The following is a 142,087-nucleotide window of genomic DNA, read 5'->3' on the forward strand; positions in this document are numbered from 1 at the left end:
GGAGCTGTGGTAAGGATTAAGTGAATTAATGGCCCTCAAGTTCAAGGTGCTGGGCACCTAGTACAGTCTCCAAGGCGTAGTTCTTGTTATCAGATGATGGCTAAGCTTCCTTCAAGCTCTGAAGTCGCAGAAGCTTCCCCAGCTCACTTTTTCCCACTTTGCAGCAATTATCTTTGGCTAGAGCTATCATGATATGATGTTTACAAGTTATTCTAGATCTCCTACTAAGAAGTACTCCCTTTACTTTTGCTATTACCCTGTAAACCTTGATGATTTCAATTTTTGCTGTAGTCATGTTCAGTGTGTGCTATTAAAAAATTTCACCATGTTCACAAATGCAAAATATATCATCGGACTACCTGTGGAAAATACCTAGATCTCACACTTGGTCAGTCCTTGGACAGACAGACATGCTTTTCTATGCCAGTGACCTGGGAATGAGCAAAACTGACTGTTAGTAACCTCACTCCCTTCCTGTTTTCTACAGAAACAATTACATTGGTCAATATTATTACACAGATGATTACATCATGACTATTTTAAAATAATTCTCCTTGTGGCATAAAACAGAAACTGAATCAGTTTGTGGTTTGGGGATTTTCACGTGTCTGCTGGGGTGACAGCTGAAACCTGCCCTACATCAGGCAGGGGCTTCTTCCCTTTATTAATTGCAAAATAAATATATTTCACTCAGGGAGATCTGTTTTGCAGCAGAAAGGTTTCTTGGGAAGTGTTTATACCTAAGCTGTGGGTAAGTCACTGACAAAATGCATTTTAGTAAAAAAAGTTTTTAATATGAATGTAAGGAGTAAGGGTAACTAGATGTGTATCAGGGAAAATACAAGTCATGTCTCTTAGTATAGGCAGCCAACAACAATTTGTAATTTAAACTCTGATGTAAAGTGTCTGTGACAAATCAACCAGCCTACAGATACTGAAGAGTCTCCTTACAGGCAGACACCTGCTAAATGGTGGGGACCAGTGAGAAGCAGTCAGTGTCTCCATCCTCTGGGTCCAGAGACTAGTGGGGGAAGCAGAACAAATCTGTAAATTCAGATGAACTGAGTGTCAGCAAAAAGTAAGATGCCTTAATATTTTCTCCAGTTGTATTGAGAAATAATTGCTATACAATATTATATTAGTTTAAGGTAAACAAGATAATGGTCTGATATATGGATTGCAAAATGATCACCATAATAAATTTAATTAACATCAATCACCTTCTATAGTTACAGATTTTTTTCTTGTGATGAGAACATTTATGATTTATTTTCTTAGCAATTTAAAAATATACAATATAGTATTAACTCTATTCACCATAGTACATTATGAGCTTGTGTGCTCAGTCGCTCAGTCGTGTCCAATTCTTTGCAACCCCATGGACTGTAGCCTGCCAGATTCCTCTGTCCCTGGGATTTCCCACACAAGATTACTGGAGTGGGTTGCCATTTTGTCCTCCAGGAGATCTTCCGGGCCCAGGGATTGAACCCGTGTCTCCTGTATTGACAGGTGGATTCTTTACCACTGTGTAACCTGGAAAGCCTGTACATTACATCTGCAGGAATTATCTTTTAACTGGAAGTTTTTACCTTTGCCTACCATATAGATGCTTTAATATTTAATGTCAAAATATGTCATTGTGAGGTTGGTGACAGTTCCTTTGTACATTTATCCACACATCGTTTTCTTTATAGAATATCCTACACAGCAGTTCATCATAGAAGGCAAAGAAGAATAAATTCACTGGACAAGACGAGCAGTGAAAACAATGGAGGAGGGAAATGGGCTGGTCAGGGTCTCAGGATGTGAAAAAAATGTTAGATGCATAGGAAACACCCTCTCTCCTCAGCTCCCAGGCACCTGAACTACCCAATCTTACTCAAGCATCACAATGGTACTCTTTATTCCCATTTTACTGATGAAGATGAAGGCTTTGAGAGGTTAGAAACCAACTTGGCACCGGTGATGGCCAGCAATGGGGCTGCCATCTCACCCACCACTGTCTGCCTGAAGATGCCTGGACCTGAGCATGCGTGCGTGGACACTCTCTCTCTCTCTCTCTCTCTCTCTCTCTCTCTGAGTTCTAGTAAGGAAGAAGAGCATCATTCCTTGTCCTCACCTTCTGAGGTTGACAAAGGATGGTCACAGTCCCTTGGCCTGCAGCCCAGCTGTCTGATTCTGGTGACCTGACACCCTCTCATTCTAGGTCCTCTCACTGTTAATCTCCAGAGCTCCTCTACCCACTTCCTAACCCCCATATTCCATGTAACTGCCCCCAGTGCCATAGTGACCTCACTCAAGACTGTCCTATGACTTAAAAAAATAATGTTTGTATTTTTAAAGGACTATAGTTGTAGGAAAGAACAGAGAGAGAGATTTCATGTATGCCTTTACCTCCTTGCCCCGGTGGCAATACTTGCAAAACTGTAGCACAGTATCACAACCAGAAAGCTGACCTTGATACAGCCCAGAGACAGAACATTCCATGCGCACAAGGATGCCTCCAGCGACCCCTTCATAATCACAACCCCTTTCATTCCACCTCACCTGCTTCTTAACCTCTGACGATCACAACGCTCTTCTCCATCTGTATAATTTTGTCATTTCAGAAATGTTGCATCAATGGAATCGCATAATATATAACCTCTTGCGGTTGGCTTTTCCATGAGAATTCTCTGGAGATCCATTTCTGTTGTTTCCTGTATCAGTAGTTCATTCTTTCTTATGGCTGAGTAGTGTTCCACGGTGTGGATGGGCCACATTTGGTTTAACTGTTGACCTGTTGAAAGCCATCTGGGTGGTCTGGAGGTTTTGACTATCACACATAAAGCTGCTGTAAACCTCTGTGGGCAGATTTTTGTGTGAATGTGAGTTTTTGTGTCTCTGAGGTTAATTTCCAGCAGTGCAATGGCTGGGCTGAAGGGTAGTTGCATGTCCAGTTTCTGAAGAAACTACCAGACCGCTTTCCAGAGTGGCTGTGCCTTTTACCTTCCCACCAACAAGGTGCTAGTGACTCAGTCTATCTGCACCCTCAAACCTGGTGATGTCCCAAATTTTTAACTTAACCATTCTTATATAGCTGTAGTGTTATCTAATTGTGATTTTAACTTGCATTTCTTTAATGGTTAGTGATGCAGTACTTCTGTTCATGCACTTATTTGCTTTCTCTTGGGGTAAAACGCCTGTTTGTGTCTTTTGCCCACTTTAAGCTGGATTGTTTGGGCTTTTTCACTGCTGAGTTTTGAGAGTGCTTTATATATTCTAGATACTAGTTCTTTGTTGGACGTGAGTTTTACATCTATTTTCTCCCTTCCATAGCTTGTTTTTTCATCTTTCTAACAGGGTCTTTGTCAGAGTCAAGATTTTTCATATTGATGTATTAATAGTTCAATGCATTCACATTTCATTTCATGCATTTATACTTTTCGTTTTTTAAATCTCCTGGCCTGGCCCTGGATCCAAGATTTTCTCCCACTTTTTTCCTAAAAGATTTATTGTTTTATATTTAAATCTATGGTCCCTTTTGAATTTGCACTAAGGAGCTAATGACCTGAGCCACAGTCAGCTCCAGATCTTGTTTATGCTGAGTGTATAGAGCTTCTTCATCTTTGGCTGGAAGGAATGTAATCAATCAGATTTCAGTATTGATCATTTGGTGATGTTCTTGCATAGAGTCATCTCTTGCATTGTTGGAAGAGGGTAAGAGTTGGACCATAAAGAAGGCTGAGTGCTGAAGAATTGATGCTTTTGAATTGTGATGCTGGAGAAGACTCTTGAGAGTCACTTGGACTGCAAGGAGATCAAATCCTAAAGGAAATCAACCCTAAATATTCATTGGAAGGACTGATGCTGAAGCTGAAGATCCAGTACTTTGGCCATCTGATGTGAAGAGCTGACTCATTGGAAAAGACCCTGATGCAGGAAAAGATTGAGGGTAGGGGAGAAGGGGGTAACACAGGATGAGATGGTTGGATGGCATCACCAACTCAATGGACATGAGTTTGCGCAAGCTCTGGGAGTTGGTGAAGGACAGGGAAGCCTGATGTGCTGCAGTCCATGGGGTCACAAAGAGTTAAACATGACTTAGCGACTGAACAACAGGGCAGCTGAGACATGTTCAGAAAATCCACAGTCCATCCAGCACCTGCCTGATGGGGCTGTAATTGTCTATAAAAACAACTTACCCACTGAAAACATGACTTAGCCACTGAACAACAACAACGATTTTGAGTTAATTTTTACATAAGGCATGAGATTTAGACCCAGTTTCTTTTTCTTTCTGACTATGGATGTCCAATTGCTTCAGCACCATTTGTTGAAAAAGATCTTTCCTGAAGTGAAGTGCTTTGAACCTGCCTTAAAATCACTTGGGCATTGTTGTGTGCATCCAATTCCAGGTTTCCCTTTTGGCTTCCATTGATCTTTGTGTCTCTCCCTTTACCAGAAACAGTCTTAATTCCTGTAGCTAAAATTAGTCTTGAAATCAGGTAGAACAATTTCCCCTACTTTATTCTTCCTTCATAACAATGGTTTAAGTATTCTAATCCCTTTGCCTTTCCAAAAATTTAGACTATACTTATTTTAATCTATAAAAAAATGTTGCTGAGATTTTGATAGGAATTGCATTAAACCTGTATTTGATCCGGGAATAACTGACATCTTTACTTTGCTAAGTCTTCCAATCCATGAACATAGGCTGTCTCTCCAGGTTGCAATGGAGATGCAGACATAGAGAACATACTTGTGGACACAGGGCAGGAAGGAGAGGGTGGGACGAATTGAGAGAGCAGCATGGAAAAGTATACATTTCCATGTGTTAAATAGGTAGCCAGTGGGAATTTGCTGTATGCAGGGAGCTCAAATCCAGCCCTCTGTGACAACCTAAACGGGTGCGATGGGGTGGGAAGTGCGAGGGAGGTTCAAGAGGGACGAGACATATGTGTACATAGGACTGATTCATGCTAATGTATGGCAGAAATCAACACAGTACTGTAAAGCAATTACCCTCTATTAAAAATAACTTTAATTAAAGAAAAGGAAAGAAAAAGAGGATTTTCTTTGATTATCTTCCATCATCATTTTGTAGTTTTTAGTAGTAAGTCCTATACATGTGTATGTTAGGTCTGTATCTAAGTATTTGCTTTTGTTTGAACAATTGTAAACTACTTGCTATTTTTAATATCATTGCCCATAGGTTGATTGCTAGGATGGCATCTGGTCCCATCACTTCATGGGAAATAGATGGGGAAACAGTCGAAACAGTGTCAGACTTTATTTGTTTGGGCTCCGAAATCACTGCAGATGGTGGCTGCAGCCATGAAATTAAAAGACGCTTACTCTTTGGAAGGAAAGTTATGACCAACCTAGATAGCATATTCAAATGCAGAGACATTACTTTGCCAACAAAGGTTCGTCTAGTCAAGGCTATGGTTTTTCCTGTGGTCATGTATGGACGTGAAAGTTGGACTGTGAAGAAGGCTGAGCGCCGAAGAATTGATGCTTTTGAACTGGTGTTGGAGAAGACTCTTGAGAGTCCCTTGGACTGCAAGGAGATCCAACCAGTCCATTCTGAAGGAGCTTAGCCCTGGGATTTCTTTGGAAGGAATGATGCTAAAGCTGAAACTCTAGTACTTTGGCCACCTCATGGGAAGAGTTGACTCATTGGAAAAGACTCTGATGCTGGGAGGGATTGGGGGCAGGAGGAGAAGGGGACGACAGATGGCATCACTGAGTCGATGGACGTGAGTCTGAGTGAACTCCGGGAGTTGGTGATGGACAGGGAGGCCTGGCGTGCTGCGATTCATGGGGTCGCAAAGAGTCGGACACGACTGAGTGACTGAACTGAACTGAACTGAGGATGTAGAAATAAATTTTATTTTTGTGCGTTTATCTTATCTCCTCAACCTTGCTTATCTCACTTAATGTTCTAAGAGCGTTTCTGTTGATTTTTGGTGTTGTTTGGTGAAAGGGACAGTTTTATTTCTTCCTTTCCAATCTTTGTGCCTCATTTCCTTTTACTTTACCACGGTGGCTAGAATTTCCAGCGCTGTGTTGAATAAGAGTGGTGAAGGGAAATATCTTTACTTTATTCTTGATCTTAAAATGAAAGCAAAAGACTGTTCTATACATCAGTGTCTCTTTTGCTGTCTCGTATACAGGGTTATTGTTACCATCTTTCTAAATTCCATATATATGTGTTAGTATACTGTATTGGTATTTTTCTTTCTGGCTGACTTCACTCTGTATAATAGGCTCCAGTTTCATCCATCTCATTAGAACTGATTCAAATGTATTCTTTTTAATGGCTGAGTAATACTCCATTGTGTATATGTACCACAGCTTTCTTATCCATTCATCTGCTGATGGACATCTAGGTTGCTTCCATGTCCTGGCTACTGGATGCTTGGGGCTGGTACACTGCGATGACCCTGAGGGATGGTACAGAGAGGGAGGAGGGAGGAGGGTTCAGGATGGGGAACACATGTATACCTGTGATGGATTCATGTTGATATATGGCAAAACCAATACAATATTGTAAAGTTAAAAAAAAAAAAAGAGAGCATTCAGTCTTTCACTGTTAGCTGAAGTTTTCTAGTAGATGGGCTTTATCAAGTGGAGGAAGTTGTTCTCTATTCCTATTTTACTGAAAGTTTTTTTTTTTTTTAATCATGAAGCAGTGTAAAATTTTGCCAAGCAGTTTTTTTTCTCTGCATTAAATGGCATGATTGTGTGATTTTTCTTCTTTAATCTGTTAATATGGTTCACTCCATTAAATAACTTTCAAATATTGAACCAGCCTGGCCTGCCTAGAATAACATCCACTTGAACACAGTATGTAAGGTTTAAAATGTATTGCTGAATTCTATTTGTTACCATTTTGTTAAGGATTTTTGCATCTGTATTCATGAGGGATATTGGTTTGCAGTATCCTTTTTTTCATGCTATCATTATCTGGTGCCAGGATAACACTAGCAAATTAAATGAATTGGGAAGTATTCCTTTATAAACCATCTGGACCCAAAGAATTCTTTACTTGGTGTTTTAAAATTATGAATCTAATTCCTTTAATAGCTGTTGTTAGTCGCTATGTCTTGTCCGACCCTTTTTCAGCCCCAGGGTGCAGTGTTGTTGTGTGTCCTCAGTCATTTGGTTTGTGTCTGACTCTTTGCCACCCTGTCAACTATAGCCCACCAGGTTCCCCTATCCATGGGATTTTTCAGGTATGAATACTAGAGCGGATTGTCATTTCCTCCTCCAAGGGATCCTCTTGATCCAGGGATCCAACCCGCCTCTCCTGAATTGGTGGGCAGATTCTTTACCACTGAGCCTCCAGGGAAGCTCTCTTAATAGTTATAGGGCTACTTAAATAACCTATTTTACATTCAGTGAATTGTAGTTTTTTGAGGAATTGGCCTGTTTCATCTAAGTTGTGAAAATTATGTGTTTAGAGTTATTTGTACTGTTCCCTTATTGTCCTCTGGATGTTTGCAGGGTGTGTAATGGTATCCCTGCTCCATCTTTAATATTGGTAATCTGTGTTCTCTCTCTCTCTCTCTTTTCCCTTTACCAGTCTTGCTAGAGTTTTGTCGATTTCATTGATCACTTCTAAGAACCAGCTTTGTGTTTCATTGACTTTCTTTAATGTTCTTCTATTTTTAATTTGATTGATTTCTGCTTTTACGTTTACTGTTTTCTTTTGACTTATTTAGCTCTTTTTCTACATTTCTGAGGTGGGAGGTTAGATTATTGATTTGAAAAGTTTCATTTGGGTCAGAGAAAACACTCAGTATAATTTCAATTCTTTTAAATTTGTTGAGGTTTGTCTGATGGCCCAGGATAGAATCTGTCTTGGTCTATGTTCTATGAACATTTGGAAAGAATGTGTAGTCTCCTGATGTCAGGTGGGGTGTTCTATAAATATTGATTGGATTTCATAGGCCAGTGGTGTTGCTGAGAACATGGATATACTTGCTGATTTTCTATCTAATTGTTCTAGCAATTAAGGAGAGACAGAGAGAGATGCGGAATTGTCCACCTGTAATGGTGGGTTTATCTCTTCTCTTTTCAGCTCTATCAGTTCTTGCTTTACAAACTTTATAGCTCTTCTATTTGGTTCATACATACTTAGAACTGCTATGCTTTCATGCTGGATTGGCCCATTTATCATAGCAATACAATGTTCCCTCACCTTCTTAAAATAATTTAATTAATTAATTTATTTATTTTTGATTGCTTTCAGTCTTTGTTGCTGGCGGGCGCTCTCTAGTTGCGGTGAGCTGGGGCTACTCCTGCTTGCTGTAGTGGCTTCTCTTGTTTCGGAGCATGGGCTCTAGGTTGAGGGCTTCAGTAGCTGTGGTGTGTGTTCTTAGTTGCTCTGTGAATTGTATGGAATCTCCTTGGACCAGGGATGGAACCAGCGCCCTCTGTATTTGCAGGGGATTCTTAGCCACTGAAAGTGTGAGTTGCTCAGTTGTGTCTGACTCTTTGCGACCCCGTGGACTATAGCCCAACAGTCACTTCTGTCCAGGGGATTCTCTAGGCAAGAATACTGGAGTGAGTAGCCATTCCCTTCTCCAGGGGATATTCCAGACCCAGGGATCAAACTTGTGACTCCCGCATTACAGGCAGATTCTTTACCATCTGAGCCAGCAGTGAAGTCCACAGTGGCTCTTAATTTTTGTACAGCTTATTTTCTTTGTGTTGCGCTTCCCTGGTGGCTCAGCAATAAAGAATCTGCCTGCATTGCAGGATATGCAGATTTGATCCCTGTGTTGGGAAGATTCCCTGGAGTAGGGCATGATATCACATTCCAGAATTCTTGCCTAAAGAATCCCATGGATAGAGGAGCCTGGTGGGCTACAGTCCATAGGGTTGCACAGGGTCAAACATGACTAAAGCAACTTATCATACATGCACGTTTTGTCTGCATTGTTCAAATTGGGTGATTTTTATAGTTCTATTTCATTAATTCTTTCTTTTTCCCCTTTATTCTGCTGTTGAGACTGTCCACTGACTATTTCATTTTGGTTATTGCATTTTTTTGTTGTTTTACAATTTCCATTTTATTCTTCTTTACATCTTCTACTTCTCTGTTGAGAGTTTCTATTTTTCAATTTCTTTCAAGTGTGTTCCCAAATGCTCACTAAAGCATTTTTATGATGGCTGATTTTATATCTTTGTTGGGTAATTGTAACTTTTTTTTTATCTTGGTTTTGGCATCTATTGATTGGCCTTTTTTCCCATTTAAATTTTGCTTCTCTTGATTCTTGGATGATGAATGATTTTTTTATGGAAACCCAGATATTTTCAATGTAATGTTACAAGATGCTAGATATTATTTAAGCCTTCTGTTTTAGCTGACTTCTTTTGACATCACTAGGCAGGGAAGGGAAGAGGAGCGCTACCTCATTCTGCCTGTGAGGGTAGAATTCTAGGTTCTCTGCTCACTCTTTGTGAGCAGAGAACCCCTCACTCAAGGGTGGGATTTCTCGTTACTGCTGGGAAGGACTGGAATCCTGACCCTCTACTGGTCACTACCCACACCTCCCTGGCTGGGACAGGTGAATTTCATTACTGCTCCCCACACGCTTTCCACGTGTGGTTTGGATCATGTTCTCATTACCACTGATTGGTGCTGCGAGGGCTCATTCCACTGTGTCTCCTCTGCCACCACTCCAGCGAGGAAGGGAAGGAAGAGAGAGGGTCCCAGACTCCCTGTCTGGCCTTCTCTGATACAGTTTTGATGGGGGATGAGGCAGGTTTGGGTGCTTCATGACAGCCTGGGGAGAGTGAAAATCTAGGCTCCCCTTTCATCTTTGCTGGTGTGGGTAGTGTACGGAGTTTACTGCATGGTATTCTGCAGGAACAGAGCGGTAGTTGTCTACAGATTTTCCATCCTGCCAGGCAGCTCTCTTTCCATCCCTGTGGCTAGAGAGAGTAGTATTTTGTGGGACCTTTTTCATCTGTGCCAATTGCCACTTCTGGTTTGCTGGTTTCTTCAGCAGAGCGTCTGGGATCCACGCAGTGAAAAGAAACCCCGGAGACCTCAGCACCATGTGTTGCTTTGGGTCCCCAGGTCCTGGCCACCCTGCCTTGTCCACTCCACCTTCCACAGTCTCCTCAGGTCTGTTTTGTATTATGTCCAGAGCTTTTAGTTGTACTGGGGCGAGGCATAGAGAAAAGCATGTCTATTCCATTTCCCCTCTAGTCTGCCTGTGACTTTTAAAAGACTGCACTTGGACTTATAGCTAGTTCTCTGCCATTTAGAAATAGGTTTGACGTAGTCTCAACAAATGTTGTTATAGTTGTTCAGTCGCTCAGTAGTTTCAGACTCTTCACGATCCCATAGACTGCAGCACGCCAGGCTTCCCTGTCCTTCCCTATCTCCTGGAGTTTGCTCAAATTCATGTCCATTGAGTCAGTGATGCTATCTAACCATTTCATCCTCTGCCATCCCCTTCTCCTCTTGCCTTCAATATTTCCCAGCATCGGAGACTTTTCCAATGAATCGGCTCTTTGTATCAAATGCTTAGCAGCTGTAAAAAAGTGGAAAAGGTGCTCATCAGGAGTTAGGAGAGCTGGGTTCTTGCCTCGGCATCTTGGTCTCAGGCAGGTTTCAAACCTCGTGCAGTCTCCATCCCCTTATTTTCTGCAGCAGGAAATAACTTGCTGAGATAATCTCTGACACTAATTTCCCTGCTGGAGCTTTCCCCGCTTCCTTTCCCTTAAAAAGTAGCCAAGATTTAAAAAAAAAAAAAATTTAGATTGATTCTCTCTTGCCTTAGGGACTTTTGAGTTGCAAGGCTCTGCCCTGAAAGTTTCCAAGTGTACAGAAGATAATCTCCCTAACCAGACTTCTGCTTTCAAAAGCCAGGGTTCAGCAAAGTGACAGTCAGGTCTTCCCAGAGGGGAAGGAATAGAGCTGAGTCTCCAGAGGGGAGAGGCAGGAGGTGGAGGAAACATTTCCCAGGCCTGGGGAGAGGAAAAGTGGTGGGCAGATCCCAGGAGAGTTCAGGTGTCTCCAGGAGGCATGAGGACTTCTGCTGGGTGGCCTGGGTGCTGAGCACAGTGGACTGGAGCTGTGGTCTTCGGAGCCGTGGAAAGTTACTCTGTGTTCCAGCAGGCCTGACTTGTCCTGCTCCTGGGGCTTGGGAATCAAATGCACACATGTTCCTGTGATGGCACCTGCGCTCTGACCCTGCAGGGCTGTTCCGAGCATCTCAGAGGGTAACACATGTTACTGTACTTTTCAAACCATTAGATGGAATGATCTGATGGCTCTGGGTGGAGGTTGTCTTGGATTGAGTACATGGAGTTGGGGAGAGCAGTTTTCCAGAAGAAAAGTGGGTGCCCCGTGGCCTGGGGGGTTCCATCTACTCCCCAGCTGGCATCTTTTATGGGGGGACATGCTTCTATATCTGTGGGGGAAGGAGGCCTCCAATAGTTTTCTGATGTCTGCCTCTGAGACTTCTCTCCTAATTTTCAGCTGTGAAGGTCATCTCATTGCCAGATGCTATTTCCTCTTTCTTCATTTGTAGAAATAGCTGGTCTCCTGTATCTTTCCCACCACTCTGTGTTCCATGTTAATGAGAGAAAACAAATATTGTGCTTGCAATGGTTACCTTGCCTCTTGCTAACTTAGCTTATAAAATACTTACCTGCCTTGTTCCTTCTCTCATTCACTCACCTCCACCTTCCCTCTTACCATCTGGGCTCTTTTCTCCCTCTCTCCACCTGCACCACACTCTCAGTGGTGACCCCGCCCCTGCTATCACCTGTGGCAGGCGGGGGATGGCAGGGCCCCTCTCTGGAGCTGGGCTGATGCTCACATGTGATGGGGGGGCATCTGGATCGAGACAGATGCTGGGGAAGTTAGGCTGTTGCTGTTTAGTCGCGTCCAACTCTTTGTGACCCCATGAACTGTAGCCCACAAGGCTCCTCTGTCCATGGGATTCTCCAGGCAAGAATAGTGGAGTGGGTTGCCATTTCTTTCTCCAGGGGATCTTCCTGGCCCAGAGATGGAACCCATATCTCCTGCGTTGGCAGGTGGATTCTTTACCACTGAGCCACTGGGAACCTTGGGGGAGTCAAGACGGCTAGTAAAATAGGAATCAAACAAACCATAGACAGGAAAACAATGTTTCTTAAAAGTACACCAATTATAGAGTTCCCATTTGGTGTGTGGCTTAGCCTGTCATCCTCCCAGGCAGCCTCTGTCTGTGCGTCTGTCTGCTCATCTGCTCCCCTGTCCACCCTTTCCATCAAAGGCTAAGACTCCTATTCTCCCACTCAAGGCTCTTTCTCTCTTCCCCTTTCCACTTCCTTCTTTCCTGTCTTCCTTCTTCCCTCTCACCTCTTCTCGCTGTCTCTTTCTCTCTTTCTCCTCCTTTTTAAAAGTGGAAGCAATGGAGGTGGTGTGAACAGAAGTAGAAGGGGTCCGATGACTCTGCCAACATGAGTGGAAGGACCACAGAGGCCAAGAGGTCAGAGGCCATGACCTGAAAGCAGGTCTCCAGCCCAGCCAAGGGCAAGTCTCCCCTCGGGACGCCTCCAGTGACCAATACCTGCTATATTGTGGGCCTGGGGGTGCTACAGGGCAGGGTTCCCCAGACCATCCCTGCCTCCCAAAGGCCCCACTATGTCTCCCATCCCCGCCAGTCTGAGGAAGGGGCAAGCCCCACCCTTCCTAGTGGTTGCTGAGGCACCAGATTCTGCTTTTATTTGTCTGATAACTTTACCTTCAGAGTCAGAGCTTGGGTTGTAAAGAGTAAGCAAGCAAACAAATGCTTTCCTACACCACACCTCCAAAGTCAAGCTCGGTTGAGGCTTTGGGGAAAGAAATCCCATAAGCTTTCACATTGCTGCAAAGCAGGTGTCAACATGATGAGAGGAACTAAGGAGGTGGGGGGTCAGCCTTCTGTCATAGGTTTTTTTGTTTGTTTTACTCCAGTCAATAGTGGTGGTGGTGGTGATTTAGTTGCTCAGTCATGCTCAACCTTGTAACCCCATGGACTGTAGCCCTCCAGGTTCCACTGTCCATGGGATTTCCCAGGCAAGAATACTGGAGTGGGGTGTCATTTCCTTCTCCAGTAGATCTTCCTGACCCAGGGATCAAACCCATATCTCCTGCATTGCAGGCAGATTCATTACCACTGAGCCACCAGGAAAGCCCATCTGGGCAATGGTGGGCACCAAATGGGGGAGAAGCCCCCCTGGTGGAACACTGACAGGCATGCACATTTCCACTCTGGGCACTTCATGCACACTGGGAACAACCAGCGTGGAGGATCCAGAGGGACGGGGGGTGGGAGGTATTGACTGAGTAGCTCATGAGCTTGGACACTGCTCCTGGGGCTGATGATCCATAAGTGGGTGGATATTCCTGCCCACATGGGGCTTATATTCTTGAGCAGTGTGGCAGACAGGAAACACAATCAATAGTGAATTAATTAGGTGACGCACGGATTATAAGGGGGCATAGCATCAGGGATGAGATGGTTTGGAAGGGGGTGCAACTGCAGATATATACATAGTCTCCAGGGTGGGACACCTGCAGGACTGATTCTGAAAGGCCAGGGCCAGGAGAGAGACCTGAGGCCTGAGTGGCACCAGTGTGCTTCTGGCAGGGTGTCCCTTAAACTACACAATAAGAGTTCCTCTAACTTAGGCAAAGAATTATTAATTAATATTTACAAAATATGTTAATCTCACAGAGCAAGTATAAAACATACCAAATTTAGATCCCTGGGTTGGGAAGATCCCCTGGAGGAGGGCACGGAGACCCACTCCATTATGAGGAGGGCATGGCAATCCACTCCAGTGTTCTTGCCTGGAAAATCACATGGACAGAGGAGCCTGATGGGCTAGAGTCCATGGGGTTGCAAAGACTGAGTGACTAAGCACAGCACATAGATTCATCATTAATATATGTACCCAGGTTGCTTCTCCAGGGCAAGATATTCTCAGGTCCACGCCCTGAGCCATGGACCACCAGAGACCTCCTACCTCCTGATACCATGACTCAGAGCTGTCTGATATCATGATATCACAGATGATAATTAACCCAAGCTTCTTTGTTCTTTCCCTTTAAAAAATCCCAAAATCAAAGAGCCGGTGGAAGTGGATCTGAGGCTTGTCTCCCCATTCCTGGCTTGGTGCCCTGCATTTAAGGCTACACTTTCCTGCCTCACATTACAGTGTCAGCAGCTTGGCTATGCTTAATGATGGAAGAGTGGACCTGATTTGGTTTTGGTCACAGTGATGGGATGCAGGCTTGTTACTGGGAGGGCAATGTGGTGACAGCCTCCCATAGTGGAAAGCCAGCAGACAGAAAGCAAAGCCATGGACAGAGCTTGGGATCAAGGGCTGAAGCCTGAAACCAGTGCACCCTGAGTCTTCCTGTTACCTAAGACAGTGAAATACCCTGAGCCAGTTGGAGAGGGCATTCTGTCACTTACAGCCAAAGAAGTCCCAATAGCCACGTCACAGATCTGACTGACTTTATTCACCATTTGCTTATTCCCAAATTTGGCACAAGAAGGATAACATTAGTAAGGATTAGAATCGCTGGCTATGTGTCCATGAGCAGTGGAGCACACATTATTTCCCACGTGGCTGAGATGATTGTTATCCCCATGTACAGATGTGTAAGTGGAGCTCTCCATGGCCTGTAACGGAAAAGCCAGCAAGGACCCACTTTACCACTGTCTTCCCTCTCTGGCTTCATCCTCAGGCTCCACATGGCCCCCTGGCTATTCCCAGGAGCTCGGCGAGCAGAGCCTTACACTTCCAGTACCTGACCAATCACTGGCCGAATCAGCAGGTGTAGAGCTGGGGGCAGGGGCAGTTCCAGAAGGATGTTCCAAGCACATATCCAGCAGTGAGGAGAGTGAGTCTCGGGCAGAGAATACACGCCAGGGCAGCAGGACCACACTGTCACTTGTCCTGGCTGCACAGCACGGTCCAGTGGATTCTCATGGAGAGTTCCTCCATGGTCGCGTTCTGCTGTGTCTTTCGCCCCTGTTTTGTGTTCCATTTGGCCCTGGGGCAAGTGGTGGGCTTCAGGGATGCCCACAAATCCCAGGTCTCAGAGATGGGGCACCTCCATCCCTACCTTTGGGTCTCAGTTCTCATAGACAGGCTTGTGAATCTGAAACCTCTTTCCAGAACATTGGGAGTTCATTGGCCTCCTTGCTCAGCATGTTCAAGGCACCACACAGCCTGGTGGGCCGGGCAAGTAGAGAACGAGTGGCACCTAGAGATACAACACTCAGATTTCTTAACAACAGAATAAAGGTGGTGCGAGAACCATTCAAGCGAACGATGCAGACAAAAGCAGGGCCCTCTCGCCCTTGAACTCATACATTACACTGCCTTTCCCTCCATCCTTTGATTCGAGGGGCGATTTTGCCTATGGTCATGAGACCTCAGGTGTGAAGCCCCCCCTGCCTGGTGTGAAAAGCCACGCTCCCTCTCCCCATGAGAAAAGCAGGGGCTTCACCAACCCAAGGAAAAGTGGGGAGGGGTGACCCAGGTGTGCTGGAGGTGAGGAGGGATGCATTCCTACCTGTGGTCCCGACATGCAAACCACTGAATAAAAGTATTAGCTTCTGAGATTGGGAGTAAGAAATGTCTTATCACCATAGTTACCAGGAAATGGTTCCACTTACATATAATAAGGGTCTTAGCAGAAGCCAGGCCATCTGATACTCCCGTCTGGGGCCACATGAGAGGGTGTCTGAGGTTTCTCTCCTTATGCATTTACATGAACACAGCTGTGGGCCAGGTACTGGGAACACTACATCTAAAATTAAAAAAAAAAAAAGTTTTTGGTTTTTTGTTAAGGTGGGAGTTGGGGCGCTGGGGAAGGACAGAGGCCTGGGCATCTTCACCTAGCACCCTTTTGTTACCCAGGCCTTAACTCTGCATCTGGCACCCAGCAATGTTGGGTGAATGAGTGAATGTGCTGCCTCAGTATGCAGGGGCCGGTGCCCCAGATACAGAGCTGTAATGGGGGGCGGGTATTGGAGCGGCCATCTCCTCTTCTTTAGTTCTCATGCTCCTACCTGGCAGAGAGGTGCCCAACAACGGGGAAAAAAAGAGAGAGAGAGAGAAGTTCCTTTACCCTTCCACTCTCCCTCCCAAGACGAACTGTGCCGCTCTTCCTCCCGGCACAGCACTACAGTCTGTGAGGTGGTAGTCCTGACGGGGACCCCCCGCTGACAGTTGGGGGCCCAGGGTCTCTGGCCCAGCCCCCGCGAGTTTTGGAACTGGAAGACTCGGGGTCCGGGGAGGATCCTCGGCACCTGCCGGGCCAGCCGCTCAGGCAGCCAGCGGAGCCGAGACGCGAAGAACTGGGCCACCCGCGCCCCCGCAGAAGCAAAACAAGAGCACGCGCACCTGTCGGCTCCGCCCCGCCCCCGCGCGCCGGCCAATCGCTGGTAGAGGGCGGGGCCGGAGTGGGCGAGTCGTGGGCGGGGCCGGGGCCCCAGAGCTGTAGAGCTGGAGCCCGAGCCCGCGCGGCGCGTAGCAGCCGAGCCGGTGCGAGCGCAGCCTCGTGCCCGCCGCCCGTCCCCGCCGCCCGCAGCCTTGTCCCTGCCGCCGCCGCCGCCGCCGCCCCCGGGGCATGGCCTGTCTGATGGCCACTTTCTCGGTCGGCACCGCCATGGTGAGTGAGCGCATCCTTTGCCCCCGGGGCTGGGTTCTGTTCTCCGGGAGAATAAGAAACGCACAAAGACCCGCACCCTGACACCTGCCCGTGAGCCCCGGGGGGGACGCCCGACTCACCTCTCCCCGGGCCCTGGCCACCTGACGCCTCAGGATGCTGCTTGCAGCCGAGGACGCGGGGAAGGCGGATGGCCAGGGGATGGAGGAAGGGAAGGAGGAGGTCCCATAACTGGACAGATGGCCTTGACCTCGTCCGCCTCAGGGTGTCCGGCCTGGGGACCCATAGCATACTGGGGCGGGGCGGCAGCCTGGGCCAGAGGGAAAGGGGGTCCCATCCGTCTGCCCGCGCGCGTGGCGGGAGCCTGAGGATCCGGCGCTTCTTGCGCTGCTCTCCGGAGCGCTGGCACTGTCTAGGGGAACAAAAGAGAGAGATGGTCGAGAGCCTGGGCTGCCCCTTCGCCCCCGGGGACAGCCTCTCCCAGACCTGCTCCGGATGGGGCGGCGGGCGGAGTTAGGGGGAGGCAGGTGAGGGGCTACCCTGGGTCACATTTCTCTACCCTGGGGAGAGACTGGGGTGGGGACAAAGGCGCTCATCTCACTCTTCCCAAGGGTGCCAGCTCCGTAGAGGGACCACCGAGTGCAGGCGAATTCTTTGCTAGACACTTACAGTAAATGCTGTTTCTATAGATGGTCAGGAGTCTCCTCTTACCCCTTTAAAACATAAACTCACACTAGAAAAAAGAAAAACAAACTAACTGTTGTCTCACCCATCCCAGGGCCTTTGGTTTCTATTCCCAGCACACCGGCAGTGCAGTGAGGTACTTCTGGACTGATTTCAGGTCATCTAAAGTACAGATAGAATAAAGTATTCCGTATTCCAAGCCATCTCGCCCTCCCCCTACCAACCCCCCCCCCCCCCGCCATGCATCCCTCTTCTGTCCTTTGTCTGTGTGTTTACTATCCTGCTAGTCACTTCCCATGAGCTGTAACCCCACCGTGCACAGCACGCACGGGTTTCTTCCCCACCCTTTGCCTTTATTTCATTTTTAGCATCCTGTATTTGAAGTCAGCAGGGCTCCGCAGGATTTGACCGACAGTTACCTCTTGCGTTGAGCGAAAGAAAAAAAAAAAAAAAACGTAGCCGGGTTTCTGCGCATGCTCTGCTCTGACAACTGCATCCTATGATTCCAAACAGGTTACTGTAGAACATACCCACCCTCGCCAGCTCATTATATAATGATTTTGTGTAAACCGAGAGAATGAGGCCGCGGACACATTGAGGAGGTTCGCAGAGCAGGAAAGAGCCAGGGGCAGGGGGATCCACAAGCCGGGTCCCATCTCTGGAAGGACTCCGCCTTTATGACCTAGCTTCTTATATATGAGAGGGATACCCAAATGAAAAAGGCACCCCCCTCATGACGTTTGCTTTTATCTGGTTGAATGTTTGGGTAACACTTGACTATTTTTCATTTTGCACTTGTTCATTTCTTTGGGATTCCAGAATGATGCTGGGAATGGAAAATGAAGGAGATTATTGTTGTTAGTTGTGGGTAAAGAAAGTTTCAGGTCTTGGAGGTGCCTGCTAACTAACTCCTGAAGCCCTTTCAAAGCTGCAAAAGTGGCTTATTCCTGTGGGACAATAGTGAATCAGAATGTTTTAAGGTAGAGATGTTTTTGTCAAGATTTCCTGAATGTTACCTTACGGTTTGAGGCAGCACCAGAACTTAGGTGTTTCTTTCACATGAGGCTGAGCTCACTTTTTTCAGAGAATGTTTTTTAATGTGAAAATCATTCTCCCTGAAAACCCTGTCCTTTTTTAAATTTAAAATTTCAACCCAAGTCATAAACAGAACCCTAGAGACATTCCCAGGGCCCTAAACTTTCCTCTAGGGTCCAGCCCAGGGCTGACTGCCAGGTGTGAGTCTAGAGAAGGTGCCTTGGAGGTGGGAAAATCACCCACCCGTGTTCGCTAGTCCCTGAGCTGGGCTGGGTGGGGTGGGCAGGGCTCCCAATGGGATTGGCATTTGCAGCTGTTGGAAGCCAGGTTTTGGAGACGATGAGGTTGGCACTCTGAGTGACCGTATCAGTGACACCTGGCCTTTGCTTAATTAAGGGCTTGACACTTGGGTTCTTTTCCCTTAGGCAGTGCTCTTGAGGGTGCTGGACCTAGTTTTCCTTCTTTGTGTGTGCTCAAGGTTCCAGTGTGTGTGTGTGGGGGGGGGGTCTGCCCTCCAAATGCAGGGTCCACTCGTCTAGGTGGACACTGTAGCTGGCAGCAGGGAGAGAAGTGCCGAGAGTGCATGCCAGTACCTGGAGCCTGTGACTTCCTCTTTCCTTTCTTTCCCATGATGCTGTGAAAAGATGCTGAAAAGTTTCTATCTCCAACTAGGCTTCCCTGAGTAAAGGGAGTGAACCAGTGTCACTATGGTCCGGGGTGGGGGTGGGGGTTGCTGACTGTTAGAGACCCTCCCCAGCTAAATAGGTATCTCGATGTGCAAGGAAATCAGCGGTCAAGAAAAAATTCTTACCAACAGCAAGCAGAAACAGTCCAAATGGGTCTCCTTGGCATTCAACACCTGTGAATGTACTCGCTATTATTTACCTTTTATTATGCAGCACAAATTGTGTGGAGGGAGAGGGCAAAGACAATGCTTTGGTACGATAGGGAAGCATACAATGAAAGGGAACGAATAGGGAGGGAAGATATATTTGTTTCATTTTTAATGAGCTCCGAAGGCTAAGGACAAGCTAACTGTAACCTACATCCTCAGAGGATGTGTTTGAAGAGAGCTGGTCTATTTTGGAGTGACAGCCACTACCTCCCATCAGACAGGATTGCAGGATTTTATTAATTGGACACCCGTTGGAAAGATGACGGGTGATGGTATGCATTCCTTTGGTTGCTTTGGAAGGTGGGCTTGTACAGTTTCCCCAGTCTCTTGTGGCTTTGCCTGTGATGGACAGGGGCTAGGATGGCTTAGGGACTACTGCAATTTGCCTATAGAAAGCCAAGCAATATTCCGGCGTGGTTAGGGATGCTGCTTGTGGGAGCACCTTGCAGGAGCTGGCCCCCAGCTCAGCCTCTCCTTAGCCGTGGGGCCTCAGGCTCTGTGAAGTGGAGTGGAAAAGGGTATACCCCCTGTCGAGCTATGGAGACAGAAGGGGACTAATCTATGCAGCCTGGAGTGTAATTGGGCACATTGTCGTGCATTACTGAATGAATAGTCGCTATTGTTCATAATCGTTTACCTACCACGCAGGAGGCATAATAATTCAAAACTTTATATAGAAAGTACGGGCCTCTGGCTTCTCTCTTTCAGTTCCAAATCAGTTTACTCACCCAGCTTTGTCCCACCGGCCCGTCCATCTGTCTCCCTCCCCACTGTCCCCAGCTAGTGGAGGTCACTCACTCCCACCACCTCGCTGCCGCCAGGGCTCCGGCACCCTGCTGAGCTACTCGGCTGCTGGCTACTTCCTCCTTGACATCCCTCTGCGGCCCCGCAGAGACTTCCAGATAGAGTGCAAATCCCTTAGCAAGCTTGGCAAGCCCTCCACCGTGTGGACCCGGTGAGCCTCTCTAGTCCCATCTTGTTCCAGAAGCGCTTCCCCCCACCCCACATCAGCGCTCCAGCCCCTGAATTTCCGGTCTCCAGATGCTCCGCCCTCTCCTGCTGCCCAGCCTTCGCACCTGCTGTTCCCTCGCAGGGACCGTCCTGAAGCAGCACCTCTCCCCCACCTCCCCTTGCTAAGCCCAGCTCACAATTTCCTCAGAAGCACCGTGTGTCCCACACCCCCAGGCCCGCGCTGCACTGGGTGACCCCTGCGGGTCCCAGTAGCGTCTTCCTTCTAGTCCTGGCCCCTTCGTATTGAAATTCTTTGGGGCCCAGTCTTGGCCCTGAGCGTGTCTGGCTGGCTGGCTGCTGATCCCCAGGGCTTTATCTGGGCTAAGAGTGAGGGGGGGAGGGGGAGGGAGTAGATAAGTGTAGAGGGGGAAGTCAGACCCTCCTCATACTCCAGGTTGGCATGTGCTCCAGTTAGGAGGAGGGTGGAGTAATGGCTGCTCATCTCCGTGTCGTGTGGGCTTCATCAGCACTGCGAGACCCGACGTGTCCCTGGGCTTCCTCAGGATGGTCCACGTTGGCAGGAGGGGGAAGGAGGCCACGCTCTGGGGAGGGGCTGCTGGAAACTCCCCGTCCCTAACTGAACACAAAGCGATTGGCCACCCAGACTTCAGAGCCTCAGGACGCGATGCAGACATCTCACCTTTCAAGGTGGGGGGTGAGGACAGACTTTGGGGACCAGACCTGGAGCTAACTGCCCTGACCATTGGTCTCTCCACTACCACATGCGTGCGTGCTTAGTCGCGTGGGACCTTTTGCGACAATGACTGTAGCCCGCTAGGCTCCTCTGTCCATGGGATTCTCCAGGCAAGAATACTGGAGTGGGTTGCGAAGCCCTCCTCCAGGGGATCTGCCTGACTCAGAGATAGAACCCCTTTTCCTTCCTCTCCTGCACTGCAGGAGGATTCTTTACCGCTGAGCCCCGCCGCTCCCCTCAAGCCCTTCCACCACCCCACCCCCCTACCCCCGCCCCGAAGGGGTTGCCATTTCCTTCTCCTCCACTACCCTACACCGGGCCAAAGCCAGGACTGGTGCTTCCAGGACTCCTGTGGAGTCAAACTGGGTTATAACCTCGGGAAAGAAGCTCCTGTTCCCGGAAGGGCAAGACAGGTGGCACAGGGATGGCATTTGGGGCTGCTCTGTGTGCTGGAGTTGAAGGTAAGCATCGCGCTGGTGGGTCAAAGTCAAGCTCGTGCAGAACTGGGGCAGGGTCTCTGTTGTTCCTTCAAGGGGGCGCATCACTGAAGGCGCTGGGCCAGCGCGGATGCGGAAGCCCTGCAGCGCCCTCCTGGGCGCAGGAGGGGCTCCTCCACAGCCCACGCTCTGAGCAGGCCCATTGTCAGGCTGACACAAACCCGACTGTGTGGGGGATGCACGAACCCACTCATGTTTGCGTTTGAAGCACTTCACGTGCTCGGTGCCAGCAGCAAAGCAAGATTAATTTTGTCAAGAGTTTTACTCTGCAGTTTAATTTTTATCCACAGAATGTTACAGTCAATGAACTAAGTTCTGATGCAGTTAAGCTTTCCAGAGGTGGGAGATGCCTGGGAGGTGTGTGTGTGTATGTGTCTTTTTCTTAAACTGCAAACCAACATTTTCAAGTATCGTAAGAACCAGAAACCGCTGTGGTCACATCTCCCCATCCCCTTACTCCTGCTTTAAAGATCTGAAACCTCCACATCCTCTGATATTGTGGGGGGCCTTAAATCCCATGATGGAAATAATGTCAGCTCATTAAGGATGCAGTCACTGTACACACAAGAGGTCATTCTAATGGGGAGAGGGCTTGTTTGGGTCACTAGAGTTGCTGGGGTTTGTAAGAATGTTTATTGATGGTCCACCCTCTGGTTTTGTTTTAGATTTTTTATTAGAAACAATAACGATCAAAAAGCCATCAACTTTAAAGAAATACCCCACAAACCTATGGAAAAATAACAGTGTGATATTATTCCTGTTTAGAACAAACAGCAGTATGTCAGGGGCTACCCAGGCTTACAGCCATCAGAAGGGCCTGAATTATCAAAGATGGTCATCCAGATCAGACTAGATCAGGAGGACTGCCTTCAACAGTATGGAGGTGTGTCACTGGAGGCCTACGCTTTTGGCATGGGGGAATGTTCTCTCTTGATTCAAGAGACAGCTAGAAAAAGCACAGCACATTATTTGTCCACCCCAGGGTTCTTCTGTGTTTTGGAGGTGCCTGAAGCATATTGATTTGCTCAGCATTGCCAAGCCATTAGAAAGGATATTCCTTTCTCTGCATAAATACTTTTGGTTCTTGGGTCATCTGTTCAGTGGACTCCCAGTGGAAGCCTGAAAGGCCAATGGAGCTACATATTAGGTATCCTGGTGATGCAGTGGAAGAGGCACCTATTTTTATGGATGACTCATATTCTGGGATCCCTTCTGCCCCTCACTTGATCGTAGAGTTCCTTAAAATAGTCTGTGCTTCAGTTTCCTTGTCTGTATCACAGAGAAAAAAATCAAGCTTTCTAACACTTCAGAGCTATTATGAAGATACAGTGAGAGAGGAGAGTTGTAGGGTGGTTGGAAAATTTATAAGGAAAACACAAAGAACAACTCCCAGGGGTCCAAGTGATACCATTGCTCTTGAAAAATGTGTATGAGGTTACACCAGGGAGGTACTGAAGGAGATCATCATAAAGTGTTTTCATCTGTGCATTTCTTAGCAGTCTCATGCATTTTTGTTGGGTTTTTTAACAAGTGGACTGTAAGTAGATAATTTTTTAGGGTGGCTGATGTTTCGTTCTTTGAGCAAGTGGTGTATTTATTTTGGTTTTGTGATTAGATGTTATGATTCCTAAATAAGACAGTAGATCAGTTTCATAGTTTATCTTTAGCATATTTATAGTGGTAGAAGAAGTGAAGGCTGGAGAGAGGGAACTCCTCTAGAGGAGCATCCGTCCTGTGCTGCTGAAGGCGCGGTGGAGGGTGAGGAGTGTTGATAGATGACTCTGATGGACGGTTCTGTCTTTGTGGTCCTTGTCGTGATGTAGCTTACACTCGCTCTCGACGCTTCTTTCCTGTCTCTTTAGAACGGCTCTTCAGGGATGACAGAGCCCAAGTCAGTGTGCGTCTCAGTGGACGAGGTAGTTTTCAGCAACAGGGACAGGGACACCGTGGAGAAGGAGCTGCTGAACGGACATCTGAAGAAGGAGGACAACAATCTCACAGAAGCCCAGCGCCTCTCCTCCCTGCCTCGGAGAGCGGCAGTGAACATTGAGTTCAAGGACCTCTCCTACTCTGTCCCAGAAGGCCCCTGGTGGAGGAAGAAAGGTAGGGAGCGGAACTGCTGGGAGCCTTCGGCGGTGGGAGGAGCCTTCGGCGGTGGGAGGAGCCTTCGGCGGTGGGAGGAGCCTTCGGCGGTGGGAGGAGCCTTCGGCGGTGGGCGGAACCTTGAAGGAATCATCAGGTGGTTTGGAAAAATCTGGGTCTGGAAGGTGGGGGACTGTCTCTTTCCACTCCGGCTCTGCTGTGGCCAATCTGTCTGATTGCTTTATGCCTGATTTTTTTCTTATCTATGATATGAACAGATTAGACTAGATGACTCAAGAGACATCTTGAGTGTTTTTATTTTTCTCTTTTTAATTGAAGTGTAGTTAATTTACAATGTTGTGCTGGTTTCAGGTGTAAAGAAAAGTGATTCAGTTTTATATATATATATATATATGCATATTTTTATAGCTTCTTCTCCATTAAAGGTTATCGTAAGATATTGAATAGCATTCTCTGTGCTATACAATAGGTCCTTGTTGTTTATCCATTTCATACATGGTGGTGTCTTATCTGTTAACCCCAAACTCCTAATTTATCCCTCCCCTTCTCCCTCTGGTAACCACAAGATTGCTTTCTGTGTCTGTGAATCACACAGTAGTTCTTAATCTCTGACATGATCACAAAGTTTGACCAACTTTCCTGTGTGCTGGCTTCCAGTCTGAACACGGAGGGTTCTCTTTATTGGATGTTGTTAACGTTAGTCTTTCTAGATGGGACTTTTTTAGTTTCAGAGAAAAATGGAAACCAGGTGTTTCCTCCCATGCTTGAAGTGTTGAAAAGTAACCACTGACCTAGGGTAACCTCTCTGGAAACCAGTTGTATATGTTTATAGATCTTGAAAGGACTGACTCAGGGGGCTGTTGGTGGGCTAGCCATAAACACAGAAGAGCTGATGGAGCGGGTGAGACTTCAGAGATCTTGGGAAACGCGCACACACAGGAGTTTGCCACTGCCCTTTTGCTTGTTGTTGGGAATCGACAACTGATGATATTTTGAGTTTTCTTCACAATGGAGATACTCCTTTGCTAGCTCTGGATTTTCAGAGTGTAGAGTTGATGCCTCCCTGGGTTGGTATTTCTTTTTCAAGCCTGACTGACTTCTTCCCATGGAATTCACTCCTCATTCACCCCAGCTCTGTGTACCCAACCCACGTCCATCTTTGGAGGCAGGGGAGGGAGGTGACTGGGAGAGGACATCTTAGATGTCACCCAGAAACGATGGTCTTTAGTTTCTAATGAACCATTTAAAACAACTGGAAAATCATGAGGAATTTGGAACAAGGTGATTCAGGTACCTTCTAAATGTTTATATTGTTTAAACCTTTTAACTTAATCTAGGCTCTATCCTTCTTCCTTTAAGAAGATCCACCAAGACTCACTTTTTTTTTTTTTAACTTTTCATCTTTCTGCCCTCTCTTGCCTTCGTTTTGTTTCCTACCACTTTGACACGAATCTGTTGAGATGGTTGGTGTGGCACCCCAGAGTTCCTTGGAACCATGGTTTTAGAGCCTTGATTGACAGATCCCTGGGACTTTGGAGCCAGCTTGACTGTGGGATGACTGTGTGTCTGCTACCACAACCAGGAACAGATCCCAAACAGATACTATCAACAGCTGATAGTATCTGAGTGATCTGAGACTTATATTTTCAGGGTGTGCCAGCCTGTTTCATTAACAAAGAAATTCTGTGAGAGGCTCAGGAGCCTATTTGTTTGAGCCTCTTGAAATTTCAACATAAATTTCCAGCTTTTTCCTTCTTCACTTGAACAAAGATTTTATTGAAAAAATGCACTAAGTGACTAGGAGGACATTGTGAGGTTTTGACCTGATGTGTCTCTATAGATAAATGGTGGCAAACCTGTGGGAGACACGAACAGATTTCTGTCCACGTGTTATGTGTGGCCTTAGAAATGTGATCATGATGTTAGAAGTGCTTAGATGGGTATTTTTCAAATTTCAAATGGAGACAACTTGCAATGAAGAAATGCCAACATTTGAAAACAGAGGCAGAATGTTGGTTTGAAATCCAACCTGGCAGGTGTTCACTTGGGGCTCTGGCAGGTGAAGAATATCACTTCCTGGCCAGATGTGTGGCTTGCCCACACTATAGTCTCTACTTGTGAGAACTGGTCATGCTGATTGTCAACGGAAATGGCCTCTTAATCAGCAAGGGAGAGGCCACCAAGGTCCATGGCCAGTGGCCTACTAGGAAGCCTTGTCCAGGTGGCTTCCGGGTAGACACTTGCCCTGAAGTAACCTCTGTGTAGGCTCAGGATGAGGGCCTGGGTGGAGGAGTAGGGTGTGGGCCCCAGGGACCTGCCTGTGAGTCAGAGATGGTTAGGGCCAGAGTGGAAGACTGGCTGATGTGTCCGGGTTGCTGGTTTCTCAAGCAGCGAGGCCTGACTTCTCCATCTGGCTTCCTCCTTGGCCTCTGAAGCACCTGTGTTCACTTCCCCCAGCCCTGCCCTCCTTCCCTGCACTCCATCATTTCCTTTGTTTTTGTTGCCCTGGTGGTTTATCACTCCCACACGCCCAGAGGCTGGGGGGTACTTGTCCACCTTCTCACCAAATATAGAGGAAGCAGCATGTGCAGGACTTGCCCTGAGCCTCAGCTTCGGGGATGGCCAGAGGCTGGACAGTGGTTTCAGACTCTGTGGCCCAGCTTGGTGCCCAGGCCACGCCTGGTGCAGGGCTTCGGAGTGCCAGGGTCCCTGTGGCCACAGGGCAGCGGTGCTCTTCTTCAGGCTTAGTGCCCATGAGGCCCTCTCTGCTGCTGCTCATCCAGCTGGCCAGTATCTCCCTTTTCTCTTGATGGCAGCTTTATATTTGGCATCACCTCTGTGTGATGTGTGATGCCAGGCATCATGCTGAGTGCAACTGACTGTTGGGGCAGGAGCTTTTGTGCTTTCTTCTCTTACCATGTTCTGTTTTTCTGTCTGTATTGTTTGTTTTTTAAAATTCAACGTTGTGTGCCAAGCTCACTATAAGGATCACAGCGGGGCTGAACGCAGTGCACCGAGGAGGGGAGAGGCGTTTCTGAAAGGAAAATGAGAGTGGTGGGTTGAGAGGGTGACGTGTTTCAGGACTGCCTGGTTGTATAGTGAGTGATGGACACAGGAGCCTGAAGGCTGGGGTGATCGCTCAAAGTCAGAGCCAGCACCTCCACTCGGCCTTGGATTCCTGTCCATGCTTCTTCCCCTCACACAGACACTAGTCCACTCAAGTAAACTCCAGGAAAGCCTCCCCCGACCCCCATCCCAGAGCATGGTGCTATACACTAACTCAACAAAATGCTGTAGCAAAGTCGGTCACCGGCGTTAGAATAATATCACAAGCTCCTACACAGTTATTTTAAAGAAGATGGGAAAAAGAAGCTTCATAACCCTTAGTGGAAAGGATGTGAGTGACGCCATGTTTAAGAAGGCGATGTCAGCACTGGTTCTTTACAATTCTTGAGCTTGATGGTTGCCCCGCACTGACTGTGGCCTTTAAGAAAACATCTTGTATTTTCAATTGTAGTTACACTTGCACTATATGATTAATGATGTCTTTAGAGGAAAATGTGGATCGTGTAATAGATTCCTAGTAGAGAGCATAATTGTGAAAGGAACCATTCCCAGGAGAAAAGAGTGCCCCCCTGGGGAGGATCTCACTGACTTCTCATACGGTAATGACTTTACCTCAAGGAATTCACTCATGGAGCCAGAGTTGATGGGACAGATGACTTGGAACAATTTGGACTTTGGTATCATAACGTTAACTAGTCACGTGAACTATTGTGTTGAGGGAAGTAAGGGAACATCTAGTTTAATTGTCCTCACTCACCCCAGTGTGACTTAAATTTGAAAGTAGCTTTTGCTTTGTGGAAGCTAGGCACTGCATTGTTGTTGGTAACATTTAGGACTCCATATATATATATATATATATATATACACATAATTTTTTTTTAATTTTTTAATTGGAGTATAATTGCTTTACAATGTTGTGTTACTTTCTGCAGTACCAGGAAGTGAATCAGCTATATGTATACATATAATCCCCTCTGTCTTGTACCTCCTCCCCACCCCCACTCATCCCAGCCCTCCAGGTTGTCCCAGAGCACTGAGCTGAGCTCCCTGTGCTAGACAGCAGCTCAGCACCCCTGTTAGGAAGAGAATCCACATCATGAAAGGCTGAGGTGGAGCAGAGGCAATTCTACACACAGACAGCACTCTCTGGCTTTCAGAGCTTGTCCATGACATGGAGTAGTGGGTACTCTTGAGTCGTCTGCCTTCCAGAGAGAAGGAAGCTGTTTCCATTTATAAAATTCAAGCAGCACTTTGGTTCAGGTGACTCAGAAGCCAATTCTGTCCTTTTAATACACTGAGTATAGGAGATTCGGAGACATATCCCAGGTCACAGGAGCAGGGGAGGTGGGACACAAAAGCACGGGAGCTTTGAGACTAGGACCCGACGAGACACCCAGTAAGCCCCTGGCCCCAACATGGGCACCTGACAACAGGACCACATGGCATGAATGTGCTTCACCCTTTTTACAAAACCACTAAGGGTTGCCTTGACTGTTACTTCTGATTTATTTTCCCTTTAACAGGCCTGCCTGGATGTCAGTCACCTCCGCCTTTCACAGGGACCCATAAAGAGGTTTTTTAATCTCGTGGAGAGGCTTGGCTGTCCTGTCCTCTCCTGAGGGAGGTGAGGCTGGTGTGCCTGACATGCTTTGCACAAACAGGTGACTTGATTCTTAGAAATGAAATACACCTCCCCAGATTACCTGTGGGTTGAGAACAAAAGTAATCCTAGCTGGGGCTTTAGAGAGTCTTCTTTCCTCTTCCTCAGCCTGGTTGGGGTCTCAACATGCCAACACTCTGATGGAATGGGACAGCACCTCCTACTCTGAAACCAGACCCTCTAGCCTCATCCTTGCCAAACGTCAGGATAGAGTTAAACATTCTGGGCAGCCCCACATCAGATTATCTGTACTGGTTTGCTTCTGAGCCATAAAAATGCATTTGAATGCCCTTCTCAAATTCAGGTTTGCTTTCTCTTAATTTCCACGGCTATTTCACAAGGCCTGCAATGACAGGCTGGCTAAAATGAGTAGAAGGTGCCATTAAAATCCCTTTCAGCAATTCCATTAAGGGGGAGACTGGATTCCATCCCAGCACTGGGTGATTTGATCCAACTGGCGGGGACATGGATGGGGAGGAAGGCCAGTGAAAGGAGGACTGTAGAAATCCCAGAGCAGCGAGGGGGCTCTAGGAGGTGGGCTCCTCAGGTGTGAAGGCAAGTTTATGCTCCTCTAGCATGAATGAATTACTTTTTTTAAATTAATTTTTATTGGAATATAGTTGCTTTACTATGCTGTATTAGTTTCTACTGTATAGAAGAATGAATCGGCCATACATAAATTACTTTCATCTTCTATGGAACTGTCATGCAAAGGGAAGCTTTCTTTGGGGAGCAAAGAAAAGGCTTCTGATACTCTGCCTTTGTTTTTGAGGCTGTGGCTGGTCTTATGGTGCAGTTTAGCAAACCTAGACCTAGCTTACGAGGGCTCCCTGCTTGATGCTGGGGTGTTGACATGGGGAACCCAATCACCCCAGGTCACCTTGGTGAATGGAGACAGCTGGAGCACTCCTCTGCCCCCTCCAGGGCCAGTTTCCAGGTTCTCTGTGGCTCCCTGGGTCAGGCCACTGGCTCAGGCCCTTTTGATGATGAGGTCTTCTGGAATAGTTCTGAATCTCTGCCTTATAGGCTCTGAAAGAGGCTTTGAAAAACTATAGAGGATGGGCCAACTCTCCTGACAGATGGATGTAGTGTGACCATGTAAGAGTTTGCTAGCTTACAGGCAGAACTTGAACATCCAAAGGGTCTAGGCACCCTTTCTGTAGCTCTCTTGGGGCATGCTGCATGGAAGTCAAACCATCACTAACAGGGACCTGGAATCAGGGGTGCATGATTCCTGTGGCAGGCTCAACAGCCCCCACAGACATAGCACAGGTGACCCTGCTGACGCTGGCTTTGAGGTCTTCTCTTTTCCTTCATGCCCATGTCAGGCCACCCCAGTCACCTTCCAGTTGGCAAGACCCACTAACACACTGCCATTTTTCTAAAGAGTGTGCCTGGTCTGGAGCCATCTGGTCTCTTCAGTGTCACCTTGCAGGACTGTGCTCTGCTCAGTGGGGGGTTGGTGTCACTGTGTCACTTTTTGAGTGCATTCTTGTGACGCTCATCTTCACCTGCTGGGTAGGTACCCTCCTGCCTTCCTTTAACACCCCCAAGTATGCTCATTAAAACTTCATATGCTGGAACTAACGTCTTCTTGTATAAACCAGAACTGAATCCATCAAGGCCAAGATATAACCGAAGGTGACATTCTGCTGAACATGAAACCATTTCTTTTATGTATAAACTGGGAGAATAAAATGTTTAGTAACCACACACCTGCTTGTTTTAAGTTCAGTTCTAGAACGAACAGATTTGCTTATTTAAGGAACAAAGGCAACCACGTGGGTCAGATGAAAAACATTTGGTAAGACTGACCTGAACAAAACGAGGAGCTTTTAGGATGGAGGTACATCTTCTATAAAACCTTCGCTGATGGAGTTCCAAAACCTCTACAGAAAACTTACCTTTGAATAAAGTATCTCTAATACTGGGTGGTTTTGCCCATAATTTGCAAAAAGGCATCAGGAAGAGTTTTCAGAGTCTAGGATGGAAGCGGGTGTGCCTGCCGGGACTTGACCTGACCCACAGCCCTTAGTTTTACTTTTCGTCAGCTGTGTCTGATGTTAGTCTTCTTTGTGCTTGACCTCAAGACTGCAATTATGTCCAATGGAGTCCTATATTTAGAGCCTGAATCTTGGAGCCCAAAGGAGCCTGGGAGCTCCCTCCTCTGACCTCTCACCCATGGAGCAATCTTTCTTGCTCCATCCTGACAGCAACCAAGGCCTGGCACTTCCCAGCTTGACCAGGTCCATGTTTGCGCAACTCTCATTCTTAGAATTCCGTCTGTGGAGCTGAAATCTCAACTCGAGTAATGTTCATTTGTTGATCCAAGTTCTGCTTTTCGAAACTCTGAAAAAAATGTGCATTTATCTTGGTCTTGAAATGAGCTCACACACTGGGAGGAAAAAAGCCTATGTACAAATCAGGTGCCTTAAGCTCCAGGGCTATCTGGAAAGGAGGCAATGAAAAGCATGTGGCTGGTAGAGGAGATGAATGAAGCTGGAGCCCTGCTCTGGGAGAAGGTAGCACAGTGGCACTCCTGGGGGCAGGGCAGTGAGAAGGAGCCCCTGCCCGAATGCTGTCAGTGGTGAACTGATAAGGGTGGCGATAAACTGAAAAAGAGAACCTGAGTCATTCTGTCTGTTTCTTTTACTGTCATTAGACAAGCTGATGTGCTCAGACAAAAAGTCCCTCGCCTTGATATCTCCTCTGCCTATCTTGAAAGCGAACCTTTTAGCAGGAGTTTAATGGGATTTCTCAGTTGCTGTTTCTTCCCTCCCACTTTTGGGGGAGAAGTGTTTATTTTTTAAACAAATGCTTTTCTAAACAAATGCTGTTTGCTTTAGCATATTGTCTCTGTTAAGTGCTCACGGGGAAGCCACAGGGCATCATTGTCAGTGTGGACCTAAGGGTGGGGGTGGGGGTGGGGGAGGAAAGGAGGCTTAGAAGGAGGCAGATGTCAGATTCAGGCATAGACCTCGAATCTTACTAACCACCAGCTCCGAGCTCCACTGAGAACCCTCCTCCCTCTGTCATTTTGCAGGTCCACAAAGATGAGCTGTTTTTCTCACCTTTCTTTGCCCATGACAAACACAACCCCAGACCCGGTGGCAGCAAAGGTGCCACAGAAAGCCTCCCCACCTCCTGGGGAAGAGACCCCCAGAGTTCCTTCATGGGCTGGGCCGGGGGCGGCTGTGTTCACCACCCTGACTAAGGACTCCGTGGATCCTGTGCCCTCCAGGATGGGGTTCTCGGGCCACCTGTCCTTCACCTTGACTTTCCTTCCAAGGGTGACCAGACTGGCTTGTCTCCAAGGAGCAAATTCATTGGGGCCAATCCCAACCCCCACAACCCCTTCTCCCTATTCCACACTTCTGCCCAGGGCGGCTCTGGGGAAAGCGAGGCCCTGGCCGGCCCACCAACAGGGCTCTTTCCCGGCTTTTAAAATGGAGTAAAAACCCTTGTCTTTTCCACCGGGGCGGATGCTGACTCTGCAGGCCTGGGGCCCTGGGTGACGTTTGCACTGTCCCTGCCAAGTGGCGGGGACACACCTGCTTTCAGTCGTAGATACGGTTGAGGGTCCGGCGGAGGCTGCCTGGTGGTTTTCGTGCACGTCGGGAACCCTATATTCTGAATGGTTGGAAGAGAAGGGCACTGGCCGGCCTCTCAAGCGCACGCGCGCGTAGGTGCGGGTGGGCAGGGGCGCTCCGCTGCGCATGCGCAAAGGCCACCTGCCGCCGCCGCCGCCCGCGCAGGGGTTACTACCGGTCAACGCTCGCGGGTAACCTCCGCGGCGGCGCCGTGCTTGGCTGCCCGCCGGGCGCTGTAGCTAAGCGGTAGCTGTTGCTAAGCGCGAACAGAGGATGCCAAGCTGCTAGGTCCGGATGCTGCGGCCTCTCTGAGCGGACCGGGCCGCCCTCCCCAGACCCTACCCTGTGCACATCGGATGCCGAGCCTGAGTGCCACACGGCTCCAGACCAAATCCGACAAACACCTGGGCCCAGAAAATGAGAGAACCTTTCCATAGCCTAATTTTACCCTGGAGACGTCACTAACATGCATCTGATGAATGGGGTTCCTTTTTACCCATGATTATTACTTTGATGTCTATTTAAGCATAATTGGGAGACTTCACTGGGATAGAAATAGCACATAGATATTTAGAAAGACCATCTTGAGGGAAACTGGCTGGCTTTCTTGTGTAGTGTCTTCCTCCTCGAAGCTTTCCTCAGAATGGGGAAGCTTCATGCGTTTTCCGGACTTCTGTTGAAAGTGGAAGGTAGGGCCATGAGGCCAGGTGCGCGTGTTCCTGTGAGACACCCACATCCGAATCCTTGTGAATCATTCTTGTTTTGCTTTGTTTTAGATTCACCCTGTAGGTGAGACAGTGAGAAGCAGGGCCTCCTGCTTTGGGCCGGGCAGACTGAGCAGTCAGCATTTTAAAATGAGCAGGGTGGTTCTTGGAATCCTGGGGTTCTGCTTAGGAATCCGAGGGGCAGATCGAGTAAGGGGGCTGGAATCCAGAGTGTCAGCTGCCAGGCTGCTGCTCCCCACTCCCTGGTGACTCACTTCCACCCTGGGTGGGTTTGTGAGGAGAAACAGCAGCTGAACTTTATGTGTGCTTCCTGGAGCATACACGTGTACATTGTGTATGAATCCATTCATGTGATCATAAATATAAACATGATCTACAAGTTGGGCTCCATTCCAGAGCCTTGAAGGCCAGAGATGCCTTGGTAGAAGCAGAGGTGCCATGCTTTGCCCCTCCCTGAGGACCAGGGTCTTCCCTGGACACCTGGCCAGTTTGGTTCCTCTGTGCTGAATTTAGGTGAGTTATGAAACATTCAGGGCTTCCTGGGTGGTGATAGTGGTAAAGAATCCCGCTTCAAATGCAGGAGACTAAAGAGATATGGGTTTGATTCCTAGGTTGGGAAGACCTCCTAGAGAAGGGCTTGGCAACTTGCTCCAGTATTCTTGGCTGGAAAATTCCATGGACAGAAGAGCCTGGCAGCTGTAGTCCATGGGTCTGCAAAAAGACTGGGCACACACACACACACACACACGAAACATTCAGCACCATCATTTATATGGTTCTTCACCAAACACAAGGAAATGGGGAGTTAATAACTGTTCTCATAGCCTTGGGTTTTACTTGGTTGGTTGTTTGATTTTGTGACCGTAGAGTTGACGTTTTTGTAAACCTACCTAGAGAGTGTAGTTCTCAAGCACCAGGACTTGCTGACCTGAAGGTGGGATACAGGAATCAGAAATGGTGGTGGGTAGTTGTTATGCAATAAATTCTCTCTTATGGTTTCCTAAGTGCTGTTGGTGAGGTGTGTGGAAAACCTTTGGGAAAAGAAGGAAGTGCACATTTATGATAGCTGAGTTGTTCCCTCATTATAAACAATAATAGGGCTTATTGCCAACACAAGAAAAGATTATGTCCAAAAGCTGGTTGAAAAGTGGAAAGCCCTTATATTTAGTTTCACATTTCACTGGAGTCCCCATTAAGACCTGCAAAGAAGCTTGCGGGTTTCCTATTTCTAAAGACCTGCATATTGGCCTGTCCAGAAAATGGTTCTGTCCTAAATGGTATGAGAGGGCAGGCTGTCTAGTCATGGGCTTCTGCTCTGACTGGCAGCCACAGGGGCATTGGTGGTGAGCCCAGTCTCTGTGTGGCCACGCATGACCAGCGCATAAACGCTGTTCTTGGGTTTGCAGATATTTAACATGAAATCCCATTGGCTGTAGTTTTGTGGAAAAGGCATTTTCCTTCCTTTAGAGTAATTTTGAGTTAATGTGTAATAAGGAAGTTAAGGTGAACTGAATTATTATTTATTACATAGGGCTTTAGTTCAGTTCAGTTGTTCATTCATGTCTGACTCTTTGCAACCCCATGGACTGAAACACGCCAGGCTATCACCAATTCCTGGAGCTTGCTCAAACTCATGTCCATCAAGTTAGTGATGCATTCCAACCATCTCATCTTCTGTCGTCCCCTTCTCCTCCTGCCTTCAGTCTTTCCCAGCATCAGGATCTTTTCCAATGAGTCAGTTCTTTGAGTCAAGTGGCCAATGTATTGGAGCTTCAACTTCAGCATCAGTCCTTCCAATGAATATTCAGGACTGATTTCCTTTAGGATTGATTGGTCTGATCACCTTGTAGTCCAAGGGACTCCCAAGAGTCTTCTCCAACATCACAGTTCAAAAGCATCAATTCTTTGGCGCTCAGCTTTCTTTATGGTCCAATTTTCACATTCATACATGACTACTGAAAAAACCATAGCTTTGACAATATGGACCTTTGTTGGCAAAGTAATGTCTCTGCTTTTTAATATGCTGTCTAGGTTGATCATAGCTTTTCTTCCAAGGAGCAAGTGTCTTTTAATTTCATGGCTGCAGTCAATATCTGCAGTGATTTTGGATCCCAAGAAAATAAAGTCTGTCACTATTTCCATTGTTTCCCCATCTATTTGCCATGAAGTGATGGGACTAGATGCCGTGATTTTAGTTTTTTGAATGTTGAATTTTAAGCCGTTGTTTTTACTCTTTCACTTTCATCAGGAGGTTGTTTAGTTCCTTTTTGCTTTCTGCCACAAGGGTGTTGTCATCTGCATACCGAGGTTATTGATGTTTCTGCTGGCAGTGTTGATTCCAGCTTGTGCTTAATCCAGCCTGGCATTTTGCATGATATTCTCTGCATACAAGTTAAATAAACAGGGTGACAATATACATCCTTGATGTACTCCTTTCCCAATTTGGAACCAGTCAGTTGCTCCATGTCCGGTTCTAACTGTTGCTTCTTGACCTGCATAAAGATTTCTCAGGAGGCAGGTCAGGTGGTCTGGTATTTCCATCTTTTTCAGAAGTTTCCACGGTTTGTTGTGATTCACACAGTCAAAGGCTTTGGCATAGTCATTAAAGCAGAAGTGGGTGTTTTTCTGGAACTCTCTTGCTTTTTCTGTGATCCAACGGACGCTGGCAATTTGATCTCTGGTTCCTCTGCCTTTTTTAAATCCAGTTTGAACATCTGGAAGTTCTCAGTTCATGTACTGTTGAAGTCTCACTTGGAGAATTTTGAGCATTACTTTACTAGTGTGTGAGATGAGTGCAATTGTGCGGTAGTTTGAGCATTCTTTGGCATTGCCTTTCTTTGGGATTGGAATGAAAACTGACCTTTTCCAGTGCTGTGGCCACTGCTGAGTTTTCCAAATTTGCTGGCATATTGAGTGTACCTTTCACAGCATCATCTTTTAGGATTTGAAATAGGTCAGCTGGAATTCCATCACCTCCACTAGCTTTGTTCATGGTGATGCTTCCTAAGGCTCAGTTGACTTCACAGTCCTGGATGTCTGGCTCTAGGTGAGTAATGACACCATTGTGGTTATCTGGGTCATTAAGATCTTTTTTGTATAGTTCTTCTGTGTATTCTTTACACCTCTTCTTAATATTTTCTGTTTCTGTTAGGTCCATACTGTTTCTGTCCTTTATTGTCCCTGGCCCTACACTGCATGGCTCATAGTTTCATTGAGTTAGACAAGGTTGTGGTCCGTGGATCAATTTGGTTAGTTTTCTGTGTTACATGCTGCTGCTACTGCTGCTAAGTTGCTTCAGTCGTGTCCGACTCTGTGCGACCCCATAGACAGCAGCCCACCAGGCTCCCCCGTCCCTGGGATTCTCCAGGCAAGAACACTGGAGTGGGTTGCCATTTCCCTCTCCGATGAGTGAAAGTGAAGTCGCTCAGTCGTGCCTGACTCCCAGTGATCCCGTGGACTGCAGCCTACTAGGCTCCTCCGTCCATGGATTTTCCAGGCAAGAGTACCGGAGTAGGGTGCCATTGGGCTTAGTTAAAATTTTCCTTCTTTCTCTCTTGTTTATTTTAATAAAATGATTCCCAGTCTAGTGCCTTTTAGTAGCTTGTGTTCAGCAGAGAAGGGGTTGAGGGTGGGATGTGGCCTCAAGAGTCAGAGTCTGGGTTCAAAACCTTCCCTACTCCAGCTGGGCATCTGGGTAAGTTACTTAACCTCCCTGTGAAAAGGGATTATAGGTAATAATACCCATGTTATTGAACCAAATAACTTGATATAGGTGAAGCTCTGTGCCCAGTGTGCAGTATTTAATAAACAGTAGCTACAGTCCTTGTGAATGCTACATGTCCTTATGCCTGGAGGAGGGCATGGTAACCCACTCCAGGATTCTTGCCTGGAGAATTCATGGACAGAGGAGCCTGGCAGGCTACAGTCCATGGGGTGGCAAGGAGTCGGATACAACTGAGTGACTTTCACTTTTTTCACAGTAGTTATGAATGGGATTATATGGGATATAATTAAATAATAATAGCCCAGAGGTCATAGGATGGATCAGAGCCTTTGGTTATCATTCTAAAAGTAAGTTGGGGGTAAAATCTGAGACTTTAGAAATAAAAAAGAGTGAAGACACTGTACAGTTGGTGGACGTCAACTTAGCTGAACGTTTCTTGGGTATGAGGGAGGAGCAGGGAAACACTTGGGGCCTTCCTGAGGTCACGAGGCTGTAAGTCTCGAGTGAGAGGGCGAGTCCAGCCCTGTGTCCCCGTCTTGGGCTGTGAGGGCCCACTAGCAGCCTCCCAGAGGAGGGTGGCAGTGGTGTGACCTGCCTTGCCAAGTGAGTCCCTGTCACTTTGTCAGGCCTGGTCTCCAGGTCATCAACAGGGAAATCCTGGTTGGAGAAACATGAGTGACAAGTTCAGAGTTTCTGGGAGGACCCCAGGATCCTGTCTGGACCCCAGGCTCCTGTTTGTTCTGCGTCCAGTCAAAAGATCCGTTGACCTCCCTGGCCCAGGGGCATTTTTTTCAACTTTATTTATTTTTTTAATTGAAGAATAATTGTTTTACAGAATTTTGTGGTTTTCTGTCATACATCAAGAAGAATCAGCTATTGATGCACCCATGTCCCCTCCCTCCCACATCCCTCCCCATCCCACCCTTCTACATTGTCACAGAGCCCCTGTTTGAGTTCCCTGAATCATATAGCAAGTTCCCATTGGTTATCTATACACTCTAAAGGTTAAATTGTTTACTTCCTGCCTGCTTGTGCCCTGGAGCATTGTTTACACAGAGAATGAGCCAGTGTCATCAGAGAGAAATCCGATGAGCTTGGAGGCTGTGGGAGCAGAGCCTGCAGTAGGATTCAAGCCTGGCCCAGATTAAACCTGCTGCAGGTCTTTGCGGACAGCAGACTGTTGTGACAAATGGACCCCACACTCACTTGGGCAGGGCAATGCAGGATGAATCTGCTGCTCTGGGACTTTGTCAGCATTGCAGGGGTCTGGGGAGCATTGGGGTGGCCACATAGGCAGACTTTCCAGAGGGACTCGGGGGCCCAGGTGTCTGGACCTGCCAGGAAGGAGCACGTGGATCTCCGGGAGTTTCGTGACTCTGACACTTGAGGACTTGTTCTGAGAGGCCTGCCCACATTCAGAAGTGCTGGCCTCTTGGAATATGAGCTGGACCACTGGCCTGGGCCACCGGCTTCATGAAACCCTGTGCGAAGTGGGCCTTCTTGCTGTATGTAACATCAGTGAGCTCACCAGGAACTGAAAGGGGGACACATCAGAGCTGTGTTTGTAGGTGGAACTTGAAAATCCATAAGCTTTGGTGATTTTATGCTGCTGCTGCTGCTGCTGCTGCTAAGTCACTTCAGTCATGTCCGACTCTGTGCAACCCCATAGACGGCAGCTCACCAGGCTCCTCCATCCATGGGATTTTCCAGGTAATTTTACACTGTTTGCTAAAAGATTCCATTTTATGGAGGATGTCCCACAGTGCTTCAGTCATCTATTCACAGACTTGCCTGCTGGGGAGAGTGCAAAGGAGCCAGATAGGCTTCTAAGAAACCCTCCTGGTGTGGGTGCCTACGTGGGCCTGCCCGAGCCCTTCTCTGGGTATTTTGTTCTTAGTGATACCGGTCACTGCAGAATAAGGTCAACATGTCCACCATCCTCTGCAACAGCTCCAGGGACCAGTCAGGGAACATGGGCGGCCGATGCAGTTACTGATTTGCCCATCAGTCAGCGAATCTGAGAGGCCTGATTGTCTCTCGTGCACCGTGTCGCCACGGTCTAATAGGCAGCACTGTCTTACTTCGCAGTCCCCATTCTCTTTTTGGCAAAGAACTGGAGCCTCTTCCTGGTCTCCCAGATGGCAGATTCTGAATTGCAAGGATCATAGTTTACGAATTTTAAAAATTCTGCTTGGAGCACGCAGGTGTCCTAGTGGTTGGAGTGTGAGCTGAGTGGTGGGAGGCCTTCTTGCCTCTGTGCTGAACAGAGGCCCATTCCCCTGACACAAAACAACTGACTCTGCAACGAACTTGGAAAACACCTGCTGAGTGCTGTGACCTTTACCCCTGGAGAAGCACTTTCATATGGTGGTTGGCCAGAGGCAGAGAAAACCCCAAACTTATTGGAGGAACTTGAGACTTGGAGAAAGTCATCCTGGGAGGGGGAGGGGAAGCCAGCAGTGTGGGCTTCACTATCTCATGACTCACTGGCTGAGGGTGAACCCTGAGGAAGACGACCCCATGCCTGGCAGGTCCCAAATCCCCCTTCACTGGCCCAGCTCTAACCCCAGGTGCCTCCTGCAGTTCAGCCTTATCCCAGGAGCTGAGTGTCAGGAGTGTGTCCCCTGGGACTGTCTCTGGGCCTCTTCCATTGAATTGCGGACATCCTGTGCTTTGTACCAGAAGGTGTAGAATAAAGCCAACTTCAGGATCAAAAAGTCCAGTGGAAGAACCAAAGAAAACAGGATTTATGTAAAGGCTTGACGCCTTCCGTTAGCTTGTGTAGAAGCCTGATTCATAAGGAAGATGTTGGTTTGGGGGTTTTGTAGTCATAAAAATTACAAAGCCACTGGAAATTGCATTCTTCTCCAGTTGACTTTAGGTGTTTGGGCCAGATAAAGGGAAAAGCTGGTGAGGGCAGCAGGATATCTTTATTCTGATTTGCTTCACGAGAGGACTGCTTGGACGGGGTGCTCTCATGGACATTGGGGTCCTCTCTTTTGTGGAGAGGCCCAGCAGGCAGGGCAGAGCTGGACAGGCAGGCGGAGTCCTGTCGAGGCAAGGACGGGAGCGGCTCAGGGGGTAGGAGGCCTGGCAACTGGTGCTGAGCTCACTGGACATCCTCTGGGGGAATCCAGGCAATTTGGCGTTTTCCCTGTTCCTGAGTGCCTGATCTGACGACCAGCAGATGGAGCTCAAGGCGGGGAAAGTGCTGGTCAGACAGACGAGACACCTTGCCTGTGTCTCTCCTCCATGGAATGGCCCAGAATAAGATCCAGGACGTGGCCCTGGGCTGGAGTGTTCCAACACCTGTCACCAGGGGAGGCAGCAGCTCTGGGTGGTGGGGACAGGGACTGAGGACCAGGAGGCAGACATCACTGCCCCACCCACCTCTGGGCACCTCACGGGCTCTCCTGTCAGCTCCCAGACTTTCAAGGGGGCAGCACTGAATTTGCCATCCAGGCATTTCAGAGAAATAAAGGTGGGGACTTTTACAGGGGCTGTTTCTTGAGGGAAAATAGTCATCAATGGACATAAAATAGCTTTGAAAGGAATTACTGCTATCGAGACAGTTTTCACCTAAGATATTGGCAAAACAATAAAGCTGTCCTAATGATTTACCCACTACTGAATATTTTCATAGATGAAGCTCAGTGCAGTTCAAAGACAGTAAACAGAGCTGCTTTGGCTACGAGAAGAATCATCAGTCACAGCTTTTCCTCACTGACATAAAGGGATGAATGCCATTCCTTGAGCTTTTGAGTTTCTTTTTCATCAATTTGCCTTGCAGAGAGAAGAAATGACATTTCAATATACAATAGCAGGTACATATATTAGTGCGTGTATTTACAAATGCATCCTTGTGTGATCATATTTATACATGAGTATTTTTTCCAAGTTAGGAAAAGCTATTAAAGATTACAATGGTCCAATCTTCTCATTTTATAGATGAGAAAGCCCAGGTTGAAAGACCTTTGGTTTGAGATAAAGCAGCTTTTGAGATCTAGTCCTATTACTGCCACGTCTAAATTTGTATCTTATGTGCATGTATTCATTTTGTTCTGACTGAGATACTGATGATTCTGCTGTCAAAATTAAAGCCTCATGTAACCAGATTGCTACTGCTACTGGTAAGTCACTTCAGTCGTGTCCGACTCTGTGCGACCCCATAGACAGCAGCCCACCATGTGCCCCCATCCCTGGGATTCTCCAGGCAAGAACACTGGAGTGGGTTGCCGTTTCCTTCTCCAATGCATGAAAGTGAAAAGTGAGAGTGAAGTCGCTCAGCTGTATCCGACTATTCGCGACCCCATGGACTGCAGCCTATCAGGCTCCTCCGTCCATGGGATTTTCCAGGCAAGAGTACTGGAGTGGGGTGCTAAAAAATCAGATAATCAGATGGACCAACTAAGCCTATCCACCACAACTATTGAGCCTGTGCTCTGGGGCCCAACAGCTGCAATTACTGCAGCCTGACCACCCAGAGCCTGCGTTCCACAGCCAGAGCAGTCACCTCAATGAGAAGCCTGCACACCATAACCAGAGAGTAGCCCCTGCTTGCCGAAACTAGAGAAGAGAGCCCACGCAGCAACGAAGACCCAGCACAGCCAAAAATAAATAAATAATAATAATATAAAAAGTGGAGCTGGAGAAGGGGCAATTCTTGGAATACACACATTATGACACATTTATATAAATTCCAAAACCGTGGAAAACTTACCAAACTTATTTAAGGATAAATACAAATGTCATACAATAGAGACAAAAATAAGGGGATAGTACAATTCCAGATGGTTGAGCTCAGGAGTGGCATGACGTGTGTCTTCATTTATTTTTCTTTCTGAAACCTCACCAACTTGCCATCTCCAGCAGAGCATTAGGCGAGCAGCCCACTGCTTGGTTTACATTCTGGCCTCCCACCTGTTAGTCATGGTGCCTTAGGAAAGTTATTTTAGCTCTCTGTGCCTCAATTTTCTCTTCTGTAAAATGGAAGTATTAAAGTTTGTACCACACAGGGCTGTGGTGAGAATCAAACTAATTCATATTCATGGGGCTTTCCAGGTGGCACTAGTGGTAAAGAACTTGCCTGCCGATGCAGGAGACATCAAGGGACGTGGGTTCAATCCCTGAGTTGAGAAGCTCCCCTGGAGGAGGGCATGGCAACCCACTCCAGTATTCTTGCCTGGAGAATCCCATGGACAGAAGAGCCTGGAGGGCTACAGTCCATGGGGCCACAAAGAGTTGGACATGACAGAGCGACTCACACTCACGCTTGGATTTTAACTCACTCCAGGGCCAGGGTTTGGGAAGTCATTGGAGGGAAGGTCAACTTTTGATGTCATCCCAGGCCAGGTGGTGGTGGCAGTGAGTGAGGTTTGGGGGCCACAGTTTGGGGGCGGCAGGGGAAGGGACTTCTGTGCTGGGGCTGCTGCCTGTGTGCTCTGCCTTTTCCAAAGTCCCCACGTGCCTACATGTGACAGTGGCTTTTGGAGACCAACGTAGCCGGGCCTGTGAGAAGCAGCAGAAGACGCCTCTAAACCTAGATCCCAGCCTGGGGGCAGCTCGTCCCCAGGGAGTACGCCTACTCTGCCCTGAATCAAGGGCTGCTCCAGCAGGAGATTCAAGGGTGGGTGAGGGCCTGTCAGCCAGGAACATGGGTGAGGAGCCAAGACCCCAGTGTCTGCCAGGGCAGGTGCTCAGAGCAGGTCATAAGACCAGAGCAGGGATGTGCAGGTGCCCATGTGGGGAGAGCAACCCAGCCCCCATGGAGGGTGGAGAGTAAGCCAGAACCATGCTGGATTCAGCTCAGCAAGGCCTGGGACACAGTTCACTACAGTGAGCCCTGCCCCCAATGAAGAGCCCCCTGCCCCCCGACCGCCAGCCATCCACAGTAGGAAGAGAGACTTCCATCTGATGGGACCCATGGGGCAGGTGCAGTCAACACCCCACTGTCCCCAAGCCAGGAGCCCGCGTGGCAGCAGCTGGGCACCACCCTTGGTGCTGTGACTTTTCTCTGGGGAACACGAACAGGATACTGCATTTCAGTGACTCTGTCAAGTGGCCCCTGACTTGTCACTGTCCACCAAGTGGCTGGGCTTTGAAGGACGGGCAAACAGCCCTGTGTTGTGGGAGTGCCTCTTAAGTTGGTGGATTTTCCAACCTTGTGGAGTCGGGGGTGAGAGGAAGCTATGGGTGGCTCTTTGGGATGCTTGTGGACACAGAACAGCATTTTGCATATTTACTCATGTGATAACCGCCCACCAAAATTCAGAACCCATGCAGACAGGAGGGTGAGGGGCCGCTTCTGCTGAGGTTCAGGGCATTGGGATGCTGGGGGTCAGAGCAGGCAGAATGACAGGGACCCCAAAGCAGGAGGGAGATTAGGATGCTGATGCAGGGAGAGGTTCTGAGGAAACAAGGATGAAAAGCATTGCTGAGCTGTGGCCAGGGGACCATTTTAAGCCTTTTAAAGTCATGCCCTGGGGAAACCGTCCAGAAAACTTTCCACCTTGTCTGTTGCCTGGTTGACTTCCAGAGTGGAGCACCTGCTTAAAGCCCAGTGGTCAGTGTTCACAGCCTGACAATTCGACCAGCTGTTCTGAAGGCAGAGTGGACTTCCTGCCATGACATCCACTGGGGGTGGCAGATGAAGATATGCTGTTTGCACAGTTTGGGAATGAACGATAATGTCCTCATTTTACAAGTAGTCCCTTCCCCCAGGCTCAGAAACTCTCACATGTGGTTAGGTCCATTTGGACGTTTTTAGGTCCAGTTTCCCAGGCATGGTTCCTGTTATTGTTGTGAGCAAAAAAAGTCCCCTTTTACTTCAGATGCAAAAAACAAGAAGAAAGAGGTCCGAGTTGTGGGTGTAGCTTTGCCCCTTAATAAGAAAAAGTACTTAATAAGGAAATCAGTCCTGAATATTCATTGGAAGGACTGATGCTGAAGCTGAAGCTCCAATACTTTGGCCACCTGATGTGAAGAATTGACTCATTGGAAAAGACCCTGATGCTGGGAAAGATTGAAGGCAGGAGGAGAAGGGGGTGACAGAGGATGAAATGGTTGGATGGCATCACCAACTCAATGGACATGAGTTTGAGCAAGCTCCGGGAGTTGGTGATGAGCAGGGAAGCCTGGTGTGCTGCAGCCCATGGGGTCACAAGGAGTCAGACATGACTGAGCGACTGAACTGAACTGAAGGAGAAGTGAGGCACTGATGAGCTGGCCCTTGGGCATTAGGGTAAGACGCAGGCAGGGTTAAGGAGGAAATGTCATCAGTGTCTGGGAACACGGATCTTGTACTTTTTGCCTTGAGCATACTCTCAAAGAGGGAGGAAGAGGGTCTGGAGAGCAAGGCAGTCTGTTCTCACCATGAGTCCCTTTGAAGCCCAAGACCAGACTGATGGGGAAGGAAAGGGGAGGAGGGGAGGTGGGGAGGGGTGTAGCCGGGCTCCTCTTGTCAACATTGGCATCTAGAGGAAAGTCACGACCTTGGGTGTAGAAATGGTCCTGCGTGTTGATTTCAGTTTGAGGTTGATGTGATACTTGGAGCTTATTTGGCACCCTTATCAGTGCTTTTGGCATAATTTAAGTCATCAGAAGGATTTTTTTCTTCAATGTTCTAGCAGGTTTAGAAGCTTGTGAAAAAGATCAGTTCTGCTTTTAGAAGGATAAAAATACTGCAGTGATGGAGAGCTGCCTCATGCCTGACAAGCAGGTGTGACAGCCATCGTCTGCACTGGGGCAGGGGCTCCTCTGCCAGTGAGCTTCTGTACTGACCAACTGTGGAACACGAGAGTGTGTGTACACGGTGTGTGTGTGTATGGTATGTGTGTGTACATAGTGTGCATGCACACAGTGTGTACATAGTGTGTGTGTGCATGGTATGTGTGTGCACATGGTGTGTGCATGTACATGGTGGGTGTGGACACGGTATGTGAGTACATGGTTTGTGTGTACATGGGGTGTGTGTACATGCTGTGTGTGTGAATGGTATGTGTGTATATGGTGTGTATATATCCATGGTGTAGTGTATAGTACATGGTATAGTGTATATACATGTGGTATGTGTATATACATGGTGTGTGTGTACATGGCGTGTGTGTACACATGTATATACGTGGGATGTGTGCGTGTGTGTACATGGGATGTGTGTATATGTGTTTTACCTGGTGCATGCACATGATGTGTATACACACGCATGTATGGCATGTGTGTACATGGTGTGTGTACATATGTGTGTACACGGTGTCTTTGCCCTGTGTACATGGTATGTGTGTGCACACGGTGTGTGTACACATGCATGCACGTGGTGTGTGCATGGTGTATATGTGTGCATGTTGGAGGTGCATAGTACATTGTTCTCTTGATATCACAGCTGCTCTGAGCACCCAGCCCAGGAGTCCTGGCTCCAGGGGGCTGTCATTCCTGATGACCCATAGAGCCTGGCGACAGGAAATGATGTCACTGCAGTGTGCCAGCTGTGTTGTCTGGGACCCTAACCCACTGAGAATCAGCAGTTCTCACAGTGTAAACAGAGGCAGGCCTGCTCCCAGGGAGGCTGAGGTCAAGGTTCCTCTTCACAGGGGCTGACCGGGCTCTGTACCTAGCAGCCTTTAGAGGCTTTCTGGAACATTCCAACAAGAGTGGGCTCTGGCTCATTGAAAATGATCACAGGCTTGAGCAACCAGGTCCAGAATGTTAACCCTGGGGTGGATGCTCTTTTGGGTGTCCCTTCCCTGCAGATGCACCGGGATGCACACAGGGTCCTCAGTCCACGTGAATGAGGATGGTGGCCCAGCTGTCCGTCTTCAGGTGACAAGGTCACTGTCAGGTGGCTTGCAGTTCACCGGGTGCGTTTTGTGCCTGTTGCAGCTGCAGCTCCACGGCTTCTTCCAGCCCCTACCTGCTGGAAGGGCACACCTACCTCCTCTGGATGCCCTTCAAGCACATGATCTTGTTCTGTCTTCACAAACACCCTGAAGGTCAAGGTAAGGAAATGAGTCTAGGAAGCTGAAGCAACTTGTCCTGGTCACACAGCAAACTAGGGGCTGAGCTCCAGGGTGGTGGAGGGGCCACTGGGGCCAGACCGACTCCATCAGAATAGCTTTCAAAGCTCCAGGAAGACCCCACATGCCAGTGATATTGGGGACCACGGGGCTGGTGGCTCTGCAGAAGTATTTTCCAGCGTCTGGTCTGAATTATTCCTTGTTGTTTATGGAGTTATCATTAAAGAGACACAGGGCTGATGAAGAGAGATGCAGAGTTAGCAGGACATGTGTTAGTATTTCCTGGGTGCTGGGGATGGATGAGCTGGGACCCTCCATCCATCCTGCTCCTCTAGGCAGCCTCATCCCAAAGCTTGTGGCAAGGCAGCGTGAGGACAAGATAGTGACCCTGAGAAAGACAATACAGGGACATCCAGACTCTGACAGACCTCCCACTTGGGCTGCCTGCCCACTGTGCACACTGCCTCCCACACTGGATCCAGCACTCCAGAAACTGGAATGTGTTTCAGTCTGTGGTCAAGAGGAATCTCACACACTTAAGGGTGTGATTGAACTGGCCACTGAAATGCCTGCAGTCCACAGGTGCCTCCCTGCATGGCAGGAGTGAGTGAAGTCATCACGCCAGCAAAGGAGATTTCGAAGATGATGGAGCTTGTGCTATGGGCTGAATTGCTCCCTGCAGTCAGGCACACTGGATAACACTGGCAAGTACAGGGAACCTTTACACTCTCTTCCAGAGGTGACTGACCAATCAGAACATGACTCGTCCTCTCCTGAGCCACCGAGGCAGCCCCTCTAGCCCACACATGCCTTCTCTGTGTCTCCCCCTACCCCACTTCCTTCTCCCATCATTCATCCCATTTCCCCTTCCTGGTTCCCAAGCATGGAGAAGGATCCAGAAGGATTCCATGCTCACCAGGTCAGACAGTCCTTTGATTGCTGTAATTTTCACATCCCATGATATTGACATTAATTTTCATCCATTGAGTAGGAATGTCTGCCTATGTCTCTGCCTCTCAGTGGAGAAAATAGGCAGTCAATGAGCTCAGTTCTGGGCAGTGGGGGATCACTGATGTGTGTGGCATGAGGCAATGCCCTGGGGTTAGGCAAGTTTTGTTTGGCAGACCTAGAAAATGTGTCACTTGACGATTCTGTGAGTCTGCTGTGCAAAATTTTACCATTAAAAAATAATTGAAGGCACACATCCACTTGAAAATAATGATCTAGGTTTATTGCCTTTATAATCTGCTTGGGCTCCCTTGTTTCTTTTTAGTTGTCAGTGTTCAGAACCAACTGAAAAACATCTCTTTGAAATGAAACACCTGCTTCAGATTGAGACAAGATTCTGGGCCAGGCTCTGCAGGTCAGTGATCTCAACATCAGTGTTTGCTGGGAGCATTGTGTCTGCAGATGGAATTCCGTGTCTCCGGCCCTTATGTCAGGACCTTTGGTTGTTTTGGTAGGAGCCCGCCCCTTAACCTCAGCTGACATTTGGTTCAGCAGGAGAGCCCCACGTGACTCACATTTGGAGAAGTCTAAGTTTTTCTTTCCTCATGGGAAACTGAGGCCAAGATGGTGGGAAGCCTGTGCATGGCCACTCTCTAGCCATGAGCACAGCCAGTCGTGAGCCCCAGGCTTCCTCCTACCACTGTGCTCCCTCCTTTCCAGAGGTCTCCACTGGAAGCTCCAAGGCCGATTATCTTTCTTTCCGTATTTAATTGTGTGGCACATAACCAGCTCCTTTAAACTTATCATGAAAAAACCTGTACTGGAGATGATGTAACCAGGCTTCGTGCCCACATGAGCTGCACAGGAGAGTCTGAGAAGGACCTTGGACTGGAGAAGGACCCCTGGGAAAGCTGCAAGACAGCAGCTCTCATCACTTCCAGAACATTCCTTCTCAGGACACTGCCTCTTGTGAATGCTTGCCGGCTGAGAAGTGTAGCTTCTCTGTGATGCTCATGTAGGAGTTATTGTCAGAGGGAAGTGGTCCCCTGGGCCTGGCAGGGATGCTGCTGGTGTGGGCAGTCTGAGGGTGGGCGTGTTCATTTCCCGTGGCTGATGGAAATTACTACAAACTCGGTGGCTTAAAAACACACACATCTGTGGGTCTTCCCTGGAGGTTCAGAGATTAGGGTTCCACACTTTCACTGGAGGGGGTAAGGATCCAGTTCCTGGTTGAGGAACTAAGATCCTGCAGGCCCCTCAGTTCAGTCAAAAACATTTTTTAAAACTTTTTTAAAAAAACCTCACAAATTTGCTACCTGAAAATTCCAAAGGTCAGAATATAAAATTAAAGTGTTAGCAGGGCTGTGTTCCTTCTTTTCCTTCTGGAGGCTTCAGGGAAGAATCCTTTCCTTCCTTTTCTTGCTCTGGAGACACCTTGGTTCCTGGTCCCATGGCCTCTTCCTCCACCTTAAAAGTCAACAGAGTAGCATCTTCAAATTTCTTTTTCTATGCATCTATCTTCATAGCTCCTGCCACTGCCTCTGACTCTCCTGCCTCCTTCTTTCCCTCATAAAGACCCTTGTGATGATTTTGGATCATCATGCACCACCCCCACCCCTACACCCACACCCAGGTAATACTGAATAATCTCTTGATCTAAATATTCTTCATTTAATCCCATCTGCAAAGACAACAGACAGATGCCAAGAGCTAGGATGTGGACATCCATGGAGATTATGATTCTACCTCCACAATGAGGCAGAGCGTGAATCCCATCACCCCTCCCTCCACCCACCCACCCACCCATCCCTCCAGAATTCTCTTCACCCCTAGTCTCCAAGATCTGGGCATGAAAACTACTCTGGGGCTTACAGTTGGGGATTGCTCTAAACATGGTTCTGCTGTCAACTGGAAAAAAAAAAAAAAAAAAAAAGCACAATGTGACAATTATGAGTTAAGTTTTATTTGGGGAAAAATGAGGACTATAGCCTGGGAGCAGCATCTCAGATAGCTCTGAGAAATTGCTCCAAAGAATCAGGGGAGGAGGTCAGTATGTATGTGATTTTGGTGAAAGGTGAGTACATGCAATTAACCACATATTTTTAGCAGAAGGTTTCTGCTAATCATGGGGAACAGTCATCACCAGAAAGGATTTTAACATTTTTCTAGATACAAGGAGATAAAAGAATTAGGCTCAAAAAAATATTCTCCTGAAAATATCTAACTATGAGAAGACCTGTTCTGCCAGTTTTTCCCAGAGCACTGATGCTGCATTCCTGATCTCCACCCTGAACTCCTTTAGTGGCTGCTGAAGGTCAGCAGCTGTAGCAGCTCCTGATTTGACCCTTGTAGAGATAGATGGCACGTGACAACTTGTGGGTGACATTGCTGTTCCTGGTAAGCTTTGGAGATGTGGGCTGGGACGTCCTATTAAAGAAGGGTCATGGGATTAGGGCAGCTGCTAGTGCCTGCCCTCAGGGCTTCTGATGAGGGGCCTGCAGGTGGCCCTCAAAGCCGTGGCTCCGGTGGTACTCCTGACGGGTGGCATGATGGGAAGTCTGGGAGGGATGGGAGAAGAGCCAACCCAAAGCTTTCCTAGCACCTGGCATACCCACAGGCTGTCACCCCTGTGCTGGCTGAGCTAGCCTGGTTCATTCTAGAATTCTGGAGACCCATGCCCTCCAGAGCAACTTGTGGTTCGGGGCAGTGCTCTTCCTCACTTCTGGGTGTAGAGTGCATGCCTTCCTCCCAGGCACACCCCAGCTCTCCTGATCTCCCCCAGAACTGTGCCCCCTCCTTACCTGGCCTTCCTCCAACCTCCCAGAGGGATGACGAGGCCAGAAGTAGCATGGCTGGTACTCCAGGGTCCTAGGGCAGGGCTGGCAACAATGCCCTGGGGACCAGACCCCTCACCCCACCTCCTGGTTCTTTAAGTAGAGCTTCATCCGGATGCTGTCACATCCGTTCGTTTCATCTAGCTGCTTTTGTGGTAAAAACCACAGAGCTGAGTGGTTGTGACAGGCTGTGTGTCCTGCAGAGCCTAAAATATTGATGATCTAGCCCTTAAAGAGTTGAGTTGCCAACTCCTAGTTTGCAGGGTTTGAGCCCTGTCATCGCCGCCATCCAACCAGTCATTCAGGGAGCACTTCCTAGGGTCCTCCCTGGTAGGGGCGTCATGTTGGCCCAGGGAACAATGGAGGTGACCCAAGCTGGTGCGGCTTTTGAGGAGTCAGCCATTGTTTGCTCTTGCTCTCCTAAAGTGAAAGTGAAAGTCGCTCAGTTGTGTCCAGCTCTTTGCGACCCCATGGACTATACAGTCCATGGAATTCTCCAGACAAGAATACTAGAATGGGTAGCCTTTCCCTTCTCCAGTGGATCTAACCAACCCAGGGATTGAACCCAGGTCTCCCACATCACAGGCAGATTCTTTACCAGCTGAGCCATAGGGGAAGCCCAAGAATACTGAATGGGATAGGCTATCCCTTCTCCGGTGGATCTTCCCGACCCAGGAATCAAACCAGGGTCTCCTGCATTGCAGGCGGATTCTTTACCAACTGAGCTATTAGGGAAGCCCCTTGCTGTCCTAACTGTCACTCATCTTGTGGACTGGCAAGATTGCTGGAACCATGTCTCTGTGCCCATCGGGCAATTGTGCCTGCATTTGGTGCCCACAGTCATGGCCTCCAGAGGTGCTTCCCTCCATGCGGTCAGTCCCACTACATGAGGGTCATGGTATCCTGGGTGTGTTATTCTGTTAACACCAGTCGTGTCAGGGCTCACAGGGCAGGAAGGGCAAAGGATCAGGGTTTCCTGGATGAGCCCGTGGAGGAAGGTGAGGACCCTGTGTCACCTCTCGGGTAAAGCTGGTGACCTGGCCACTCATGTTTAGAGTGGACACTTAACCTCTGCCCCAAGGTGGGAACCAGAGACGGGGCGGTGGGCGTTTCTGGGAGCTGGCCCAAGTCCCATAGCTCGATGGTGGCTGAGCTGGAACCCGACTCCTCCCAAAGGGCCTGAGATGTGAGTTGTCAGCACTTGACAAGCCAGGGTCTTGCCACTCGGTGACACATGAACTGTGCTGAAACCAGGAGGTGCCTGCAAGTCCCTATTCTCCCTTCCTTGTGTTCCCTCTGAATGATCTTGCTGTGGTCCTTTTCGGGTTGTGAGCATTAAAAAGAGCTGCCCGAAATATCCAAGAGCTTGCTGTTTGCAGGGGGGCAGGGGGAATGTGGAGATGCACATATGGAGTCCCGGTGATTAAAGACCTGGGTCTGAATCTCCTCCTGCCGACTGGGGGTGTCAGAGGTGACAGCAAGAGGCAGGACAGGTGGTCAGTTTCTGTGCCCACCCTCCCTGTGCCCCCACCTCCACTCTGCCAAGGAGCCGAGGAGCTGATGGCAGGAAAATATCCATTAGCAGAAAGAACAAATAGAAAGACAGCCCAGAAATGGGGATTTGCTCAAAGTCCCCCGGCCCTCATTTCCATGTGAGCTGCCAGCTTGTCGCCAGTGTCCTCCTGCCTCCCTTTCTACATGGAATCCCCAGCAGCCATGTTCAGATGGCGCAAGGCACCCCTACCCACCCCACTAGCTCAGGGGCCTCTTTGTAGCTACAGGTGGACTGGATGAGGAGGCATCTGTAGGGATTTTGGATGTCCCTGGTGGTCAGATGGTCAGTGATGACAGTGGTCTGGGTTCTTATTTGGAAAACTGACCTCTTGGGTGTGTGGAGATGGGAACGGGGTTAGAGTGGGTGGTTGGGTCTGTGTCTTATTGTTCTTGTGTGAGGGGAGGTCTCCCAATGAGGATACGGACTGCAGTATCTGAGACTCTGTCCTGGAGCCTGGCTGATGGGTGTGGGGACCCTGGGGGCCGTTGAGAGGGGACCGGGTCGGGGTGTGGAGGGGAATATGGGCAGTTCTATTCCTCTCTCTCCTGCAGGCAGCATCTCTCTGTCCATCGAGGACCCTTCTCTGTGATGAGACTTACCTTTTTTCTTTCCCCCCAAGATATTTATTTATTTATGGCTGTGGTGGGTCTTCATTGCCGAGTGCAGATGTTCCCTAGTTTGATACGTGACCTTCTCATTGCGGTGGCTTCTCTTGTGGTGGAGAATGGGCTCTCGGGTGTGCGGGCTTCAGTAATTATGGCACACGGGCTTAGTTGTCCCGTGACACGTGGTGCTTCCTGAACCAGGGATGGAACCCACGTTCTTCTGCGTCGACAGTCAGACTCCCAAGCCCTGGACCACCAGGGAGATCCGAGACTCATGCTAGCTGTGGTCCCTGTGGTCTGAGCACAGTATTTTTACGGCACACTTACCCCCTGGAGGGGTCTGAGTGCCGAGCTGCTGCTGTGGCCTTGGACTTCCAGCCAGCCCACCTACACCACTGACCTCTGTGTGGTGAGCTTGAAAACAGACGGACTGACCTTGGGATCTCCCTAGAAAAGCCAGCCCTTGTTAAAAAGCCCGAAGCTTGTTAAATGAAACTTGAGTGAGCAGGCCCCTGGAGCTGGAGATGAAGGACAAGCTGCTTGTCATTTTCTGCAGGTAACAGGGTCGAGGGCCTGATGGTGTTGAGGGGCGGCAGACCCCGATGTGTCAGCAACACTGCTGCTCCGGACCCCCTACACAGGTCTGTGTGTTGCTCTTCCCCAGCAGAGGGTTTTATGACAAGGAGGGGCTGGGAGCACCCACTTGGGTCGGAGGACAGACCCCGCTCCCAGCGAGAGGTCCTTTCAGAAGCGGGGCTTGAGTTCCCCCCAGACCAAAGAAGCTTCCCATGTCCTGGCAAGACCTTTTGGTTTTCTTTATTGAAAAAACAAAGCAAAATAAACTCAAGAATGTTTCACAAAGTGAAAAAGAATTTGAAGGATGAGAGGTGATTGGTCAAGTTGGGAGCTCTTTGGAGCCACAGAGGGGCTAGGGGCCTGGCTCCCATAGCATCTTCCCACATCAACACTGGGAGAGGCTGCTAGTACCCGGGTGGCACACGTGGCCTTTGCTGACCAAGGGCATCTCGTGTTTGAGGCGGAAGGTGTATGTTTATTCCTATCCTCTGTTAAATATTTCTTGCAACAGCAGACTGAACGCGCATTCCCGAATTGAGATTACCTTGGGGATTCATTAGGGCTTCCCAGGTGGTGCTAGTGGTAAAGAAATCGCCTGTTAATGCAGGAGACACAAGAAATGTGAGTTCGATCCCTGGGTCGGGAAGATCCCCCAGAGAAGGAAATGGCAACCCACTACAGTATTCTAGCCTGGAAAATCCCATGGACGGGGGAACCTGACAGGCTACAGTCCATAGGGTCACAAAGAGTCGGACACAACTGAAGCGACTTAGCGCACACATGCTTGGGATTCATTGGGAGCAAGCCTGCATGTGGAGGGAGAGTGGGGTGGGGGGAGCTGGCTGCCTGAACCCCCCAGCTGCACTTCCCCGCACTGGCAGAGGTTCTTAGCCACTCTGGGGTTGGGCAGAGAAGTGGTTGGAATGTTGGGTTCTCTGCTCAGCCACTGTGTGGCCTCAGGCAGGTCATGAACCCTCTCTGAGCCCTGGCTTCTCCTCTTGTGCACTATACGGAGAGCATCCGGGACTCAGCCTGCTGTGGGGCATGAAGATGGACACACTGCAGAGCTGGCCCGTACTGACCCAGATGAGGGTGCCCAGGGCTGACGCTTCCCGAGGGGTGGGGGGCTGCTCCCAACCCCTCCTTCAGGGGCAGGTTTCTAGAGTGAAAAAATCCATGCCGGGACCCAGCCGGCCTTACAGAAGCTTGGAGGTGTTGACAAGCACTGTTTATCGCACTGTTAGCTGACATAGAGGATGCAACAGCAGGCAGTCGCTGTTTCTCCCTGCTATCCTGACTTGGGGCTTCCTTTGTGGCTCAGCTGGTAAAGAATCTGCCCGCAATGCGGGAGACCTGGATTTGATCCCTGGGTTGGGGAGATCCCCTGGAGAAGAGAAAGGCTACCCACTCCAGTATCCTTGCCTGGAGAATTGCATCAGTCCATGGAGTCGCAAAGAGTTGGTAACAACTGAGCGACTTTCACTTCACTTCCTCAGGTGCATTCTGGACAAGAGTTAGCTCATCCCAGGGGCTGCTGTCTGGCCAAGTTGGGGGAAGGGTATCCCACCACCAGGCTGGGGTCACAGGCCTTCAAACAGGCACTCCCCATGTGGGGTGGGGGGGGGGGGACAAAGGAGCAATTTCCCGTCTAAGGTCTAAGGGGTGTTTCTTAATTTTTCCGTAGCAAAGGAGAGCTGTCTGCATTTCCAAGGGAGGAAATTACCGGTTTTTCCCTCTGTTTGGGAAAGGTGTTTCCCTGATTAAAACTCAACAGCCTAGGGGTTCTGCTTAAGATTCAAAAGCAATTCCCACACTGAAGTGATGACAGGGGGCCTGAGGACCCTCCAGAAGCTCTGTGGATCCCATTTCTTGATCTCAGGGCTTGTTCCTTGGGTGGTTCCGTCTGCGGGAGGTATACGGAACCATGTGTACACTACCGATGTGTTCCCTTTCCTCTCTGTATTCTATATGTCGGGCTTCCCTGGTGGCTCAGTTGGTAAAGAATCCACCTTCAATGTAGGAAACCCAAGTTTGATCCCTGGGTCGGGAAGATCCCCTGGAGAAGGGAATGGCAACCAGTTCTAGTATTCCTGCCTGGAGAATTCCATGGACAGAGGAGCCTAGTAGGCTGCAGTCCATGGAGTCACAAGGAGTCCAACACGACTGAGTGACTAACACACACACACACACACTTTATTTCGGTAAAATTTGCATCAAAAGGGATTCCTCGGAAGTGATAGAACATGCACATTTTGACTGCTAGTACGTAAGAGTTTACAGACGACTGCGTGTATAACACAGAGGGATGTGACACAGAGGGGCAACAGTGGCCCGTCCCTAAGGCAGTGCCCGCTCGGTGGGTTAATCTTGGAGACCATCCAGGCCGCTGGTCCTCCACAAGCTCCTGGCCATATCCTGCTAGCCCAACATTCACCAGAGGGGTCTGGTCATGTTGGAGGTGGCTTGGAAAGAAGTGACATCCAAATGGCTGTGCCTGAGATACTGGCCATCACTCTGAGCTCACCTGTGCAAAGAGCTCACCTTCTGATTATTAATGTCATAGACACTTTCTCAGTGACCACTACACGCCAGGCACCACTGCACACGTAGGACATGGAGCTTCAGAAGATGGCTCTGCTTATGTCTTCCTGGAGCTGAGGGGGTCAGGAGGCAGAAGGAGGGGTGCATTGGGGGGCAGGTATCAGATTTCAGGCTCCCCTTGGGCACTCGGTTTGGTGGATGGGCATTGTCTTTAAAAGTAGCCTGCTCAGAGTGTCCTTCATTCCCCAAATGCAGAATGTCCGGACAGGCTCTTTCCGAATTGCTAACGTTGTAAGAGTAACTCACTGCAGGTATAACAGAGCCTTCAGTTTTCGCTTCATGCAAACTGTTAACAAGCATCTTTATCTCCGCTTTTTGTAGATAAATACAGCCCCACCAGGCGGGTGCTGAATGGACTGTGGATGTTCTGAACATATCTCAGTTCCCCTTGGAAAGGATTTGTTTTTGTGGTTCAGTTGCTCCTACTCTTTGTGACTCCATAGACTGCAGCATTCCAGGCTTCCCTGCCCTTCACTGCCTCCTGGAGTTTGCTCAGATTCATGTCCTCTGAGTGGGAGATGCTATCCAACCATCTCATTCGCTGTGCCCTTCTCCTTTTGCCTCCAATCTTTCCTGGCATCAGAGTCTTTTCCAGTCACTTGACTCTTTGCATCAAGTGGCCAAAGTGTTGGAGCTTCAGCTTCAGCATCGGTCCTTCCAATGAATATTCAGGGTTGATTTCCTTTAGGATTAACTGGTTTGATCTCCTTACAGTCCAAGGGACTCTCAAGAGTCTTCTCCATCACCACAATTCGAAAGCATCAATTCTTCCGCGTCCAGCCTTCTTTATGATCCAAATTTCACATCTGTACAGGACTACTGGAAAAACCATAGCTTTGTCTACACAGACCTTTGTCAGCAAAGTGATAGCTCTGCTTTTGAATATGCTGTCTAGGTGTGTCATAGCTTTTCTTCCAAGGAGCAAGTGTCTTTTAGTTTCACGGCTGCAGTCACCATCCATAGTGATTTTGGAGAAAGGATTAGATTGTGGAAAAGTCACCTCCAGTTGGCTTCATTTTCACGTCCTCAGCGGTGTTTATGGAGAAAGCCTTTACGGGTTTACTCTCATGGTTTTCCTTCCTAATACCCGCTGGGCAGGGCACAGGGTCTGTCCACCAATTCTGAGTTTAGTGGAGCCACGGGGTCGCTGGAAATGTTATGGCATGTCTTTATAAAACACAGCATGCTTAGCAAGGGCATTTGTAAAGCAAAACTCTGGAAAATGAATCTTGCTTCTCACAGACTGCTCTTGAACACCAAAGACAAGCCAGGCAAGATGATCCTTGGGTGCCCTTGGGCCTGTGGGCCTGTGGGGGCTGTGGGGATTCTCAATCAGGTCTGCTCCTCCTCTGTATTGGGCTTCTCTTCTCCCACAGATGCTCTGTCCTCCCGTGCCCTGGGCATCTGCTCTAGCCACCCTTCCAACAATAGTATTTCCTCTAACTGCTGGGGCATAACTAGGCTTTCAGCCAGGACCAGACCTCACATTGTACTTTTGTCCTTTTCCCCATGAAGACCCCCTGAACATCCCCTCGATGTAAAGCATCCAGGGCTGTGAGACAGACTGGCCCAGGCTGGCTGGAAACTATGGGTTTCCATCTGCTGCCCCCCAGTGTCACCCCGCCCCCCCACTCACCAGCACATCTGCTCCAGTGCTCCTGGAGTTGGAGGTCAAGGAGGTCAAGGTCAACACTCCCACTGTTGGTCCCCAGCTTCTCGTTTCAGGCCGTGTCCTTCCCATCTGAGAGGATGCTAGCAAAGCTGCCCCGCTGAACCCAGGGTCTAAGCAGAGTTTCCTTCCCTGTGATGGGTGCCCAAGGCACTATCATCTCTCTGTCTTGTCTGTCTTTCTGTTTCTGTCTCTCCATCCCTCCTGTCATCCTGGGTCTGGGTTTTGACCTCCCTTCGGGGCTGGACCTTTTAAGGACAGAGCACTCATGCCCTGTGTGGGGCTGATGGGCACTGGGTGGCTCTTCCTCTCAGGAGGTGTATGTGCTTACAATCCCCTGAGTGCTCACCGGCCAGATCCAAAGAGCAGCCCAGGATCTGCACCTGTGTACAAGTGACCTCTAGACTCGGAGGAGGCGGTTTATCCATTATACCAAAAGCTGGGCCAAGCAGAGCTTCCTCTGGGAAGTAGGGCAGGGGGGTGGAGTGGGGTGGGGTAGAGCATCTCAATTTCATGTTTCTATATGGGGATCAGACACCAGACTCTGCAGTGAAGGACGAGCTCGTTACATAAATACCGGGATGCACCTGGAGAAGGAAATGGCAACCCACTCCAGTATTCTTGCCTGGAGAATCCCATGGACAGAGGAGCCTGGCAGGCCACAGTCCATTGAGTCGCAAAGAGTCAGGCACAACTGAGTGACTAAGCACAGGGATGCATTTGTGTTCACCAACTCGCTCACACACTCGACTCTAACAGGAGTGCCCCCCGTTGGCTCCCCAGCCCTCGGCCAGTGCAGAGCACGCCCTGTCCTCCCATCCTGGCCCATCCAGGGTGGGTGCAGGGGGATGCCTCCTGGACTTCTGAGTCCAGTGTCACCTTCAATCCCAAATACAGGTCTGTCGTTTTAAAAGAAAAGCAGGCTTCTGATATAAACGCGGTGCCCAAGAGGGTGAACCACACACAGGGACACTTCTTGGCCAGCCAGCTCTGCGTCATGTCCCTCCCCGTCCCCCTGGGAGCCCACACCCCCTCCTAGGAATGGGCTGGGAGGCAGATAACTCCTTCGGCTCCAGGTGTGTTGGTTTAGCCCGGGGTCCACAGTCAGACCCCCAGTTCTAAGCTGGTGGCTGTGAATGACAAGACCACAGTCTATACCCCTGTCTGTCTGCCTTTTCCCCTGAAAGGCTGATGCTTCCCCCAGGTCCCAGACTCGGGTCTGTTCCTGGCATCCTGGCCATGGGCATCACAGCCTGTGTGAGGTCCCTGGAAGTGTTACTATTATCCAGTGCCCTCGTGTGGACCCCATCATCAAGGGTCCCAAAGAGAGCAGCTCCCATGGTCCCCTGCCCGAGGGAAGGGGCCTCACAGACCCCCATGGCAAGACTGCCCTCAGGCATCATGATCCAGAATGTACATGACCTCCAAGTGGCTGGTGGTCAACTTAGCCACCCCATACCTCCTCGGGCAGCCCCGGTTTTCAGGGGACCAGCTGGGGGTTGGCTAGTTCTGAACTCAGGGAAGCACAGAGCTGAAGGAAGGTTTGCACTGGAGTAACCCCAAAGCTGCCTGCACCCCCCAGGAGACCGGTAATGAGCAGATGCCTGGCATTAGTGCTCTCTCGGTGATGTCACACCAGTCCCCTGGGGTCCCCCTCCACAGAGCTCCCTCCCATGTGGACAGAGCCCAGTCTGGGGCTCTACCCACCGTGGGGGGGTCCCTGCTGTCCCCCAGCTCTTCCATCTGTGTCCACGGCTGGGCAGGTATAATCTTTCAGGGTCGCTGACCCCTACCCTTGTGTTCTTTGGCTTCCCTGCTGTGTGTCTGTCCACCTGCCATCACTGACATCCCAGTGGCAAGAATCTGACTTGCCTGAGGACCTAAGCGGCTCTCCCAGATACCCCTCAACCTGTCCATCTGCCACTCGGTCCCTTCCCCCCAGGATGACTGTCTCAGGCCTCCCTGGTGACCGCCACTCCCCATAATGAGTCAAGTTGCAAGGCTGCAAGCTTCCTGCCCTTTGCTTCTCTCGGCCTGATTAAAAAGTCCTCAGGGACTGACTCCCCATTCAAATCAGGGAGGCACCTGGTGACAAGTGGGGGTTTGGGGTTCCCATCTGTGAAAGAAGAGAGGCCATTGGGAGAAGATGCCAAGACCTAGACCTAGGCTGGGGTTTGAGTAAACATGGGTTTGGGGCCTGGGGAGTCACTAGGGGCTCGTCAGGTACCCAAAAGGCCCTGTCCTCATCAGGCCCCTTTCAGCTCTGCGTGGGGAACCAGGATGCTGAATTTGCCCAATTCTGATCATTTAAGGGCATGTCCTGGCAATGGTTCTCTGAGAAACATTGTTTCTCAATGTTTCAATGAGAACTGTCTCTGAATTAGGAATCTTCAGATGAATCTAGTTGCCTCTATTTGATTCCTTTTTAAAAAACAAAATTTATTTATTTGACTGTGTCAGGTCCCACTGCGGCACGTGGGATCTTTTAAGATCTTCAACCGTCTGCTTGAAAAGAAGTAACGTGACTGTCTGGCATGTGTAGTTCTTTTTTTGCCCTTTCACAAGGCTCTTTGATGGAGATTTGGCAGAAAGTCCAGAGCAATGTGGTATAACTGCAAAATGATAAACTTTCAATTAGTAATGAATTATTAGCATGTGAAACATTTAATTACAAATGTGGATAAATTCTATATAAATAATTTATACCAATATAGATTTTAAATACATAAGTCATATGGATTCCTCGTACCCGAGATCAGGGGTCCCCAGCCTCTGGGATCTAACGCCTGATGATCTGAGGTGGGGCTGATGTAATAATAATATCAATAGCAAGAAAGTGCACAATTAATGTGCTTGAATCATCCCCAAACCATCCCCTACCCCATGGTTCGTGGAAAAAATTGTCCTCCACCGAACTGGTCCCTGGTTCCAAAAAGGTTAGGGACGGCTGCCCTAGGTGATGTCCAGGAAAGGGCTTTGTAAATGCTACAGCCATTGTACACCCACTGGTACTTATCACTAATATAACCCATGAAATGCAACTGAGAAAGTAGGCAGAGGCATCTAAAGGACAGGAGGTCCATTTTCGTGCCCAGAACTCAGTGTTTTTATAAATACTGTGGGGTGAAAACCCTGGCCTGTGGCCTTGGGTCTGCAATTACATGCTCTGTGTTTGCCTCTGTAGCGCTGGGGACAGAGCCACTATGTCCTGGGATGGCTGGAAATGAACGTGATCCTTTTTTCACAGGATACAAGACCCTTTTGAAGGGCATTTCTGGAAAGTTCAACAGTGGAGAGCTGGTGGCCATCATGGGTCCTTCTGGGGCTGGGAAGTCCACACTCATGAACATCCTGGCTGGATACAGGTGAGCAGACCCTCAGCCAGTGGTTGGCCAGGGGCCAGCGGCATTGATGGGCCACCCCATCACTTTCTAAGGCTCTGGGAAGCCTCAGGGGAGCAGCTTCTGTTTGGTGAATGCAGTCATTTTTCAGCTCACCCCACACCCACACTCCTGCCCAGACTGCCCAGCACCATCCTGGAGCCACATGCAGCAACCTGGAGACAGGTCTCCCAGCCTAGTGCCCTGGGAAGCCAGTTGATCCAACCCATTCCTTGCAGGAAAGAAGGGACCCACCCCAGGGCCCATGGTCGTAGTAGTGGGCTGGACGAAGTTGGAGAGCAGGTATAATCTCACTGGTCTCCATAGACTCTCTGTGTTTCTGTTCTTCGTGGCATCAACGAGGCAGCACAGGATACGGTGGATCCTAGTAGGATGCCTGCGGCTCCCTCTACCTCCTTGGGCTGCGATGATGCACCAGAGCCGTACTGGACAGTAGAGATGCCCAGTGCGTCTGAGTGGGAGAGTGAGTGTGGCTGGTGGGGCCATGCCCCTCCGTCTCCACAGTATACCCAGGATGCCGCACTTCCACTGTGGTCTGAGAGAACAACTCCCCGTCTGCTCAATCTAGTGGGTCCAGGGCCCAGACTCCCTCCTCTTTTCTGAGCCACCTGGGCCCGGGGAGCCTGTACTGGTCCCTCCCAGTCAGCATCAGATTCATGCTGCCCTCAGAAACTGGTTCTGACCTACCTAGCGGTCCCACCCTGGGCTGCAGAGTCTTGGCCTTTCGGGGAGTTGATATAACCGAGGCTACACACAGGATTGTTAATATGCTCATCTTATAAACCCTGCAAAGCCGGGGGCACGCATGGGGCCTCATGTCCACAGGTAGGAGCATCCATGTATTGGTTTGGCCCGTAGGCACCTGCAATGAACGTGAGATCCCAGAGAGGCCCACACTTGTTCTCCCCTCCCTTTTCACACTGGGCCTTTTCTTCTTGGGGTTCCTTCCTCTGAGCATTGATCTGGGCATCCCGGCCATGCCCAGCTTGGTGTCCCTACTGGTCCAGCTGGATGATGCTGGAAGGGGCTGTGGTCTCCCCCCTCCCTCAGCCTTGGAGGAGGGGGAGGCGGTGCAGGAGGGGCCGGGGGTCTCCCCCCTCCCTCAGCCTTGAAGGAGGGGGAGGCGGTGCAGGAGGGGCGGGGCTGACACGTCCTCTCGCTGACCCTGCAGGGAGACCGGCATGAAGGGTGAGGTCCTCATCAACGGGCTCCCTCGGGACCTGCGCTGCTTCCGGAAGGTGTCCTGTTACATCATGCAGGACGACCTGCTGCTGCCGCACCTGACCGTGCAAGAGGCCATGATGGTGAGCGTCCTGGGGCCCGCAGCCCCACACCTGGCCACCCCCATCCCCTACATGAGGCGGAGCGGCGCCTGTACCCCGCCCTCCCCTGCATCTACCCCCCATCCCCTACATGAGGCGGAGCGGCGCCTGTACCCCGCCCTCCCCTGCATCTACCCCCCATCCCCTACATGAGGCGGAGCGGCGCCTGTACCCCGCCCTCCCCTGCATCCACCCCCCATCCCCTACATGAGGCGGAGCGGCACCTGTACCCCGCCCTCACCTGCATCCACCCCCCATCCCCTACATGAGGCGGAGCGGCACCTGTACCCCGCCCTCACCTGCATCTACCCCCCACCCTCCACATGAGGCGGAGTGGCACTGGCACCCCACTTTCACACAGAGTTCTGACCCCACGTGCTGTGTGGACAGCTTCACCCAAGGCAGCCTCCCAAGGCCCTGTAGACCCCAGATGGCAAAATCGAGGCCAGGTTTCTGAGAATGTGATTAACCTGGCTGATGTGGGGGACCACTGCCAGGGTGACCTCAGTCTCAGGCCCATGGGTCAAGGGTCTTTTCTTCCCATTGGTGTTATATGGCTTTGGCCAAAGTTCCAGGCAGTCTGGTGCCTGGATTAGGGCCCTGAGGGTCTTGTCCTCTGACTCATCTGCCTGCCAGGTGGGTATAAAACACGTGTTTGCTGCTCACTTGCTGGGTCTCAGGCCCACACACACGTTGTCCAGCAAGGTCATCAGACATGTAATCCTACACAACCACACGAGAAAGGGTGCCTTGGAGAGTTTAGCGGTTAGCCCGGGCATCTTGTACAGTGGGGTCTAGGATGGCCTGGCGTGGTCTGTACTCTTTGGGCAGACTGTGACCTAGCCCTGTGCCAGGTGGACAGGGACCACACTGACCCACTGTGGGCTGTGGAAGCTGCTAGGGAGCCTCCCAGCCAGGAAGTCAGTGGGCAGCCCTTTCCATGATGGAGCATGGGTCCATGGGGCTGCCTGCTTCTCTGCCATCTCATCTGCGGTGCAAGGCAGTGCCTGGTCTCCAGGCTTCTCCTGACACACTGGGGACCTTCCCAGATAGTCTACCTCGTGCTTGGGCAGTAGACGAGCATTCACCATGGATTTCCACAAGAGAGGTCTTGCCTTGCACTCCTGACACACACGGGGCCAGGCTTCCTCTCTGCGGGGTTGCAGAGAGGTAGATGCCCAGCATTTTGGCTGAAGGGCAATTCCAAGGGATCCTCAGCTCAGCAGAGAGAAGCAGAGAAGGTGTTGGGTAGGTGGTCTGCCTTCTAACCTGCTGCCCCAGCAGCCCTAAGTGCCCAGCAGCCTGACCATGTAGCCCCTCAGGCCTCCAAGTGGCTGTTCTCATGGGGGCATGGGCTGCTCAGGAGGAGTTTGCAAATAGGATTGTGAGGTTGGGAAATACGTGATTTTTACTTACCCTCATTGTGGATTCTGAGGATTCCCGCATTGTCACTTCACCTTCATCTGGGGCGACCAAAGCTTCATTCCCTGGTTACTTGTTTGAGAAACTTCACTTCGGTTTCTAGCTCTGTCACCACTTTCTTTTGAAAACGAGATCTTCGACTCCTGTTGCCACCTCTGTCTTCCCCCTAACGTGTCTCCAGGTTCTGCTGGGAAATCCATTTATTTTTCAGAATTGAAGTCAATTACATTTTGATTTTGAGAACTTCATGATCCCTTTGATAAATACTGTGAAGTTAATGAAAAATGATTAACTGAGTAAATGAGTTATTCTCAGTTAATGAGAAAGGATGGGCTTCCCAGGTGGCGCTGGTGGCAAAGAACCTGCCTGCCAATGTAGGAGACATAAGACACTTGGGTTTGATCCCTGGGTCGAGAAGATCCCCTGAAGGAGGAAATGGCAACCCACTCCAGTATTCTCGCCTGGAGAATCCCATGGACAGAGGAGCCTGGTGGGCTACAGTCCATAGCGTCACAAAGAGTCAGACACAGCTGAGGTGACTTAACACGCTGGCACACAATGAGAAAGGATCCCTTGTACTCTGCAGGGTCCTGTCCCACACGTGGGGATGGTGTTGGCCACGAGCCCTTGGTGGTGCCTTTCCGTGCGCTGCTTCTGACCCTCTGCCCCCAGGCAGCCTGAGACATGACACTCGGAGTCACATGGCTGGCAGCTGCTCCAGCCTGATTCTGGGAGCTCAGCCTCTCAGCCCCTCACCCCTGCATCACAGTTTCTTGAGGGGCCACTGGGCAGCCTCCGTAGCTCACCAGGTGGGCAGGTTCTGACCTCAGTGCTGTGCCGAGGAGGAGACTGAAGCCCTTGCTTCCCGAGGTCCCAGGAATCGGCAGAATGCTGGCCATGGTGATGGCTACTCAGGCCTTCGCCAGACAGGGTCAGGGGCCCCGTGTGTGCTAGCAGGCGGGATATCAAACCAAACAACAGAAATAACAAAACTAGACCCTTTGTATGTTGTTGTTGTTCAGTCACTAAGTTGTGTCCGATTCTTTGTGGCCCCGTGGATTGCAGCACACCAGGCTTACTTGTCCTCCACCATCTCCTGGAGTTTGCTCAAACTCATGTCCATTGAGTCGGTGATTCCGTCCAACCATCTCATCCTCTGCTCCCCCGTCTTCTGTTGTCTTCAGTCTTTCCCAGCATCAGGGTCTTTCCCAATTAACTCCTTTTGTGTGCCACTTGCCAATTTCTGTGGTGTAAATACTCCCACTGTGGAGAATGGTAAGCTGTCAGTGGTTTCACAGGTGGCTTTGTGAAATTCCTGACAGTGATCTTGAAGCCTCCAAAGCCTGGGGAGTCCACGTCGCTCAGTTACCCACATCTAACTTCCCTCAGGGACCAGCAGAGAATCCACGGAAATGACTGGAAGCATCCCAGACCTCACTGCTCTCCAGGACCTTCCTTAGTGAAGCCGAGGGAGGTGGAGAGCCTGGACCTCTGTGGGTTTCCTCTGTCATCCAGCAGCTGAGCCCCTGGGGCCACTGCTCTCTGGGACCTTCCTTAGTGAAGCTGAGGGAGGTGGAGAGCCCGGACCTCTGTGGATTTCCTCTGTCATCCAGCAGCTCAGGCCCTGGGGCTCTGGGGCTGCCGTCGCTGAGTTAGGTTGTCTTGCTGCTGGCCATCTGTTCTGACCCATACTGCTGCTCTTGTCCCCTACAGGTATCTGCACACCTCAAACTCCAGGAGAAGGACGAAGGAAGAAGGGAGATGGTAAGTGTATGCTTGGGTCACATGAAATCCACTTGGCAGTCACATGTGGAGGGGCCTCTGGGGACTGACTTGGCTTGTGGCTTGGCGCCTGGCTGTTTTTGTTGGGGGGTCAGTGGCATAGCAGTGTGCCCTTGGACTGGCACACACCTTGAATGACCATGCTGCCACCAGACAGATGCAGCTCACAGATGTAGCAAGGACACGGGCTTGAGGAACCAAGCTCAGGCTTAGACCCAGCCCTCTGCCCTTTTAGTTTCTGATACACTTTATACTCCATTGTTTTTGATAAAACACTAACAGTGAAGATGGTTAGTCATCCACTTAAAAATAACCAGCCTCCACTCCTACACACTTGCAAGAAGAAATTTGGTTCTTACCTGTTATTAACCAGCCTTTTAAAAATAACACAAGCAAGTTTCTGAGATGACAGAGATCTTGTGATCCTTTTCATTGCTTTTTTGCCTCCCTGAAACCCCAGGGAGCCAAAGGGTGTTGGGTAAACAGACCCAGCGGGGAGCACCAGAAACCCCCACTTAGTGGGGAGGCCTGGTTTATATTTATACACTGTCTAAGACAAACCCAACTCCCCTCCTCTCCACCCCATGGCTGGCACTGGTAGAGTTCCAGTGTAAGATGGGATTTGGTGAAATTCTACTTTTATTATCCTGTCTTCCTGTGCCTGTAGGGCCACAGGCCAGCAGCAGAGAGAGCAAGATCTGTGGGGTTGGTGCCAGCAATGCAACTCGGCTCTTTATGTGACCATGCAAAATGGAATGAGTTCAGTTCAGTCGCTCAGTCATGTCCAAGTTTTTGTGGCCCCTAGACTGCAGCACACCAGGCTTCCCTGTCCATGACCAACTCCCGGAGCCTGCTCAAACTCATGTCCATCGAGTCGGTGATGCCATCCAACCATCTGATCCTCTGTCATAGAAAACAGTCACAGTGTCAGCAGCAACATGACAGTCGATAGGATGTGATGTAAACTGCCTTGGGTTTCCCAGATGGCGCTAGTGGTAAAGAACCCGCCTGCCAATGCAGGAAGCATAAGAAACCCGGTTCAATCCCTGGGTTGGGAAGATCCCCTGGAGGAGGAATGGCAACCTTCTCCACTATTCTTGCCTGGAGAACCCCATGAACAGAGGAGCCTGGCGGGCTACAGTCCATGGGGTCACAGAGTTGGACATGACTGAATGACCGAACATGCACACATCACAAATGACCTTGGAGCATGGTGTGTCTTTAGGGGCCCTCCTGTCCCTCCCTGTGCCCTCCTCTCCCAACCTCACTCTTCAGAAACCTGAAGATTCAGGTGGGAATTTGAGAGGATGAGGAAATGGCACATCCAGGGTAGGGAAGCCCGATTTCTGTGAGGAGTGAAAACCCCTCCTTGTAGATGCTTCACATGGACTCTGGTTCTGTAGCTGAAAGGAATAAAATGGATGAACAGACCCCAAAACACAGATGTGGGGAAAAAGCATGGGAGGCATGGGTGTTTCCACCACCACTCTGTTCTGAAGGGCGAGCCTCAGACACAGGCCAGCCCCCTGGAGGATGGGTGAGCAGATGTGGGGGATCAGAGGGTGAACCTGCCCTGAAGTGAAGCAGAACTAAGCCCATTGAGGGGACCCTTCAGGCCAGGCCTCCTGGAAACCACTGGACAACCTGAGGCCAGATCGTCCAGCGCCTGGGACTTTTGTCCGTAGCTGCCTCCTAGAGATGGGAAGCTGAGTGCAATGCTCTCATTAATGTCTGAGCTCCCAGAACAGATGCAATCCATGAGTAAGTGGGTGTGGGATGGTTTGCCTGCAGCATGGTCCGGGGGACCAGCCTTTCCAGGTGGGAGGGGGAGCCGGGAGGGAGCGTTTGCTAAAGGGCGGGGGCGAGGAGCACGTGTGTGCCTCTCAGCTGACTCCACAGAGGAGCACCCACAGCCAGTCCTTCAGCCCTGCACCTGCTCTGTCTGTCAAGTGTCGACCGGTCCTCCTCGCCCTCAGCAGGGTCCAGCCCCCTCCCCCCTCAGAACCATCGGCAGGGCTGCGTGATTGTCCAAGGAGAGGACAGGCCTTGACTCATTTCCCTCCAGCCCCGTTGTGTCCCTGGGTCCTGGCTGTTTACTTCTCGAGGAAACATAAAAGACTGGAATGTTCCAGCAGGTAGTGGAATGTTGCCCAGTCCACCTCGTTTCCCAGAAAAGTGGCCCCAGCCTCGAGAACCCCCCAGTGAGGGGTCTTCCTCAGGAGTGAGGTCTCCCAGGAGGGGACATTGTTCTTTCTGATTCACTTTAAAACAAAACCAGCCTTCAGGGCGTCACTCCTGAGAGCATCCTAGACAAGATGCCTGCACGCAAGGGAAACAGGAGGTGCTGACCTTGGCGTCCGCCTCCAGCATCCTTCCAGTGGGGCAAAGGGCAAGAAGGGAGTGGGTGGTCTTCCTCCTGAACCTTTGGACTGGATTCCTGGAGACTGCCGGAGCCATGTCATCCTGGGAAGGCCAGTGGACTGTCCACACGAGGGAAAGCGTTCCTGAAAGATGGCCTTTTCTGGGCAACCTCGCTGCGAGCTTCTGGGATGGCGTGCCTCAGTGGCTGTATGTTCTAGAAGAGGTGGTGGAGCTGGGTTTAGGGCTCAGCAGGGGAAAGGCCAAGCAGGATTCAAATGCAGATCTATCTGACCTGCCTGCTTCCAGTGCGTGGAGCAGTAGCACCCCAGTCCTTCCCATCACCAAGGCCACATTGTGTCCCGACCGCGCAGAAGTGATTCAAGAGCCAGAGTGGAAATTTTCCTCCTTGAGTTCCTTCTCCTTGAGGATGACCTCAGCTCCCTAGAGAAGTTGCTGGACTAGGGTCCACCTGCTGCCACCATGGGCTAGGACAATGGCCCAGGGAATTCTGGCAGGACCTCTGTGGCAGGTTGTCTCGCACCCCACAGGGAGGTGAACCTGACAAGGAGGCCAGAAGGGCGGCACCTGACCTCTGCCTTCTTGTGGCCACCTCCAGAAGACACCAGGATGGACCCGAACACTGACCGCTGTGGATGAACTGATGAACGGTTTACACTGAACTCTTCTGACCTTCCTGCTCCTGAGTCCAGCCCGGATCAGGGATGGGGCAGCCAGGGAGGGCTGAGCACACAGTGGGCTGTTTATACCTTGGTTCCCAGGCAGCTCCCAGGGCAGTGTTGGCAGGGTCTCTAAGAGAAGCAGTGATAGCTTTAAGCAGTGTCATTGCCTTGCTGCTGAATCAGAGGCCTTCTTTTCCCATTTACAAGCGTGGATGGAGCTCTGTCTTTCTGGGAGACCTGGCCTGTGTGGTTGAGTCCACGGGAGCTATGTGCACTAGCAATAGTGTGACTAACAGCTGTCGCCGAGTGAATGCTTACCATGTGCCAAGCGTTTTATCTGTTATAGCATTAAACTATCAGGGTGGCCCTCCCCTTGGTGCTGGTCAGAAACCCAGTCACTCGTCCACTTATGTGTCCATGGATCCACCCTTTCTGCAGTGTTTATCCAACACCTTCTCGGCCCTGGCCCTGAGTGAGGCTCACACATGAACGGACTTGCTAGGTTGCCAGCCAGAGGCAGGACCAGGACTCCAGCCCAGGCTGGCCTGGCCCCAGCCCTGCCTCTCAGTCTCCTGAGTCTCAGCCTCCTTAATCAGGACATCAGGCCTGGCAACGCTGGGGTGGGCCGGATGTGCGGTCCCTCCAGGTGTGTCTGGGAGTTGGGTGGAGAAGGAGATCGGAGTTCCATGTGGGCCCTGTAGGTGGCGAGGAGCGGCTGTGATCTCTGATGCCACTCTGCTTCTGCTGTCCCCCAGGTCAAGGAGATCCTGACGGCCCTGGGCCTGCTGTCCTGTGCCAACACGCGGACCGGCAGCCTCTCGGGCGGTCAGCGAAAGCGACTGGCCATCGCGCTGGAGCTGGTGAACAACCCTCCCGTCATGTTCTTCGATGAGCCCACCAGGTAATCAGGCCCTGCCCTCCCCGCCAGCAGAAGGGGCCACCTCTCTGCCCGCCGAGGAGCTCAGGCCAGCCTGCACAGACACAACCAGGGCGCTCTGAATGAGGGGTCTGGTTGGGGCTCACAGACGTCTCACAGTGTCCCTTGACTTGCAGTGGCCTGGACAGCGCCTCCTGCTTCCAAGTTGTCTCCCTGATGAAGGGGTTGGCCCAGGGCGGCCGGTCCATCATCTGCACCATCCACCAACCCAGTGCCAAGCTCTTCGAGCTGTTCGACCAGGTACGTTGGCCCACTGTCATTGGCCTGGGTGAAACCAAATCTAGGTACTCGCAGCTTAGTTCATGAGGGTGTCTTCATTTTTGAGTGGCCTTAGGTGTTATGTTTCTTAAGACATTGATGCCATAAGCACTTCAGGTGGCAGGGCCAGAGGGGATAGGAAGAGCTGGCCAGTGTCCTCTCTCTAGGGTCTTGGATGAGTCACTGACATTACTGAGGCTTCATTAATGGCCTCCCTGATGACAGGAGGGGGACACTTGCCATACAGAATTAGATGGCAGGTTGTGATATTTGTATGGTACCATCTCTTTTATAAATCTTATGCTTTTATATCATCCTGAGCAAAAAAATGTCCCAAGGAATGCAGTGTGTATAGCTCCAAAATCTGGCCTAAGCAAGTTGTTAGCATGAGGGGAAGAAAGGCAACAAAGAGAATAATTCCTGGTCATATGATAGCTTCTGTCTTTCCTGACTTATCATGGATTTCCCTTTGAACTTTGAGTCCTTGGGAGGTAACATAAAGCTGTCCTGAGAGAGGAATTGATGGATTGATGGATGAATGGATGGATAGATAGATGGGTGGATGGTTAGATGGATGGGGTGAATGGATGGGTGGATGGATGGATGAGTGGATATATAGATGGATGGACAGGTGAGTGGATGATGGGGTGAATGGGTGGATTGATGGATAGATAGATGAATAGATGGATGGATGGTTGGGTGAGTGGATGGGTGAGTGGTTAGGTGAATGGATGGATGGATAAGTGGATGGATAGATGGATGGATGGGTGGGTGAGTGGATCATTGGATGGATGGATTGAGAGTTTCTCTCCCTTTACAGAGTAAGGCAGAGTTGATGTTTTCCTTCTTACTCTTTTTCAGCTTTATGTCCTCAGTCAAGGACAGTGCGTGTACCGAGGGAAAGTCTCAAACCTTGTACCGTATTTGAGGGACTTAGGTCTGAATTGCCCAACCTACCACAACCCGGCCGATTTCGGTGAGTTGAGCCTTGACCAGCCAAAAGAGGGTCTTTTTTATTCCTGGTGGGTTTCCACTCTTACCTTTAGCCTTCAAATCAAGAATTACTTTAATGTTCCACAGATAGTTCAAGTGCCGTCCTGAGGCAGAACTTTCAAGACCAAGTCAAAAGAGGTTTTCTTTCCTCCAGATGAAATACCTGGGACTAGAAACAAGGGATCTGTTGTTAGGCCAAATATTTCCCAATACTTGACTGTGTGATGCTTTCGGTCTAAAGGAAGTTATTTCTAAAAAGAAATAACCTTTAACAAATTCCCCTTTGCATTGATTAATGCAGATGTTAAAATTCAGCTTAAATTTTGACCAAACACAACAAATTTTGGCCAAAGCAGTTTTGAACAAGACCCTGGGATCAAGGGCTTCCCTTGTACTTCAGCTGGTAAAGAATCTGCCTGCAATGCAGAAGACCTAGGTTCGATCCCTAGGTTGGGAAGATCCCCTGGAGAAGGGAAAGGCTACCCACTCCAGTATTCTGGCCTGGAGAATTCCATGGGCTCTATAGTCCATGGGGTCGCAAAGAGTCGGACATGACTGAGTGACTTTCACATCACTTCACTGGGAACCCAGGACTTTCCTAGTAGCTCAGACAGTAAAGCATCCGCCTGAAATGCAGGAGACCCAGGTTCAATCTCTGGGTCTGGAAGATCTCCTGCAGAAGGAAATGGCAACCCACTCTAGTATTCTCACCTGGAAAATTCCGTGGACAGAGAAGCCTGGCGGGCTATAGTCAGTGGGGTCGCACAGAGTCAGACACGACTTAGCCACTAACACCCTGGGAGCCTAGAGCCCAGGTTAATGACAGGAGTCGCTCCTCCTGATCCAGAGGCTGCAGCTTCTGTGCTTTGCAGCTCATGCTTTATGAGCTCCATGCTCAGTGCCCCCAGGGCTCCCGCTTTGGCCTTTCCTCTTGGCCGGAACCCTCCAGGGCACTGACACCAACGTCCCAAGTCACTTCCCCACCAGATCTGCCCATTGTGCAGCCTGCACGTTTGTCTGCAGATGGCAGCCCCTTTGCGTCCAGCGCCTCTGGAGCCATCTCCCTGTCCTCCTGTCAGATCCACCACTTCTGCTCCCTGCTGTCCAAGTGCAAGAACTTGCAACCCCCCTTGCTTGCCTTCTTTTCCTTTTGAGCTTCGTAGTCACTAGACCACCAAGTGCTTGTACACCCCGATCCCGTCCCATTCTCCCCCTCGACCATGGTGCATGGGGTCCTGTCCTGGCCATCGTGTCCTGCTTCCCTGGGGCCCCACAAGCTGGGTGGTCTGAAACAAGAGGAAGTCATGTTTCAGACTCCGGAGGCCAGAAGTCAAGGTGTCTGCAGGGCCGGGCTCCCTCCCGAAGCTCTGGGGGAAGGTCCTTCCTGCCTCATCCAGCTCCTGGAGGCTCCAGTGGTCCTTAGCCTGTGACCCATCCCTCCAGTCTCTGCCTCTGTCTTCACATGGCTTTTTTCTCTGTGTTTCTCTGTGTGTGTCTGTATGTCACCTCCTCTTCTAATAAGGACACCAGTCATTTGATTCAGTTGTTATTCAGTCGCTAAGTCATGTCCGACTCTCTGTGACCCCATGGACTGCAGCACCGCCAGGCTTCCCTGTCCTTTACCATCTCCTGGAGTTTGCTCAGATTCATGTCTATTGAGTTGGTGATGCCATCCAACCATCTCATCCTCTGCAGCCCCCTTCTCCATTTGCCTTCAGTTGGATTCAGGGCTCATCCTAAATCCAGGATAATTTCATCTCAAGATCCAAAACCAATTACATCTGCAAATAACCTTTTCCAAAGAAGGCCACATTCTGAGATTCCAGGTGGACATGAGTCTTTTGGGGGGGCATGCTTCAACCCATTCCATTCCTCCTTCTTGGTCTCCTGGTCATCTGCCTTCCTCACTCAGTTGTTTTACTTTCAAGCATCCAGCCCCAGCAGTTCCCCAGACCCCACCTTTCCTACACATCCTCTCCCAAGTTGTGTTCCATGAGATGCTATTGCTGGGAAATGCCTCTCTCTTACAAGAAGGGCGCTCTGACGAAGCCGGGCCAGAGTGGGGTGAGCGGGAAGGAGATGCGGGCCGAGGGAGAGGAGGAGGAGTCTTAAGCATCCTTGATGGTGGGGATGGTCAGGTTGGCTGCATAGTCATTCAGGAGCAAGGACAGTGGGGGACAGGTGCTGCTGAACAGGGAAGGGCGGTGAGGTCCACGGCCAGCAGAGAGGTGAGGACCTATAAGGAAGGACAGATGGGAGGAGAAGGAACAGGGCACTGGGGAGAGCCCAGGGAGGGGCTCCTCAATATCATGCCTGAGGAGAGGGAGAGACGTGGGGAGAGAGGGGCTGTTTGGAGGGTGGTGGGTGTGAATGACCAGCAGAGCAGGCAGTTCTGGCTGGGTTGGTGTCATTGATCATGACATTCTGGTGGGGCCAGGCTCTCCCGGTTTGTGATCCGATGCAGAGAGAGTTAGCTGTCCTGGCCTGGGCTCTGGAAACAGCTGGTTTTGCCAGAAAGGGTCCCTGGGGGCATTGCATTAGCAAGAATCTTACTGAGATGAAGGATCAGGTCCTACATCAGGAGGAATGGGGGAGGGTGGAGGGAGAGCACAGGTGGGAGGAGAGGAAGGAGCAGCAGGTGCCAGGGGAGGGTGGACCCCAGAGAGAAAGAGCAAGGCGGGACCTTGGACAGTCTGGGGTACAGAGGAGGCATGATACCAGGGTCAAGGAGGGTCGGTGGAGGTGATGCTCCCTGGGGATCTGAGAGGTGGAGCTTGTAGTCCAAAACCTCAGCAAACCCCTCTCAGGACCCCCAGCACTTCTTCTTGGTCCCAAAGAGCTGCCTCAGTGCTCATCGCTCACCCTCATCCTGGGAACTGCCTTCCCAACAGGAATCTTGCTTCCTTCTGCCCTCCTCTCAGCTCCATCTCTGATGCATGCATGCCCATGACCAGCACTCAATAAATACTAGACAGATGAGTAAGTTAATAGATGCATGAGCTCATGACTTCTCGGGCTGTCCAACATCACAATCTGTATTTGCATTTCCAGCCTCCTGATATGATCAACGGCCTTGCTGGGCGTTGAGAAAGGAAACATTGGCCGCTAAATGATTTTTATCACACCATTAGCATCCTCACGCGGCATCTATATAATCAGTTAAAAGATATTCCCACCGGATTACTGACTTTGTTGCAAAGGAAGAGGCCCACATGAGCAATGCTGGGCTGAACGCTCTGTCTCTCTCCTCTGTGCAGTCATGGAAGTCGCGTCCGGCGAGTACGGCGACCAGAACGGCCGCCTGGTGAGAGCGGTCTGGGAGGGCAAGTGCGACTCTGACTGCAGGAGAGAGCCTGGGGGCGATGCCGAGGTGAATCCTTTTATTTGGCACCGGCCCTCTGAAGAGGTAAAGCAGACAAAACGATGGAAGGGGTGGAGAAAGGTAATGCACACCCCCAGCCCCCGGGAGCGCTGCACGCCGCCCTGCACACCTGCTGCACGAGCACTTTCCTCAGCTCAGAGGAGGGGGCGTCCGGGGGCCGGGGGGCTCACCCCTCCTCTCCCCCTTGGTGTGTCCACAGGACTCCACTTCCATGGAAGGCTGTCACAGCTTCTCTGCCAGCTGCCTCACCCAGTTCTGCATCCTCTTCAAAAGGACTTTCCTCAGCATCATGAGGGACTCGGTAAGGCGGTGTGCAGTGGTCTCCATGGCAACAGAAGCTGAGGGGTCACCTTTGGGTCTGTTCATCTGCTTGCGCTTTCCTTTTTCTGCATCAGTCAGTTTTCTGTGACGCCGCAGTAACAAACACTCCCTGGCTGCTAGTGGTTATGACAGTAGTCATGTCTGGTTCGTGTAACCCGTGGGCGGCTGTCGGTTGTGGTCCTGCCCCATGTGTCTTCTCGTCTGGGGACCCAGAATGGAGGACCGGCTCCGGTTCTAGAAAAGAACGTGGCAGGGGAAAGTGTCGGAGAAACCCAGTGGCAGCCCTTATAGCTTCCTGCTCCTGGCGGGGTGGCGGAACCTGCCACTGGTGCTCACGTTCCATTGGCCAAGGCTGGCATCAGGGAGGGGATTCCTCCCTCTGAGAAGCCCCACCCAGCAGAGGAAGGAGTTGGTGAAGGATTGGGAATCAGAACAAGATCCAGCCTTTCGAGTGGACAATCTGACAGCCTGTGTAGGGGGTCCCTGAGTGCCCAGGAGCCTCTGGAACCCAGTTTGAAAGATAGAGGGGCTGGGAGCCATCCAGCCCCTGCTCTGCAAGGGTGGGTCTGTCCTGCGGCCGTTCTTTGTCCGCTTCACCACCGTTCTTGTCACTTGTCCCCTCCTCCGAAGGGACACAGTCCTGGTTTGCTATGTTGAAGGGGATTTAATGCAGGATAGAAGTTCCTTCTGCTTGAACAGCAGTGAAATGCTGCCCTGTGAGTTTGTGTGTGTATGTGTGTGCGTGTATGCACACACACACTCACATGAGCTGGTGTAGGGTCCTGGGCTTGGTATAATGGAAGCTTAAACTAAGGGTAGTGAATGAATGGGCTTCCTGGGTGACTCAGTCGTAAAGAATCCGTCTGCAATGCACAGGCCTCAGGAGAAGCGGGTTGACTGCCACCTTTCTGGAGGGAAGGGGCAGAAGCCTTGACCGCCCCCTCTGGGGCCCCTGGTCTCCTTGTCCTCTCACTGCCCACCTCCGAGCTTGCACACCTGAGTGTGGACCTCGTCTGCCCAGGTCCTCACGCACCTGCGGATCACGTCCCACATCGGCATCGGCCTCCTCATTGGCCTGCTGTACCTGGGGATTGGGAACGAAGCCAAGAAGGTCCTGAGCAACTCCGGCTTCCTCTTCTTCTCCATGCTCTTCCTCATGTTCGCGGCCCTCATGCCCACCGTCCTCACATGTGAGTGCCTGGTCCAGCCTGCGCCCACCCCTCCTTCCTTGTCTGCCACTAAGTCGTGGCTTTCTTGGCCACAAACATAGAGTGTTTTATTTTATTTTTTAAAATACCATTTTCTTTGTTGACAGATGTAGGTATGATTGTATGTTCTGTTAGATGAGAAAATGCATACCATGTTTAAGCCAAAGGAGTGAATCACTAATGGAAGATCTGTAAGCCTTGTGGAAGGCTGAGAGATTTTAAAAGGTTTTCTAATTGGGAACCCCTCAAATGCTACTGTGTGAGCATTACCTCATTCAGTTAAGATAGCCCTGGTGCAGCCAAATTTGTGAGCGGGTAAAGCTATTCTGGGTTGGAAAGATTCCCTGGAATAGGACACGGCAACCCGCTCCAGTATTGTTGCCTGGAGAATTCCATGGACAGAAGAATAGGGCGGGCTACAGTCCATGGGGTCGCAAAGAATTGAACACGACTGAAGTGACTTAGCATGCAGCAATGCTGTTCTAGGTGGATTTCTGTGCAATTCTAGGCTGCTTGCAGAGCAGGCTGCCCTCAGCCGCTTCAGGGGGACAGTGTGGAAAACTGGCTTCACCAGGTCTCCCAGCCTAGATAGCTCCTCCAGCAGTGCCTCCTCCTTAAGTTGCCCTGAGTTTACAAGGGCAGCTTCTGAGGACTTGCCCAGGGAAAGGCATTGCATTGTCAGTTACTCAGTGAAAACAGGTTCAGCAGGAGATACTTGGACCAGTCACTACAGTGATGCCAGCGTACTAGGCAGTTTCTCCAGGCAGGTGAATCATTTCATACCTTTCCATTCAAACTCCAGATATTAATACTTGAAGCACTTCAGATTCACAGGAAAGCAGCCCAAGTTGGGGCTGCAGAGGGCCTTGCAGGAGACCCCTTGTCTGAGTTCTTGGAGTGCTGTAATGTCCGAGTGACCCTTTTCACTTTCCTGCCCCCTAGTTCCTCTGGAGATGAGCGTGTTTCTCCGAGAACACCTGAATTACTGGTACAGCCTGAAGGCCTACTACCTGGCCAAGACCATGGCGGACGTGCCCTTTCAGGTGCGCATGCGCCCTGGCGTGGCATGACGGGGCGGGGCTCTCCAGCATCCCTGGGGGGCGGGAGGTGCGGCTTGCAGGTGAGGGTGACGGGCGCTGTGTTTCCAGATCATGTTCCCCGTGGCCTACTGCAGCATCGTGTACTGGATGACGTCGCAGCCGTCTGACGCTGTGCGCTTCGTCCTGTTCGCGGCACTGGGCACCATGACCTCCCTGGTGGCGCAGTCCCTGGGCCTGCTGATCGGAGCTGCATCCACATCACTGCAGGTACCAGCCAAGGATGTACCATGGGGCGGACCTCGCTTCCCCACCTCCACCCATGTGGCTGGGGCTGCGGGCCCTGTGGGCTCAGTACCCCGCCCCTGAGACCCCTCCTCCTGATTCTGTCCTGACTTCCCAGCCTGGCTTCAGCAGGTCGGTCAGTCGGTCGCTGGGGAAGGGATCAAGGTGTCCTGGCTGCTCAGGATTGGCAAATTGACAGCAGCAGGTGGCCTTACGGGTCACGGGGCACACCAGTGCTGTTCTCACCAAGCACCTGTTTGGGGAGGAGCGGCTGGTCTCTGGCACAAGGACGGGCTGAGTTTGTGCCCAGAGGCCAGCTGGACCTGTGATTGAACATGAGCTCATTGAGTCTAAGCACCCCCACAAGTTAGGTGCAGTCCTCCCATTTCACAGATGGGGAGACTGAGGCCCAGAGAGGCAAGGTGATTTTGTCACAGTCACGCAGCCAGCTCTCAGGCCAAGCTCTCAATTCCTATGTTTTGTTGCCTCTGTGGGATCCACACAGCTGTTCCCCAGACAACCCCATCACAGCTCACACTCCCACCTGCCCAAGCCCCTCCACATGCCCCTTCTGGATGTCTGGTGCCACCTACTCCCAGCCTGCCAAACCCACTGTGTGCACAGTTTTTGCATCTCCAGGGCTTCATGTGTTCAGGCCAGTCTGAGCCTTAGGAAACAAAGCCAGAAGCCTGGGGAGTCAGCACCCCACGGCTTTCTGCTGCCCCCTCCCCTGCTGCGTGGCCTCGTGTTCCATGTCCACGGCCTCTGGGCAGCACCCGCATCCATGGGCGGGAATGGCAGTGGTGTCCATCTCACAGCCAACAGCCGTAGAAAGTGCTGGGCCCATGCCAGCTGCTCTCGGCACCCAGGGAGTCTCACTCCTGACCCTTCCTTGCTGGGACACAGGATGTCAACTCCTCAGGCGTGTGCCTCCCACCCCACAAGCGCCCTCATGGCCCCACCAGCATCTCTCTGTCCCTGCTTTTCAGGGCCTCCATGCTCTTTCAGCCTCCGTCCCCTCTGCTGGGTTCTGCTGGGTCCTGCTGGGCACCAACCTGGCTCCTCCTTGTGCAGGAGACCAGACTGCTCCTCCCCAAAGGGGTGCGTCTGTGCCATCCTGGTCCTGGATGACCTGGATGACCTGGACGACCTGTCCTGACAGCTCTGGCCCTTTCCTGGAAGCGTGGGCTGTGGGCTCCGGGCCCCCTTAGGAGGAGGGGGTGGGTAGGAGTAAGGTCCTTCTGTGTCCCCTCCCAGGTGGCGACCTTCGTGGGACCCGTCACGGCCATCCCTGTGCTCCTCTTCTCAGGGTTCTTCGTCAGCTTTGACACGATCCCCACCTACTTGCAGTGGATGTCCTATGTCTCTTACGTCAGGTAGCCTGCGGGGCCCCTTAGAACTAGGGGCCTTTAGGACAACAAAGGGAAGGGAACTGGGGACAGGCAGAGGCTCATGAAAGCCCCTCCTTGGCCGTCAGCTAGATGCGAGGTGGATTCTCAGGTCATGAACCTAGAAAGTATCAGTGCCTTTTTCTTCCCAGTTGTGTGTGCCTCACCTTCACACACAGACACACAGACACACACACACACACACTCGTGGATAAAATAAACCCTAGCTACTGGTGCCCTGGAAATGGCAACTCACCCCAGTATTCTTGCCTGGAGAATCCCATGGCCAGAGGAGCCTGGTGCATTATGGCCCATGGGATCGCAAAGAGTTGGACATGACTGGGCGACCAAGCAAGCATTCACTGGTGCCCTGGACAAGCCATGGCAACCCCATGTCCTACGTGCTTTAGAGAGCTGCCTTGAAGAATTTCATTCTTCTCTGGAATAAACACTGCTTATAACAAGGTTCTTATTGTTGTTCAGTCGCTAAGTCATGTCTGACTCTTTGCACCCCCATGAACTGCAGCACACTAGGCTTCCCTGTCCTTCACCATCTCCCAGAGGTAGCTCAAATTCATGTCCACTGGGTCAGTGATGCCATCCAACCATCTCATCCTCTGCCACTCCCTTCTCCTCCTGCCTTCAATTTTTCCCAGAATCAGGGTCTTTTCCAATGAGTTGGCTCTTCACATCAGGTGGCCAAAGTATTGGAGCTTCAGCTTTAGCATCAGTCCTTAATGAATATTCAGGACTGATTTCCTGTAGGATTGACTAGTTTGATCTCACTGAAGTCTAAGGGACTCTCAGGAGTCTTCTCCAACACCACAGTACAAGGTTCTGAGTAAGAAATCCAGTGGAAAACAAGACATGTCTCAAGCGTCCTCATATTCTTGAACAAGACTGCTCTGGTGCCTTAGCACTTCAGCATCAGATTTCACGCTCTTGGCTCACAGGCGCTTTGGCACCTTGGCCCTCAGCAGGCAGGGCCGGTCATTAGAGCTTGTGCCCCCAGCCACAGCCATTCCACATGACACCTAGGGTCCCAAGCTGTGAACAAGCTTGTGTTTTCTAGAATGTCAATTCAGAGCCAGGTACATTGTTCCCGAGAACAAAATCGAAACAAAGCCCTTGTGCAGAGTTTCAGCAATGGTGAACCTTTCAAGACTGAGAAATCAGAGACCCGTGTCTTTCTTCTCGGAATTAGCATTTTTGTTCTGATAATGCAGAGCTGGAACAGAATGAAAGGTGGTGCAGAAATGTTTTATTCAAATGCTCTGCAGGCCTTGAAAAGCTCTCAGACCTTTTATTCTATTTAACTGTTAAAAAAAAAAAAGGTGTGATATCAGAAGTGATCAATGTGTTTTTCCATTCGTGTCACCTCTGAACAATACCCACTCTTGGTTAAATTTGGGTTGTTTTTTTGTGTGTGTGTGGAGACTTTGGAGGCAAGGAAATTGGAAGACACTCGGTCAAGCTGTTGAGTGAGTTTATGCTAGGAAGCTGCAGAGTGGTTAAGAAGTATTCCAGGAAAAAAGACCTCCAGGGAGGGAGGGAGCCAGGCTGAGGATGGGGTGGGGGGGTCAGTGTACATTCCACAGACATGGGCAGAGGTAGGGATGGGGGGGTCCTGAGCCCTCCTCACTCTGGCGTCCCCCCCTCAGGTATGGGTTTGAGGGGGTCATCCTCTCCATCTACGGCCTTGACCGGGAGGACCTGCACTGTAACACCAACGAGACCTGCCATTTCCAGAAGTCAGAGGCTATCCTGCGAGAACTGGACGTGGAGAACGCCAAGCTCTACTTGGACTTCATTGTCCTGGGGATTTTCTTTATCTCCCTGCGTCTCATCGCCTACCTCGTGCTGAGATACAAAATCCGGGCCGAGAGGTAAAGTGCTGCAAAGCCAGAGAGAGGAACGTTGGACACCGTGGCCATGGGCCACTTCCAGAACCCTTGCGGGCTCAAGGACACAGACCCGCCTGTGGACCCTGGGGACTACGTCGGGTTGTCAGGCAGCGAACCTGTGCTGGACTTCGCCGCCCCACTGAGTTGGGTCTTCTCTCCATTACCCTTTCTAGCTATAACTAGGAAGAAGATGTAGAATGGTCTTTCTTTTTCACATGCAGAAATTTTTAAAATACAACCCCTGAGGCAGAATTTAAAACTGCCACATAGTGGGTGGCAAGAGGCTTCCTCAGCAGAATTCTTCCTTCTCACCAGGGAGCTCTGGTTCTGCACGAGGAATGTGGGTGGTTTCCCGGGGCCCCTGGGCAGTCAGATGTCCAGGGGTGGAAAGGCGAAGCCAAGAGGGACTCCATCCTGTGACTGGTATTTTCATAGTTGCATCTTTCTACAGTTTGTCTCTTTTTCCAACGAGAAGTCGTTTTCCAAGTCAAAAGTCGATCAATTTCATTCATTTCCAGAAGCTATACCTTTTTAGTACTTGGTGAAGAAAATTATTCAGGGTAAACCTACTTCGTGGAGAGATGTGAGGGGTTTGGCTTGATCGCTGAGCTGGTCTCATTTGCAGACAGAACCTGGGAAAGACACAGCTGCTGGTTGCAGGTTGGAGGAAAACCTTGGAACCAACCATGTGCACTAAGCCATGCGGGAATTTTTTAAGTTGTACAGAAAGTTGTAAGGCAAATTCGGCTATCTCTTTCAAAATCTTTTATTTCCCCCGTGCTTCTTATTTTCACTTAAGCAAAATATATTGGGGTTTTTTTTTCTCCTAACTTTCTGAACACCTTAATTTTGCCTAAAAATTCTAGAAGCTCAATCCTGCTGATTTTTTACAAACATTTTCTCTTCCCTCACTTATCACATCAACTACCTCCACTGAACCTGGGCTCAGAGAAACCCAGATGTGAATGTGCAGGATCTGCAGGTGTAGCCCATGAAAGATGTACTAATTGCATAGGAGGGAAGATGCTGAGATTTCCTGAGAATCCAAGGCCTTTGTAAAAAACTGGCAGAAGCTTAGTGTGGCCAAGACTCTGGAGCTCCATCAAACTGTGTACTGAGAGCCATGGGAGATGCTGTCTCCCACATCTGGTTTCCATGGCAACTCAGCGGCACCATCATCTTTTCAGTCTTTCCGGATTGGAAACTTCTTTCCAATGATGCGATCACCTAAGCAAAATCCCTCTAGGGCAAGAATCATGGGCACTTCTGTAGGGTTAATGGCCTTTGAATTCCTGGCAGGAGCCTGTGTGCTTGTCAGAATCAGTGTGGCCACAGGGTAGAAGGGGGTTCAGGCCAAAGAAGGTTTCTGAAGGAAACAGAACTATTTTCCCCTTCTAGGATGCTGTAACCTGGAATCAGGGTCTCCGAGTGAATCTGCTTTTTTGTTGTATGGAAGTTTGATTAAAAAAAAAAAAAACCCTTACTGCAATGGCCTGAGATAATATCCGGGCTTCCCAAAGTGGCTCAGTAGTAAATAAACCGCCTGCCAAGCAGGAAATGTGGGTTCGATCCCAGGATCGGGAAGATACCCTGGAGAAGGAAACGGCAACCCACTCCAGTATTCTTACCTGGAGAATCCCATGGACATAGGAGCCTGGCAGGCTATATATAGTCCATGAGGTCACAAAGAGTCAACACGACTGAGCAACTAAGCAACAACAAAAGATAATATCCAAGTAACTTGTTGATTTTATTTTCCTAAATGGGCTTAGTTAAGAGGTGGGGGGGGAGGGTGACGTGCCATCTTTCACACATTGAAATTTAAACCAGGGCCACTTGCCAAGTCTAATTCTTTTAAGTAATTTCTGAATGTAATGACTTGGATCTTCCTTCATCTGTGATTTCATTTCTTCATTTAGAAGGAAGGAGGAAACTTCGGATGAGTGATGTGCTGCCTTTCTGGTTGTCAGTATAGGTGAGAATGTAAGTCCAGAGAATCTCTGATCCATGGGGTTGAGGAGAGGAAGGAGCTCCACTGTGTTCTAACCCCCGTGGCTCCTCAGAAGCGTCAGGTCCTGGCTTTGCTGACCAGCCCATCTTGGGAGCCTTTCGCCTCTGTCTGCAGTACCTCAGACCTCCCTTTCACCTACTCTTACTGAACATCAGCTTGAGAATTAAATGCTTCCAAAGCTTCGTATGGGTGACATGGGAAGGAAAGACACCAGGTAAACATTTTACAAAGGTGCTGGAATCTGATTAAGTCACCTTGGGAGAGGGCCCTTCTGGACCAAGAAACAGGACTTAAGCTTTTAGGTAAAAACTCATCCTAGAGATCCACAGAAAGGTCATTTTCCCACCTGAGAAAGGTCAGGGGCAGGCCAGTGCGTGAGGTAGAAAGGCCTCCGGTGGGTTCACGGCTGAACATCCCCCCGTGTGCCTAGCATCCATCATTCCTCACTGGGCGGCCCGGCTGTGTGCCTAACCAGCTCCTCTGCTTGGGTCCTCACTCGCTAACGTGTATTGATTCCCCCTCACCGCCTCCCCGCCCCCCGCATGCTTGGTGCAGCCAGAGCACCGAGGCTGGGGAGGCTCAGTGAGGCCCTGGGTGCTAGGACCAGGAGAGAGCCAGGTCTGACCCCAAATGCTCTATTACTTTGCTCTGCCCTCTTGCCTCCTATTCTCAGTGTGTGAATGGACTCGAAAGTGCTTTTCAAGGTGTAAAGTGCGAAACGAGGATAGTTCTGGACTTGCTGTCACCGTGCAGACCATGGGGATGGGGGGCAGCCTGCTCGTCTTTCCTCAGTTGCCTTTTGTAAGGGGGTCCCGAGCTGGCCTGGGGACCCAGCTTCTTACCCCTACCCCACCCACCCACCCACCCTGTCTCAGTGGAGAGGTGCCTTCCTCTGCCCGTGCCTGGCTGTAGCTTCCTAACGCAGCCTGCCTGTGGGCTGGCTGGGGTCCGAGAGGGTCCAGTGTGTGTGTGCCTACGAGTGTGTGCACACATGCGCAAGGGCATGCGCCAGCTGGCTCCGGGTGTGTATCTCACAGTATTATCTGTGGCGTCTGTAAATCTTTACTTGTCCTTTACTCCAAGAAGGAAAGAGAAAATTCCCCGACTTCACACCTGCCGAGCAGATGGTGAAGCATAGTCAGAACCAACTCAGTCTTTCAGCAAATGCCGGCTTGATCAGCGTGTGGCAGAAAGCAAACCCAAACGACCCAGCTGGGCGGAGGGAGGTGCAGTGTGTATGGCCATCAAGTTAGAGGCTCTGAAGAAATAAGACCGCTAATAAAATATTTTATAACTTTTCACTTGTGTTCAGTGTTAAATGCTTCAGACTCAAAATACTGGGCTTGGATCTGACTCAGTAAAGGGGAGGGGTCTTTGTTTGTATTTGGAATTATCCTTGCTGACGTCCAGCAGAGGTTCTGGTTCATTCCTCAGTGGCCCCGTCTAACGCCTGATTGTAAATAGTCTCCTTTCTCTCAGTAACTTTCGTGTCTCATGTTGAACTGTCTTAAAGTTCTGTTTTTCTCCTCTGTGTTCCAGCCTCCTCACCCATCTCTTCCCCGCCCCCTTGTTAATGTGAGCCAGGGCTTTAGAAAGTGCCGACAGCCCAGATTCACAGGGACCATGTGTGCCTCCCTTGCGATAGTCCTAGGGGACAGGGACCGTGGAAGCTGGTGTAGGGTGTTGCTCGGCTCCCTGGTTTTGGTCAGGAAATACACCCAGAGCCACACTTTCCAGGGAAGTGTGTTTAGGGCTCGTTGTCATCATGGGCTTGCCTCTCTCCTTGGGGACACAGAGGATGGAGCCAGGCAAGTCCCAGGATGGGCGGCCCCTGCGTTTCTGCTAAGTGCCCGGAGAGTGTGTGCAGACACTGAAGAGCTCCCTGGAGTGGGGCAGGCTTGAGAGCCTCCCTCTGCTTCCTCTCTGCACCACCGCTGCCCTGCGGATCCCACCCTTCTCTGCAGCTTCCATTTAAGGTCTGGTCCTTCCGGTCCCTGCACTTGACCTCCTGCCTCAGGGAAATGCCCCAGAGACAATCGCCTTCTGCAAAAACAGGTGTTTCTGATGTCCCTATTGGGGGTCCCCCTGGGACCAGAAATGGGGGAGCCCCACACCCTCCCTGTGGAGTCCACTTTTCCCACCTGCAGGCTCCATGCAGCCTGGGCTGAAAATCCCACTTTCTGGGCAGGAAGTCGGCATGCAGTTGAAGCATTCAGGCATGTCCTTCTGAGGCTCAGCCCAGGTTTTCTGACAGCTGTTACATGTCCTCCCCCACTTCTTCTTCCCATCTTTGAGGAAATGAAGGTTTAGCATTAGCTTCATTTTTGTTATCTCTGAATGCATCAGCGTGGAATCAGTCCTCAAACAGGCATTCACTGTGGCCTATAACAGTGGCCCTGAGGCCAGCCAAGGAAGCCAGGTTTCTACAGACGACTCAAGTGAATTCAGGCCAGACTTAGAGCCCCTGACACCTCCCTGTTCTTAAAATAGACCTTTAACATCAGAGGAGAAAGTGCACTGGCTACCACCTTCCAGCCAGCCAAGTGGTCATCATTGGAGGGGCACAGCCTCAGGGCTTTTCCACCATGTAAAGCTGCAGAGAAAGGACAGAAGCACAGAAGTGTGTCCTCATTTGCTCACAGGCCAGACAGAGCCTGTCAGCTGGGTCTGGGCCCCACTTTGGGAGGGAAAATGGGCTGTGAGTATACAGTGGGAAGGCCAGACCCAACCAGTCTGCTCCCCATTCCCACGGAGACACCCCCAAACCGAGGATAGGGCCACAAGTATGTGTGAATTTCTCCCTGGGGCTCATGGTTTTAACCAGATGTTGGAAACAGCCCGAGCCCAAGCCACAAAAGTGGAAAAGAGCAAAGCAGAAAACGGCTACAGTCAGCCGAAGTTCTGTCTCCATGGCCCGCACCCTCTGCTTGAGGTGTCTATAAATATGAGCGAGAACCCTGCACAAGCGTTTAACTGTGGCCCCGATTTTGTGTACAGTTAAATGGTACTTCCTATGTTCACTGATGCTAGTACATCTGGTCCTGGGGAACTTGGAAGCCATCTGCTGGTACCTCTGCAGGATGGAGGTCATCCCTCACCTGCAGCAGGGCCAAGGTGAGCTGGGGTGGAGATGCTGAGGCATGGCCAGGCAGTGAGGTGTGACAGTCCCTGACCTGCTTGGGGGCAACTTCTCAAGCCCCCCAGGGCGTCTCCTTGAAGGAGTGTTCAGGAAGCCTTGCTTTCATTTCACCTGCCACGAGGCAGTGGTCCAGTCAGCACAGCCCTGGATCAGCACTGTGGCGCTTTCAAGAAAACAGTATTTTCCAAGCAGGTCTTTGCTGGGGCAGAGGAAACAGCAGGCTCACTCATTCCAAGGGGAGAAGTTACCAAACTCACCTGCCCTCCTGGGGATCCCAGAACATGCCCTCTCGAGCTGGGTGGAATGGGTCAGATCTCGAAGAGATAGACTGAGAGTCATGGGCACCTGGGACAAGGTTGAGAGCCCTACATTCATGGGTTCCTGGACATCCCAGGCACAACCCCGTCTGAAAGGCACCACGGTTGGTTTCATCGAGAGTATTCCAGTGGCTGTGGTAGATACTTTGTTTTTATATCTCTACTTTTTTCCCCCACAATTCTGGCATCGTGTACCTTAGAGGACACTTTTCTATGACCTTTGGAACACAGGCTGCCCAAGAATCATCACAAATACCTCATTCCAAGTCCTCGGCCAGTGAAAAATGATAGCAAAAGGTTCTATCACCCAAATTGCTAACAATATGAACCACTCTCCCCACACTAGAAGTTTTCTGTTTCTATCATCAAATGCTCCCTGGGGAGGGGGATGACCAGAGATGGGTTTCTTGGTAGAATGTGTATGTTTAAAAAATTAGCACACGTAGCTGACCCCACTCCCCAAGTTTGTATTTTCTTTGCAGACAGAGTGGCTTAATACCTGCTCAGAGCTGAATCTGAACTGCTGCCTTTTACTCGATGAGTAGCTACTTTACCTTTTTTCCTTTGTTCTTCCTTCCAAAGCAAGAGTCAATGCAAATAACACTTTTAATCATTGTGTAAAGATGTGCATATATCTGTATATCTAACCTGTAATTATGTAATCTCTGGTTTTTATAATGCTGTGTGGATAACCTTGCCTTGATATAGCCGCGTAGCTTTAGGAAATTCTGGCAGAGGTGTGCACTCTTGTAGATGAGAATGACATCTATACATACGTACATATATATATATTTTTTTTTTTTTAAGTGACAGTGGCTCCCTTGGGTACCTGACTCCTTGGCTGTTTCCCTCTGTTGGAACAGGGACCTGAGCAGACCCTAGGGTGTGAGCTTTCTGACTCAATCTTATAAACCCTGGTCCTACTTTGTATATCTCTGTAGAATTATCTCCTTAGATGATTTGTACGTGCATTTTTTGCAGACTTGAGTTTTGTTTTCTGAAATTAGATGCCATTTATGAAAATGTGACATAAATGAAAATAAATCATCGTTATTTTCAGATTTTCCTGTTTCTCACTTCTCTTTCCTTTTGACAGCAGCAGCTCACAGCCTGCGGGGAGACTCGGGCCTGGGGCCTGGTGGAGGCTGTGGGGAATTTTGTCCACCTTGCACTGCGCTCTCTCTTAATGAAACAGTTCCTCTGAAGGTGTTATGATGGATGAAGTTGGGAAGGAAAGTGAGAGTGCGGGAGGAGATACGCCAGCCCCACTCGATAGGCAAAGTGGTAACGCAGGGTCAGGTGGCTTTCATGTGTGATCTCGTTTCTCAGGCATCCTTGGGGATAGAACACTATGGCCAGCACGTTTCACAGGCCAGGGAACTGAGGTTGAGAGATGAGACAAGTGTCCCAAGACAAATGGTGGAGGTGGAATTCAGACGGTGACAGTCTAGCGGGGGACCAGGACTCCTGACCCCTGCATCACACTCCCGCCTTCAGAAGAAGGCATTGAGGAGGCTGATGGCAAAGAGTCGGTCCAGTCACAGGAAGCGGCCTGGAGGAGTCTGCCCCCACACCCACACTTCTCCCAGTCTCTGCTAGGAGATGCAGGTTCAAACCCTGGGTTGGGAAGATCCCCTAGAGAAGGAAATGGCAACCCACTCCAATATTCTTGCCTGGGAAATCCCATGGACAGAGGAGCCTGAAGGGCTACAGTCCATGGAGTCAAAAAGAACTGGACACAGCGACTAAACAACCACAACCAGACGATGGGTGAACATCACCAGGAGTCAGTGTTGTGGGTCTTTACACTGTCAGGGCCCCACAGGGCTCAGCACCGGGGTTCAGGCTGGTCCTGGGTCCAGGTGTCTCTGGGATCCTCACCTGACAGAGGCCGTGAGAGGAGGACTAGGTTTCCCTTGCAGGTGTGTGTGAGGGGACAGGACACAGGGAGAAGCCCCGCTGAGGCTTGGTGCCCCCACAGTTTCTCCCTGTGCAGGTTTCTCTGTCTCTAGACGCCGTCCTCTGCTCCAAGCCACCCGCACTTCCCCACCAGCATCCCCGCCACTGTCCACTCCTTCCAAAAAGATCTTTATTAGACATCTCATTCACCAATATTCTACACACGCCTTTAAACAAATAAGATGAAAGTTAGTCATCTCACCCCCAAACCGTCCCAAGCACAGCCCCTCAAAGAAACCAGAGCTGCCCACCAGATGGCTGGTGATCACCCTGCCCCTCATGACTCTCAGAATGACCCTCCTCACACCAGCTTCCCACCCCCCACTCCAAATCGGACCAGAAGGTACGTCATTCATGCCATCCTCGGAATGTTCCAGAATCCACGCAGCCATGTCCCTTCTGATCCCCACTGTGGTTGTTTTTACCGTAGCATCCATGCTTCAATAAATCTGAGAAGTAGGAAAACAACCTTATACTTATATCCTTACAACCTCCAATCTAAACCACAGAAGCTTTTCTGGAAATTCAAGCAGAAGGAAATGTGCGACGTGAAACAGGTGCACAGAGAAGCTGTCCCCCTGGAGGTGGGGCTGCAGACCCCACGCGTGACCCCCACTCTCATGGTGCGTCCAAGGCAGCCCCTCCCAGCACCCACACCCTGCCTCTAGCCCCAGGGCACCGGCACCAGGACACCTCCCCCAGGCCCCTCCCAACCTGGCCATTCCTCCCCATGCAGTTTTCTGCTAAGGGGCAGCTTGGTTTAGGGATCCACCTGTTGGAAACCTTGTCTGAAGTTAGCCGTGGCCCGAGGCTCTGCCCCCTACCCCAAGTCCTTCCTTCCCTGCTCCACTTGTTGGTGTCAGACCCACAGTGAGACCTGGGACTTCCGGCATCACCCACTCGCCTCCCTGCAGGCTTCCCTGGTGAATGCATTGATCACCTGACCCTGCAAAACCCTTCCTCTCTATGCCTCTGAGCGTTTAAGAATTCTTAGAACAGAGTGATGAATTCCAGTGAGTAGTCGACATATTTTGGAACAATACGGAAGGAGTTATTGCCAAATAAGAAATGTCAGAGCAACGTTCTCACAGACAACCGCACTGACACAAGAGGAGGAGAAAAGCCTGTGAACGTCACAAGTAATGTTAATAATAAGCAGGTTTAATGGCCCACTGTGTATGCTGGGGGTGGAGTAAGCCTGATGTTTGTTTTCCCTTTCCACCAGCAGCAAGGCAGCGGGTCTGGCTTCTTCTGGGCAAGCCAAAGCGCTCATCCCATGGTTTCTGGAAGGTTCCACAATGTGCATCATTAATCAGTGAGGAAGGTATTTGATATCAGAGTGATCCCTGGATCCTATGGGACCCGATTCATTTTTTGAACCTACCGTGACCACTGGTAGCTTCAAATTTTAGATGTGCACTGACCAGGAGGTAGGAAGGTTTAATGGGTGGTGTATAGGCCATTTGGAACCTGGACAGTCAGTGTCAGTCGAGTGCCCGGGGGGCGTGAAATCCACCAGTGATGATCAAATTGCACGCAGCCCAGGAAAATGCCAGCACACTTTGAGTTTGAGTCTTAGCAAAGCTGTGTCCTTAAGCGAATTTCTCTCTTGTTTCTTCACTGGTAAAGTAAGGATAAATCAAAGAAAAAAGTGCCCAGTCCACATTGTAGTACCTCTCCTCCCAGAATTTTAAAATTGGTTAGCACTCTCTGTACTTAATTGACATCTAGGGTCCAGAGCCAAGGAAGACCACCCACCCCTGGGAGACCCCCCACCGGGTCACACAGAACTCAGGGACTGAGCAGGGCTCAGTGGGATGTTCTCTTGGGTCATGGCAAGTCAGTAATTAGGATAATTATTCATGTTTTTCAGCATTTCAATGTTTCCTTTTTCTTTTTTTTTGCCTGCACTGTGCCCCCTGCAGTGGAAGCTCTGAGCCCTAACCACTGGACCTCCAGGAAATTCCCCATCAGTGTTTCCTTTTTAAACCTAGCCAATTGTTATAGACCTTTCTTTACACAAGCTTGTAAACATATTAACAATTTAATTTCTTTGTGCTTAGTTGCTTCAGTGGTGTCTGACTCTTTGCAACCCTATGGACTAGACTGCCAGGCTCCTCTGTCCACAGAATTCTCCAGGCAAGAATATTGGAGGGGGTAGCCATGCCCTCCTCCAGGGGACCTTAATCTTCCTGACCCAGAGTTCGAACCCACATCTCTCTCCTCTCCTGCATCAGAAGCCTGGTTGTTTACCACTAGCGCCATCTGTCAGAAATCTATTGCTGTTTATAAAATGGATTAGATGGGAGGTGCTATGATTCCGCCACAGTGCATCCTCACAGGCTGCCTCCTGGCTGTGGATGCCTGATCAAATTACTTAAGGGCTCTGCGAAAGCTTCCTCTTCAGAAAAAATGAACAACAGGATGGCGGTACCCACCCCCCACACCACATGGGCTTTCAAGGACTTAGCAAATCTCAAGTACCTGATGGGTGTCTGCCACATGCCAAGTGCTTGATCATCTTATTAGCTTTGATTATCTTTACAGATCCGTCTGGGCGTCAGCCAGCGACTTCCGGCTGGCCTCAGCGTGAGATGTCCACACCTGGGGGAAGGATAATGGCGGAACCACCCTGCCGCCAACACAGAGCATGCCTGGGAGCCAGACCCGCCAAGCTCCTCCCACCCCAGGCGTCACTGTGAGATGCTGGGCTTCACACAGACCCTCTGAGTGTCTGTACAGAGGATGAAATGAGGGGCAGCCACACGCTTCGGGCAGACACACAGAACGTGGTGCACACATCTGCACTCTGCACATCAGTGACTTGAGTTTTCTCTACGGCTGAACTTAAGGCTCCCCCTCAGGCATTTTGGAGTGAATTCCACCCAGTTCCTGCTGAGTAAGCTGGGGCTTGCTGGGATCTGGGCTTCCACACTGGGCAGGGTGATGTGGACTTCTGTAAGCCTCCCCCTCTCACCCTGGCCTGGCACTCATGGAGGCAGGGTCCCAGAGGGACACCCTCCAAGATCCTTCTGGAAACTGCAGGTTCAGTGGGGCTACTTCCAGCTCTCTTTGGCAGGACATGCAGCAGCCACCCAGCCATTGCTACTTACTGACCTGGACAGGGAAACCCCTCTTCTACCCACCACCCAGAAGCTGCCCCACCCAGCTACTGGCCTGATAACTAAGAAGGAGCCTTCTCTACTCTGAGAGCTCAGAGCTGCTGGGGTGGGGAAGTGCCTGCAGACCCTGGAGATCTCCCTCCACTGCTGTGTGACCCTGGGCTCCTGACCTAATCTCTCTGTGCCTCTGCTTGTTCACTTGTAAAAACGGAGATAACGATTGTACTTCACAGGCTGCTGTGGGGGCTGAATGAAGTAAAGTGTGTGAAGCCCCACAGCACTGCAGCTGTGTGCACTAAAGGAGGCTGAGCCGCCTTTTCAATGTTTATTTTCAGGGAGACGGGGCACTAGATGCTTTCATGAGACCCCCACCTCCTCTGCTCCCCCACCCCCTGGGACTAGAGGACATCTCAGGAAGCGGGAAATGGAGCACCACGGCCAGGGTTAAACTTAACCGCAAGGAAAAGGAGAATGAGAAAAAAATTCCAAGTTTCCTGAGAAGATGAAGTTTTTGCTTAATTGGTGGAAACTGGGGGTCAGCTCTGCTCAAGATCCCATGCTGTCTGGAGGTGACGTGGTCAGGTGACCAGGCCTGTTAGTAAATCCCATTTAGAAAGTGAGTGACTTGGAGACAGGCTGAAGCTGGGATTGCAGGAAGCTGCAGTCACTCAGGTCAGCCAGCAGAGGGGGCCATTAGTCACTGTGGTTTGGACCAGATTGGAAGGACGGGGAACTGGGCTTCCCTGTGTCCTGCTCCATCGAGGTCAGAGCTGTCTGGCCTGATGTCGGTGGTCTTTGAACACACTTATGAGACTACTACAGCCACAGCCCCCGCCCTGTGTGGCTAGGGTGAGGCATGGGATTGAAGTGTGTGCCCTAACTCAGTAATGATATGAAATTATTTAAGAAGTGGCCTGTCCAGGTCCCCACAAGTCTGCGGTTATCTTGGCTTGGAGGACAAGTCAGCCACTGGCTCTGCTTGTGTATTTCATTTTGACTGGAGAGTTACAGTTTCAAAGACGATCCGAGTCTGCCTGGTCAGGCCCCTCTCTGGGGGTCTTGTCCTTCCTGGTGTCACAGACCCTCACAACACACGTGGCTTCCATTATCAGATGTTGACCCTGCACAGAAGGACATGCCCAGCTTCTCTCTGCCTGACTGGATATCACTGAGGTTGTGAGCTGCCCTGGAGACCCCGATTTCATCACCAGACTCTGAGACTCTTGGAAACTCCTTGGGTGATTCTGATCCACACCTGTTGTTTGAGCCACTTGAGAAGTGTTGGCTTTGGGGAGGGGCTAGTGTTTACGCCAACTGGGACCCCAGATGCCCAGCTTGTATGATGACCCCTCTGACCTTTGCAGGAACAACAGAGATGTGTTAAGGCTCCATCTCCCCATCCTCCCACCTGTGGCCAGGTCTTCTGGTAGGGACGAAGGTTGCTCCAGCATCTAACTCTGGCCTGGGGTCTCCCCCAAGTTTCCCAGGAAACACATTCTCCAGACAGGACCTGCTGGAAGCAAGCTCCGCCCGTGGCAAAGGTCATGAGGAAGGAGGCTTGGCACACCCAAAGGCGGGATCGAGCCTCAGGAGTCCCCATGGAAATTCTCGAGCATCTACCCCCCAAAACCAGAGTCTGCCTACTTTCTGCTCTGTGCTTTCACCTACAACTCTGACTTTACGGGGGGCTGTCCCCCACTACCTCTCTCTGAAAAAAGAGTTAGCTTACAGCTCCAGTTAATAATTCCTGGGTGTGACAGTGTTTCAACCTACAAACTCCTTTGGAAGTCCTCTAGCCTGCCTGAATAGGTTTTTCCGGCCACATGTGATTGTTCAGAGCCTCCCAACTGTGAGAGGCAGGAGATGTTCTAAACTGTCTAAACACAGATTCCTTTAAGTAGTTAAAAGATTGATTAGAAATTGTTTTGGTGAAGGGTTTTTCACTTATTGGGCCAATGTTTGCTGCTAAGTCTCCATATCCCTTACCTACTGTGTCCTTGGCAGTGTATTGATTGATATAATGGGTGTATAGAAATGTAAGTAGTAGCTTTAATGTTTGTAACCTTGGACCCTTGAGTTAATTCTTTTCTTGATTGAGCCCACCTCACCTTTGCCCTATAGGAATGCAACTTTATCCAATGCTTTTTGGAGGCTGGCGCCTGACTTTGGAATAATCACCTTTAGAGAAAAATAAGTTTCTTAAAATGTTAACAGGCCTCCTGGCCAGAAGATGATGTAAATCACCTAAACTTTTGCATATGATAAGTTTGAAAGCCTGGCCTGGCTTCGATTAGGATCAGGAACTGCTGTCCTTGCATGACTCCACCCCCTCCCCCATTATCCTCTATGCACAACTTAAGGTATAAAACTACTTTGGAAAATAAAGTACGTCTCTTTCTTGTTCACCGAAACTTGGTCTCCCCATGTCGTTCTTTCTTTCACCTTCTGGCTGAATTTTTCCTCTGAGGCGGGGAAGCTCGTCAAGCCTACTAATTTTGCCTGGGCTTCTAAGATCTGACCAGGGAGGCCTTAGCGTCTCCTCTCCTTCGGGAGAACGGGAGGACACCTGTGGCCTTCGTAGGTGACGTAAATTCCCTGCTTTGGAATCTTATTCAGCCTCTTTTCTTCACTAAATTTTCCTACTGAGCTATCCTTATTTCAGCCTCTCTTCTCCACTCAATTTCCTCACTGAGCTATCCTTATTTCAGCTGCTTTTCTCCACTGAATTTCCTCACTGAGCTATCCTCATTCTATTACTCATTATATCTTTGATGAATATTTAAATAAATAGGTCGCCTATGCTGTCTCTCCTTCGAATACCCTGGATCAGCTGGGGCTGGACCCCGGCAAGGACCCTGAACAACCAGTGAGCAAGTAGAAGCTGCCGTCTGGGGGCTGAGGTGGGGGCAAGGACCCCTCCCCTTGATGGTGTTGGAGGCCTTGACACAGAAGCAGTGGCTCTGAGCTGACCACAGGAGTGCCAGGTGGGCAGTGGCAGCAGTGGCATAGGGAGACGGTGACTCCAGTGGGCTCCATCCAGGAGGGCGCGTGCAGGGGCCTGGCTGCCTCCAAGGTGGGGGAAGGGAATCGTCCCCTGTGGTCCCAGCCTTGTCTCCCTCCTTACCCTGCAAGGCTGTACGCTGAGTGCCCTGTCCTCTTGGGGGTGGGGGATGAGTAGGGACCTATGGGGGAGATGCTGTTGGGAATCTGTGGACAAATTGAGCGGGGGGAGTGGTTGGTGCCAGGAAGAGATGCTGACTCAGGGCCATCGGGGATGATGGATGGGACAGAGTCCTTTTCTTGGGGTGGAGGGTGTGAGAGGGCTGGAGACCAGGTTGGGGGCTCCCACGTGGGGAATCACGTGCCGCGTCAGGGCAGCTCTTGGTCCTCCAACCAGACCTCACTTGACACATCTCAGTGTAACAGGCAGGCCGCTCCTGGGTGGGCTCTGGCTGGTGCCCCCTCAAAGGGCTTTGGGATGAGTTGCTTATCCTACAACAAGGGTATTAACCTCTCCCTTCTAGGACACACACAGGCTCTCACTCTACAGACCTGGCCCCAAGTGCAAGGCTAAAAAGGAAGCCTTTTGTTTTGAAAAGGAGCCAGTGTCTCTTTTCCAGCAGGAAGGGTGGCTCAGGCCCAGAAGCCCTGCCTTCGGGGGCCGCATTACTTCCTGGCCTCCGAGCAGCAGAAACAGCCCTCAGTAGCATCAGAGGAGTCGGCCATGTGGCCTGGAGAGCAGGAGCTTAGGTCTGACGGTGTGGACACGTTCCTGGTGTCCCGGGAGAGCCGAGTGTCTCCAAGAGTGGGGGAGATGACTCTCCATCTGGGGATGGCTAAGACTTCAAGAGCTCTCATGGTGACACTTTGTTTATGGATTAAAACCGCATCCATTTTCAGAGGAAAAATAGCAAAAGTAGGCCAAGGTGTCACAGATGCTACACTTGACTTGCAAAGAAATACCCAAAAAAGTGCCAATTGGTAAAATGGATTTATTGGCTCTCTCTTTACCATGAAAGTCATGAATAACCTTTTGGGGGGAACTTACATTTGAAATGGTGTTTCTCAACACCATTCTAAGTGATGCTTAGAAGGTGAGAAACCTTCTAAGTGTCCAAGTGGCACTCTCTGTCTGGCCACACTAGGTCTCAGGTTTGCAGCATCCTCACCTCTAGGGAGCTACTTTGGGGTCCTTCCCTGCTCCCCAGGCCTAGGGCAGACCCTCTGCTGGGTGATGCTAAGACACTGCCCTCTGCCCCCATTGGTGGAAGGCTGAGAAGGAAGAGAGTGACTTGGCAGAAATAAAGCACAGCGGCGTCAAGTCTTAGGAATGAAGACCTGTCCTCATGCTGAGCACGGGAGCTTTATTCTTTAAGACATCAGGCCCCAGGCATTTGGTTCAGGCCTGGCCAGGAGCAGTGTGAGAGAAGCAGAGGGATGAGCACTGGGTGGGCGGGCAGGGTACCCAAGTGCGGAGGTCCCCTCCCTGGGTGTCAGGTGGCCACGTGGCTTCAGAAGGTGCATTCTGGAAATGAAGCACAGACAAGAGTTACCCTCAGCTGTGTGGTCCCCGGCCACCGCTGCCTGGCTTCTCCAGGTTGGTGGTGTGTGTTGTCTCCCTGCCAAGTCCCTGGGGAAGGGTCGAGTCCCCACTCCCTGGGAGAACAGCCACATATCCCAGGGGTACCCAAGGGGTCAGGACAAATGGAGCCTGAGATGGGCCAGGCCAGACAGGGCCGCTGCTAGAGTTCAAAGAAGTATCCTCTTGGGCTGAAGAGCAGGTGGAGGCGGGGCTGATCAGCACAGGGGTGACTCCCCACTGGGCCCAGAGGCTGATCTGGACCTCTGCTGGGGTTTGCGGGAAGGGGAGGAGCTCTGGGCTATGGGTAGCCCCCCACCCCCGTAACTGATTAGGGAGGCAGACCGGCTGGCTGGAATGCAGGTGCCTTTGTCATTCCCCAGGAACAAAGGGCGAGGGTGCCCCTATCCCCCCCACCCCCGCCACTGTGCCAATTCCAGGAAAGGGCCTCACATAGTAGTACGTGCCTCTTAGAAGGTGAGCTGGCACCTGGGCTCCAGATGGCTCACGGCAACCTCCATGGGGGTGGAGATGGGGGACAGGCGGGGAGGGGGGCGGAATACAGCCAGGAAAGCACAGCACCCAGTGCGCTGCTGTCTGCTCCTGGGCAGGGTCCCCCAGGGCCACCCTGCACCCCACTGCCCCAGCGAGGGAGGGGGCAGCCCCTCGTGGTACGGGCAGGAGATGGGTGGCGGGGTGGGGAGACGTGCCAGGACTCCACGTCCAGACAGAGAGCACGTCACAGATCACAAATGACCAAGACTCTGAGTGGGGTGCTTGCTGAAAATGGCCTTGAAAGTCAGCCCGGTTTTCCAAACCCATGTAATATCCACTTTTCTCCAGGGTAGCTTTTAAGCTATTTCCCTCTACATAAGGCCTTGACTCTGAACACCTTTCTCAAAGGATGAAAAACTAAGTGCATGAGTGATCAGTCGTGTCCGACTCGTGATCCCCTGGGCTGCAGCCTGCCAGGCTCCTCTGTCCATGGGACTCTCCAGGCGAGCAAACTGGAGTGGGTTGCCCTGCCCTCCTCCAGGGGATCTTCCCAACCCGGGGACTGAACCCACGTCTCTTGTGTCTCTTGCATGAATAGGTGGGTTCTTTACCACTGGTGCCACCTGGGAAGCCCCGCCTTGCCCAGCAGACAGATGTGGCATAGGGGGCCCACCCAGGGCCCAAGTGTGTGTGGCTTCCCGGGGCCTGAAAGACCTTGTGCGTTCGATCTGGCTCACCTGCTTCCTGCAGGGGCTTGAAGCACCAGGGCACCCCGTGGATGCTGGAGTCGAAGCAGCAGCCGCGGTTGTTGCACTGCTCGGGGGTGACCTCGGGGTAGCCGCAGTCCACCCTGTCCTTGGCCGGCACTGCACACTGGTTCGCCGCTGGTCCACACAAAGCCAGGTCAGACAGACCTCTCTGGCTTGGGGTTGGTCCACCGGCCGCATTTACAAGTCCGCACCCTCCCTGCAGCTCCCAGTTCATAGGATACAACCCCACCCCTCCCCCAACATGCTGCTCCAGGGCCCTCTTTCCCCATAAGTATTTAAGGAGAAATGTTTTGTGAAAGATCTGGCCGGCTGCCCGGGGTCTCTCACTTGGGTGCTCCTAGCACCTGTAGAGCCTGGGTTCCTGCCAGTTGGCAGGTACCCACAGGAATCCAGGGTCCCCTGAACCCGGAAACAAAGTTCCCCTTCAGTGTTTAATCAACAGAACTTCCCCCTTAAAAATGAATAGGATAATAGAAGATAGGCATTCAAGTAAGAAAACCGCAATGTGAGCTCCTTTCTGCCTCTCCCTCCTTCCCTTGACACACCGTGCCTGTGTATCTGTGGGTCTCTATGATTCACTTTTCAGATAAGTCTTTATGTCAGAAGCTCAGCAAAAGTCCACTGTGCCTCATTCCTTAACCGGATTTTTCCTTAGGCAAATAGAATTCACAGGGAACCTAGAATCCTCTTCTATGGCTGCCAATTCATAATTCCTTATTCCACTGGTTCCCAAACATTGCTCATGGTGGGGTCAGGACCAGCGACACCTGCTCCCACCCAGAGACCTTCTGATGTAGTTGGCACATCCTACTGGGCTTTGAGGTTTAAAAGCTTCCAGGTGATTCTGATGGCTCCCAAGTTTGAGACCACTCAGAACCTGATAAAAACCACACTTGAATTTCTGCAAAATCCAGTTAATGGAACAGTCATGCCCCACCTGGAATCACAATTCAATGGCTAAATGAAAACTGTAGGTATTGAAAATGTTCTGGAAGCGGCTGTTTTCATTTGTCTTTTCTTTGTGTTTTGCAAATGTGCCAGAATAATGTAGAAAGACCTATACTGTTGATTCAGAAGTCTCCAGCAAGGAAGGCAGTGGGAGGGTAGGCTTTGTGTGGCTACCAGAGTTCCCATCCTGCTTTCCACACTGACCAGTAGAGTCAGTTATTAACTCTCTGAAGCTCAGTTTCCTTGTCTGCAAAATATGGACAGCAAGACCCAGTTCGTAGGGCTGCTGAGAGAAAATGTATGTGTCTGGTAAGTTTGTTGTTGTTGTTCAGTCCCGAAGTTGTGTCTGACTCTTTGTGACCCCATGGACTGTAGCCCACCAGGCTCCTCTGCTCTCCACTATCTCCTGGAGTTTGCACAAACTCATGTCCATTGAGTTATCTAGTCCATTGAGTTGGTGATGCTCTCTAACCATTTCATCCTCTGCCACCCCCTTTCCTTTGCCTTCAGTCATTCCCAGCATCAGGATCTTTTCCAATGAGTCAGGTGGCTAAAGTAGTTGATCAGTAACAGAGACGAGCAAACCCAACTCCATACTGCAGCTGATCCTTCAGCTCTAACCTTCATGCTCTTAATGTAAAGTACATTGCATCAGGTGGCTAAAGTAGCAATCATTAAATTATTAAGGAGCTTGGCCACTTTCCTCTAGCCCACAGAAAGCCCCCAGCCTGGCTCTTCCATGTCCTGTCCCCTAGTCCTGTGTTCCCACTCTCCACTCGGCCCCTCCTCCTCCCTGCCGCCCAGTGGGAGGGGGTCAGAGCGGTACTCACACAGGCCCACATACTGCCCGGTTGAACTGGAGGACCCCAAGGCCAGGACCACCACCACCAGCAGCCAGAATGTTCTGGCCTCCATGGTCACAGGCTGGCTCTGGGGACCCGACTGCTCAGAAAACATGTTGAGTTGGCCAAGAAGACTTATTTATACCCCTGTGTTTACACAGGCACTCCAGGTTCTGTTTGTTTGGGAGCCCTTCCCTCCAGCCCCGCCCACTCAAAGTCCCCAGAGGCTCGACCATCCCAAAGGCTAGTAGAGGTGCTTCCCACCCCGCTGTTTTGCAGTAGCAAGTGAGGGGCAATGGCAGCTGCAGCTGCCTGTGAACACCTCTCTATCTGGGAGAACACCTGGGAGCCAGAGCAGGGTCAATGCCCATTGTCAGCCTGGCCAGGAAGAAAGAACAAAGGCTCAGTGTGAGGCTCAAGGAAGCACCATCAGGCCTGGGCACCACCCAACAACCCACCCAGGAGCAGGTCAGGAGGGTCCCTGCTCAGTGACATGAGTTTCCAGGCCACTTAATCCCAGGCCAACCTCGAGTACTTGAAAAGACAGGCGACAACCACAAGTCAGGGAAAACAGGTGTGCTGATTTCATTTCTGTGTCACAGCTCTTGAAAGGTAGAGGTGCTTTTTCTTTATTTTTTGCTGTTTCTCCAGCAAAAAGTTATTTTTATCAACTACATTTTAACAAATGTATTGAGTATGTTTTAATAAGGATACAATACCTGCAGTTGGTTGTTAAAGTCAGACAGTACAGAAGACTCTGCCCCTTCTGAGTGCCACTGTCCACGTTTCACAGTTCTTAGGCATTTTCCCAGAATGTCCTCTGCGCACTTAAGCACATTTGTTCACACGAAAGGGAACTCACTCTACCTTGCCCAGCTTCCTTTCCATTTTCTTTTAATGCGAAAGCTAAAGCTTGGAAATTATTTTGTAACAACACATCTAGGGGCTTCCCTGGTGGTCCAGTGGTTAAGAATCTGTTCTGCCAACGGAGGGGACACGGGTTCAGTCCCTGCTTCAGGAAGATCCCACATGCTATGAAGCAACAAAGGGCATCTGCCATAGCTACTGAAGCCCCCGCGCTCTAGAATCCTCGAGCCACAGCTATGGAGCCTGTATGCTGCAACGACTGAGCCCTTGAGCCGAGAGCTTGCGTTCTGCAACGAGAAAAGCTACCACGATGAGGTGCACACACCATAGCTAGACGGTAACCCCTGCCCTCCACAACTAGAGAAAGCCCTTGTGCATCAAGGAAGACCCAGCACAGCCAAAAAAACAAAATGAATTAATTAAAAAGCATGTCTAAATGAAATGGGAATAATTATACCCACTTTGCAGAGGAACAAACTAAGGCTCAAAATGTTATCAAATTCATACTGCTGTGGTACAACAGGCTGATAAATCGAGAGATGGGTGTTGGAGCAACAGTAGCGATTTCATTTGGAAAGCCAGGAATCCAGGAAGATGGTGGACTCGTCGTGTCCCAAAGAACCATCTTAGCTGAATTAGAATTCAGGTTTCTTTCCACTAAAAGGGGAGGGGCGTGGCTGGTTGCTGCAAACTTCTTGGTAATTGACCCCGGGCTAGATCTGGGGCTAGACTTCTCAGGCTAGACCCCGGACCTTTGTTCTTGCAGCAGTCCACACAGGTCTAGGCACCATGTTCTTGTAAACTTCCAACAGAACAAACATTCTCTGCTCTGCAACTTTTTATCTCTATGTGAATGAAACGTGTTTTACCTTTAAAAGTTAAGGCTGGGAGGCAGAGCCTTGAGAAGGGGCTATTGTATATTTCAGGCTATAGGTGACCTACTTGTACCAAGATGAAAGGGCATCATGATTAAGTTCCAGCCACAGAGCACAAGAGGGCTTCCCAGGTGGCACCAGCAGTAAAGAACCCACCTGCCGATGCAGGAGACATAAGAGATGCGGGTTCAATCCCTGGGTCAGAAAGATCCCCTGGAGGAGGGCATGGCAGCCCACTCCAGTATTCTTGCCTGGAGAATTCCATGGGCAGAGGAACCTGGAGGGCTACAGTCCAGTGGGTTGCAAAGAGTCAGACGCGACTGAGCATGCATGCCATTCATTCATCCATCTGTCCATCCATCCATTTCTCCATCCATCTGTCCACAGAGAATGAAGGTTAGAGCTGAAGGATCAGCTGCAGTATGGAGTTGGGTTTGCTCGTCTCTGTTACTGGACATCCGCCAAAGGTCACCAAGGAGGCCTGGCAGAGCTGTGATGTGACCTGCCTCTGTGGGACCCTGCGGTCTCCTCCTCCATCAAGGACGCCAGCCCCACCTGCACCTGACTGGCGGGGAGAGTGGGGTAGCGTGGGGTCTAGTTGTGGTGTGTTCTCCAGGCTTCCTTCCTAATGGGGTATTCTTCTCTCTCTGTTGAACTCTGATCCAGGAACTGTGGGGTGGGAGTTGTCCACCATCCCAGGGCAGACACACCTGCTGGCTGCACTTAACCCCCAGGTAGAGGTATGTTTTAGGACGGGTCCCCAAACCACCCAGGGGTTCATCTCTAGCACTGCCCTTCCCCAAGGGACTGATGGGGCTAGACTGCGTGTGCTCTGGAACCGGGCACTGTGTCCCACCTCATGACTCCCCAGGCCCTGCTCTGCTACCCAGGGAGCCCTGGGTGAACCCATGTGCAGAGACACCCATGTCTGAATTGCCCCTCCCCACAAGGCTTACAGACAGAGCAGTTTCTGCATTGTTTTCAGGGCATTTGCTCTGTTCCCAGAGAGGGGAGTAACCCAAGCTAACAGATGGCTTGATTTTTATGTAATTAACAAAAACATCATATTAAATTCCTCACAGCATTTGCTGGCCTGACCCCTGCCTTCCCACTCCTCACAATATCCCCAGGCCAGGCCAGGCAGGGGAACTGGGTCAGGTTCCAGGAAGTCACAGATGCCCAGAAACAGGCTTAGAAGTGACAGTTATCTGAAGGCTGTCCTGGCAGGGAAATCACCCGGCTGCCCCTGGAATTGCCTGGAGAGCAGGACCTGCATGGACCCCCGGCCCGCCTACCCAGGCAAGAAACTGGGAAGCCACTGAGTTCTCCTGCAGCCAGCACCAGCTGCTGCCTGGTAACTTGCTCGGCATCCCTCAGTGAATGTAGATTGAGCCCCACTGCAGGAGTCTGGGGCTTGGGGCCGAGGCAGGAATAACATGGAACATGTCCCCAACCTGGAAAATCCCCCACAGGGAGACAGGGCTGTAATTACAGTGATGAAGCCGAGAGACATGGTCCCAGTCTGGGGCCGAGTAACCTTGGGCTTGTCCCTTCCTATCTCTGGGGCCCCGGCTTCCTCGCCTGTCACGTGGAGCCTGGCCCGCAGGCATCCATGAGCTGGTGACCCCGAGCTGGATGCCAGGGTCACAGTCTGATCACCTGCCAGGCATGGGGCAGCAGCTACGGTGCAGAGGGTCCAGTGCCCCAGAGCCCGGTCCCATAGAAGCCTTGGCTGTGCAAGGGGTTGGGGATGGGCGGGCAGGACACAGGCTTCTTGGAGAAAATGGGGCGGGGCTGGCCTTGGAGCCCCAGGAGCTGAGGCTGTGGGGAGAAGTCCAGGGTGCATGTTCTCCTTGTTCTGTTCTCACCAGGGGCAGAGGATGGGGACGGGGAGCCCACCCTGCCTCCCAGAGCACACAGGCCCATAGCCGTAGCTGTCAGCAATCCAATGGGGCACTTCAGTTCCAGGAATGAAGCAAACCCAGTGCCAGAGCGGCAGGCCCCCGGCTCACCTGTCTTGGCCCCGCCCCAACAGGTGGCTGCCTGGTGCCTAGAGCCTGGTCTGAGCAGCTGGTTGGGCTGTCCCGGGAGCCTGCCCAGCAACCCCACCTGGGCTGTGTGCGCAGGTGCCCAGGGCAAGCTAGGGCCAAGAAGCAGGCCATCTGGCCCTGGGTGCTGCAACCTCCCACTGCAGGATGCCTGGCCACTGGCACGTATGTAAGAAGCATGGGCTAAGCATGATCATGGGATGGATACTTGGTCTGTGATGCTGGGCCCTCAGGACACCAGGCAGAAGCCTGCCCTCAGAACCCAGAGAATTGGCCTTGAAGTGCGAACTGCAGTGCGATACCTGACAGGGTGCTAGCTACCCAGCAGGCTTCTCCTCGGGGGTGAAATCGCACTGGGTCTTGAGGGATGAGTAGGAGTTCGGACGGGTGATGGTCAGAAGGGCATTCTGGGCAGGCACCGTGAGCTCACCACCTCATAGAAAATACAGTCAGTGTGGCCTGCACAGGGTGATATACTCCACTTTACCACTCAGCTTTCTGATACTGTCCCTCTTGGTTACTCAAGCCCACAGAGAGTCACACAGAGAAAGAAGTTTCAAAGTCCAGTAATTGACACCCTCTGGGTGGCTCTGGGGTCACACCCTTCTCTAAGAAGCTCCCTGAGGACCAGCTGTCGCTTTGCCCTGCAGCTGTCTTGGGTGCGGCCCCACCTTCTGTGCTGAGTTCTCTGCAGCCAGACCCTCCCTGAGGAGCAGGACTGAGTGTCCATGTTCAGGGGACACAGGCATGGACTGATTCAGGGGGGACTGGTTTATACTGAGGGCAAATGGGGGGCTTGGAGCTGTACAAATGAATCACCCACCAAACGTGGGGAGAGGGGGAGAGGAGAGCAGGCCCTGAGTCGGGATGGAGGCCATGGGCCTGAGGACAACCCCCATGGACCCTGGGTCTCCTGCCCCCAATACTGGGCCAGCAGCGGTCCTATCGCAACAGGGCTTGTGATGTCCCCTGGGGGTTCCAGGGAAGTGATGTCCAGCTCAGGGTACACTTCTGGCGGTGTGGCCACAGTGACTTCTATGTCCAGGGTGCCTCTGGGATTGGAGCTCTTGCGTCAGCAGCAGGTGCTGTTACAATGTTACAACAAAGAAAGTTTCCCAGGAACAAGTCAGCTAAGGACCAGGAAGCTCACAGGATCAAGGCAGAAATAAACAGAGTTAGAGCCTGGAGCAGGCCTGCCCAGGGCACCAGGCCCCTCCTGGATAGCCCTGACTTTTGGACACAGAAAGCCTTTTTGTGCAGCTGGATGGGCTCCAGCAGGAAGCCGAGGCCTGCCAACCACTGAAGCGGCACCTGGGTGTGCCCTCCACTTGAGCCTGACCAGTGCCAGCTCCTGGCCCTGCACTGCATCCTAGGGGGATAGCCCAGGAAGGCACAGATCGTCCCCAGGAGCCCCCAGTGCAGGCAGGACAGGACAAAGGCCCAGCAGCAGCAGGAGACCCCCCAGGGAACTCCATCCTCAGCCAGTTCAGGTCAAGTCACCTTGCTCTTCTTCCCTGTGAATCAAGCCACCCAAGTGACCTGCAGGTATGCTGGGTGCAGTCACGTCCTTCCCAGAGTCGTGTCCTTCCTGGAACCCCAGGGCATGGCCTTATTTGGAACAAGGTTGTCTGAGTGTAAGTGCTTCAGTTAAGGTGAGGTCGGGCTGGGGTAGGGTGGGTCCCTGGTCCAATCTGACTGGTGTGCATATAAGAGAGGAGAAAATACTGCGCTAGACACACAGAGAGGAGACGACGTGAATATGGACAGGCATGGAGATGTCCTTGACTACAGGGACCAAGACCCAGAGATGCCTCTCAGAGCTGAGGACCGCGGGCAGCCCCCAAGAGCTGGGAGATGGGGGAGGCGGCTCCTCTAGAGCCTCAGAGGGAGCCGGGCCCACAGAGACTTCCAGCCTCCAGGCTGGCGGAGGAGAGATGTCTGGGGTTTAAACCACTCAGTCTGTGGTGCTCTGTTATGGCAGCCCCAGGGGACACCCAGCTCTGAGGGTCTATTTAATTTATACTTTCTCCAGGGAGGGGAGGGGTTGTTGTTGTTGTTCAGTCCCTAAGTGTTGTCTGACTCTTCATGACCCCACAGACTGTAGCACGCCAGGCTTCCCTGTCCTTCACCAACACCTGGAGTTTGCTCAGATTCATGTCCATTGAGTCAATGATGCCATCCAACCATCTCGTCCTCTGTTGCCCCCTTCTCCTCCTGAGGGGAGGGAGGATTTGGTCAAAGATCTGGATAGATGTCTCCAAGAAAGCCTCTCCTGCCCTGCCTCCCACCAGCCCCTTGGTCAACTGGACAAGCTCTGCCCAGGGCCCATGTCCTCTCACCCAGGACCCTGGTGCTCCTGCTGTGCAGACTGACACCCCACGCTCTCAGCATCCTTACCTGTGTCCTCATTGTGCTCAAATGATTAGTAGTCTCAGTGAACCACGGGCCACAGCCAATCACCACGTGTCTGCTGAATCCCTTCCACACTTCCACATGAGACCAAAATAATCCCCACCGGGCCCTCCATTCAAACGTCCTTGCTTAGGGAGGCTGGACCACACTGGCCAGGGGGGAAGAACAAGGCTCTCACCTTCCAATCAGGGCCTGGAGGACCAGGGCAGGAGCAACCATGCCAGGGGAGGCCCAAGGGAGGTGACCGTGTGGTGAGTCGTCCATGTGGGGACACGTTCAGAACACATGGGATGCTATTAGCGATTATGCCAGGGCAGCAGGCGTGGGGTCCCAGGCCACCTGGCAAGAGGACATCCCTCCAGCCCTGAACCTGGTGGCAGTCACTTCTGATAGGAACTGCACAGTGTGTGACTTTGATGGAGCACAGGCAAGGTGCTTTCTAAAGCTCTGGAAACAGACACAAGCCAAGTAGTGCAAGCGTGAGTGTGTCATGGTCCGTCACGCTCTGACATACGTGTGCACTGGTGGGCAATGTGTGTGTGTATAGGCATGCACATCCAGCCCTGTCCTAGTGTGTTCAGGCTGCTACAACAGCGCCACAGACCAGGGGACTTAGAAACAACAGTTAGTTCTCAGAGCTCTGGCAAAAAGAGTCCAAAATGCAATATTTGGATGCAATCTCAAAAACAACAGAATCATCTCTATTCGTTTCCAAGGCAAACCATTCAATATAACAGTAATCCAGGTCTCTGTCCCAACCACTAATGCCAAAGAAGATGAAATTGAACAGTTCTATGAGGACCTACAAGACCTTCTAGAACTAACACCAAAAAAGGATATCCTTTTCATCACAGGGGATTGGAGTGAAAAAGTAGGAAGTTAAGAGATAACTGGAGTAACAGGTAAGTTTGGCCTTAGAGTACAAAATGAAGCAGGGCAAAGGCTAACAGAGTTTTGCCAAGAGAACGCACTGGTCATAGTAAACACCCTCTTTCAACACCACAAGAGAAGACTCTACACATGGACATCGCCAGATGTACCAGAATCAGATTGATTATATTTTTTGCAGCCAAAGATGGAAAAGCTATATACAGTCAGAAAAACAAGACCAGGAGCTTACTGTGGCTCAGATCATGAACTCCTTATAGCCAAATTCAGACTGAAATTGAAGAAAGTAGGGAAAACCACTAGGCCATTCAGGTATGACCTAAATCAAATCCCTTACAATTATACAGTGCAAGTGACAAATAGATTCAAAGGATTAGATCTGATGGACAGAGTGCCTGAAGAACTATGGATGAAGTTTCTTAACACTGTGCAGAAGGTGATGATCAAAATCATTCCAAGAAAAAGAAATGCGAAAAGGCAAAATGGTTGTCCAAGGAGGCCTTACAAATACTGAGAAGAGAAGAGAAGCAAAAGGTAAAGGAGAAAAGGAAAGATATACCCATCTGAATGCAGTTCCAAAGAATAGCAAGGAGAGATAAGAAAGTCTTTTTAAGTAATCAGTGCAAGGAAATAGAGGAAAACAATGGAATGGGAAAGACTAGAGATCTCTTTGAGGAAATCAGAGACACCAAGGGAACATTTCATGCAAAGATGGGTACAATAAAGGACAGAAATTGTATGGATCTAACAGAAGCAGAAGATAGTAAGAAGAGGTGACAAGAATATACAGAAGAACTATATTAAAAAGATCTTGCTGCTGCTGCTACTAAGTCACTTCAGTCATGTCCGACTCTGTGCAACACCATAGATGGCAGCCCACCAGGCTCCCCCATCCCTGGTATTCTCCAGGCAAGAACACTGGAGTGGGTTGCCATTTCATGACCCAAAAAACTATGAGGGCATGATAACTCACCTAGAGCCAGATATCTTGGAGTGCAAAGTCAAGCAGGTGTTAGGAAGCATCACTATGAACAAAGCTCATAGAGGTGATGGAATTCCAGCTGAGCTATTTCAAATCCTGAAAGATGATGCTGTGAAAGTGCTGCACTCAATATGCCAGCAAATTTGGAAAACTCAGCAGTGGCCACAGGACTGGAAAAGGTCAGTTTTCATTCCAATATCAAAGAAGGACAATGCCAAAAAATGTTCAAACCACTGCACAATTGCACTCATTTCAGATGCTAGCAAAGTAATACTCAAAATTCTCCATGCCAGGCTTCAATAGTACGTGAACCAAGAACTTTCAGATGTTCAAGCTGGATTTCGAAAAGGCAGAGGAACCAGAGATCAAATTGCCAACATCCACTGGATCATAGAAAAAGCAAGAGAATTCCAGAAAAACATCTGCTTCGTTGACCACACTAAAGCTTTTGACTGTGTGGATCACAACAAACTGTGGAAAATTATTCAAGAGATGGGAATACTGAGGGAGTCAATTCCCAGGCAGGTTGATAAGTCTGGGGTCCCCGAGGAGAAGAGACGGGTCTGGGATTCTCAAGGAGGAGATGGGGGTCTGGAATTCTCGAGGAGGAGGAAAGGAAAAATGTCTTTTTTTTTTTTTTCCTCTCTCCGCATTCTTTAGTCTTAGTCATATAAAACGGTTTTTTTCTTTAAGCCCGGAACTGATGATAACACAACAAACAAGTCATTTTAAACTCTGTCCTAGGGATTATATAACAGCAATGTATCCTGCCTGAGGACAGTTTCTCCTTCCTGAAAGCCTTCTGACTAATCCTGATATGTAAAAAGTATATTGTGGGAGTGGGTCTGGTAGGATCTTTCTACTGTTAGGTTCTAATCCTGTTATCCTAAAGTGTAAATTGTGGGAGTGGGTCTGGTAGAATTTTTACAACCTTGAGACATTCTTTTGATTTACTGTAATAACTAATTTTAAAAGTGTATAATTCCCTTGCTAAAGACTAGCTAGGGGAGCAATCTCCACCCCCTTCTGATGTCTATGCCAGAAGTTTCTCTGTCCCTTTTCACTGTAATGAAACTTCGGCCACACAAGAGCCCTGAGTGGTCAAGCCTCGTTTCTGGTCCTGAAGCTAAATCTTCCTCAGAGATCGTGAATCCGACCTCGTTCACCGTAAGCTATCATCTCGGGGGCTCGTCTGGAACCTTCAGGACAAGGCAAGAACACTCAGAGCTCTAGCCTCTGTGCTTTCTCAGTATACACGTTTTCTGCTTTACTTTACTCTTTGGGGTACTTGTGTGAATGAATAACAGGCCCTGTGTGAAGCAACTGATGAGCCTTCCTCTGAGGTTTTGTGGTACCGCGTAATGACTGAAGGCAGCCCCGAAAAGGAGAGCCTTGTCGGGGGTTTATACCGACCTGCCCATGCCAAGAGACACCCAAGGTCCCTGCAAGGGGAGCAACCAAAATGGGCAAAGCGTGTGGGCTGAACTTTCCTTTCTTGGTCAGCTTTTCCTAGTCTCTTTGACCATTTCATAACTGCATGTGTCGACTACAAATTGGCACTTACCAAGAGCATTGCCAACAACTAACCAACAAAGGCATTTGCCATCTGCCTCTACGGAGATCTGACGTCCCTGGTGGCTCAGACGGTAAAGCGTCTGCCTACAATGTGGGAGACCCGGGTTTGATCCCTGCGTCGGGAAGATCCTCTGGAGAAGGAAATGGCAACCCAGTCCAGTAGTCTTGCCTGGAAAATCCCGTGGATGGAGGAGCCTGGTAGGCTACAGTCCATGCGATCCCAAAGAGTTGGACACCACTGAGTGACTAAACTTTTCTATTCTGTACTGTTGATGGACAAAAGTCAATTTCTATTTGCCTTTCAAGACCCTATTCAGCCAGCTTCTCAGTTAACCTGGACAGTTTTGCCCCAGGGATTTGACAGCCCCCATCTATTTGGGCAAAGTTTGTCATGCTGCTGCTGCTGCTGCTGAGTCGCTTCAGTCGTGTCCGACTCTGTGCGACCCCATAGACGGAAGCCCATCAGGCTCCCCCGTCCCTGGGATTCTCCAGGCAAGAACACTGGAGTGGCTTAAGTTTGTCATGGGATCTACAAAATTGTAATCGCTCCGAGGCAGTGGTACTACAATATGTCAATTATATTCTGCTCTGTGCTGAGACACAGGAAGCTTGCTCACAAGCCTCAGAAGATTTCTTAAAACTTTCTGGTAGGCTGCAGTTATAAGGCATCAAGGAAAAAATCTCAGCTTTGCAACAATATGTTAAATATCTGGGCCTAATCATATCAGAAGGGACTAGGGCCATAGGCCAGGAGAGAATTAAACCTCTACTAAATCATCCCTTACCTGTGACTTTAAGACAATTGAGAGGCTTTGGGGGAAGCACAGGCTAGTGCTGCATTTGGATTCCGGGTTATGGGGAACTTGCCTGGCCTTTATATAAACTTATAACTGAAACTCAGCAGGCCCAAACTGACAAGCTGGTTTGGTCTCCAGATACTCAAAAGGCTTTTAAGGCTCTTCAGCCTACTCTCCAGCAAGCTCCTGCTTTGACCTTGCCCGAATTGTCAGAATTTAATTTGTTTGTCACGAAAAGAAAACTTCAGAGAAGGCAATGGCACCCCACTCCAGTGCTCTTGCCTGGAAAATCCCATGGACAGAGGAGCCTGGTAGGCTGCAGTCCATGAGGTTGCTAAGAGTCGGGCATAACTGAGTGACTTCACTTTCACTTTTCACTTTCATGCATTGGAGAAGGAAATGGCAACCCACTCCAGTGTTCTTGCCTGGAGAATCCCAGGGATGGGGGAACCTGGTGGGCTGTCATCTATGGGGTCACACAGAGTCGGACACGACTGAAGCGACTTAGCAGCAGTAGCAGCAAAAGAAAACTTGAGAGTTTTGACACAACCCTGAGGGCCTCACCAGCAATCTATAGCTTATCTGAGCAGAGACTTAGATGTAATCTCAGGTGGGTGGCCACACTGTCTAAGAGTAATTGTGGCAGTGGCTTTATTAACACCCAAAGCCCTCAAAATAATTAATGGGTGAAATCTTACTGTGCTGACTTCTCATGATGTGAGTGGAATCTTAAACTCTAAGGTTAATACTTGGATGACAGACAGTCAGCTTCTTAAATATCATCATTGTTGTTAGAAGGATCAATAACTAAGCTTAATGTTTGTGGAAACTTAAATCCTGCCACTTTCCTTTCCGAGAAGGAAGATGAAACACCTTATCATGATTGTTCGCTATTTCTAACTTTAAACTATGCAGCTCAGGAAGATCTAATGGATACCCCACTAGACAATTCTGACATGGATGTATTTACAGATGGCAGTCCTTTTGTTTGGAATGGGAATCAGAGAGCAGGTTACTCTGTGGTTACCTCTGAACAGATTTTAGAGGCAAAGTTTCTTCCCCCTGGTACAAGTGCCCAATTGGCAGAGCTTGTTGCTTTGACCCAAGTCCTAGAGTTAAGCAGAGTGCTGCTGCTGCTGCCGCTGCTAAATCCCTTCAGTTGTGTCTGCCTCTGTGGGACCCCAGAGACGGCAGCCCACCAGGCTCCCCGTCCCTGGGATTCTCCAGGCAAGAACACTGGAGTGGGTTGCCATTTCCTTCTCTAATGCATGAAAGTGAAAAGTGAAAGGGAAGTCCTTCAGTCGTGTCTGACTCTTCGTGACCCCATGGACTGCAGCCTACCAGGCTCCTCCGTCCATGGGACTTTCCAGGCAAGAGTACTGGCGTGGAGTGCCATCGCCTTCTCCATAAGCAGAGGGCAGTTCAGTTCAGTTCAGTCGCTCAGTCATGTCCGACTCTTCGCGACCCCATGAATCGCAGCACGCCAGGCCTCCGTGTCCATCACCAACTCCCGGAGTTCACTCAGACTCACGTCCATCGAGTTGGTGATGCCATCCAGCCATCTCATCCTCTGTCGTCCCCTTCTCCTCCTGCCCCCAATCCCTCCCAGCATCAGAGTCTTTTCCAATGAGTCAACTCTTCGTATGAGGTGGCCAAAGTACTGGAGTTTCAGCTTTCGCATCATTCCCTCCAAAGAAATCCCAGGGCTGATCTCCTTTAGAATGGACTGGTTGGATCTCCTTGCAGTCCAAGGGACCCTCAAGAGTCTTCTCCAACACCACAGTTCAAAAGCATCAATTCTTCTGTACTCAGCCTTCTTCAGAGTCCAACTCTCACATCCATACATGACCACAGGAAAAACCATAGCCTTGACTAGACGGACCTTATCTAAATATCTACACTGATTCTAAGTATATTTTTTTGACTTTACATGCCTGTGCTGCAATATGGAAGAGAGACAATTTAAAACTGCAACAGGAGAACCTATTAAATATTTCAAAAAGATTGAGAGACTTTTAACTGCTGTATATTGTCCTAAAGAAGTAGCTGATAAACATTGCAAGGGGCAGGGCAGGGATGGGAGTAAAGTAGAGGAAAATCAGGTGGTGATTCTCAAGCCAGAAAAGTGGCATTTTAGGAACTCCCTCTCCTACAAGCACCCCTAGTCTGGACAGGTCCTGCTGAACAGGAAAAACTACAATCTACTGAAGAAGAATTAGAAAGACATGAGAAAAGAGGAGCAAAAATTACTGATATAGGTTGGTTATAGTCTGAAGTTGGATGATTCATAATTCCTGAAAATGCTCAATGGAAAATTCCAAAGGGTTTACACCAGAGTTTTCATTTAGGTGTTGAAAGCACTTACCAGATGGCTTCTCACCTATGTGAGGGTAAAAATGTAATGAAAACTTCAAAAAACATTATCAAGAGATGTGAGGTTTGTCAGAAAAATAGCCCAAAGACTGAACAGTTAGCAAGAACTGGGTTCCAATGAAGTGGAAAGTATCCCGGAGAGGATTGGGAAATTGATTTTACTCATATGCCAAAGACAGATTTTCTTACTTACAAGTCTGGGAGACACTTTAACTGGATGGATGGAGGCCTTTCCCTGCCATAGTGAACAGGGTAAGGAAGTTATAAAAATTTTAGTCCGTAAAATTATTCCCAGGTTTGGGCTGCTGCAGAGCCTTCAGAGCGACAATGGCTCTGCCTTTAAAGCTGCTGTATCTCAAGGGGTGTCAAAAGCTCTAGGAATTGAATATCACTTACACTGTTCCTGGAGACCCCGATCTTCAGGAAAGGTAGAAAAGGCTAATGACATTATTGCGTAAATTAACTCAAGAGACTCAGGACAGTTGGCTTAAAGTTCTACCCATAGCTTTAATGAGGGCTCAGACTGCCTTTAAAAAGGAAGGGCTGTCCCCCTTTGAATGTATCTGTGGAAGACCCTTATGCACAGACACTGTTAGAGACCCCAAAGCCTTAGAATTAACTAACTATGTGACTCAGCTTTTAGTCTTTCAAGAGCTATTACGGAAAATCGGGGAGGTGACTCCTCACCCAGCCTCTGAGTCAAACAAGCCACTGAGCTAAGCACGAGGTCCTGATAAAGACTTTGGTATTTGAAGGCCAATCTCTCGAGCCCCTCTAGGAAGGCCTTTACCAGGTTATTCTTTCTTCTCCCACATCTGTCAAGGTGCCAGGAATTGATTCCTGGGTGCACCACACTTGAGTTAAAAAGTGGCACCCTGACCAAAACTAAACAATGTCATTTTATGTTTTTACCCTCTCTGCTTTCCCCTTTTACATTTCAAATGGGCCTGATGATCTATGCGGGCCTCCTTCTGCTGACTCCAAAGGTCCTGAGTCTTCCCTTTGACCCTCAAGACAACACTTTCCTGTCCTGGGCTCATTCTTACGCTGCATTCCACGGTCGGTCTAATTGCTGCGTCTGCAGAGCACTCCCCTCTTCACCAGTTGAAGGCTTCCCATAGTGGGTTTCTCCACTTCAAGGAAAAGACTTTCTTCAACTCTGTGACTATCTCCACCAATAACAATCGCGTGTGATGCCTCTCCTTAATCTGATGATATCTAGCAATCCTAAAATGGACTGGTGTAACACTTTGTACCTTAACTAGGGACCTAATGGGACTTTCAACTTTGATTATACATTATCTTGTTTTAATGAATATTTTGCTGCATGTAAGAAGATAAATCAGTCTAGATCTGGTGGTTTCCTACCTGATGTTTATAAAATATGGGATGAGATCATATGGCTAACTCCTGAAAAGAGACACCTACTATCTAATGCTCCCATATGCTGGCAATAAATACAGCCATCTCCAGAAGTTAGACGACAACTTAATTATAATGATTGGAAACAACTGGGATTTTTGCCTTCAGAAATATGCAATGTAACCATTCCTGTGGTTTCCAATCCCAGTTCAGGTCCTGGCCGGGCACTGACTGGGACTGGATCCCTCAGTCACGCTGGTTTGCTCCAAACGGGACCTGCTGGATATATGGCTCTTACCTGTAGGCATGGCTTCCCCTGGCTGGATAGGGAGATGCACCCTAGTTTACCTTTTACTCGTGGCTTCACATTTTCAGAGCTTCCAGAGAAGCCTGCTAATCTGCCACACCTTAAAACTTGCTGGGCAAGGTCTGTATTTCACTGGTATGATTATCTGGCTGCAATATTCCTTCCCTCTCTGGGAACTACAGATGTTATGCTATGAGTTGATGCTCTAACTTTACTCAACAGGCTTTACAAGATCCTCAAAAAGCTATTTCAGCCCTTAATGTTGAACAAATACAAATTAGAAAGGTGGTTTTACAAAACAGACTGGCCTTAGATATTCTAACAGCCGCACATGGAGGAGCTTGTGCTATTATTCATACCCAATGTTGTACCTGTATACCAGATATGAGTACTAATGTCACTCACTTTACTAAACACATGAACAAAATGATTCAGGCTGTGGATTCTCCTGAAGCTTCAGTCACCGCACTTTGGGAAACCTTAAGTAGCTCCCCATGGTGGAAAACTATCTTAATCATAATAATTCTAATTGTTTTCTTTTTACTGTTTGCTCCTTACACCTGTAACTGTGTAACTGGATTTGTTTCTAACCATTTGAAAGCTTTTAAGTTACAAATGGTTGTCCAGGCTCCTAGGAGTGCCACAGACTCTTCCAGCTGTTATTTGGGGCCCCAGATCAGAGACCCTCAATATGAGGTTTAGGGTAATATGTTGCCTCAACAATTTAGAGATGATGTCCTTTAATAGCAGGAAGTAGTTAGGGAATGAAAACGACACCCCTTTCCCTTGGCAACATAATTCTCCTAAAAGAAAAGTTGGGGGGTGGGCGGGGAATGAGTGAGTTAATTCTTAGGCAGGTTGATAAGAAGTCCAGGGTCCCAAAGGAGGAGAGAGGGGTCTAGGATTCTTGAGGAGGTGATAGGGGTCTGGAATTCTGAAGGAGGAGGAAAGGACAAACTTTTTTTTTTTTCCTTAGTCTTAGTCACATAAAATGTTTTTTTTTCTTTAAGGCTGGAACTGATAATTACACAACAAACAACTCAGTTTAAACTCTGTACTAGGCATTATATAATAACAATGTATCCTGCTTGAGGACAGTTTCTCCTTCCTGAAAACCTTCTGACAAATTCTGATACCTTAAAATGTATATTGTGGGAGTGAATCTTTCTGTTGTTAAATTCTAATCCTGTTATCCTAAAATGTAAATTGTGGGAGTAGGTCTGGTAAAGCCTTTACAACCATGAGACATTCTTTTGATTTGTTGTAATAGCTAACTTAAAAAGTATATAATTCCCTTGCTGAAGACTAGCTGAGTGGGGCACTCTCTGGCCCCTTCTGATGTCTGTGTCAGAAGTTTCTCTCTCCCTCTTCACTGTAATAAAACTTCAGCCACACAAGAGCCCCGAGCGATCAAGCCTGGTCTCTGGTCCCGAAGCTAAATCTTCCTCACAGAGCATGAGTCCAACATGGTTCAGCACCTTACCTGCCTCCTGAGAAACCTGTTTGCAGATAAAGAAGCGACGGTTAGAACTGGACATGGAGTAACGGACAGGTTCCAAATAGAAAAAGGAGTATGTCAAAGCTGTATATTGTCACCCTGCTTATTCAACTTCTATGCAGAGCACATTATGCAAAATGCTGGGCTGGAAGAAGCACAAGCTGGAATCAAGATTGCCGGGAGAAATATCAATAATCTCAGATATGCAGATGACACCACCCTTATGGTAGAAAGCAAAGAGGAACTAAAGAGCCTTTTAATGAAAGTGAAAGAGGAGAGTGAAGAAGCTGACTTAAAACTCACCATTCAACAAACGAAGATCATGGCATCCAGTCCCATCATTTCACGACAAATAGGTGGGGAAACAGTGGAAACAGTGACAAACTTTATTTTCTTGGGATCCAAAATCACTCTGGGTGGTGACTGCAGCCACGAAATTAAAAGATGCTTCCTCCTGGGAAGAAAAGCCATGATCAACTTAGACAGCATATTAAAAAGCAGAGATATTACTTTGCCAACAAAAGTCGTCTAGTCAAAGCTATGGTTTTTCCAGTAGTCATGTATGAATGTGAGAGTTGGACCATAAAAAGAGCTGAGTGCCAAAGAATTGATGCTTTTGAACTGTGGTGTTGGAGAAGACTCTTGAGGGTCCCTTGGATTGCAAGGAGATCCAACCAGTCTATCCTAAAGGAAATCAACCCTGAATATTCATTGCAAGGACTGATGCTGAAGCTGAAACTCCAGTACTTTGGCCATCTGATGTGAAGAACTCTGGGAGATGGTGAAGGACAGGGAGGCCTGGTGTGCTGCAGTCCATGAGGTCGTAGAATCAGACACGACTTAGTGACTGAACAACTGGATTCAGGAAGCCCAGGATCATGGCACCAGCATGGTCTTCTCTGGAGGACCATCTTCCTGGTTCATAGATGAGAATTCTTGCCTAGTCATCTGTGCTTCACATGGTGGGAGGGACTGGGCCCTCTGGAGTTTTGTCTATCAGGCACTGACCCCATTCATGGGAGCTCCACCCACATGACCTCATCACCTCCCAAAAGCCATCACTTGGAGTGTTGGGTTTCCAATGCTTGAGTCTGGGAGGGCCACAAACATTCAGACCATTGCAGGTCCTCCTCAGTAGTCAGTGGGCTGAATAACAGGGCGCATGGGATTACATTAAGTGTCTTGTTCACAGCTTGCATTCAGTGGGAACAGTTTCTTTTCCTTTTGAGATGAAAACTCAGGTGATCCCATGATCCCTAAAGTCCTGAAATGTAGTTGTCAGGAAATGAAGCTTCCGGCTCCATGCAATCATCATAATTCTGTACTCAATTTCATTCAGTGCTATAAAGGAAATAATGGTAGCATGATAATTGTATTATAGATTTATGAGTGTGTATCTGTATGTACATTTCTTCAAAATAATCCAGAGGGAGAAATAGATGGGGTGGGTAAAGATAAAACAAGATTAGATATAAATTGATCATTGTTGAATTTACCTGATGGGCACAGGGGGCCTCATCAAACTATCAGCTCTACTTTAACATATGTTTGAAGTTAGCCGGAATGAAAATGTTAATCCCTCCTCTTCTGACTTGCTCCTACAAGGGTAGGCAACCTAGGTGGGGCAGGGCAGGGCAGGGAAAAGTGGATTAAGGCAAGTTCTTCCTGAACTGAGTTTTCTCTGGTGCCTCCACTCTTTCTGCACCCATCAGATGTTTAAAACAAACTCACTCTCTCAGGAGCTGCTTTGTGGGCTCTTCGGGATTCCTAAATTGCCATCACTGTGATGCTGGAGATGCTGTCCCCGCCAGCTCAGCAAGGACTCTTCTCATCCCCTGGAAATGTGGTGATGTCATGAGTTGCTCTAGGGTGTCTGTCACACCTCAAGAGTTCATACTTCTTGCACAAGCCCTAGAGGGAAGCACAGAGTTCCCCTGGACCCCATGGCTTGCCTCTGGTTCATTGGTTTACATGTAGCTGTCCAGCTTACCCAACACCACTTGTTGAAAAGACCAGATTTTAAAGACAGCCATTTTTTTTTTCAAAATTAAACTACAGATTTAATGTATTTTTAATCAAAATTCCAAAGGGAGATTTTTATGAAACATCACAAATTGGTCGTAGAATTTATATGGAAAGGTAAATAGCCAAAAATACCCAGTAAAACTTCTTAAAAAACAAGCAGTAAAAAGAAGAGAAAGAGTAGAAGTATCCATCCAATCAGATTATTCATAAATTGTGTTTAAAGCAAAGAAGTTTTGGCACAGTGATGGAACCATAAACAGCTGGAGCAGAACAGAAAGCCCAGAAATAGATCCACTTACATAAGAAATTTGGATAATAACAGAAAGATACTTTATATGATGGGGAAAGAAAGGACAACAGAGTACCTGGTCAGGACAACCAGTTATCCATATTAGAAAAAAAAGATAAATTTAGATGCCTGATCACAACACTAAGCATCTCTTAATTATCCATCTTGAGAAAAAATGTAAATTTACATTTACAACTTGCAATCCATTAACATATTTCCAGATGAATTAAAAGCCCCAAAGTGAAAGTAAGCCTTACAGTATTAAAAAGAAAATATAGACAAGCAACAACCTCATACCAGACCCAACCCTCCTGGCAATAATAATGAAAACTCTGGAAAATAAAAGCAACAATCTGAAGGCGTTGGGGAGTGCAAAACAAAGCGAAAACAAAACGAAAACGCTTTGCAAGATCCTAGAGGGGCATCGACAACTGGAAGACAGGCAAGGGAGTGAAGTGAATTTGCCCTCTTTATGGATTTTTGCCTGAGGGTAGGCCATGGTTGGTATTGTCTTTAGTTCAGTTCAGTTGTGCAGTCACGTCCAAGTCTTTGTGACCCCACGGACTGCAGCACGCCAGGCTTCCCTGTCCATCACCAACTCCTGGAGCTTACTCAAACTCATGTCCATTGAGTCGGTGATGCCATCCAACCATCTCATCGTCTGTCATCCCCTTCACCTCCCGCCTTCAATCTTTCCCAGCATCAGGGTCTTTTCAAATGAGTCAGTTTTTCACATCAGGTGGCCAAAGTATTGGAGTTTCGCATCAGTCCTTTCAATGAATATTCAGGGCTGATTTCCTTTAGGATTGACTGGTTGGATCTCCTTGCAGTCCAAGAGACTCTCAAGAGTCTTCTCCAACACCACAGTTCAAAAGCATTAATTATTATTCTTCAGTGCTCAGCTTTCTTTATAGTCCAACTCTCACATACATACATGACTACTGGAAAAACCAAAGCTTTGACTAGACAGACTTTTGCTGGCAAAGTAATATCTCTGCTTTTTAATATGCTGTCTAGGTCGGTCATAGCTTTTCTCCCAAGGAGCAAGCGTCTTTTAATTTCATGCCTGCAGTCACCATCTGCAGTGATTTTGGAGCCCCCAAAAATAAAGTCTGTCACTGTTTCCATTATTTCTCCATCTGTTTGCCATGAAGTGATGGGACTGGATGCCATGATCTTAGTTTTCTGAATGTTGAGTTTTAAACCAAATTTTCACTCTCCTCTTTCACTTTCATCAAAGGCTCTTTAGTTCTTCTTCGCTTTCTGCCGTAAGAGTGTGTCATCTGCATATATGAGGTTATTTATATTTCTCCCGACAATCTTGATTCCAGCTTGTGTTTCATCCAGCCTGGCATTTTGCATGATATACTTTGCATATAAGGTAAAAACAGCCTTTATGTACTCCTTTCCCGATTTGGAACCAGTCTGTTGTTCCATGTCCAGTTCTAACTGTTGCTTCTTGACCTTCATACAGATTTCTCAGGAGGCAGGTCAGGTGGTCTGGTATTCCCATCTCTTTAAGAATTTTCCATCGTTTTTTGTGATCCACACAGTCATAAGACTCTGGCATAGTCAGTAAAGCAGAAGTAGATATTTTTCTGGAACTCTCGTGCTTTTTCGATGATCCAATGGATGTTGGCAATTTGATATCTTGTTCCTGTCTAGTGGTGGCTAAAACCCCAACAGAACGTCTCCAGTCTTTCTAGCCTAAACTACTAGCATACAGTGAACAAGACAAGGTTGGCTTCTGGGACGTGAAGGAGAAATCCTGGAAAGAAGAGAATCACAGAGGGAGAACCCCAAACTCCAATATGTTTAAAAACCCTTTTCAAATTTTGATCCAACCTCTGAACTATGTGGGTTTCCCTGTGGCTCAGATGGTAAAGAATATGCTTCAATGTGGGAGATCTAGGTTCAATCCCTGGGTTGGCACAATCCCCTGGAGAAGGGAACATCCTCTGGAGAAGGCAACAGTTACCCACTCCAGTATCTTGCCTGGAGAATTCCATGGACAGAGGAGCCTAGTGGGCTAGTCCATGGTATCACAAAGAGTCAGACACGACTGAGCGACTATCACTTTCCCTTTCATTGATCCATATGTACACAGGACACACTCCAGCTAAAGATATAAAGAACTGAGGTGTGAGTGCCACCCAAGAGGAAGAGTTTGAAGTTTGACTCCAGCCAAGCAGATGGCCGGTTGAAACAAACAAACACACAAACAAGCAAATATAACACTCTTCAGAGGGATATAACAGAATCTAGATTCTCCACAACTTAATAGTATTATTCTGCATATAATCCAAAATTCAGTTCAGTTCAATTGCTCAGTCATATCCAACTCCTCTCGATCCTATGGACTGCAGCACGCCGGGCTTCCCTGCCCATCACCAACTCCTGGAACTTGCTCAAACTCATGTCCATTGAGTCAATGATGCCATCCAACCATGTCATCCTCTGTCGTCCCCTTCTCTTCCTGCCTTCAATCTTTCCCAGCATCAAGGTCTTTTCCAATGAGTCTGTTCTTAGCATCAGGTGGGCAAAGTATTGGAGCTTCAGCAAAATTAATGAAAGACAAAGAAACAGAAATATGTCATGCATTCTGAAGAAAAGAAACCAATCAAATTGGGATGACCCAGATGTAACAATCAGATAAAGATTTTAAAACAGCAATCATAATCATGCTTGATGAATGTTTGAAAAGTGAAAAACAGTAGAAGAAAGAAAGGAAGGAAGGATGGAAAGAATACAGTACAAAAAAAAAAAAATAGACAAAAATTCTAGAACTGAAAACTCCAATATGTGCAATCAAAACTTACTGGATGATCTTAAGAGCAAAATAAAGATGACAGAGGAATGAGTCAGTCAGCTTAAAGATAGAACAAGGTAACTTATTCTATTTGAAGAACAGAGAAGAAAGAAAGTTTAAAAAACACCAGAGCCTTCAGTACCTGTGGGGCAGTATCAAAATATCTAACAGAAATGAAACAGAGAAAATAGCAATATAAAATAATTAACAACCTTTGAAAAGATAAAGAAAAAGATAAACCTCTAACTAGGTTGATGAAAAAAAAATTAAAGAGAAGAAGTGAGCTATTACTATAGTCCTATAGACATAAAAGGAAAAAATTAGGTAATGTTCAGAATAATATTAATTAATATTAAAACCAACAAATTTGATAACACAGATGAAATGGACAAATTCTGTGAAAAATACAATTTACCAAAATTCTTCTATTTACAAGAATAAATAGAAAATCAATATATCCCTGTTTCTATTAGACTTTCTGAATTACTGTCAAAAGTCTTCCTATTAATACAAAGAAAGTTTCAGGCTCCAGTGGTTTCACTACTGCATTCTATCAAAGAAAGAACTCTAATCTTATGCAAACTTAGGGGAAAAAATGATAAGGAGGAGACACTTCTCAACTCATTTTATGGAGCCAGCATGAGCCTAATACTCAAACCTGACAAATTATGAATTATGAAAAATCATTATGAACATAGATACAAAAATGCCTAACAAAATATTAGTAAACTGAATCCAGCAAGATACAAAAACAATAATATATCAGAATGCAGATGGATGTATCTAAGGAAAACATGGTAGATTTAGCATCAAATAATTTATCACATTAATCAAAAAATGAAAATAAAAACATGCGATCATTTGAGTAAATGCATAAACGGCCTTTAACAAAATTCACACCTGAACATGATAGAAATTCTCAGTAACTAGGAGTGAATAGAAGGGAACATTCTCAAGCTGATAAACGGTGTCTACAAAAAAAAATCCCACAACTAACACCGTACCTTATGGTGAAATACTGGACATTCTCCCCCTAAGATCAGGACCAAGAAGAGAATTCTCAGTCTCTCCACTTCTATTTAATATTATGATGGTGGTTCTAGAAAACGTAACAAGGCAAGGGAAAAAATAAAAGAAACTGCAAAAGAATAAGTAGAGCTGTCTTTATTCACAGATGATGATCTTTATTTCCAAATGCTTGTGTCTAATATATAAAACAACTTTGTCTCATAACTTTGTTGTTGCCAAGATTTCTCGGGATTTTCTAAAATAGCACAAATTATGAAGGCACTGTTGATAAATCTGACTCAAAATCAAGACTACATGTTTATTAAGATGCATTAGATGATTAAAAAGTCAAGTCTTTAACTCAGAGAAGATATTTGGAATCTACATAATTGAGGAAGGGCTGCTATAAAAGATACACAAAGAACTCCTATGCACTACGGCGAAAAAGTCAACATGGTTTTTAGAATACATACATAGGAAATTTACAGTAAGGGAAACCTAAGTAGTCAATAAGGATGTGGAAAAAGGCTCCACCTCACTCACAAGATAAACTAACACTAGAATAGCATATCAGCAAATGTTGATAAGCGTGTAGAGAATTAAGAGCTCTTGCTTAAAGTTGGTGCAGGCACAGCGGACACATTCAGCTTGGCAAGCATTTGGCCAATACCTAGGAAATTGAGCAATTCCGTGTTGTCTCAACAGGAAGGAACTGAGAATAATATACCTAACTGCCTATCAGGAGGAGAATGCAGTCTGTGTTAAATTGAACGAACCAGACATATTTTTCAATATAAATAAATTTCATAAGTTAGCTGTAAAATATAGAATGAAAACCTGCCTGTTGTGGTCCCATTTCTGATTATTTTGAAAACAACACATACTCTTTATTACTTATGGACATGGTGAGAGTAATGCTGCTGTTGTTGTCCAGTCACTAAGTTGTGTCTGACTCTGCAACTCTATGGACTACAGCATCCCAGGCTTCCCTGTCCTTCACTATCTCCTGGAGTTTGTTCAAATTCATGTCCATTCAGTCACTGATGCTATATAACCGTCTCATCCTCTGCCACTTTATTCTCCTCCTGCCTTCAGTCTTTCCCAGCATCAGGGTCTTTCCCAATAAGTTGGTTCTTCGCATCAGGTGACCAAAATATTGGAGCTTCAGCTTCAGCATCAACCCTTCCAATGAATACACTGACTTTAGAACAGCAGTCTACTCCGGGGAGAGAGGGGAAAGGATAGAAAGAGAGGGCGCCTTTATTGTTTTATTTCTTTTTATAAAAAGAAGGTATCAAGGCAAATAGAAGCAAAGTTGAAGGAGGATAAATCTGGGTGGCACACACACATATATAAAACCATAACATTACATACTGTTTATCTAAGCAAAAGGGCTTGAAATATGGTAGCTTTTTCATTAAAAATATCCAAATAAATAGAGTGGTCCAGGAAGCAGGGGGAGGAGGGTATAAGAGTGAGCAGACTTGGGAGAAACTGGCACCAAGGCTTAAGGTCAGAATCCTGGGGACCTAGCTTGTGGAGTCATTTAAGCATTTCATTCTATATGCTCAGCCAAGATCAAAGGGGTTTATCTGCACAGGGATGAGGAAGGGGACCCATGAAATTGCATCCAGCATCCAGTTTAAGAGTAAAAAAAAGTCCCAAGTCACTTCGAGTTTACTTACTTGAATTCCTAGGTCCTTGGGCTTCTGCAGTGGAATCCCAACTTTCTCTTAGTGAGTTGCCAAAATCACTAAGTATGAAGACCTGGCTGTGTCGCTGGGTGGGAATGGATGTGACTTGGCATCCCCATGGGGAAGCGACTAGTAAGTGACCATGTTTTGTATGATGACCCTTTGGATCAAAAGTGCTCTCAGTGTGACACACCACCACCACCACCATCATGTACTATCTCATCCTGCACCTCAAAGTACATCAGTGAAAATAAGTTAAAGGTAACGTTTCCTATTTCATAGCAATGACCCACTAATTTGTGCAAAGAGCGTGTGGTTCCAGCAGAGGTGAACAAACGTCTGATTAGATTTTTCACTACTATGCAGGATAAAAATGCTCCCAATTGAAGGTACCTTGTGAAAGTGAAAGTCGCTCAGTCATGTCCGACTCTTTGTGATCCAATGGACTATACAGTCCATGGAATTCTCTAGGCCAGAATATTGGAGTGGGTAGTCTTTCCCTTCTCCAAGTGAATCTTCCCAACCCAGGGATCAAACCCGGGTCTCCCGCTTTGAAGGGGGATTTCTTACCAGCTGAGCCACAAAGGAAGTCCAAGACTATTGGAGTGGGTAGCTTATCCCTTCTGCAGGGGATCTTCCTGACCAGGAATCAAACTGGTGTCTCCTGCATCAGAGGTGGGTTCTTTACCAACTGAGCTACCAGGGAGACCCCAAGGTACCTTACATCTCATAAAAATGCAGCTACATCTCACTCCTGGTTCTTCCCACCACATCCCCAACAATTGTCAGCTCAACTATGTAGAGAATAGTTTTTAGGAAATTCAGAAAACATTGAAAGCAAATCCATCCCGTAAGATACCTGTCGCCAAAAGCAAGACCATAGCGGGCCATCAAAACTTCAAACAGAACATATCAATTACCCAGACTGGAACTCCCAAGGATCTCTTGAAGCTATCTACACAGGAGAAAGGAGCTTTCTCTGTGGGGAGAAGTCCTCACAGTTGGTACCTCTCCAGGGTTGTTGCTCATAGGGATTCTAACTGGTTTGTGCTAAGGTGCCATTTGGACATTTGCCAGGTTTGAAGCAAGCTTATCTCAGGTTGATCTTCCATACTCACCATCATTCCAGAGTTTCAAAAACTGCTTTTCCCCTGCTCTAATATATTCACCTCATTAAGAATTCAGTCCACAAGGAAATTTAAAGCTCTGTGAGGCCATCAAGAATGGCAATGTCAACAGGTCAGAGCTGATCTCAACAGCCAATGCCTCTTTACATGTAGCTCTCAGTTATAAAGGAGCTCACAAGTTCTCAAGACCCAAAATAGACCTGTTTCACATATTAAATGGAAAGAAGCTAAAACCAAGGTTCATTAATAGATGACTCATAATCCATAGCACTCACATGATAGTTTTTGTTTGCCTGTCTTGAGGAGTTTTACCAAAATGTTAATATTTGTTCAACTCCCACACACTGATATGTTATTGAACAAAGAATAATCAGTCAATATTTACTAAACATCCATTGTGTGCACAGCCTTTATCCCATATATTGTGGGAGGTTCCAAAGGAGGAAGATGATCCGGTCTCAGCTAATAAGGAAGCTGTGGTCATGAAGGGAGCATGAAGGTGACCTCAGACACCTCGCTACGGAATCCACTCCGCGTCCCTTCTGCTGTACTGCCGCCCCCCAGTGGCTCCAAGCGTTAGGAAGGAACTTTATCGTTAGAATTTGGGGTGGGGGTCTGCTATTAAGTAAATGGTTAACAGGACACGAAAAACTCCACGGAACTCCAAGTAGCTTATATCTTTAAAAGTACACACAATTTAACAGTTTATTTATTTTGCCATAGTCCATATTTATTTGCTTTTACTTAGGGCTCAGATGGTAAAAAACGTGCCTGCAATGCAGGAGACCTGGCTTCAATCCCTGGGTAGGGAAGACCTCCTGGAGAAGGGAATGGCTACCCACTCCAGTATTCTTGCCTGGAGAATTCCATGGACAGAGGAGCTACAGTCTATGGGGTCGCAAAGAGTCAGACACGACTGAGTGACTAACACTTTCACTTTCTTTACGTGGTCATGGGTGTGGAAACGCTGTGACACTGTCTTGAGGTTTCATTTCACCCTAGAATTTTTTCCTCCTGAAATTAATCGAAGATGATCTGCAGTCAGCCTTGTGCTTTGTTTTCTGTTAAATGTATTCCTTTTAATTCCATCTGAATAAAGGTGAATAACACCTAGACTTTCGTGAATAATTAAATTAATCCAACATGATTTGCCTGTGTGGAAGCTGTTATCATCCCCAAACTCATTTTTAAAAAAAATTATTTTATTGAAGTATTTAGTTGATCAACAAGGTTGTGTTAATTTCTACTGTACAGCAAAGGGATTCGGTTATACATATATATGCATTCTTTTCCATATTCTTTATGTTAGGAAGGATTGAGTGGGTGAATATGCTGATTTCAAAAATAAATTCAGGACTTCTCTGGTGGTCCAGGGAATAAGAATCAGCCTGCTAGTGTAGGGGAATCGGGTTTGATCCCTGGTCTGGGAAGATCCTGCACGATGCGGAACAACGAAGCCTGAGCACCGAAACTATTGAGCCGGTGCTTCAGAATCCCTGAGCCACAACGACTGAAGCCTGTGGGCCCTTGAGCCTGTGCTCCTCAACAGGAGAAGCCTCTGCAATGAGAAGCCTGTGCACCACACAGAGAGCAGGCCCATGCACAGCAACAGGGGCCCAGCGCAGCCAAAAATAAATATACATAATTAAATAAGTTCAAAACACAAAGGCAGCCATGTGGGAGGGAAAGCATGGGTGTTGAGGCCCTATTGTCCACACATCACTCTTCCTAACAGAGGAACTGACTCATTGGAAAAGACTCTGATGCTGGGAAAAATTGAAGGCAGGAGGAGAAGGGGACAATAGAGAATGAGATAATTGGAAGGCATCACTGACTTGATGGACATGAGTTTGAGCAAACTCTAGGAGATGGTGAAGGACAGGGAGGCCTGGAGTGCCACAGTCCATGGGGTCCCAAAGAGTCGGACGGACTGAATGTAACCGAATAGAGGAAATACGAAAGATACAAGAGATCCTGAGTCAAGCTCTGCCAGGCAGGAGGCAGAGGGGTGTCCGAAATGTGAGGAAGAGCAAGATGAAGATGTAGCTAAAACACACCTCTCTCCAGGGCATCAGGGCAGAATGAGACGGTCCTGACACTGGAGCATCTGTGGTGGGAGAGACCCTGCACAGCCCTGGGAAGAAAGATCCCAGCACTTGGGTCCAGGCGGCAGCAGCTCGAGGGAAGAGCACAGCATGGTGACCTGGACTCGCCATGATATCATGTTTATCAAGCAGGAAGGCTGAGAGAGGATGGTCCTGTGGGGTCTCAAGACAGAAGACTTGACTGAAGCTTCAGTGGGTGTCCTCAGACTCCTGAGCCATGGTTTCCTGATGGGCAACTGTGATCTCTCCCGAGGAGGGTGCGAGGCTGGAGCAGTGATGTCAGGGCCACCTAACAGGTAAAGCACCATCCCGGCGCTGGCCGCAGGGTGGTGCTGACATCATTACTGGTGACCTGTACACAGAGACCGCCCTATTACATTGTGATGCCCTGGAGGTGCGAACTCTATAAACCTCCCCATCCATCTATCATGACTCACTGCAGCTTGACTTGGCCTTCTGGGCTGGGTCTCACTCTGGGTTTCGTGCCCAGAGCAGCTGCCCAGTCCTTGGCACCTCCTGTCCTGCCAGCTCTTCACCCTGAGCTGGAAGCTGCTGTCTGCTCAGTTCCCTGACACCCCAGCTGCAGGGCAGGGAAGTACCCCCAGTAACAGAGTATGGAAGAGGGACTGGTAAGGGAGGAGAAGGAAGGAGGAGACCTGCCTGGAGCACATGGGTGAGGAGCCCTGTAACCCAGGGCTGCACTCGGAGGCCAGCAGTCAGCCATCCAGCAGACTGCACGGCTCCAGCCAGCGCCCAAAGGCTGTTAAAAGATAGGAGACCCATCAGCTGGGCCCTTGGTTATCATCCCATGTTTATAGACTCTATTAAAGCAAACAAAGCAGACAGGCAGGATCTCCGCGCTGGTTTTGTTTGCCTTAATGAAGACCATTTGGACCCTAATTCAATATGCTCATTGTGCCCAGATACATGTTGCAGAACAGTGTGGCCATAAAGCAGAAAAATTCAGAGATTCTTGAGCCCATACATAACTGGTGGGGTGATTCTGAGGTTCAGAGTGATAAGGACTGTGGAAGCAGGCACGGGGCCAGGCTTCCCACAACTTTTCACTCTGCACTTTTCACTACAAAAAGGAAAAAGCTCCAAACTCTTTTTCTAGAAATTACAAAAATAATTTTAAAAGTTGTAATAACTTTGAATGATGCAGGATAAAGTGAACTGATATAAAAATATTTTCTTTTCAATGTTTCCTTAAAAAGGCAATCATTTATATTATGGTCCTTTTCTCCCTTGCCTTTCACTTCTCTTTTTTTTCTCAACTATTCGTAAGGCCTCCTCAGACAACCATTTGGCCTTTTTGCATTTCTTTTTCTTGGGGATGGTCTTGATCCCTGCCTTCTGTATAATGTCATGAGCCTCCATCCATAGTTCTTCAGGCACTCTATCGGATCAAATCTCTTGAATCTATTTGTCACTTCTACTGTATAATCATAAGGAATTTGATTTAGGTCATACTTGAATGGTCTAGTGGTTTTCCCTACTTTCTTCAATTTAAGTCTGAATTTGGCAATAAGGAGTTCATGATCTGAGCCACAGTCAGCTCCCGGTCTTGTTTTTGCTGACTGTATAGGGTTTCTCCATCTTTGGCTGCAAAGAATATAATCAATCTGATTTCGGTATTGACCATCTGGTGATGTCCATGTGTAGAGTCTTCTCTTGTGTTGTTGGAAGAGGGTGTTTGCTATGACCAGACATTCTCTTGGCAAAACTCTATCAGCCTTTGCCCTGCTTTATTCTGTACTCCAAGGTCAAATTTGCCTGTTACTCCAGGTATTTCTTGACTTCTTACTTCTGCATTCCAGTCCCCTATAATGAAAAAGACATCTTTTTTGGGTATTAGTTCTAGAAGGTCTTGTAGGTCTTCATAGAACCATTCAACTTCAGCTTCTTCAGCATTACGGGTTGGGGCATAGACTTAGATTACCATGATATTGAATGGTTTGCCTTGGAAATGAACAGAGATCATTCTGTCATTTTTGAGATTGCACCCAAGTACTGCATTGCAGACTCTTTTGTTCACTATGATGGCTACTCCATTTCTTCTAAGGGATTCTTGCCCACAGTAGTTGATATAATGGTCATCTGAGTTAAATTCACCCATTCCAGTCCATTTTAGTTTGCTGATCCCTAAAATGTCGATGTTCACTCTTGCCATTTCCTGTTTGACCACTTCCCATTTGCCTTGATTCATGGACCTAACATTCCAGGTTCCTGTACAACATCGGACTTTACTTCCATCACCAGTCACATCCACAACTGGGTGTTGTTTTTGCTTTAGCTCTGTCTCTTCATTCTTTCTGGAGTTATTTCTCCACTGATCTCCAGTAACATATTTGGGCTCCAAAATCACTGCAGATTGCCAGGAGCTGGCATATTGCATATTGAGTACAGCACTTTCACAGCATCATCTTTCAGGATCTGGAATAGCTCAACTGGAAGTCTATCACTGCCGGGAGCCAGCGTGAGGAACTCCGCCCATGGCAAAGGTCATGAGGAAGGAGGCTCAGCATACGCAAAGGCAGGATCGAGCCTCAGGAGTCCCCCTGGAAATTCTCGAGCATCTACCCCCAAACCAGAGTCTGCCTACTTTCTGCTTTGTGCTCTCACTTACACCTCTGACTTTACGGGGGGCTGTCCCCCACTACCTCTCTCTGAAAAAAGAGTTAACTTATAGCTCCAGTTAATAAAATTCCTGGGTGTGATAGTGTTTCAACCTACAAACTCCTTTGGAAGTCCTCCAGCTTGCCTGAATAGGTTTTTCCGGCCACATGTGATTGCTCAGAGCCTCCCAACTGTGAGAGGCACGAGATGTTCTAAACTGTCTAAATACAGAGTCCTTTGAGCAGTTAAAAGATTGATTAGAAATTGTATTGGTGAAGGGTTTTTCACTTATTGGGCCAATGTTTGCTGCTAAGTCTCCATATCCCTTACCTGCTGTGTCCCTGGCAGTGTATTGATTAATATAATTGGTGTAAGTAGTAGCTTTAATGTTTGTAACCTTGGACCCTTGAGTTAATTCTTTTTCTTGTTGTAGCCCACCACATCTTTGCCCTATAGGAATGCAACTTTAATGCTTTTGGAGGGTGGCGCCTGCCTAATCACCTTTAGAGAAAAATAAGTTTTCTGAAGAAAGGGTCTTAAAATGTCAACAGGCCTCCGGGCCAGTAGATGATGCAAATCACCTAAACTTTTGCATATGTTAAGTTTGCAGTAAGAAAGCCTAGCTTACTGCATGACTCTACCCCTTCCCCCATTATCCTCTATGCATAACTTAAGGTATAAAAACTACTTTGAAAAATAAAGTGCAGGCCTTGTTCACCGAAACTTGGTCTCCCCATGTTGTTCTTTCTCTTACCTTCTGGCTGAATTATTCAGCCTCTTTTCTCCACTGAATTTCCTCACTAAGCTATCCTCATTCTATTACTCTTTATGTCTTTGATTAATATTTAAATAAATAGGTCGCCGATGCTGTCTCTCCTTCGAATACCCTGGATCAGCTGGGGCTGGTCCCTGGCAGCAGATGGTGACTGCAGCCATGAAATTAAAATATGCTTGCTCCTTGGAAGAAAATTACAACCAACCTAGACAGCATATTAAAAAGCAGAGACATTACTTTGCCAACAAAGTCCGTCTAGTCAAGGCTATGGTTTTTCCAGTGATTATGTATGGATGTAACAGTTGGACCATAAAGAAAGCTGAGTGCCGAAGAACTGATGCTTTTGAACTGTGGTGTTGGAGAAGACTCCTGAGAGTCCCTTGGACTGCAAGGAGATCCAACCAGTCCATCCTAAAGGAAATCAGTCCTGAATATTCATTGGAAGGACTGAAGCTGAAGCTGAAACTCCATTACTTTGGCCACCTGATGCGAAGAACTGACTCATTTGAAAAGACCCTGATGTTGGGAAAGATTGAAGGTGGGAGGCTAAGGGGACAACAGAGGTTGAGATGGTTGGATGGCATCACCAACTCAATGGACATAAGTTTGAGTAAGCTCTGGGAGTTGATGATAGACAGGGAGTCCTGGTGTGCTGCAGTCCATGGGGTTGCAAAGGGCCAGACACAACTGAGTGACTGAACTGAACTGATATTATGGTCCTGTTTATTTCTTCTTAACCTTGTTTTTACTTTCTGGGAAAACATTGATGTTCTCTATACAAATGTTATAGAAATAAATAGGATCATAATACAAATTATTGCATTTTTAAGGAAGCATCAGAAATAAAATATTTTTATACCAATGCAGTTTATCCTATATCATACAAAGTTATTGCAACTTTTTTTGTGTGATTTCAACGAGAGATTTTTTAGGAGCTTCCCAGATGATGCTAGTGGTAAGGAAACTAACTGCCAGTTCAGGAAATATGAGACACAGTTTCGATCCCAGGGTGGGAAAGATCCCCTGGAGAAGGAAATCTCAACCCACTCCAGTATTCTTGCCTGGGAAATACCATGGAGAGAGGCGCCTGGTGGGCTATAATCCATAGGGTTGAAAAAAGTCGGACATGACTGAAGCAAGTCAGCATACACACATGCATAAGATTTTTCCATTGATTCATCAAATAACTTCTCCATTGAAAATCCGAAGATGAATTTTCAGTACCATTACTTTTATGATTGTTATCCTCATTACTTTTCTGTATTTATTGATCAGTATTCCTTTGTTTTCAGCTTATAACCAATAGTCATTGTGATAAAAAAAATTAGTCAATGTATTGCTAAAAATATAAACTTTAAAACACTAATGATCAAAAGTGATTTAATTGATGGGACACTAAGCAAAGGAGGTGTCTTGAAATCAAACAAAACAGGATGCAGGACAAACCACTTACACATGATGGAGAGGGACACTTTACAAGCCACAGTGCACAATGAAGGTGTAACAACAGTCATAAATATCTTTGTACCAATAACGGGCTGCATGCTGAGTCGCTTTAGTCGTGTCCGACTCTTTGTGACCCCATGGACTGTAGCCTGCCACACTCCTCTGTCCACGGGATTCTACAGGCAAGAATACTGGAGTGGGTGCCATGCCCTCCTCCAGGGGATCTTCCCAACCCAGGGATCTAATTGGCATCATTTATGTCTCCTGCACTGGCAGGTGGGTTCTTTACCACTTGTGCCACCTGGGCTAGGCAGAGGTACACTTTACTAAATATAACATATAGATGGTGCAGAAAGAGAGAACAACACAGCTGATGTTTAGTTGGAAACACATGGGGTGATGAGGACCCCATTCTGCGTGTAAGTTATGTGAGCAAAAAAATAAGAAAATGGAGACAAACAATATAATCAATAAGGTAAATCTTTTGTTCATTCAGTTGCTAAGTCATGTCTTGATTCTTTTCAATCCCATGGACTGTAGCATGCCAAGCTTCCCTGACCATTATTTCCTGGAGCTTGCTCAAACTCATGTCCCTCGAGTCAGTGATGTCATCCAACCATCTCTTTCTGTCACCCCTTTCTCATCCTGTCCTCAGTCTTGCCCAGTATCAGGGTCTTTTCCGATGAGTCGGCTCTTCACATCAAGTGGTCAAAGTATTGGAGCTTCAGCTTCAACATCTGTCCCTCCAATGAATATTTAGGGTTAATTTCCTTTAGGATTGACTGGTTTGATATCCTTGCTGTACAAGAGGCTCTCAAAAGTCTTCTCCAGCACTGCAATTCAAAAGCATCAATTCTTTGGTGCTCAGCCTTCTTTATGGCCCAACTCTCACATCCATACATGACTACTGGAAAAATCACAGGTTGACTATACAGACTTTTGTTTGCAAAATGATGTCTGCGCTTGTTAATACACACTCTGGGTTTATCATAGCTTTTCTTCCAAGGAGCAAGCATCTGTTAATTTCATGGCTTGAGTCACCATCAGCAGTGAATTTGGAGTTCAAGAAAACAAAATCTGCCACTTTTTATTTTCCATTTTTTCTCCATTTATTTGCCATGAAGTGATGGAACCAGATGCCATGTTCTTGGTGTAGGGACACATGTATGTCAAACTTTAAGTCCTGATAATACAGATGGAACCGAGCAGAATCCTGCAGGGCACTGCCCACCTCCCCCACCCTTGAATACAAAACCAAGAAGTTAATGAGAACAGTAGAGCCACAGACTGTTTTTGATGCACATTTATGAGTTATTTTACAAACACTGAAACTACCACCAGAGGGAAAAATCTAACTGCATGATGCCCAGACTGCAGCCGTGACATAGGCTGCTCCATCTTGAGCAGCACTGAGTCCATGGTCAGCACAGTTCCAAGAACTGGCCTCAAGAGAAAGGGACTAACACTATTGCTTATAGTAATCTGCATCTTTGTGGGCATCAAAATAGTTGCAGTTGGTTCTGCCCATATATGTAAGCAGGCAACTAAAACTGTCAGCAAAGAGATGCTATAGACACTTGTCAACATCTTCCACTCTTAAGAATATGATGTGCTATGTCAGCATGAAGAACTTACAGAAGATGGACCTTCACCTCGATCCCGTAGAGGAGTGATGTCCTGACAAGTGGGAAATTGAAAGCAGCTTTTTCGACCCTTTCCTGTTCCCCATTTCTCTTTCCTCTAAACTTAAAAAGAACCTACTTATAGGAATGAGATCCCTAAGCAATTGAAACTAACTCCTGATGTATGTTCTCCTGAATTCACACCAGGCCTTGTCTAACTTGTGGATTCATTTCCTAGATGAGAAGTAAGAATGAAGAACTCAGTAGTTCATGAAGGACTAGCTCTCTACCCCCAGCTGCCCCCCATTAGCAATCCTGGATTTAGATCATGAAGGCAAGATAATATGTGAAGAGAGAGTCAGCCATTCTGCACACCATGGAGAAGGGTGCAGAACCCAGCCTCCTGCCTCAACAATTCACTGAGATTCTCATCCTCCCCCTTTTCCTTGAAAACTGTCATGGCTGAGCAGAATCTTCAGAGTTGTCTCCGGACATCAGTCACCTTCTCTCCAGATTGCTGGCTTTCCTGATTAAAGCACTTTTCCTTTCCATGGACACTTGCCTCTCTAATTATTGGCTTATGAGCAGCAAGCAGCCAGATCTGGATTCCATAACACAACTTCTTAAGTGCACGTGAAATAATCACAGAATTTAATCACAAAGAAAGCATTACATTCCATAGGGTAGAAACATCACAATTACTCTACCATCAAATGTAAAAAAGCCACAAGATAATGACAACACTTCTGGAAGTTCTTGCAAAGGGAAATTTAAACATCTCTACTAAATACTTGTAGCTAAAAGATTAACTACAAACTGAGATTATAGACTTTCTTTAAAAAATCATGATAATAGAAACATCACATTTCTGAATCTATGAAGAAGATTTGAAACAGTAATCAAAGGAAAATTTACAGATTTAAACACATATCAATAATAAGGGAATTAAATCTCCAACTCAGAAAACTAGGAAAAGAATAAGAGCACGAGGTAAAATAGCACAAAAGTGAAGAAATTAATGAGGCAGCTAAGAGAAAAAGAATAAAGTAATCCATTGAAATCTTGGTTCTTTTAAAAAATAAAGTATGCAAACCACTAGCTAACCTAATCAAAATAGAAAAACAAAAAAGGAGAAAAAACCCCCAAATAAACAACAACAACAAAAGAATTCTTTGGGAAACATGATTAAATACAAGAAGCTTAAAAAATGATAAGCAGTTGCTCTACATAACTCTATGTAGCTAATTTGGAAAAATCTAGATGAAATAGACAAGTTCCTAGAAAAATCATGATTTACCCAAAGTGCTTCAGTAGAGGCATTAAGCGCAAATCCACCAAAGAGGTAGCTCAGCTGGTAAAGAATCTGCCTGTAATGCTGAAGATTCGATTCCTGGGTTGGGAAAATCCTCTGGAGAAGGGATAGGCTACCTGTTCCAGTATTCTTGGGCTTCCCTGGTGGCTCAGACAGTAAAGGATCTGCCTGCAATGCAGGAGACCTGGGTTCAGTCCCTGGGTTGGGACGATCCCCTGGAGGAGGTCATGGCAACCCTCTCCAGTCATGGCAACCCTCTCCAGTATTCCTGCCTGGAGAATCCCCGTGGACAGAGGTGCCTGGTGGGCTACAGTCCACGGGGCGGCAAAGAGTCAGACACGACTGAGCGACAAGGCACACAACGACGAGGACTTAGAGAGCGCTACCGAGGAACAAGTTTGTAAAACTCTCCGTGCCCGGATGGTCTCACAGAGAAAGTCTAATAGAGTTGCAAGTACCAAATACTCCTCAATGCAACATAAATGGCTTCAGAGAATTTTTTTTTTAAAAAAAAGGAAAATGCCCAAATTCACACTGAAAAGATTAACTCAAAATGTGTCAGAAACCCAAAATATAGGAGCTAAGACTATAAAACTCCCAGAAGAAAACATACTAGAAAATCTTTGTGGCCTTGGATTAGGCAAAGATTATTTTAGCTTAGGACACAGAAAGTGTGAATTGTTAAAATAAAAAAAAAGGTTGAAAACACTGGGCATCTTCAAAATTACAAACGTCTGTTCTTTGAAAGACACTTAAATGAAATGGCAAGAAAATATCTGTACAAGATAAATTTGGTAAAGGTCCTGTACGCAGAATAGATAAAGAGCTATTACAACTCAACATATGGAGGACAGAACACCTGAAGAAAACTATGGGACTGACATATACAGACTCTATGTATAAAATAGGTGACTGATAAGGACCTACGTAAAGCACAAGGAGCTCTAGCCAATCCTCCGTAATGACTTATATGGGAAAAGAGTCTGAAGAAGAATGGCTATGTGTGTATGCGTGTAACTCATTCACTTTGCTGTACACCTGAAACTAACACATTATAAATCAATTATTCTCCAATAAAAATTAATTTTAAAAAAGACGTGAACACTTTACCAGAGAAAAAAGTAAGAAAAAGACAAGCCTCTGAAAAGACATCATTAGTTACCAGGGAAATATAAATGAAAGTGGAAACGAGATGCCCACTCCACGCAGCAGCAGACTGAGAGTAAAGGCTGAAATGTCCTGCTGGAGAGGCCGTGGGAAACATCCACAGTTGGTCAGATTCTTATCAAGTTGAGCAGAACAGTTGCCATAGGACTCAGCCAGCCTGCTTAGCAGATATTTGCCATGAGAAAAGGTATTTAACCTTTATTTATAGCCAGCTCCAGATGTGCACACACTTGTCCCCAGCAGCTTTGTTCCTAAAACAGTGAAATGACCCTGAAAAAAACCCCGAAAGCCTATGGTCGGGGGATGGTTCACAAACAGTGAAGTGGCCCCTACGCAGCCCCCACAGAGCCCTACTCAGCAGGGAACAGGTGTGGACAACCCCGACGCGCTTCAGATAGAGACAGACGCAAATGGCCGTGCAAGACGTGTCTAAACTTACAGGAAACTCTCGAAGAGGCAAAACTGTAGTGAAGGGAAGCAGATCACTGGTTATTTCGGGCTGGATGTGGGAGCGATGCATTGACTACAAAAGGGCATGAGTGGATTGAGGCGAAGGGTGAAGACGTTGTGTATTTTCATCGTGGTCATGTTTATACAACTGGATTCATTTTTCAAAACTCACTGAATGGATTCACTTAAAATAGACTAATTTTATTGTATTGAATTGTGGGCTTCCCTGGTGGCTCCGTAGTAAAGGATCTACCTACCTGCTAAGGCAGGAGATGTGGGTTTGATCCCTGGGTTGGGAAGATCCCCTGGAGAAGGGAATGGCAACCCACTTCAGTATTCTTGCCTGGAGAATCCCATGGACAGAGGAGCCTGGCGGGCTACGGTTGATGGGATTGCAAAAAAGTCAGACACAATGGCTGAACAACAGCAGCAACAACAGAGACTAATTTAAAAAACAACAACCTCAAGGTATGACCATTAGCAATATTACTGATGTGAAAACAGTGAATTGAAGTCTGTCCCCAAATTCCCATATTGAACCCTTAAGGTGACTATGTTCAGAGCTGGAGCCTTTATGGAAGTAATTAAACTTAAGTGAGGTCATCAGGACCTAACAGAAGCAGAAGATATTAAGAAGAGGTGGCAAGAATACACAGAAGAACTGTACAAAAAAGATCTTCACGACCCAGATAATCACGATGGTGTGATCACTGACCTAGAGCCAGACATCCTGGAATGTGAAGTCAACTGGGCCTTGGAAAGCATCACTATGAACAAAGCTAGTGGAGGTGATGGAATTCCAGTTGAGCTATTTCGAATCCTGAAAGATGATGCTGTGAAAGTGCTGCACTCAATATGCCAGCAAATTTGGAAAACTCAGCAGTGGCCACAGGACTGGAAAAGGTCAGTTTTCATTCCAATCCCAAAGAAAGGCAATGCCAAAGAATGCTCAGACTACCGCACAATTGCACTCATCTCACGTGCTAGTAAAGTAATGCTCAAAATTCTCCAAGCCAGGCTTCAGCAATACGTGAACTGTGAACTTCCTGATGTTCAAGCTGGTTTTAGAAAAGACAGAGGAACCAGAGATCAAATTGCCAACATCCGCTGGATCATGGAAAAAGCAAGAGAGTTCCAGAAAAGCATCTATTTCTGCTTTCTTGACTATACCAAAGCCTTTGACTGTGTGGATCACAATAAACTGTGGAAAATTCTGAAAGAGATGGGAATACCAGACCACCTGACCTGCCTCTTGAGAAATCTGTATGCAGGTCAAGAAGCAACAGTTAGAACTGGACATGGAACAACAGACTGGTTCCAAATAGGAAAAGGAGTATGTCAAGGCTGTATATTGTCACCCTGCTTATTTAACTGCTATGCAGAATACATCACGAGAAACGCTGGACTGGAAGAAACACAAGCTGGAATCAAGATTGCAGGGAGAAATATCAATAACCTCAGATATGCAGATGATACCACCCTTATGGCAGAAAGTGAAGAGGAACTCAAAAGCCTCTTGATGAAAGTGAAGTGGAGAGTGAAAAAGTTGGCTTAAAGCTCAACATTCAGAAAAATAAGATCGTGGCATCCGGTTCCACCACTTCATGGGAAATAGATGCGGAAACAGTGGAAATAGTGTCAGACTTTATTTTGGGGAACTCCAAAATCACTGCAGATGGTGACTGCAACCATGAAATTAAAAGATGCTTACTCCTTGGAAGGAAAGTTATGACCAACCTAGGTAGCATATTCAAAAGCAGAGACATTACTTTGCCAACAAAGGTCCATCTAGTCAAGGCTATGGTTTTTCCAGTGGCCATGTATGGATGTGAGAGTTGGACTGTGAAGAAAGCTGAGTGCCAAAGAATTGATGCTTTTGAACTGTGGTGTTGGAGAAGACTCTTGAGAGTCCCTTGGACTGCAAGGAGATCCAACCAGTCCATTGTGAAGGAGATCAGCCCTGGGATTTCTTTGGAAGGAATAATGCTAAAGCTGAAACTCCAGTACTTTGGCCACCTCATGCGAAGAGTTGACTCATTGGAAAAGACTCTGATGCTGGGAGGGATTGGGGGCAGGAGGAGAAGGGGACGACAGAGGATGAGATGGCTGGATGGCATCACTGACTCGATGGACGTGAGTCTGAGTGAACTCCGGGAGTTGGTGATGGACAGGGAGGCCTGGCGTTCTGCGATTCATGGGATCGCAAAGAGTCGGACACGACTGAGTGACTGAACTGAACTGAACTGAACTGAGGTCATCAGGGTAGGGCCTTACCTGACAGGAGCAGGCCTTATAATCCCCTTTCTCACTCTCCCTTCATGTATACACACCTAGGAAAGGCCACACAAAGGCACAGCCAGAAGGTGACCATCTTCAAACCAGCAAGAGTCCCTAACTTCCTAGACTGCAGCACTAAATGTGGCATCTCTGCTTTGTGAAGCCACGTCAATAAATCTGGGGCTTCCCTGTGGCTCAGACAGTAAAGAATCTGCCTGCCGTGCAGGAAGCCCAGGTTCAATCCCTGGGTCAGGAAGATCTCCTGGAGAAGGGAATGGCAATCCACTCCAGTATTCTTGTCCAGAGAATTCCATGGACAGAGGAGCCTGGCAGGCTATATAGTCCATGGGGTCACAAAGAGTTGAGCACGACTCAGCCACTAACACACACACGTCAATAAATTCAGGCTGATTTGACTTTACAAGTTTAGCAATTTACAATAGTTATTAAGGTTACTAATAGTTACTTAAGTTATTAACTTACAATCTCTGGACATCAGAGCCCACCAGGGACTCTGTCCAGGGGATTTCCCAGGAAAGAATCCTGGAGTGAGTTGCCATTTTCTCCTCCGGGGGATTTTCCCGATTCAAGGATCAAACCCTTGTCTCCCGCCTCTTCTGCATTGGCAGGCGGATTCTTTACCAGTGCGCCACCTGCAGATCCTCCATCAGGAAGCTGAGTACTGTCAGATGCCAAATCTCTGCCCGCTGAAAGTAGGAACGTCTGTTCCCAGGGTGGCCAGCAGAGGGCACTGGAGGACAGGCAGCCATGTGAGCGTCCTGGCCCTGGAAGGTTCCTCATGGGGAAACTCCTTCTGTTCATTCACCTTGTGTCATAAGTGAGGCAAACAGGACGATCCCTCCTTCCTTGAAGCCTCATTTCTGACTGTGCTAAATTAAGGTTGAGGCTTCATTAAGTGCTGAACTCTCTTTTGTCGTTCAATTGCTAATTCGTGTCCGACTCTTTGCGACTCCGCAGCACGCCAGGCTCCCAGAGCTTGCACCATCTCCCAGAGCTTGCACCATCTCCCAGAGCTTGCTCAAACTTATGTCCATTGAGTCGGTGATGCCATCCAATCATCATCCTCTGTTGTCCCCTTCTCCTCCTGCCCTCAAATCTTTCCCAGCATTAGAGTCCTTTCCAATGAGCCAGATCTTCGCATCAGGTGGCCAAAGTATTGGAACTTCAACTTCAGCATCAGTTCATCCAGTGTAATATTCAGGGTTGGTTTCCTTTAGGACTGACTGGTTTAATCTCCTTGCTGAGCTCTCTTTGGACCCCAGGAAATATAGAAGTGGCCAGCCATGGGACCTTCTAGAAATCCAGTCCCCCAGCGCCAGAGCAGTATTAGCCCAGGCATCTGACTCCTGGGTGTGCATCTGAGCTTCCAGGGAGGCCTGGTTGGTTTGGAGCAGGGATCCAGCCCTGGGACCGTGGATTGAAATGACTCCTTGGGTTGCCATCCATGTGGGCTGCAGTGGGGTCCAGGAAGCTGCCAGCAGTGTCCTGGAACACCTTACAGCTCTTCACACAGACGCAGACAGGCCTTGGGGCAGGGACAAGCCTTGGGGCTGTGTAAACAGAAGGGCTCGGGGGTGAAGGGGAGGGGCTTGACGAGTGGGAACGGGCCTTGGGAACCAGGCTGGGGAGAGCAGTGATCTGTGAGGGCACAGCCCTGAGTCTGCCTGGCTGAGCTGGCTGGGAGGCACGGGGTCACCTCGCTGTGGCTGGACGGACAAGCCACCAGCCAAGGGGAGAGGCGCTGCTCACCGCCCAGGTGCTGCTGAGGGGCACAGACCCCAGAAGCACCCTCCACTCTGTGTGTGTGGCCCTGAAGTGGTAGCTTCGTGGGTTGCAGAGGACACCATGCATCAGCACGGAAGACAAGGCTGCTTTCTCAAGGCTGTGGGGCCCCGAGGCTCAGCACCCTTGCCAGGATCCCCACCAAGTATAGCGAGAGGGAAAATGAAGTCTCCTCTCATTTCAAGACAGAGGATGAGATGGTTGGATGGTGTCACCAACTCAATGGACATGAGTCTGGGTAAACTCTGGGTGTTGGTGATGGACAGGGAGGCCTGGTGTGCTGGGGTTCATGAGGTCGCAAAGGGTTGGATATGACTAAGCCACTGAACTGAGTTGAACTCATTTCACAGGAATGCTGCCAGCAGGCAGACCCTCAGGGTGTTCCCAGGGGTCCAGCAGTTGGGGTGCAGCCTGCGGTGGGGACAGCTGCCCCCCTGGACCACCACTTTAGCCAGGGCCATAGAAGGCTCCCCAAGGAGGGGACCTGGCAGGGATTAGCCTTCCTGTATCAGCAGGGGGGACCTTGGAGGGGCTGATGACTTGGCACTGAGACAAGGGAGATCCCTTCTGTACCCCCAGGTAATGGGGCCTGGACTGTTGGGGTTGGGTCGGTACATGTGAATCCAACAGTATCTAGTCACTTTAATGAAGCACTCACCATGTGCCCCACACTGGTCCAACCACATCTCAGGGTTTAACTCATAGAATCCTCACAGCAAGCCCACAGAAAAAGGTGCTATTAATACCTCCCACATTGCACGTGAGTAAAACTAGGTACCAACCACCTAAGTCACTTGCCCAAGGTTACACGGCTAGGAAGCAGCCTTGATACAGAAACTGTTACAGAAGATAAGTGCAATGCATATGTATGAATATATATTGTTGTTTAGTTGCTAAGTCATGTCCGACTCTTTTGCAACCCCAAAGACTGTAGCCCATAAGGCTCCTCTGTCCATGGGATTCTCCAGGCAAGAATACTAGAGTGGGTTGCCATTTCCTTCTTCAGGGGATTTTCCCGACCCAGGAATTGAACCCGCATCTCTCACATTAGCAGGCAGGTTCTTTACAATGAGCCAACATATATATATGTTGGAGATCTGGTATGTAAACTTACTGCAGCCCCCTAATTCCACGGTGCCCTGTGGGGGCACTAAGGGAATCACCATGGTGGGCACCGTGGAGGTCAGGTTGGGCTGTGGCCTCTCCTCCTTCTTCTTTAGGCAGAAGCAGGGAGAAGGGGTTATCAGCAGAGGGGCTGGCCCCCTGAACCCCAAAGCAACATCTGAGGTGTTTATGAGTGTGAATCCCATCTCCAAAATATATGTATAATGAATATAACAACTATTATGAACACACAGTTGATCCTTGTGATTTGCAGGTTTTCTGTCTGCAGATTTGCTGGCTCACTGGAACTTGTATGTAGCCCCAGAGTCGGTGCTGCCTGGCTTTTATGGCCATCAGCTCTGCGAGCCTGAGCATGGCAGGGAGACCCTGAACGTCCCCCAATGAGAGCCCAGGGCGACCTTGCCTTCTTGTTTCAGCTCACCCTATAAACCAAGGGCCTTTTGGGGCCTTTTCACAACCTTGTTTTTCGTATTTTTGTGCTTGTAGCTGGTGACTTTGCTTTTCGCGTGACCAGAGCACAGTGAGAGTGCCGTGTCATGTCCCAAGTGCAAGAGGCTGGGCTGTGCCCTCCAGAGAAAGCATGGGCATCAGAGGAGCCCCCTGCAGGTGTGAGTTACGGGGCTCTGGGGTGAGCTCAATGTTAGTGAAACAACAGCATATATTAAATCAGTTGTCTTTATTTTATTTTCCTTTTGCAACTGTAATTATCTTTTATTTTTTGTCTGGCTATTGATTGTGAAAACTGACAAATATCTTTCACCATTGTGGGAAAAAAAAGAGAGAAAAGGAGAGCGAGGTAAATACAAGTGAAAATGACAGGGTCCCTGAGAATGCTCGTTTTGTAGTGTCCATCACAGCCTCCCCTCCAGAATCTTGTCCATTATTGCTGATCGGCCCTCAGCATTCTGCTTCAAAACTCAGCGGTTCCGGGAAATCATCAGAGGGCAGATTTTTGATACCAGCTGGTATGTGACCCCAAGTCCTCGATCGCCAGTCTCCTTGTTTCCACCCTCCTGCAGCAGCCAGTCTGTGTTCATCCCCACTCGCCACACCAGCTCCAGTCACCCACACGGCCTTCCTTGACACGGGAGCCAGGACCCACCATAGTCCACTCAACCCAGGGCTCCCGCTGTCTCCTGGCTTCCTCGCGGGTGCCATACTTATACTACTAAGGGGTCTTCACACAGAAACACATACCAAGCAAGGTCACGTGCTGGTCAGTTGGCCAAGAGGCCCTAAGGCACCCAGCTCTGCATTTTCCCCAATCCTGATTGTTCACGATTTGCTCATTTGGGGTCAGTGATTTCACAGAAGAGAACTACCTTGAATAATGGAATCCACTGTATGTATACTCAATATACAGCTAGCATGTAATGAGCGTAACATACAAACGCACGTTCTGAGGACCCACGCCCGCTCTGGACTCAGTTGTGCTGCACTGCAGCGCAGGGGGAAGGACTGTTAGACCTGAGGCCACTGAGTGGCCCGCTAGGTGTCAGGACAGGAGGAGCAGACGGTCCTGGGAGGAGCTGCGTTTACTGGGAGCGGCTGTGCGCCAGGGCAGCTCACACACGTATTTCCCACCACGACCTTGCTGGGGATGCAATCATCACCCACGAACGACAAACAGGACACTTGAAAACCTCGGTGATAAGACAGCCTCCCCAAGGTCACTGTGACAAGCACTGTGACATCTCCTCTTGTCCCTCTCCCAGGACCTGCCTGGCCCCCTCTCCCTTGGTCCCCTGTGACTGCCTCTCAAAGCACCTTCATCACCTGAGCCAGCCGGCCAAAGACCTGGATGAACCCCGGGGCCCAGAGACCAGGACAGTGGGAGTGAGTCCCATGCCCCATCAGACCCTCTGCACCCAGCCCGCCCTTCTGCACCATCAGCAATTTCCCAGCTGAGCCCAGCGGGGCAGTGAGCACCTCTGGAGGGAGCAGAGGGGGAGAGGGAGGGAAGAAGGCATAAGAGAGGAGAACGAAAGGTTGATTGTCTGATGGTGGGGGGAAGGATGAGGGAGGCTTGAATGTCTCCAGCTGCTGCTCCAGGGACAACAAGGGTACCCCCGTCCCCCGGGCCTGTGGGCCACTTACAGAAGGAGATCGGGGGCCGCTCCGAACCACACTGAGATACCAGGCAGTTCTCTGTAGTCAATGGTGTGGGAGCAAGAGGAGTTAGAGATATACGTCACACAGATTAAAACGGCCTAAGAACCCCCAAGCCCAGAGAATGCCACTGAAATTGCTTAAAAATCTGCACTCAGCTATCAGAAGGGCCATAAGGAGTCATCTGGGAAATGAGGGGGGCGTACATCAGAAAGAATCTGTGAGAGGAGGTGGGATTGCGGATGGGGCTTGAGAAGAGGATTCCTGCGAAAGAATCAGGGCGCCTCTACCTGCTTCCCTGGTGGCTCAGACAGTAAAGAATCTGCCTGTAATGCTGGACATCCATGTTCAATCCCTGGATCGGGAAGATCCCCAGAGGAGAACCCACTCCAGTATTCTTGCCTGGGAAATCCCATGGACAGAGGAGCCTGGTGGGCTACAGTCCATGGGTGGCAAAGAGGCAGACACAGCTGAGGGACTAACACCTGCAGCCCGGGAGCAGGAGCCTGAGAGCAGAGGCTCCACCAGATCCTAAACCCCAGATGGCCTGGCGCCAGGAACAGAAGCACCCAATTCCGAGTCCGGGAGTGTAGGTACGAGTAATTCATGTGTCAAACCTTTTCCCCAGTACGTCAATGGTGGGGTTTGACTTGGCTCTGCGATGGGGAGGTGGGGAGGCTGACTCAGGGACTCATAAACTGCACGTGAGGACAAGTTGAGAAGACAAGTCACCTGGTGACTAATCAATTCACAACCACTGAGCCACTTGTCTTGAGTGTTTCAGACCCCGCGTTCCAGCCAGAGCCACTGTTTAATGGGATTTATGTGTGTGTCTTAGCAAGATATAGATGCAACACTGACCTAAGGCAGAACGGGGCCCTTTTCTCAAAATCGGTGTCCCGAGAGGGGATGTGGAGCCAAGTCTCTACCTGGAAAAAGCACTCTAGAATTTCCGCCTTGCAGGACAAAGCCACTGTCACACAGGAGAGGCCCTGGGTTTCTGGGGTGACTGGGCCCAGGCTGGGGGAGGAGGAACGGGGAGGGGTAGGCCACAGAGAGTCCGGCCTTGGATCACTCATGTTGCACCCCCACCGCTGCGCGGCAGAATGTCAGGACCCCTTCACCACGGTGCCCGAAATATCTTTCACGCCACGACCTTCCCATAGGCTGCATAGAAGCCTTGATGAAAGTTTCAAACTTCCTCTTCAGGACAGCTTTCAAATTACAGCACAGTGCTGAGGCCGTTTGCTCCCAGGCCGAGGGGAGGATGCACAGAAGCCCAAGTCCCCCACTCACTTTTGGAAGCGGCATTAGGGTGACTTGCATGAATTTCAA

The 142,087-nt window shown here is 48.9% G+C and overlaps 2 protein-coding genes and 3 long non-coding RNA genes across 6 annotated transcripts; 2 read left to right on the forward strand and 3 right to left on the reverse strand.

The window, feature by feature from the left end:
- Positions 1 to 14,483: 14,483 nt before the first annotated feature.
- LOC133250718 (uncharacterized) lies at positions 14,484 to 16,361 on the reverse strand. Its single transcript, XR_009737407.1, has 3 exons — positions 16,124 to 16,361; positions 15,669 to 15,802; positions 14,484 to 15,253 (listed from the first exon to the last, which is right to left on the reverse strand). It is a non-coding gene; the product is annotated as an uncharacterized LOC133250718 (long non-coding RNA).
- Positions 16,362 to 16,522: 161 nt separating this feature from the next.
- Positions 16,523 to 82,136, forward strand: ABCG1 (ATP binding cassette subfamily G member 1). 2 transcript variants are annotated; one of them, XM_061422303.1, is made up of 15 exons: positions 16,523 to 16,666; positions 23,342 to 23,582; positions 59,391 to 59,508; positions 60,716 to 60,848; positions 64,002 to 64,052; positions 67,867 to 68,012; positions 68,165 to 68,288; positions 69,168 to 69,282; positions 72,557 to 72,741; positions 72,881 to 72,982; positions 74,024 to 74,192; positions 75,153 to 75,253; positions 75,359 to 75,517; positions 76,790 to 76,908; positions 78,582 to 82,136. In XM_061422303.1, exons 1-15 carry the CDS (start codon positions 16,625 to 16,627, stop codon positions 78,808 to 78,810), a joined length of 2,034 nt encoding a protein of 677 aa, XP_061278287.1. In that variant the 5' UTR covers positions 16,523 to 16,624; the 3' UTR covers positions 78,811 to 82,136. The 2 variants fall into 2 exon arrangements, with proteins under 2 accessions (XP_061278287.1, XP_061278295.1); XM_061422311.1 differs by having other exon boundaries at positions 16,528 to 16,666; positions 72,557 to 72,705.
- On the reverse strand, positions 46,565 to 49,236 carry LOC133250737 (uncharacterized). The gene is made up of 2 exons (XR_009737410.1): positions 49,105 to 49,236; positions 46,565 to 47,770 (listed from the first exon to the last, which is right to left on the reverse strand). It is a non-coding gene; the product is annotated as an uncharacterized LOC133250737 (long non-coding RNA).
- A 3,827-nt stretch (positions 82,137 to 85,963) lies between the features above and the next one.
- Positions 85,964 to 91,783, forward strand: LOC133250741 (uncharacterized). Its single transcript, XR_009737411.1, has 2 exons — positions 85,964 to 89,149; positions 89,708 to 91,783. It is a non-coding gene; the product is annotated as an uncharacterized LOC133250741 (long non-coding RNA).
- Positions 91,784 to 93,696: 1,913 nt separating this feature from the next.
- Positions 93,697 to 97,127, reverse strand: TFF3 (trefoil factor 3). Its single transcript, XM_061422324.1, has 3 exons — positions 96,995 to 97,127; positions 95,184 to 95,330; positions 93,697 to 93,897 (listed from the first exon to the last, which is right to left on the reverse strand). The coding sequence occupies exons 1-3, from the start codon at positions 97,119 to 97,121 to the stop codon at positions 93,884 to 93,886; spliced, it is 288 nt and encodes a 95-aa protein (XP_061278308.1). The 5' UTR covers positions 97,122 to 97,127; the 3' UTR covers positions 93,697 to 93,883.
- Positions 97,128 to 142,087: the final 44,960 nt, after the last annotated feature.

Source organism: Bos javanicus, chromosome 1 (assembly GCF_032452875.1).
Source record: "Bos javanicus breed banteng chromosome 1, ARS-OSU_banteng_1.0, whole genome shotgun sequence".
In the NCBI taxonomy this organism is placed as follows: domain Eukaryota; kingdom Metazoa; phylum Chordata; class Mammalia; order Artiodactyla; family Bovidae; genus Bos; species Bos javanicus.

Bases quoted from the DNA above. Each gene is read 5' to 3' on its own strand.
- ABCG1 (XM_061422303.1), top strand. From the start codon at position 16,625: ATGGCCTGTCTGATGGCCACTTTCTCGGTCGGCACCGCCATG. The intron at 16,667-23,341 runs GTGAGTGAGCGC...CTGTCTCTTTAG, and splicing joins TCTCGGTCGGCACCGCCATG to AACGGCTCTTCAGGGATGAC. The intron at 23,583-59,390 runs GTAGGGAGCGGA...CTTTTTTCACAG, and splicing joins CCCCTGGTGGAGGAAGAAAG to GATACAAGACCCTTTTGAAG.
- TFF3 (XM_061422324.1), bottom strand. From the start codon at position 97,121: ATGTTTTCTGAGCAGTCGGGTCCCCAGAGCCAGCCTGTGACCATGGAG. The intron at 95,331-96,994 runs GTGAGTACCGCT...TGTGTGGACCAG, and splicing joins CGGGCAGTATGTGGGCCTGT to CGGCGAACCAGTGTGCAGTG.